We start from the raw sequence: 144,179 nt of genomic DNA, 5'->3' as shown, positions 1-144,179 counted from the left end.
ACAACACCTAAAAGATCATTCCATGCTTATCAAGAAAAAACCTACTCGAGCCCCATACCCATGGAGATAGGTACCATTCGTGGACCTTTATCCCAGGAAGAAAAACAAAGGAGAAGATCTGCAAATCTTTGCTTATATTGTGCAAACAAAGATCACGATGTTGCCACCTGTCCTATCCTAACTCGTCAGAAGAAGGGTAAGTGTACTTATAATTGTGCTTGTGAAAAACAAAAACACCCTTCACTCTTATCCCTAAAATTGTCTTTACAGTGGGACAATCAACAACTTCAGAACGAAGCCATTATTGATTCCGGTGCTGATGGTATATTTCTTGTTGAGTCAATAGTAAAATACAATAAAATTCCAATTCTGCAGAAAACCACTCCTGTTTTTGTTAGAGTAATTGATGGTACCCAGATCTTAAAGGGTCCGATCACTCACCACACAATACCATTATTAACCATCTCACCAGATGGTCACAAAGAATATCTAACATACGATATTATACCAAGTTCAATACATCCCATAGTTCTTGGCCTACCATGGTTACAAAAACATAACCCATCCATAGATTGGTCTCAAAATAAGGTTACTTTCACCTCACAGTTTTGTTTAGAGACATGTTATCCATATGTAAATATTGGACACATAGGCTCTGCAATACCACAAGAATATTATGAATTTAATGATGTCTTTAATTTAAAAAATGCTGAATCACTACCACCTCATAGACATTTTGATTGTCCGATTGACACCAAACCTGGGGTAGAAATACCATCAGGAAAAATTTTCCCATTGTCGCAAAAAGAATTGATTCATCTAAGAGATTATTTAGATGAAAACCTAAGAAAAGGTTTCATTTCTCCATCATCATCACCAGTAGCTTCTGCAATATTCTTTGTCACCAACAAAGATGGCACTCTCAGACCCATAATAGATTACCATGCATTAAACTCAGTAACCGTAAAAAATAGATACCCATTACCACTCATCCCGGAAATAATTGAACGTCTCACTGGGCCAACAATATTCACTAAACTAGATCTAAAAGGTGCATACAATTTAATAAGAATGAGATCTGGTGATGAGTGGAAAACGGCATTTAAAACAAGATACGGCTTATTTCAATACAACGTTATGCCTTTTGGTTTAACGAATGCTCCTGCCACATTCCAGTTCTTTATAAATGAAATCTTTAAAGAATTAATGGATGTGTGCGTAATTGTATATTTGGATGATATACTTGTTTATTCAAAATCTATAGAAGAGCATAGGAAACACGTAAGGTGGGTTCTTTCAACACTACGTGATCATCAGTTATACGCAAAGTTGGAAAAATGCCAATTCCACAAAGATACTATTAAATTTTTGGGATATATAATTTCTCATAAAGGTATAGAGATGGATCAGGAAAAGGTCACAGCCATAATCAATTGGCAAACACCCACTACCTTGAAATCCCTTCAACGATTTCTAGGATTTTCAAATTTTTACAGAAAATTCATAAACCATTATTCAACCCTTAACTCGACTAACAGGAAAACAAAAATTCGTTTGGGATACCAATGCAGAACATGCCTTTCAAACTTTGAAGGAGAAATTCACAACAGCTCCTATTCTAAGTTTACCCAATCCAGACTTGCCATACACTTTACAGGTAGATGCTTCCAATGTTGGAATTGGAGCCATTCTCTTACAACCTGGAAACCAAGATAATCAACTCCATCCTATCGCCTATTTTTCTCGAAGACTAACTCCTGCCGAGACAAACTATTCTATAGGCGATAAGGAGTTACTTGCGATGAAATCAGCAATGGAGCACTGGCGACATCTCTTGGAGGGAACCACAATCCCATTCCAGGTTTATACAGATCATAAAAATCTTCAATATTTGAAGAAAAATAAAACTCTCTCTTCAAGACAGGTTCGCTGGGCATTGTTTCTGGATAGGTTTAATTTTTTACTTACCCACATACCAGGTACAAAGAATGTAACAGCAGACGCTTTGTCCCGGTCATTTGATTCAACTGCAGACACTCAAACTATGGCCTATATTATTCCCCCAACTAAAATCATAGCTGCAGCAGTCCTAGAGACATCTGACTTATACCAAGCACAACATTTAGATCCTGACATTCCACCAAATTGTACCGCTGATTCTGAATCTGGTTTATATTTGAATGATGGTTTGATATATGTTCCATCTTCTCTAAGGAAGCAGATCATTCAACAACATCACGATACCCCTTTAGCCGGACATCCAGGCATAGGTAAAACTACTGATCTTATCAGTAGAGAATACTGGTGGCCACAAATGAAGGCCGACATCCACACTTATATAATAAATTGTCAAATCTGCGCAAAGAAAAAGAAGGAACATCATAAACCTTACGGATTTTTATTACCTTTACCCATACCCATAAAGCCTTGGGATATGATTGCAATAGATTTTATTGTTGAATTACCCATCTCCAATGGTCACAATACCATAATGGTTGTAGTAGACCATTTAACTAAATTGGCTCATTTCATTCCATTAAAGAGAACACCTACTGCTTACACAACTGCAAAAGTCTTCCATAGTCATATTGTTAAACTACATGGATTACCTGCCTCCATTGTAACAGATCGTGGATGTCAATTCACCTCCAAATTTTGGAAATTTTTATGCAAGACCTTACAGATCTCATTACGACTCACTACAGCTTTCCATCCTCAGTCCAATGGACTAACGGAACGATTAAACCAGACTCTCGAACAATATTTGAGATGCTTTATATCATCTCAACAAGACGATTGGTATGATTACTTACCTAGCGCCGAATTCGCATATAATAATTCAGTCAACTCTTCATCCAAAATCTCTCCATTTTTTGCTACATATGGTTTTCATCCACGTACTTATCCTAACTCACTAACGTGCTCTCAATCTCCATCAGTCTCCACTTACACTGAAACTTTAAAAAACGTCATGGAATCACTACATGACCATCTTGTTACTGCTAAAGAAACTCAAAAGAAATATTTTGACAAGAAACGATTACCATCACCTGAATACAAACCTCAAGATATGGTATGGTTGTCTACGAGGAACCTCAAGTTACCAGTTCCGAGTAAAAAACTGGCGGATCAGTATATTGGTCCATTCCCGATTCTCAAAGTAATTAATGAGAATGCGGTGACTTTAAAGTTACCTCCCACTATGAGAATTCACCCCTCGTTCCATGTATCATTACTGAAACCGTTCATTGGAACTGAGATTCCTTCTACTGATATTCACACCATCCCAGATCCTCTAGATTATGAAGTTGATCAAATCCTGGACTCCAGGATTCGTAGGAGGAAGCTTGAGTACCTAGTCCATTGGAAGGATTATGGTGATGATGAGAACTCCTGGGTCCTCTTACGTGACTTAAATGCTCCTGATTTGTTGAGGGAGTTTCATGTTCGTTATCCCTGTAAACCTGGTCCTCAGGTTACTGGGAGGGGCTCTTGAATGGGGGGATCTGTCAACAATTTGCCTTTCATTATCCCTTTAAGGCAAGATCTCCTCCCCTAACACATTTCTATTTATTCACCTCTTTTCCCAGAAATCATTGCTTGATTATTGGAAGTGGAATAGGAGACCAGTACCAGTCTCTCTATCTCCTTAACATTTAGAAGCCTAAAAGTTTTCTGACATTTATTATATCTAAAGCTAATATTTGTAATTATCCTTTTTACATATTGGAATATTACCTTTTGTTTTTTACTCCTATCAAAGTTGGAGTAAACTCTAACCAAATCTTCAGCTGCGTGATTCTGCAGCACACTGTGTTTCTACCCGGAACGGACTGACAGGCAGCGGGTGACGTCATCACCGCTCTCACTGCGCACCACGCCGGAGTCGAAGGATCGCTGTTCTCTCTGGTTGCTGCTCACCCGCTCTTCACTGAACGCACTTGATTTCTAAGAGTCTAGTATCACAGCTAACCTCTGTAACATCACGGTCAGCTCCTGAATCAGGTATGTGCACCAACGAACACTATAAAAGCATGCTAGGACATAACGAAGTTCGTAATGCATTACTGAAATCTCATTCTACTATGTGGAACTATAAAATCCTATAAAAATTCACATTATTCTATCTCGGATCATTTTAAGGAGTATAACTTTGCTCTTCTCAGAAAGATATCTATATTGTATTTATTTTTCCACAATAACTCAATTTATTTTTTGTATGAGTTATTCAGTTTCATCTCACTAATCACCAATGTTAATAAGTCTATGCTGTTCATTCATTACATTTGACAAGAATCCATTTTTCTTTTTAACTCACTTATTTTGAGTATATCATTCCTTCTAAGACGCATAGAAGTGACATTTATCACGAATCTATAATAAACTCTGTAATCATACAGGTACCTAATACCTAAGTCATGGTATTACTGGTGATTATGATTACATACACTTTAACCTATCAAAACCTGAAACATTATTGTTTAATCTAAACTGTTTCCTATCACACACCAAATAAAACAACAAGACATGCGGTCTTGGACTGGGACCCATGGCTTACTTGGTTGTGTATAGTAGTACTATTCTTAGCACTTTCATCCCTGTTACTGCCACCTCTCGGGGGAGGTCTACATGGCCATCATGATTAGCCTAACAAAGTACAACAACAAAACATGCGGTCTGTGACCCATGGTAACTAGGTTGTGTTAAGTAGTACTGTTCTTATTAGTTTAATACCTGTTACAACCCCTAATGATGGGAGGTCTATATGGCCTGCATGATTAGCAGGACCAAACAAAACAACAAGACATGCGGTCTTGGACTGGGACCCATGGCTAACTAGGTTGTGTAAAGTAGTACTATTCTTAGCACTTTCATCCCTGTTACTGCCACCTCTCGGGGAAGGTCTACATGGCCATCTTGATTATCCTAACAAAGTACAACAACAAAACATGCGGTCTGGGACCCATGGTAACTATGTTTATTTCAGTAGTACTGTTCTTATTAGTTTAATACCTGTTACAACCCCTAATGGTGGGAGGTCTATATGGCCTGCATGATTAGCCGCACCAAACAAAACAACAAGACATGCAGTCTTGGACTGGGACCCATGGCTAACTCGGTTGTTTAAAGTAGTACTATTCATAGCACTTTCATCCCTGTTACTGCCACCTCTCGGGGGAGGTCTACATGTCCATCATGATTAGCCTAACAAAGTACAACAATAAAACCTGGGCTTGTGAAACCATGTTAAGTAAGTTTATTTTGGTAGTACTGTTCTTATTAGTTTAATACCTGTTACAACCCCTAATGGTGGGAGGTCTATGTGGCCTGCATGATTAGTCACAACAAATAAAACAACAAGACATGCGGTCTTGGACTGGGACCCATGGCTAACTCAGTTGTGTAAAGTAGTACTATTCTTAGCACTTTCATTCCTGTTACTGCCACCTCTCGGGGGAGGTCTACATGGCCATCATGATTAGCCTAACAAAGTAAAACAACAAAACATGCGGTCTGGGACCCATGGTAACTAGGTTGTGTTAAGTAGTACTGTTCTTATTAGTTTAATACCTGTCACAACCCCTAATGGTGGGAGGTCTATATGGCCTGCATGATTAGTCGCACCAAATAAAACAACAAGACATGCGGCCTTGGACTGGGACCCATGGCTAACTTTGTTGTGTAAAGTAGTACTATTCTTAGCACTGTCATCCCTGTTACTGCCACCCCTCGGGGGAGGTCTACATGGCCATCATGATTAGCTTAACAAAGTACAACAACAAAACATGTGGTCTGTGACCCATGGTAACTAGGTTGTGTTAAGTAGTACTGTTCTTATTAGTTTAATACCTGTTACAACCCCTAATGGTGGGAGGTCTATGTGGCCTGCATGATGAGCCGCACCAAATAAAACAACAAAACATGCGGTCTTGGACTGGGACCCATGGCTAACTCGGTTGTGTAAAGTAGTACTATTATTAGCACTTTCACCCCTGTTACTCCCCCTATCGGGGGAGGTCTATATAGCCTGCATGATTACCCTCACCAAAATATAACAACAAGACGTGCGGTCAGGGAACCATGGTAAGGTTACTTCCTTTTGCACAATCAAGTATACTAGTTGCAGACAGAGGTTCTGACCCTGCATTATGGCTGCACCTCTCCCTAAAAGAGGCATCTGTTACAGAGTCTGTGGGCATGTATGCAAAGAGCTGGCCTGCCTAAAAGGAGCAGCAAGGCAGTACAGGTCGTTCTACTTCAGCCGTTTTATACGATGGCCCACGACCCTCAACAGCCACAACAGCATGAAACACCACATATGCCATCCTTTTGCACAAGAGAGTACAGGTATGGCATTGATTTGCGGAACCCGGAGTTTTTTTTTAGAGGAACCGGGAATATTGAACAAAAAATGTGCTTGGACACCCAGTACAGGTCGTTCTCCTTCCGCCTTTGTAGACGAGGGTCCAGGACCCTCCATAGACACAACAGCAGGAAACACCACCTATGCCATCCTTTTGAACAATAGAGTACAGGTATGGCATCGATTTTTGGAACACGAAGATAATTTTTAGGAACCGGGAAATTTAAAAAGAAACATGATTGGACACCCAGTACACTTCGTTCTCCTTCAGCCTTTTTATAAGAGGCTCCAGGATCCTCAACAGAAACAACAGCAGGAAAGAGCACATATGCCATCCTTTTGAACAATAGAGTACAGGTACGGCATTGATTTTAGAAACCCGGAGATAATTTTTAGGAAACGGGAAATTGAACAAAAAAAATGATTGGACACCCAGTACACTTCGTTCTCCTTCAGCCTTTTTATAAGAGGGTCCAGGAACCTCAACAGAAACAACAGCAGGAAACACCACATATGCCATCCTTTAGAACAATAGAGTACAGGTATGGCATTGATTTTAGAAACCTGGAGATAATTTTTAGGAACCGGGAAATTTAAAAAGAAACATGATTGGACACCCAGTACACTTTGTTCTCCTTCCGCCTTTTTATACGAGGGTCCCGGATCCTCAACAGAAACAACAGCAGGAAAGAGCACATATGCCATCCTTTTGAACAATAGAGTGCAGGTATGGCACTGATTTTAGAAACCCAGAGATAATTTTTAGGAACTGGGAAATTGAACAAAAATAATGATTGGACACCCAGTACACGTCGTTCTCCTTCAGCCTTTTTATAAGAGGCTTCAGGACCCTCAATAGAAACAACAGCAGGAAAGAGGACATATGCCATCCTTTTGAACAATAGAGTACAGGTATGGCATTGATTTTAGAAACCCAGAGATAATTTTTAGGAACTGGGAAATTGAATAAAAGAAATGATTGGACACCCACTACACGTCGTTCTCCTTCAACCTTTTTATAAGAGGTTCCAGAACCCTCAACAGAAACAACAGCAGGAAAGAGCACATATGCCATCCTTTTGAACAATAGAGTACAGGTACGGCATTGATTTTAGAAATCCGGAGATAATTTTTAGGAACCGGGAAATTGAACAAAAAAAATGATTGAACTCCCAGTACACTTCATTCTCCTTCAGCCTTTTTATAAGAGGGTCCAGGACCCTCAACAGAAACAACAGCAGGAAACACCACATATGCCATCCTTTAGAACAATAGAGTACATGTATGGCATTGATTTTAGAAACCCGGAGATAATTTTTAGGAACCGGGAAATTTAAAAAGAAACATGATTGGACACCCAGTACACTTTGTTCTCCTTCTGCTTTTTTATACGAGGGTCCCGGACCCTCAACAGAAACAACAGCAGGATTGAGCACATATGCCATCCTTTTGAACAATAGAGTACAGGTATGGCATTGATTTTAGAAACCCGGAGATAATTTTTAGGAACCGGGAAATTGAACAAAAAAAATGATTGGACACCCAGTACACTTCGTTCTCCTTTAGCCTTTTTAGAAGAGGCTCCAGGACCCTCAACAGAAACAACAGCAGGAAACACCACATATGCCATCCTTTAGAACAATAGAGTACAGGTATGGCATTGTTTTTAGAAACCCAGAGATAATTTTTAGGAACCGGGAAATTGAACAAAAAACCATAGTTGGACATCCAGTACAGTACAGGTCGTTCTCCTTCAGCCTTTTTATAAGAGGGTCCAGGACCCTCAACAGAAACAACAGCAGGAAACACCACATATGCCATCCTTTTGCACAATAGAGTACAGGTATGGCATCCATTTTAGAAACCCAGAGATATTTGTTAGGAACCGGGAGATGGAAAAAGATGCTTGAGCAACCAGTACACTTTGTTCTCCTTCAGCCTTTTTAGACGAGGGTCCCGGACCCTCAACAGAAACAACACTAGGAAACACCACATATGCCATCCTTTTGCACAATAGATTACAGATATGGCATTGAATTGAGGAACCCGGAGATAATTTAGAGGAACCGGGAATATTGAACAAAAAGCGTGCTTGGACACCCAGTACAGGTCGTTCTCCTTCAGCCTTTTAATACGATGGGCCACAACCCTCAACAGGCACAACAGCATGAAACACCACATATGCCATCCTGTTGCACAATAGATTACAGATATGGCATTGATTCGATTAACCCGGAGATAATTTAGAGGAACCGGGAATATTGAACAAAAAACGTGCTTGGACACCCAGTACAGGTCGTTCTCCTTCAGCCTTTTTATACAATGGCCCACGACCCTCAACAGGCACAACAGCATGAAACACCACATATGCCATCCTTTTGCACAATAGAGTACAGGTATGGCATTGATTTGAGGAACCCGGAGATAATTTAGAGGAACCGGGAATATTGAACAAAAAATGTGCTTGGACACCCAGTACAGATCGTTCTCGTTCAGCCTTTTTATACAATGGCCCACGACCCTCAACAGGCACAAAAGCATGAAACACCACATATGGCATCCTTTTGCACAATAGAGTACAGGTATGGCATTGATTTGAGGAACCCGGAGATAATTTAGAGGAACCGGGAATATTGAACAAAAAACGTGCTTGGACACCCAGTACAGGTCGTTCTCCTTCAGCCTTTTTATAAGATGGCCCACGACCCTCAACAGGCACAACAGCATGAAACACCACATATGCCATCCTTTTGCACAATAGAGTACAGTTATGGCATTGATTTGAGGAACCCAGAGATAATTTAGAGGAACCAGGAATATTGAACAAAAATGTGCTTGGACACCCAGTACAGGTCGTTCTTCTTCAGCCTTTTTATAAGATGGCCCACGACCCTCAACAGGCACAACAGCATGAAACACCACATATGCCATCCTTTTGCAAAATAGAGTACAGGTATGGCATTGATTTGAGGAACCCGGAGATAATTTAGAGGTACCGGGAAGATTGAATAAAAAATGTGCTTGGACACCCAGTACAGGTCGTTCTCCTTCAGCCTTTTTATACGATGGCCCACGACCCAAAACAGGCACAACAGCATGAAACACCACATATGCCACGCTTTTGCACAATCGAGTACAGGTATGGCATTGATTTGAGGAACCCGGAGATAATTTAGAGGAACCGGGAAGATTGAACAAAACATGTGCTTGGACACCCAGTACAGGTCGTTCTCCTTCAGCCATTTTATACGATGGGCCACAACCCTCAACAGGCACAACAGCATGAAACACCACATATGCCACCCTTTTGCACAATCGAGTACAGGTATGGCATTGATTTGAGGAACCCGGAGATAATTTAGAGGAACCGGGAATATTGAACAAAAAACGTGCTTGGACACCCAGTACAGGTCGTTCTCCTTCAGCCTTTTTATACGATGGCCCACGACCCAAAACAGGCACAACAGCATGAAACACCACATATGCCATCCTTTTGCACAATCGAGTACAGGTATGGCATTTATTTGAGGAACCCGGAGATAATTTAGAGGAACCGGGAATATTGAACAAAAAGGATGCTTGGACACCCAGTACAGGTCGTTCTCCTTCAGCCATTTTATACGATGGGCCACAACCCTCAACAGGCACAACAGCATGAAACACCACATATGCCACCCTTTTGCACAATCGAGTACAGGTATGGAATTGATTTGAGGAACCCGGAGATAATTTAGAGGAACCGGGAAGATTGAACAAAAAATGTGCTTGGACACCCAGTACAGGTCCTTCTCCTTCAGCCATTTTATACGATGGGCCACAACCCTCAACAGGCACAACAGCATGAAACACCACATATGCCACCCTTTTGCACAATCGAGTACAGGTATGGCATTGATTTGAGGAACCCGGAGATAATTTAGAGGAACCGGGAATACTGAACAAAAAACGTGCTTGGACACCCAGTACAGGTCGTTCTCCTTCAGCCTTTTTATAAGATGGCCCATGACCCTCAACAGGCACAACAGCATGAAATACCACATATGTCATCCTTTTGCACAATAGAGTATAGGTATGGCAATGATTTGAGGAACCCGGAGATAATTTAGAGGAACAGGGAATATTGAACAAAAAATGTGCTTGGACACCCAGTACAGGTCGTTCTCCTTCAGCCTTTTTATACGATGGGCCACAACCCTCAACAGGCACAACAGCATGAAACACCACATATGGCATCCTTTTGCACAATAGAGTACAGGTATGGCATAGATGGAACCCGGAGATAATTGATGTTTGTAAAACAGTTAGAAAGTGCCCTAAAAGAAAAAAAAAGCCAGCGTGTGTACCATTTGTAGCCCAAGGCAGCTCATCTCATCATCAGGCCTTTTTTACTCAAATGTATCGCCCAATGTCAGTCCCTTTGGGATCCATCTGTCATGTTCTGTCTCAGGATATCATGTGAGAGCCTCATTGTCTGGAACAGTTGCTTTAAAGGAAGATTAGTAGAAGCCATACTGATTGAAAATGAAAACAAATTTATTTAAACAACAAAATACTTTGTTTAAGCAAATACTTGCAGAATATTTAAATATGTTACTCAGGTATGTTAAGACCACATACAGCAGGAGTGAAAATAAACAAACAAAGTAAGCAGAGATGCAGATTCAAAAAGGAAAGTCTTTCTCCTGGTAATAACTGAAATGTAAGATTTGCACAAGGCAGGAAACAACTTGTAAACAGGTAGCAGGTTTAAAGGTAAAGTCTTTCTCCTGGTAATTGCTGAGTGCAGGATTTGCACAAGGCAGGATACAAACTTGTGAACTGGTAACTGGTTTAAAGGTAAAGTCTTTCTCCTGGTAATACCTTGTAAACAGGTGCAAAGGTGAAGTCTTTCTCCTGGCAATAGCTGAGTGCAGGAATTTGCATAAAGCAGGAAACAAACTTGAAGATTGGTAACAGGTTTAAAGGTAAAGGCTTTCTCCTGGTAATACCTTGTAAACAGGTGCAAAGGAAATCTTTCTCCAAAGAAGTACAGGAAACAGGTTCTGACTTGACAAAACAGATCCAATGTGAAGACAAAAATGCAGACTAAAAGCCATCCTTAAATAGGGAGGTTTTGCACAGGGTTGGTTCTGATTAATTCCAGAATTGAGAACACCTGTGTGTTGCACAGGTGTAATAACAAGTAAGGCAAATAGTTATTTATCAGATCTTTTAAGATCCATGCTATTGCTAGAACTGGCTGTGGCTCAACATGTAAGCAAACAGAAATAGCAACCACAGAGTCACAGGTTCAAATCCCCACACAGCCCTTCTTAGCAGAATGCCTCACAGACCTTTTCTTTTTCGTCTGGAGGCTTGGTTCATGACAGATGCCCCCTCCAAAGAGCGCACTCTGGGCGCTCAAAGCCTGTTCAAACATCTGAAGGTGGGATTTACGAACAAGTGTTCCATTTGAAGCCCTAATACAATCAGATGGAATGGATTCTTTGCTTGGAACAGCTGCCTGAGATTGGGGACCCTTAGAAGATATCCCTGTAGGCATAACAAGAGCTGAAAAACTAAGACAGTTTTGATTTAGAGGTTCCTGATTATACCCAGCAGCTTGCAATGGACTGGCTGATGGGCAGGGTACCTCCGGGTAGGAAAAGACCTCTCCTTCAGAGTCAAGGAATTCGTTATCTGGGTCATATCTGCTTGATGGGTAGAGTACCTCCGGGTAAGGTATGACCTCTCCTTCAGAGACCAGGAATTCATTTTCTGTGTCATTTATATCCAATTCAACCATCTCATCCAATTCTTTCTCAGTCAATGAGTAGCTGGGTGAAGGTGGTACAAGGAGGTGTGGATCTTTAGAATTGGCAGAGTCTGATTCAGCTGGAAGGTTTGTCACTTTTATGTCTGATGAGTGACTTTTGTTAGCTGGATCTCCAGCCAGGGCAGAAACAAGGTAATGTGCAGGATTTCCAGGAGGTATTTTTGCAGAGTTCCCCAATGTGGTTGATGCAGAAACAGACGCAGTGGTATGGGTAATGTTTCAAATCAGGTACCATTTCTTGAAGCGTGTTAGAAACGGTTGTTTGTAGAATAGATGTATTCTCCATAGCTGGGTCATCTCCAGGGGTATCATACAGTTTGCTAGTGGAAGTATAATTTGTTCCCTTAACATCAGAGTTCATTTTCAACTTGGCTGTATCTTGACTTGATCCTCTAGGAGGTCTTACTGGACACCCTGTGATGCGGTGACCAGGTCCCCCACAATAGAAACAGAGGTTAAGTTGTCTTCGCCGAATTTTCTCCTCTTCTGTTAAGGGTTCTTTAAAACCTTTCCTTGTTTGGAAGGTAACTTCAGACAAGGTTTTGGTTGGGAGAGATAACATTTCCACCAGCTCCATAAAGTTAATGAGTATGTCCTTAATAAACTTTAACACTGAATCCAATACAGCAATAATCCCAGAGGGCTCTCTTTTAGGGTCTTCACATTCTGTCATGTTCTGTCTCAGGATATCATGTGAGAGCCTCATTGTCTGGAACAGTTGCTTTAAAGGAAGATTAGTAGAAGCCATACTGATTGAAAATGAAAACAAATTTATTTAAACAACAAAATACTTTGTTTAAGCAAATACTTGCAGAATATTTAAATATGCTACTCAGGTATGTTAAGACCACATACAGCAGGAGTGAAAATAAACAAACAAAGTAAGCAGAGATGCAGATTCAAAAAGGAAAGTCTTTCTCCTGGTAATAACTGAAATGTAAGATTTGCACAAGGCAGGAAACAACTTGTAAACAGGTAGCAGGTTTAAAGGTAAAGTCTTTCTCCTGGTAATTGCTGAGTGCAGGATTTGCACAAGGCAGGATACAAACTTGTGAACTGGTAACTGGTTTAAAGGTAAAGTCTTTCTCCTGGTAATACCTTGTAAACAGGTGCAAAGGTGAAGTCTTTCTCCTGGCAATAGCTGAGTGCAGGAATTTGCATAAAGCAGGAAACAAACTTGAAGATTGGTAACAGGTTTAAAGGTAAAGGCTTTCTCCTGGTAATACCTTGTAAACAGGTGCAAAGGAAATCTTTCTCCTGGCAATGGCCAAGTGCAGGAATTGCATAAAGCAGGAAACAAACTTGTAGATTGGTAACAGGTTTAAAGGTAAAGGCTTTCTCCTGGTAATACCTTGTAAACAGGTGCAAAGGTGAAGTCTTTCTCCTGGCAATAGCTGAGTGCAGGAATTTGCATAAAGCAGGAAACAAACTTGAAGATTGGTAACAGGTTTAAAGGTAAAGGCTTTCTCCTGGTAATACCTTGTAAACAGGTGCAAAGGAAATCTTTCTCCAAAGAAGTACAGGAAACAGGTTCTGACTTGACAAAACAGATCCAATGTGAAGACAAAAATGCAGACTAAAAGCCATCCTTAAATAGGGAGGTTTTGCACAGGGTTGGTTCTGATTAATTCCAGAATTGAGAACACCTGTGTGTTGCACAGGTGTAATAACAAGTAAGGCAAATAGTTATTTATCAGATCTTTTACGATCCATGCTATTGCTAGAACTGGCTGTGGCTCAACATGTAAGCAAACAGAAATAGCAACCACAGAGTCACAGGTTCAAATCCCCACACAGCCCTTCTTAGCAGAATGCCTCCCAGACCTTTTCTTTTTCTTTTTCGTCTTGAGGCTTGGTTCATGACACCATCCCTCATTCATTTTAATAAAGGTGAGATAGTCAAGACTTTTTTGACCTAGGTGACTTCTCTTCTCAGTGACAAAACCTCCTGCTGCAGTGAAGGTCCTTTCGGACAGGACACTTGAAGTGGGGCAGGCCAGAAGTTCAATTGCAAATTGGGATAGTTCAGGCCACAGGTCAAGCCTGCACACCCAGTAGTCAAGGGGTCCATCGCTCCTCAGAGTGACGAGATCCGCAGTTAATGCTAGGTAGTCTGCTACCTGTCAGTTGAGTCTTTCTCTGAGGCTGGATCCCGAAAGGCTCTGGTGATGCATAGGAGTTAAAAAGGTACGCATGTCCTCCATCAACAAGACGTCAGGAAAGCGTCCTGTCCTTGCCGCCGTGGTCGTGGGAGGAGGAGGATTACTTTCATCTCTTCCCCTGTTAGATTCCCGTTGTGCTGTGACATCACCCTTATACACTGTGTAAAGCATAGTTTTTAATTTATTTTTAAAATGCTCCATCCTTTCCGACTTGCGGGAATTTGGTAACATTTCAGGCACTTTATGCTTATACCGGGGGTCTAGTAGCGTGGACACCCAGTACAGGTCTTTCTCCTTCAGCTTTTTTATACGAGGGTCCCTCAACAGGCACGACAGCATGAAAGACCCCATTTGCACAAGGTTGGATGTTGAGCTAATCATGTCCCGTTCCTCGTCCTCACTGATGTCACTGAGGGTATCTTTTTCCCCCCAGCCACGTACAACACCACGGGTACCAGAGAGGTGACAACAACGAGCATCCTGGGATGCCTGTTGTGCTTGGTCTTCCTCCTCCTCCTCAAAGCCACATTCCTCCTCTGACTCCTCTTCCTCACAATCCTCTTCCTGCGTTGCCGCAGGTCCAGCAAGCGATGCTCATAAGGATGTTTCTGGTGGTGATGGACACCACAACTCTTCCTCTTCCTCTTCACGCTCATCTACGGCCTGATCCAGCTCTCTTCGCAGGGCACGCTACAGGAAGAAAACAAATGGTATGATGTTGCTGATGGTGCCTTCGGTGCAACTGACAAGGTTTGTCACCTCCTCAAAAGGATGCATGAGCCTAAAGGCATTGCGCATGAGCGTCCAGTAATTTGGCAAAAAAATCCCCAGCTCCCCAGAGGCTGTCCTAGCACCCCGGTCATACAAATATTCATTAACAGCTTTTTCTTGTTGGAGCAGGTGGTCGAACATTAGGAGTGTTGAATTACACCGTGTCGGGCTGTCGCAAATCAAGCGCCTCACTGGCAGGTTGTTTCGACGCTGGATATCAGACAAGTGCGCCATGGCCGTGTAGGAACGCCTGAAATGGCCACACACCTTCCTGGCCTGCTTCAGGACATCCTGTAAGCCTGGGTACTTATGCACAAAGCGTTGTACAATCAGATTACACACATGTGCCCAATTTCAATGCCGCCACAAAATTACTTCCATTGTCAGAAACAACCTTGCCAATCTCCATTTGGTGCGGAGTCAGCCACTGATCCACCTGTGCGTTCAGGGCAGTCAGGAGTGCTGGTGCAGTGTGACTCTCCGCTTTCAGGCAAGTCAACCCAAAACGGCGTGACACTGCCGTATCCGGGATGTTGAATAGTACCTGGGGAGCTGGGGGGTGCCGTTGATGTGGAGCAAGACGCAGAAGCAGAAGAGGACTCAGCCGAGGAAGAGGTTATGGAAGAGGATGGAGTAGGAGGAGTAGAGGAGATAACAGCAGGCCTGCCTGCAAGTCGTGGCGGTGTCACCAACTCTTCTGCAGAGCCACCCATTCCATGCTTGTCAGACGTCAGCAGGTTTACCCAATGCGCAGTGTAGGTGATATACCTGCCCTGACCATGCTTTGCAGACCAGCTATCCATGGTCATATGGACCCTTGCCCCAATGCTGTGTGCCAGACATGCCATTACTTCCTTTCGCACAATAGAGTACAGGTTTGGGATTGCCTTTTGTGCAAAGAAATTTCTGCCAGGTACATTCCCCTGCGGTGTCCCAGTAGATACAAATTTTTTGAAAGCATCAGACTCCACCAGCTTGTATGGTAAAAGCTGGCGGGCTAAGAGTTCAGACAAGCCAGCTGTCAGACGCCGGGCAAGGGGGTGACTTTGAGAAATTGGCTTCTTACGCTCAAACATGTCCTTGACAGACACCTGACTGTGGGCAGATGACCAGGAACTGCTACGTAAGAGAGACTCAGTGGAGGATGGTTGAGAGGGGGCAAGGAGGACAGCACTGGTTGACGTGGCTGAAGATGCTGGAGCAGGAGGAGGAGGGCGGCTTTGAGTTTGTGTGCTGCTTCTACTCATGTGTTCTTCCCATTGGCATTTGTGATGTGAGACCATGTGCCTTCGTAAAGCAGTTGTACCTAGGTGGGTGTTGGACTTCCCACAACTCAGTTTCTTTTGGCACAGGTTGCAAATGGCATCACTGATGTCAGAGGCAGACACACAAAAAAAATGCCACACTGCTGAGCTCTGCGATGACTGCATTCTGGTGGTGGCCACAGCATGCTTTGATGGTCGTCGGTGTGCTGTCTGGCTGACCCCGGGTGCCGATGCATGCTGTCTGACTGTGCCACTAGCTCCTTGAGATGACCTCCCCCTGCTTCCAACTCGTCTGCTCCTCCTCCTCCTCTCTGTCTCCCCATATGAACTTTCCCCCTCTTCTTCTTCTCTTCTAGCAGGCACCCACGTGACATCCACCGACACATCATCATCAACCGCTTCAATTGTATCTGACACATCAAGGAAGCAGCAGCGGGTACAACATCATCATCATCATCATCATCATCACAACGTACCTCCATGTCTGTAATGCTGCCTGACTGAGACATATCACTGTTATCTACATCCTCTGTCAATGATGGTTGCGCATCACTCATTTCTTCCAACTGATGTGTCAATAACTCCTGTGACAGATCAAGTGAAGCATCAGAGTAAAAGGATTAGGGGAATTGGACAAGAAGGGGTTAATTAGCACTCATTCCATTGTATTTTGTAAGGATTGTTGAGACAGAATTCAACTATTATTAGTAAAGATAGATTGATTAAAATTTAATATTTTATTAAACCACTATTAAAATGTGACTATTATTACCACTGGGAAAATCCCATAGACCTATTGATAATCACACACACACAGATATATTACCATCTGCAATATACCGAGACAGGGAACGTAGTTCCAGCCACCCCCCTGTATTCCTGGCCAGTAACAGGATACCCTGGCTTCAGGTGACAGAGATGGCTAGTTTGCTACGTTATAATCTCTTGCAGAAAATTACCTCCTAAGGTGGATAGATCAATATAAGAAGTTTAAAAACAAGTACACATTCATACTAGCATACACCACACACAAACGCGTTTCGGCCGAGTAGCGGCCTTTCTCAATGTGTATCACCAATTGACAAGACGAGTGTTACACTGACAATTCCTTAAATACCCTATGTGTTACTGTCACAACCAATCCTGTTACTCATTGCGTGCACGCCCATCAATTGGCGAATCAAAATCAACCTTGTGTAGCCGGAGTCAGCACTGACACCTAGTCACATGATGGTTCCGATTTGGCCAATGGGGATTACCCCACGAGCGTGAATTGCAATGTTGTTATGTATACACGATCGTTGTTTTAACACAGGTACTTTTATCCGTCAGTGACAGTGTCGCTCAGACACCCAGTACCTCATTCTACGTGCACCCAGATATAACCATTTATATTATTCGGCTGATTGTTTACCAAGGGAGTATAGTAGACCGCACATTTATTTGCTATAGTGCTGTCCCTTCTAACACTTCGCGCATGCGTCACCGCCGATTTATATTAAACATATTCCATATCTATTGGAGATAAGTGCCCATCACAAGCAAATCCCCCATTACCCATAAGTGGCATGTTGATAACAACACATCCAGTATTTTGCTACAAAATAAAAGTATTGTAGCATTGGATGCATATTAGACATCAATAATTATATGGGTTAATTATGGATAAATTTGATAAATTTCTGGGTGCACGTTTATGAAAGAGGTCAATTTAACCATTATAAGATGTATCCAAGGAATATTAATTGTGAAGTTGAAAAATTGGTAAAAGAATTACAACATAAATTACAGGAATGCCCAAAAATTATTGTTCTCATTCATACCGTATGGCATTACAGTATTTAAATTAAATATCCATTTGGCTTCTTTCTTTAATAAGATTTGTTCCATATCACCACCTCTGATACCTGGACGTATCGCTTCCAGTCCCCAGCATCTAAATGTGCTAGTTTTTCCATTATGGTGATTTAAAAAATGCCTAGCAACACTTGTAATTTGTTTGCCTTTTTCAGTATCTTTTGCTGCGTTCCTAATGTTACTGAGATGTTCCGTCATTCTTATGCCCATTTGTCTTGTGGTCATACCTACGTATAGAAAATTGCAGCTGCATGATAGGCACAATAAGGAGTTTACCTATTGGGGAATATTTACGAATTCGCAGAAATAGTTCATCAACAGAATCGTTCCAAAAAGCAGCAAACGAACTAAGAGAAAGGTTGCTATTAAGAGGATATTCTAGGAAATCTCTAAAAAGAGCTTACCATAGAGCCCTATATAGAGACAGACAGGAACTTTTAAGCCCCCAAAAAATAGAGGAAAATCTTAATCCTTTGAGATTTATCTCTACATATTGTAGTCAAAGCCAACAAGTGTCCAACATACTGTCAAAACATTGGCATATTCTACAATCAGACGAACAATTAAATTCCATTATTCCAAAAACACCTCTGCTTACCTACAGAAGAGCTAGCAATCTAAATGATAAATTGACAGTTAGCCATTTTGATAGAAATGCCAAAAAAAAAACCTCTGTATAAGGGATCATTAGCATGTGGGAATTGCAAGATTTGTACACACATGGTAAAAAAGAAAACAGTAGTGGATAGGTTTAATAAAAAATGGACCATCCAAAACCACATTTCATGTAAAACCCCTAATGTAATTTACTGCCTATCATGCAGCTGCAATTTTCTATACGTAGGTATGACCACAAGACAAATGGGCATAAGAATGACGGAACACCCAGAAATTTATCAAATTTATCCATAATTAACCCATATAATTATTGATGTCTAATATGCATCCAATGCTACAATACTTTTATTTTGTAGCAAAATACTGGATGTGTTGTTATCAACATGCCACTTATGGGTAATGGGGGATTTGCTTGTGATGGGCACTTATCTCCAATAGATATGGAATATGTTTAATATAAATCGGCGGTGGCGCATGCGCGAAGTGTTAGAAGGGACAGCACTATAGCAAATAAATGTGCGGTCTACTATACTCCCTTGGTAAACAATCAGCCGAATAATATAAATGGTTATATCTGGGTGCACGTAGAATGAGGTACTGGGTGTCTGAGCGACACTGTCACTGACGGATAAAAGTACCTGTGTTAAAACAACGATCGTGTATACATAACAACATTGCAATTCACGCTCGTGGGGTAATCCCCATTGGCCAAATCGGAACCATCATGTGACTAGGTGTCAGTGCTGACTCCGGCTACACAAGGTTGATTTTGATTCGCCAATTGATGGGCGTGCACGCAATGAGTAACAGGATTGGTTGTGACAGTAACACATAGGGTATTTAAGGAATTGTCAGTGTAACACTCGTCTTGTCAATTGGTGATACACATTGAGAAAGGCCGCTACTCGGCCGAAACGCGTTTGTGTGTGGTGTATGCTAGTATGAATGTGTACTTGTTTTTAAACTTCTTATATTGATCTATCCACCTTAGGAGGTAATTTTCTGCAAGAGATTATAACGTGGTAAACTAGCCATCCCTGTCACCTGAAGCCAGGGTATCCTGTTACTGGCCAGGAATACAGGGGGGTGGCTGGAACTACGTTCCCTGTCTCGGTATATTGCAGATGGTAATATATCTCTGCGTGTGTGATTATCAATAGGTCTATGGGATTTTCCCAGTGGTAATAATAGTCACATTTTAATAGTGGTTTAATAAAATATTAAATTTTAATCAATCTATCTTTACTAATAATAGTTGAATTCTGTCTCAACAATCCTTACAAAATACAATGGAATGATTGCTAATTAACCCCTTCTTGTCCAATTCCCCTAATCCTTTTACTCTGATACTTGTTAATAAGGGTCAGCACCAGGGATTATTATATCCCTTTTTCCTATGTAGTAACTTCACTGTGCCAATCTTTCTTGTTTTGTCAATAGATCAAGTGAAGCGGCTGTGGTGCTAGTGTTGGTGGTGGCGACAGGCGGGCGAGTGGCACTGGTCACTTGAGAGGTGCCCAAAGCACAGCTGGACATAGATGGTGCGTCAAGGTTAGGAGGACTAGGAGCGGAAGCTGTAGAAGATTGGGTGTCCTGTGTTAGCCATTCAACTAGGTCCTCCTCAGAACTTTTCGCGTCCCCCCTGGCACCTGGCATCTGAACAATGTGCATATTTGTAGGGTCTAAAGGAATCACTGCACCACGACCACGACGGAACCTGCGAGTTGGCCTGCCTCTGCCTGTCATTTTTTTTTAAAATGTACACTTACAATACTATTAAACAAATTATGAGTGGTGGCACTGGGCAAGTGGGCACAGTATACGCTGTGAGCAGGAAACAAAAAAGCAGACTGATGTTTCACAATCCAAAAAGTTTATTTTTTTTAAATGTACACTTACACTACTATTAAACAAGAAGATATGAGTGGTGGCAAAGAGGAATTAATTACAGTATATGCTTGCTGTGGGACTGGCACACAGGCCTGATGGAAAATTAAATTAGATTAAACTTGCAATTAGCAAACTAATGTAAAAGTTTTTTTTTATTTTTTTTTAAATAATGTTAAACCAACAGGTATGAGTGGTTGCACAGAGCAATTAATCACAGTATATGCTTGCTGTAGGCCTGGCACACAGGCCTGATGGTAAATGAAATTAGATTAAACTTGCAATTTGCAACCTAATGTAAAAGTTTTTTTATTTTAATATAAAATAATGTTAAAACAACAAGTATTAATGGTTGCAAAGAGCAATTAATCACAGTATATGCTTGCAGTGGGCCTGACACACAGGTCTGATGGAAAATGATATTAGATTAAACTTGCATTTAGCAAACTAATGTAAAAGTTTTTTTTTATTTTTTTTTAAATAATGTTAAACCAACAGGTATGAGTGGTTGCACAGAGCAATTAAGCACAAGTGGGCCTGGCACACTGGCCTGATGGAAAATGAAATTAGATTAAACTTGCAATTAGCAAACTAATGTAAAAGTTTTTTTTATTTTTTTAAATAATGTTAAACCAACAGGTATGAGTGGTTGCACAGAGCAATTAAGCACAGTATATGATTGCGGTGGGCCTGGCACACAGGCCTGATGGAAAATGAAATTAGATTAAACTTGCAATTAGCAAACTAATGTAAAAGTTTTTTTTATTTTTTTAAATAATGTTAAACCAACAGGTATGAGTGGTTGCACAGAGCAATTAAGCACAGTATATGATTGCGGTGGGCCTGGCACACAGGCCTGATGGAAAATGAAATTAGATTAAACTTGCAATTAGCAAACTAATGTAAAAGTTTTTTTTATTTTTTTTAAATAATGTTAAACCAACAGGTATGAGTGGTTGCACAGAGCAATTAAGCACAGTATATGCTTGCGGTGGGCCTGGCACACAGGCCTGATGGAAAATGAAATTAGATTAAACTTGCAATTAACAAACTAATGTAAAAGTTTTTTTTATTTTTTTTAAATAATGTTAAACCAACAGGTATGAGTGGTTGCACAGAGCAATTAAGCACAGTATATGCTTGCGGTGGGCCTGGCACACAGGCCTGATGGAAAATTAAATTAGATTAAACTTGCAATTAGCAAACTAATGTAAAAGTTTTTTGTATTTTTTTAAAATAATGTTTAACCAACAGGTATGAGTGATTGCACAGAGCAATTAATCACAGTATATGCTTGCGGTGGGCCTGGTACACAGGCCTGATGGAAAATGAAATTAGATTAAACTTGCAATTAGCAAAGTAATGTAAAAGTTTTTTTTTTTTTTAAATAATGATAAACCAACAGGTATGAGTGGTTGCACAGAGCAATTAATCACAGTATATGCTTGCATTGGGCCTGGCACACAGGCCTGATGGAAAATGAAATTAGATTAAACTTGCAATTAGCAAACTAATGTAAAAGTTTTTTTTTTTTTTTAAATAATGATAAACCAACAGGTATGAGTGGTTGCACAGAGCAATTAATCACAGTATATGCTTGCTGTAGGCCTGGCACACAGGCCTGATGGTAAATGAAATTAGATTAAACTTGCAATTAGCAAACTAATGTAAAAGTTTTTTGTATTTTTTTTAAATAATGTTTAACCAACAGGTATGAGTGGTTGCACAGAGCAATTAATCACAGTATATGCTTGTGGTGGGCCTGGCACACAGGCCTGATGGAAAATGAAATTAGATTAAACTTGCAATTAGCAAACTAATGTAAAAGTTTTTTTAAGTTTTTTTTTATATAATGTTAAACAAACAGGTATGAGTGGTTGCACAGAGCAATTAATCACAGTATATGCTTGCTGTTGGCCTGGCACACAGGCCTGATGGTAAATGAAATTAGATTAAACTTGCAATTAGCAAACTAATGTAAATTTTTTTTTTTATTTTAATTTAAAATAATGTTAAAACAACAAGTATTAGTGGTTGCACAGAGCAATTAATAACATTATATGCTTGCTGTAGGCCTGGCACACAGGCCTGATGGAAAATAAAATTAGATTAAACTTGCAATTAGCAAACTAATTTAAAAAAAATTTTTTAATTTTTTTTAAATAATGTTTAACCAACAGGTATGAGTGGTTGCACAGAGCAATTAATCAAAGTATAGGCTTGCGGTGGGCCTGGCACACAGGCCTGATGGAAAATTAAATTAGATTAAACTTGCAATTAGCAAACTAATGTAAAAGTTTTTTTAAGTTTTTTTTTATATAATGTTAAACCAACAGGTATGAGTGGTTGCACAGAGCAATTAATCACAGTATATGCTTGCTGTTGGCCTGGCACACAGGCCTGATGGTAAATGAAATTACATTAAACTTGCAATTAGCAAACTAATGTAAAAAATTTTTTTTATTTTAATTTAAAATAATATTAAAACAACAGGTATGAGTGGTTGCACAGAGCAATTAAGCACAGTATATGCTTGCAGTGGGCCTGGCACACAGGCCTGATGGAAAATGAAATTAGATTAAACTTGCAATTTGCAAACTAATGTAAAAGTTTTTTTGTTTTTTTTTAAATAATGATAAGCCAACAGGTATGAGTGGTTGCAGGAAACCTTTTTTTCTTTTTTGTTATTGTTAGATATTGTGTTTTGATTTACAAAGTAACACAGGAACATATTTTAGGATACTTATTGTTTTTTATATAACCAAACCTCATTCTTAGATAACAACAGCTAAGGACAGCTTTGGTTATCATTTGAATACGCTTCTTGTCTCATTTATTTTTATGTAACCATAATTAGTGATTTAATCAACAGATCATACCGGTATTAGATCGTGTTGTTTTATATACTTTTTCACAAGGTATTATGCATATGTTTTTTTCACATTTTTAACACTGTTTTTTGTTATACACTTTAAGTCACTTAAGAATTATTTTTCTGTATGTGTATGAATGATTTTGGTTTTATTCCACTGTCACGGCACATTGGTAATACGCACTTTTCATTTACATTTCCTCTCACATATTTATTATACATTTTTTTATTCAATTTTTTATTCAACTTTTCTCTTTTGATTTAGTATTTCACTGAGTTGTTATAACCAACAATATCACAAAATTAGATTTTTTTGTATTATTTATTAGGAGACCACATTATCAAATTGACAAACAATATACAAACACCAACAATATTGGGGCTCATATTGATCCCTAAGATGCTTGTGTACCCTTTATAACTATTGGGTATAAGACCTGATATTGTGTTCCAAATTCTCTTAACCAGTCATATTCTAGTTTATTTTAAATGTATTTTCTATCCTATAACAAGGCTAGAAAACTGTTAGTAAACAATTATATTTGGAGGTACATTGATCTTAACTTTGTGATCAAAAATCTGTGATTTTAAAATTTGTTTCTGTCATTAAAAGAGGGAATTTTTTACGAATTTTTGAGGTTTTTTGCACTCATTGGATCATATCTTGACTTTTCACACCTTAGAATTGGTGATATTGTTTTATGTAACCTGTATAAGGAACCTGTGGTTTACCTTAGCCTTTTCAGGCGCTCCTATAATTCTTTTGTATTGTCTTACTCTTTAGGACCAAATTAGGGGGTCCTTTATAGTGCAGCAAGTAAACAGATCTAGGCGCTGTTCTAATTTTTATTACACTAAATTACAATTACACCTAACACTACACTATCATTAAATTAATTACATAAACTAACTACAATTAACTACAATTAAATTAAATAAACTAAAGTACAAAAACAAACAAACACTAAATTACAGAAAATAAAAAAATAATTATAATTTTTTAAGCTAATTACAACTACTCTAATCCCCCTAATAAAATAAAAAGCCCCCCAAAATAATAAAATTCCCTACCCTATACTAAATTACAAATAGCCCTTAAAAGGGCTTTTTGTGGGGCATTGCCCCAAAGTAATCAGCTCTTTTACCTGTAAAAAACAAATACAATACCCCTCCAACATTAAAACCCACCACCCACACACCCAACCCTACTTTAAAACACACTCAATCCCCCCTTAAAAAAAACTAACACTAACCCCCTTAAGATCACCTTACCGGGAGACGTCTTCACCCAACCGGGCCGAAGTCTTCAACGAAGCCGGAAGAAGTCTTCATCCAAGCCGGGCGAAGTGGTCCTCCAGATGGGCAGAAGTCTTCATCCAGACGGCATCTTCTATCTTCATCCATCCGGCGCGGAGCAGGTCCATCTTGAAGACATTCGACGCAAAGCATCCTCTTCTTCTGATGGCTAAACACAGAATGAAGGTTCCTTTAAATGACGTCATCCAAGATGGCGTCCCTTCAAATCCGGTCACAAGTGGACTTCCAGAGGGGCAGAAGTCTTCATCTGATCCGGGCAGAAGAGGTCCTCCAAGCGGCAGAAGTCTTCATCCAGACGGCATCTTCTATCTTCTTCCATCCGGAGCGGAGCGGGTCCATCTTCAATCCAGCCGACGTGGAGCATCCTCTTCAAACGAAGTCCAAACGAAGAATGAAGGTTCCTTTAAATGACGTCATCCAAGATGGCATCCCTTGAATTCCGATTGGCTGATAGGATTCTATCAGCCAATTGGAATTAAGGTAGGAAAAATCCTATTGGCTGATCCAATCAGCCAATAGAAGCAATTCAGAAATCCAGCACTTCAATCCTTGATAGGGTGCATACTGCAGTAGGATTACTGCAAAAATCCTCAAAGTAATGTGAAACAAAAAGTAGCAGACGTACCACAAAGTCCTTATGCAGAGGTTCTCTTTATTGTCACAAACTGGGAGCCAGAAAAGCAGAACAACGTTTCGGGCTACAAACCCTTATTCATGTTCATAACTTGTACATCACACATAATCACCTTAAATACCTACAACCAGGTAAAACCACACCTTTTTAATTTAACCCTTTACAAGGCACAAAGAAGGCCTGTCATACTGACCTCTAGTGGTTCATACCTGAAAATACATATTTTGCACCACATTTATTTAAAAACATTTTTTTTAAAAAAATACAAAGTTAAAAAAGCATTTAACAGATGTCATAGCAAGATATTATATAAAGAATTCAAAAAGGCAGAGAAACAATGATTATCACATAATTCTTAGTATTATTACACCTCTTAAAGGAACACACTCAAATCCAATTCTCTATTCATCCCATTGGGAGCCAATGTGTTTAACTTATTGATCCAGAAAGCCTCACGTTTTTGTAACAATAATTCCCTATTACCACCACGCCTAGGGCTTTGTACAAAATCTATAATTTGAAGGCGCAGTTGAGCAATTGTGTGGTTACAGCTCAAAAAATGATAGGCTACTGGTGCATTTAAATTATTGGTCCTTATGTTAGATTTATGCTGTATAATTCTATCTCTGACCCGCTGGGTCGTTTCACCTATATAAATTAACCCACACGGACACTTAATTAGGTATATTACAAAGTTTGCATTACAATTAAAGTAGCCCCTAATCCTGAATTTCTGACCCGTTTGGGGATGTATAAAAAGATCACCTTTTATCATATTGTTGCAATTTGAACAATTCAGGCAAGGGAAGCAACCATTATTTTCTGATGTAATAAAGCCTTGTTTAGATTTCTTATTTGACCCAACATCAGCTTTAATTAATTTATCCCTAAGACTGGGTAATCTAGTATAGGCTGGCATAGGAGGCTGTTGGAATGCTGCAACCTCTGGATTACATTCCTTCAAAACATTCCAATGTTTACGAACTATTTTTTGTATTGCTGCACTGTTAGCACTGTATTCTGAGACAAAAACCAATCTATTAGGGTCCTTTTTCTTTTTGACATCTGTCATATTGACCCTACTCTTTGGTATCTGTAAAACTTTTCTCAAAGTTGTCTGTATCATATCATAAGGATACCCACGCTCTATAAATCTTACACCCATTTCTTCTAACCTTTGCAGGGCCAATTTTTCATCTTTAACAATACGTTTAACCCTAAGCATTTGACTATATGGTAGTGACTGGATTAGAGAAGGGGCATGGGCACTAGAAAAGTGTAGAAGGCTATTCCTGTCTGTTTGTTTCCTATATAAATCTGTCTTTAGACATGAACCATCCTTATAGACTTTAGTGTCCAAAAAATTAATAGATTCTTCACTCCAAGATAGGGTAAACTTAATACATCTAGAAGCCATATTGAGATCTGCAACAAACTGCTGAAGGGAGCCAACGTCGCCCCACCAAATGCCAAATATGTCATCTATGTAGCGCCACCAGGTGGCGCCACATAGATGAAATAAATTGTTCTCATAGACAAACTTCTCTTCGAATACACTCATAAAAATGTTGGCATAGGTAGGGGCGACGTTGGACCCCATAGCAGTACCCTGCTTCTGTACAAAATAAGAGTCTTCAAACAAGAAGTAATTACAGTATAACACAATCTCCATCAGTTCAATAATAAATTGTTGCTGCATAACTGTAAATTTATTACTTCTAGCCATCATTAACCTAATAGAATCTAATCCACTAGAATGCGGTATTGCAGTGTACAGACTCACAATATCCAGACTATACAAAATACATTTATCCATATTGCCTGGTAAGCTCTCAATTTTAGATAGAAAGTCATCTGTATCTTTGATATATGACATTGCTTGTGACACAAAAGGTCTCAAGAGCTTATCCAGGTAGATGGATATGTTTGTGCAGATAGAATCAGTGCCAGCTACAATGGGGCGTCCTGGAGGTGCCCCAAGGTTTTTGTGAACCTTGGGCAGTGTGTATAATACTGGAACAATAAACTCATTTTTAATTAAAAATTTCCTTGTTTCGCTGTCAATCAAACCATTCAGGTAAGCTCGCTCAATACATTTTTTTATATCACACTGGATCTTGGAGGAGGGATCATATGTTAAAGGCATATACACATCAGTTTTAGCAAGCTGACCTTTTATTTCATTCACATAATAATCTCTCTCCATGATCACAGTGGCTCCGCCTTTATCGGCCTGTTTACAAATTAACCCCTTGTTATCAATCAGTGTTTTTAAAGCCACATTATCTTTTTTAGACATGTTTGGTGTAAATTTTTCCTTTAGTTGTTTTTTCTTTAAAACATCTAAATCACGTTTTATTAATTTCATATACACATCAATACTCGGGTCATATGCTGTTGGAACAAAACTGCTTTTATTTCTCAATCCAAGATTTTTAATAGTTAACATGTCATCAGTTCCCTGCACTTGCTTACTATACATTTCTCTGTTATCTGTGTTGGAAAAAAAAGATTTTAGCTTTAAACTTCTATTAAATTTGTACAGGTCTTGTTCTAATTTAAACCAGTTACATCTCTCTTGTTTACAGAAGGATAGTCCCTTTTCCAATACCTTACTTTGATCTTTAGTAAGCACAGTGTCAGAGATGTTGATAACTAAAGTCTCTTCCACTGGCGGGTCTTCCTCTGAGTAACTCGGGCTGGCTTGCTGTTTGACGGAATTGCGGCTATGTTTCCTGCCGCCACGTCTCCTCCGGCGTCTGATTCCCCCGACGAGGACTCGGTGGTCATATCGGAGCTGTTCACCTCCTTCTGGGCTCTCCGTTCCCGTCGGCATGCGTTGCCGGAAGTAGTATTCCTCATACTTCCGGTTGGGTCCCGGGTCCACCGGTAAACTGCTCCGGTCAGATAATCATGCTCATCACGACTAAACTTTACCCTCTTTTTGTTTTCGAGCTCCTTCTTCATCTCATTAATTTTTGCATTAATTTCTTTCAGAGCTTTATCGACATCCAGATCGCCTGCACTTTGTTTCAAGCTTAACTCGACTTCCTTAATCTCATCAGCCTGTGCATCTATGGCTTTCTGTAGAAACTCAACTGTAAGTACAATGATGTCTAAGGAGCATTTGTTAAGAATATGCTCAAACTTAGTACAATATTCTTTATTGTTGGCAAGTAGCGTTGGTCTTGTATTCATCCTAAGCCCCCTAGGGATCCGCTTGATCCTATAGTATTCAGCTAGGGTGGATGCATGTAGTTGGTATGACATATTCCTTTTTACCAGTCTCTCATAGTTACTCATGTTCACTTCAGTCTGGGGGGTCCTAAGAAAGTCCCTTGAGCCCCTTACAAGAGTGGTAATTCTGGCTGCTTCGACATCTGTATATGCAAACACTTGGGCTCCCAGAGTATCAGCCAATAGGATTGAGGACACATTCTATTGGCTGATTGGAACAGCCAATAGAATGCAAGCTCAATCCTATTGGCTGATTGGATCAGTCATAGGATTTTTCCTACCTTAATTCCGATTGGCTGATAGAATCCTATCAGCCAATCGGAATTCAAGGGATGCCATCTTGCATGACGTCATTTAAAGGAACCTTCATTCCTTGTTTGGACTTCATTTGAAGAGGATGCTCCGCGTCGGCTGGATTGAAGATGGACCCGCTCCGCTCCGGATGGATGAAGATAGAAGATGCCACCTGGATGAAGCCTTCTGCCCATCTGGAGCTACTCTTCTACCCGGATCGAATGAAGACTTCTGCCCCTCTGGAGGTCCACTTGTGCCCGGCTGGGTGAAGACATATCAAGGTAGGGTGATCTTCAAGGGGTTAGTGTTAGGTTTTTTTAAAGGGGGATTGGGTGGGTTTTAGAGTAGGGTTGGGTGTGTGGGTGGTGGGTTTTAATGTTGGGGGGGTATTGTATTTTTTTACAGGTAAAAGAGCTGATTACTTTGTGGCAATGCCACGCAAAAGGCCCTTTTAAGGGCTATTTGTATTTTAGTATAGGGTAGGGAATTGCATTATTTTGGGGGTCTTTTTTATTTTATTAGGGGGATTAGATTAGGTGTAATTAGTTTAAAAAAATTGTAATTTTATTTTATTTTCTGTAATTTAGTGTTTGTTGTTTTCGTACTTTAGTTTATTTATTTTATTATTTTTTTTTAAATAGGTTTTTTATTGAGGTTATTGACAAAACATCATCAAATAAACATGTTACATAGGCATTCAGAAACATTCTTTTAAACTATGACATTACTTACTAGGAGTTCAAAACTATGCTGTAGTCACATGCAGGTAAAGATTTGTCATGAGAAAACCCAAAGTAACATCTCCATATTTATATGTAACAGGCAAAACTGAAACCTCTTTTCTGCTTTATAGTATTTTCCTCTCCTAATAAAAGAAGCCACTTTTGGACTCCTGTCATCTAAAATGATGTCTAGAGGAAATAGAGTGGTAGAAATGATCTCTCTTGAACCTATAGCAAATTAGAATAACATTTTCAACTGATAAAAGCTTCTGAAACATTTAGGAATATTCAGGCTACATCTTCAAGCTTTGTTATGTTTCGGAACATTCTAAATATCTTGATAAACTGCAAGATTTTGCTGGTAAAGAAGGGAGATAGGGTGCAGTATTTGAAAGGAAAACCGCTGCTTAGCACTCTGATCTGCAAAGCCAACATAGATGGGATAGGGTTACATCCAAGAGACATATCACCATTTGATTTTAAATCTCTGATGCCTCTGTCTTTGCTAGTTCCAGCTGTTATTGGAATAAGGGAGCTAGAGCGGTCGCCAAATTGGTATTTTGTATATAGTGCAGCCGGAGCCACCATGAGATGCGACCGCTCAGCTCCAGTGTTAGCTCCGCCCCCTAGTTTATTTAATTTAATTGTAGTTAATTGTAGTTAGTTTATGTAATTAATTTAATGATAGTGTAGTGTTAGGTTTAATTGTAATTTAGGTTAGGATTTATTTTACTTAGGATTTATTTTACAGGTAAATTTGTACTTATTTTAACTAGGTAGCTATTAAATAGTTAATAACTATTTAATAACTATTCTATCTAGTTAAAATAAATACAAAGTTGCCTGTAAAATAAATATAAATCCTAAGCTAGCTACAATGTAACTATTAGTTGTATTGTAGCTAGCTTAGGGTTTATTTTATAGGTAAGTATTTAGTTTTAAATAGGAATCATTTACTTAATTGTAGTTATTTTATTTAGATTTATTTAAATTATATTTAAATTAGGGGGGTGTTAGGGTTAGGGTTAGACTTAGGTTTAGGGGTTAATAACTTTATTATGGTGGCGGCGACGTTGACGTCGGCAGATTAGGGGTTAATAAGTGTAGGTAGGTTGTGGCGACGTTGGGGGGGCAGATTAGGGGTTAATAAATATAATGTAGGGTTCTGCGATGTTGGGGGCAGCAGATTAGGGGTTCATAGGGATAATGTAGGTGGCGGCGGTGTCCGGAGTGGCAGATTAGGGGTTAATAATATAATGCAGGTGGCGACGATGTCGGGGACGGCAGATTAGGGGTTAATAAGTGTTTAGACTCGGGGTACATGTTAGGGTGTTAGGTGTAGACATAAAATTCCTTTCCCCATAGGAATCAATGGGGCTGCGTTAGCAGCTGAACGCTGCTTTTTTGCAGGTGTTAGGTTTTTTTTTAGCCTGCTCAGACCCATTGTTTCCTATGGGGAAATCATGCACGAGCACGTTTAGCCAGCTTACCGCTACCGTAAGCAACGCTGGTATTGAGGTGAGATGTGGAGCTAAATTTTGCTCTACGCTCACCTTTTTGCGGCTAATGCCAGGTTTTAAAAAACCTGTAATGCCAGCGTTGTCTTAAGGAAGCGTAAAAAAAAAAGGCTTGTTAGCAACGCACCCCTGTTACCGCAAAACTCATAATCTAGGCGCATGTGTTTTACTGTATATTTACTGTAAATATTTCACATTGCAATGTTCTTCACATAGTAGAAAATGTTCTTAGTATTTTTTAAATATATATATATATATATATATATATATATATATATACAGAGAGAGAGAGAGAGAGAGAGAGAGAGAGAGAGAGAGAGAGAGAGAGAGAGAGAGAGAAAGAGAGAGGTTTTACACAAAAAATCATACAGATAGATAGATAGATAGATAGATAGATAGATAGATAGATAGATAGATAGATGATAGATACCACTGGGGTTGCAAATTTTTGCAGGTGTGCAGGCTAACAGACCATCACCAATAGTCTGTAAAGATAATGTCCAAAGTAGTATAACAGCACCACCAATTTAATAAAAAAGAGTTACTTTATTAAGCCAGCATAAAAAAGACAACATTTCGGATTTATATCCTTAATCATGTCTAATGTGAATACATTTGACAAATGGGCCTCCAGATTACCTGTTCTAATATTGCTCTTATGTTGATTGATGTATTCAGACCACCCGCAAGGTGCGTGAACGCATTAATCAACATAAAAGCAATATTAGAACAGGTAATCTGGAGGCCCCTGTGTCCAATCATTTTATCATGGCAGGACATCAAATAAACAGTTAAGATTTCAGATACTGGAGCATGTAAAAATGCCCAGAAGAGGGGGGAATAGAATTAAAATTCTGTATAATAGAGAGTTATATTGGATACATGAACTAGGGACTATGATCCCAAATGGGATGAATAGGGAAATGGATTGGGCAGTATGCTTATAATGAATAGATAACTAATCTATTTAGATATAGAATGTAAATATGTTGAATATAATATACCAATGACTCCCCAAAATTGGATCTAAGTAATATTTGGACTATGTGTTTAACTAATATATGTTTAACTAATATATACTTTGACCACTAGATGGCATTGTCTTTGGATATAGGTGTGATTTTGTATAGGTAAGGGTTAAGATGAATAGAGGTGTATGTGTGGGCATGGTTACAGACTATTTAAGGTTGATTTTAAATGTATTCACATTAGACATGATTTAGGATATAAATCCGAAACGTTGTCTGTTTTATGCTGGCTTAATAAAATAACTTTTTTATATTAAATTGGTGGTGCTGATATACTACATTGGACATAATGTAAAATATGAATAAATAACTTCAGGTTTAGCCCTGTAGGTCTTACGTGGTGTCGGGTTAATGCGCAAATGATGAGTGTTAAAGTTTTTTAACAGCGTGCTCCATTAACGTCAATGGGGAGAAGAGATTAGCGCAGTTGCGATATCCGAAGTCCAGAATTTTGTGCTTATCAGGTTTCGATAACAAGCAAACCTTTTACTTTCAACTTGTAATACACGTGCTAACCGGCCCGCATTAAAACTTTACTTCCAACTGTGTTTTTGCGCTCCAGTGAAAGCGCTAAATACTGCTCCACTTGTAATCTACCCTAATATCGGTGCCTCTGAGTTAGCTGGAGATACCAATGTATAGCATTTATACACATTTTATTGGGTATTATGGTTAGATATTAACACTGTTGTTTTTCTTTGTTTTTTCATGAAGTATATGCACATGATACAGAAATCAGCTCTGATTTGTATCAGGTTGCCATTATAAATAACTGATTGTACTTTTGAATAATATGTGTTAACCAAATGCTATTTCATTGGGTTTGATAAGTGACAGTCTAATAGGAATAATTTTAATAGGCTATAATATCATGTCTCTGACCAACTGTGTGGTAGGGGTTTGTTGGTCTTTGATGAGCCTAATGACACACCAATTTTGTTGTTAGTAAATGGATTTTTGTATAAAATATAAATGTATTTGGGATGAACAGCAGTGATACATTATAAATGTTTAAGAATGTCAATATCTATACCATGGCTCTTGTGGAATGTAAGTATATTCCAGTCTTTGGTTTCACTGGTGCTTGGAGTGCATCTGTGCTTTGTCAGAGCAGTGAGATATAAATTGATGTCTTTAAAACACACTAGCACATAGCTGGTATTTGATGATTTGTTCCGATATAAAAACCGAGGATAGAACAATATATTTTACAGCAAAAAGACTTTTAGGTTTGAGAAGGTACTTCACCCCCAGAACGTCTCAAATTTATGTATAAAACTGTAAACTAACAGTGTTGGAGAGGCAATATATGGTGGTCTTGCCTCTCCTTGCTCCCTACTGGGAACAATTGGCCCACCATTTAACCTCTTCTCTGAATCATACAATTCAATTTGATAATGTTATAACATTCCTTAATAAGCCTGGCTAGACTAATACCACACTATGGGTTGTTATTGTTTTATTGTTTTGTTTTTTTTCTGATTGTATTTTTATTACTTATATTGTATTTATATGATTGGGATCTGCACATTTTTGCATACAACTTTTTAATATGTGTAATGTATGTCTAATGAACTATTCCTTGTTTTTTTTTTAATATTAAACACTTTGTATAGAACATTGAATTTGGAACAGGTATGAGAAAGTAACCAAGGTAGGTGCCTGGTGGTTAATTTGATTCTGTATTTACCTTGCTGGTTTTTATTCTCTTTTATTGGAACTCAGTAATATTACAACCCATCTATTGTTCTCATATATGCACTAATTTATGCAAAAAAACAGACATTAGGCTATTATTCTAGTTAACTTTGTTTTAATACATTTTTATTGTGTTTACTATAAAGTTTATATTATATAAAATTTGTTTTTGTCTTAATCATTTATAGTAAATAAACATGTTATATTAAGACATAATAATTTTTCAAAGATCAATACTCAATCAAATGCTGGTTAAATTGTATCATTTTATAGAATATGTTGAGATTAATAGCATATGTTTTCATAAATGTTAAAATATACCCATAAAGAAAGAGGACTTAGGCTCTGTATTTAGATACCTGTGTAAGTAATTATATAAGAATTATTCTTCACCCTAGTGCTTTTTTATGCCTACTCAGTAGAGGAAAGAAATTAGAGATAGTCTTATTAATTTGTTTCCTCTACCAAGTCCACCTCTCTATGCCTAGTATCTCTCATGAGATGCCAAGATTTAAACTTGGTATTCCAAAAGTTCCACTACCATATTCATTAATGCTATTATCCCTTTTCACAGTCACAGTTTCTAGACAATGCACAGGAACCGTTCTATAATGGCACCAGGTAAAAACATTGGACCTAGGTGAGATTAGCACACAAGGAGAGTGTAACAAGCTGACAGACTTTTATCTCAGTGGCGGGATTTAGGTATTCTAGGTTGAGGGCTGACTGTATCTCTAAGGCTAAGACTATATTGGACTTAGATTGTAGTCAAGGATTCCTATTTCAGATATAAAGAACACTCTAAAAAGTATTGGAAATCATTGTTTATGCTCTTTGGGAAGAGGATTAAAAAAGCACATTTAAAGCACTTTAAAGCTGTGATTCCAATTGACTTCCAATTACATTTTTGAGTAACAACATTTGAAATTTGATTCTATTGTTTCAAGAGTTTTAAATTAATCTTAATTGTAATATTTAATACCATTATATGCTTAAACATTAGTATAAAATGTTGGGGAAACTTTTGGCATTTGTTTATAATTAATAATGGCATGCATTGGTCATTATTTTTTGTGAATGTGTCAAAACATTAGCCCATCCCTTCTGTGTTAAGGTTGCCCCCATGTGCTCCATTTTTCTACAACTATCAAAGCCAATGCCTACATTATACGTCTTGAGCCTACATTTTGCTGTTTAATTTCTATTCCCTCTGTTCATATCTGCTTACTTCGGACCCTCTTTATTATTGAATGTATCTGATTTCTTAGTTATGTTCTTACTTTTAAATGGCAAAAATAAATAACAAATATCAACTATTTAATGTGTGATTCCTTACTGAAATGTGCTACGTAATATATTGTGAAATGTCTTGTACAACAATTGCATAAAATAATTTTCAGACATTGTAAAAAAATAATACATTTAATTTTTACAAGTCCTCTTCAAGCCAGGAAGGGAAACAAAAATATATTAAATAATAATGTTCCATATATTTCTACAAAACTTACAGAATTAACAATAGTTTTAAGAGATATTATAAGGGAAAATACAAAAAATTTGCAAGTTTCATATTTATCATAGGTAACTGCAAAATAAATAGTATATATGAGTTTTACAGTGGTATGAAAACTTGAACTTGTTCAACATTGTTGAAAAGTTTGTGATATCCAAAGACAATACTTTTAATCCAACATGAATACTGGACTTTAAGAAGAGGTGATTTGGTCTGGTAATGGTGGACTTTTTAAGTTTCCGTTGATTCTGTCTGGGAATTCTGGGAGTAAAGTCTGTATAAACTTGGTTTGGATTTACATGTTTCAGTGGCGGGATTTAGGTATTCTAGGTTGAGGGCTGAATGTACTGGGTGAAGGGTCTGAGTGTTGTCTTGTGGTATCTGAACATTTCCAAGGTGAGATCTGAGTATTCTGGGGTAGGATCTGGACATTCTAGGGGTATAGTATGGGCGCTTTCATGTTGAGTCTTAACATTCCATGACATGGGGTCTGGGTATCCTACGACAACAAGTGGACTTTGCACTGATGGGTTCTGCGTATTCTAGGTTACTGTCTTACTATTTCAGGGCAATGTTTGCACTTTTTAGAGTGGGGCCTGTGTATTTTGGATTAACTCCTGGACATTCCATGATGAGATCTAGGTATTCTGGGGCATATGCTCTACATCCCATATATTGGTGTTTAAGGTAACTATTTCAATTTTTTGTGACACAGTTTGCACATATAAGGGGTGGTGTCTAAATATTCTAGATTACCATATTGACATTCTGAAGCATGGTCTGAAAATTCCATGTATAAGATCTCTGTATTTTAAATTGCAGTCTAAACATTTTAGTAGTGGTTTCTGGGTATCCTGTGGCATGGACTGGACATTCCCAAGTGAAGTATGGCATATTATAGTTGCCATATTGGGGCATGTTCTTGACATTCTAAAGTTGGATCTGGATTACTGGGGTGTGTTCTGGATTTTCCAATACTGAGGCTCACCTTAATGACTGGAAGAGTGATTGTTGTTTCTGGGAGTCTATAACAGACAGAGTATGTAAGAAGAAAGCCAAGTATGCCAAACAAGCATTCCAGGATGTGGATGCCACACCAATCCATAACCTCTTCAATTCTCATGGAATTCTAGATACTAGCGGCTTATTAAAATGACTTTATCATCTGTTTTGTTGACCTTCAAAACCATTTGGATCTCCTTTATTTGTTATGTGTCTACACAATCTTGTTCAAAGATATTTAAATAAATCACAACATAATCAGTTATTTAATAATAATCTTCCACCAGTATGACGAATCATTCATCAGGTTTGTGGGCTGAACAGGTGTCCTTTTTGGGCCGATAATATTGCACTAAGTCCTCAAGATTGAAAATAGCTTCTCAGTTATATGATATTAACTGTGGTCTTTTGATATGAACCTACAAAAGGAAACAAAACATTTCAACAGTTACCAATATGTAAAAGAGTAACTACACTGCGATATTATACAAATTGATGATATATACTTGGTTGTAATAGAATATTAATGTCCATTAAAAAAACATCTAAAATATTATCTCGAACAATAACTTTAAATTTATCATATCTAGAGCAAATATTTTAATTTGGTAAAACCCTTCAATCCACATTAATTAAGGAAATATTATTATTAAAATATTGTTTTAAAGCACTAAAGACTTAGGGGAGGGTGAATGTTTTAGCACAGCAAATTTAACAGGGATTATTAATAAATATTGCATATTTGGTAAACATTCCTTTTGTGTGAACAATGTTAAAGGACCAGTAAATTCAGTAGATTTGTATAATCAATAAATGCATGATAAAAAGACAATGCAATAGCACTTAATCTGAACTTCAAATGAGTAGTAAAAAAAAATTCTAGCACTCAAATGTTGATTCTCATTGACTTCAGTGGAAACCAAAAATCAAATGTAACCTTCAAATCTTACACATTCAAATTTTAAAATGTTACATTCAATAATTCAAATATGTAAATGCTAACAGTCATATGGTAACATCTGAGTGTCAAAAAAACAGATCTCTATTTTACCTCAAAGATATATTTTGTACCATTAAAAATGTAGGTAGAGTTTAATGGACATGGAAGGGTCACAGATGGCAAAATTGTAAGGTTTAATTAACAGTTTGTTGGCATAGTTATATGTGATGCCATCAGACACATTTACATATTATTTGTTGATTTCTATGGACATCTGATTTCTCAATGAACTGTTATCTCTAATTTGTTGCTCCGGCCAGTTCAAGCATCCAATTGTTTCTGTTTCTTCTTATTTCTTGCGTTTTTGTCTCTACTTCATGCATGTTTCTACTTTTAGAAACTTTCCACCTATCCTGAACTTAGTTTGCCTTACACAGATCCTTGCTTGCCAACTAGATACCAATCTGCATACAAAGAGAGAAGCGCTCTACCAGGAACGAACAACAGCTCAGTGGCTTGTTCTATCGCGATTTACCACCCGGAAGCAGCCTCTTTTAGACCAGTGTGCTTTTCACAGAAGAAAACTTTCCTGAAGTATATCAGTCTGATCCCGCCAAGTAAGGTCAGTCCAGCCCCGAAATACCAGGCAATTCTCCTCTGTACAAGGAACATGACAACCCCAGACGATCGTTTCGGCCTCCTATGGGCCTCGTCAGTGAGGTGCAGCCACATTCCTCTAAGCACACTGGGCAAGGAGTCCACGTCTGGTTTCCCCCATCACCCATAGGGAGACTTCCCCAGGGTCATAATAATTTGCATACAAAGAGAGAAGCGCTCTACCAGGAACGAACAACAGCTCAGTGGCTTGTTCTATGGCGATTTACCACCCGGAAGCAGCCTCTTTTAGACCAGTGTGCTTTTCACAGAAGAAAACTTTCCTGAAGTATATCAGTCTGATCCCGCCAAGTAAGGTCAGTCCAGCCCCGAAATACCAGGCAATTCTCCTCTGAACAAGGAACATGACAACCCCAGACGATCGTTTCGGCCTCCTATGGGCCTCGTCAGTGAGGTGCAGCCACATTCCTCTAAGCACACTGGGCAAGGAGTCCACGTCTGGTTTCCCCCATCACCCATAGGGAGACTTCCCCAGGGTCATAATAATTTGCATACAAAGAGAGAAGCGCTCTACCAGGAACGAACAACAGCTCAGTGGCTTGTTCTATGGCGATTTACCACCCGGAAGCAATCTGCCTGCTATTCGCTTCAGGTCTACTGATAAATTTAATACTTTGGTTGTCATAATTGGTTAAAGGGACAGTCTAGTCCAAAATAAACTTTCATGATTCAGATAGGGCATGTAATTTTAAACAATTTTCCAATTTACTTTTATCACCAATTTGGCTTTGTTCTCTTGGTATTCTTAGTTGAAAGCTTAACCTAGGAGGTTCATATGCTAATTTATTAGACCTTGAAGGCCACCTCTTTTCAGAATGCATTTTAACAGTTTTTCACCACTAGAGGGTGTTAGTTCATGTTTTTCATATAGATAACACTGTGCTCATGCGCGTGAAGTTATCTGGGAGCAGGCACTGATTGGCTAAACTGCAAGTCTGTCAAAAAAACTGAAATAAAGGGGCAGTTTGCAGAGGCTTAGATACAAAATAATCACAGAGGTTGAAAGTATATTAATATAACTGTGTTGGTTATGCAAAACTGGGGAATGGGTAATAAAGTGATTATCTATCTTTTAAAACAATAAAAATTCTGGTGTAGACTGTCCCTTTAACCTTAACCCTTACACTACATTACCCATAATCCTAACTTCAGATGCTAAAATTAAATTATATTAACCAATAACCTTTAACCCTGCCCCTAATCCTAACCACTAAACTTTCAAATACCTTTTAAATATAGTTAAATTATTTTTAATAATATTATTATCAATTAGGTGTATAGTACCTCAAAATTCCTTAATAATTTTGATTTCCTGTTAACAATATGGTAATATTCTAAATGTCCTATAATTTCTGGCAATGTTTCAACTATCAGGGGTTCAGTGTACACTCAATAAATTAGAAAATTAATTTGATCTTCCTAGTTATTGCCTCATCTTTTGTGAGACCTTTTTTCGGCACTTTCATGTTTTTGTTAGAAAGACAAAGGCTTGCAAGGCAAAGAAAAAAGAAGAAGAAATAAACTGTATTAACAGCAGAAAGAGATCAAAATAAAATAAGGGTAAAATTTAGAGAAAAAAAAATCTATTTCAAAACCTAGTATACAAGGAAAAATTAGCGGCAAAATTGTCAGTAAAAAAAAATTAAAAAAAATAAGATAAATGAATGAAGAAATTTGACAGTTTATTTAAGGATGAAGAAGAGAAACAAATATATTACATTTCAATATTGCATTTGTATACTGAATGAAATTTGAAAAAAATATTAATAATCAAATATATACAGTAAATATTGTTTTTCTAATTAAATGTTGGATCCCACATATGAATGAAGAAATTTGACAGTTTATTTAAGGATGAAGAAGAGAAACAAATATATTACATTTCAATATTGCATTTGTATACTGAATGAAATTTGAAAAAAATATTAATAATCAAATATATACAGTAAATAGTGTTTTTCTAATTAAATGTTGGATCCCACATATTGAAATGTAATGTTTAAAAGGAATATAGAAATTCTTGACTAATATTTAATTGGCATATGCATTCATTGATTCATTTCACAAAAAAAGTTTGAATATGGTCACAGACGGTAGCAATCTGCTATTTTCAGTGCCATTTTGATTTGTATGAAAGGGTAACATGCAAAGATCTGTGCAAATCCGTGGCCATATTCTGTATTTGTTTGTGAAATCGAGGAATAATTATTGCAAGTGTAATGTAGTAGACTGTGTTAGGCATACAGGCTCACTATTATGGATCCCCTAACAAGATCTTAAACAAATCTACAACCAAAAGGAGCGCAGAAGGCACTTTGTTTATGGCCACTAGCCACATCCATTTGTGCTTGGATTTTGACTTCCACACCATTCGTTGTCGATTCTCTAATTTAATATTGTATAGACATTTGTTATCTTTTTAAGGTTTTATAATAAATATGTTTATCGTATTATTATTATTAGGAATAATTGTGATTACTTTTGTTTTAACTATCCCTGATTGCATCCGTTAGCCTTCGGCGCTCCTATTTATTTGTTTTTGGTATGAAATCAAGGAATAGACATGCCTCATAATTTAACATTAAATTAAAAGGTACACATATTTTTATCAGTGCACCAATACATTTGCCCTTTCCTTGTTGTGAAAGCTAGAAAAACATGGAAGACACATCCAAGAAGTTAACCAAAAGTCTATTAGCACCGGTTATTTAGGTGGCCCTGGCTTATGACAAACTGGGTTTTCTCATCATTATTTCCACACTCACCATTAACCTATGTCTATACATTCTCTACTACAGGTTTTGATTGTCTGGAAGTCAAAGTTTTGAGGACACATAATGTAAAATCATAGAAGTGTATTCACACGGCCAGCCTGGAAGATACCCCACTGAAAGTAGATGATCTAGACCATTGATAGCTAACCTTGGCACTCTGGATATTTTGAAGCTACATTTCCCATGATGCTTAGGCACCATGCAGTCTAGTTGAGCATCATGGGAAATGTAGTTCTGAAACATCAGGGGTGCCAAGGTAACCATAACTGCGCTAGTCAGTTACCTACAGTTAACGTATTAACTGTGCTATTGATGTTCAATATTTGTCAACCAAAAACAAATATCTATATTGTCATATGTGGAAAACATCCTTACCGCATTAGTAGTGTCTACTCTTTCTAGCCTAGGGTTAAAATTTTCAGAGCTTGAGTAAAGATCTAGAGAAAAAAACAAAGAAACAACTTATTAGTTATCTTATTATAATTTTTAAATGCTTAATCTACAAATATTATAAAATCTTTGTCATAGTAAAGATGGCAGAGTGCGTAGCTTTGGCCTCAGTCGCATAATCAGAGATACGGGAGCGGCTTGGCATTCGGCTGCAACATGACAGCTTTGCCTTTGATTTCAATGTTTTAAGCAGCTTTTCCTCATATTCTGAACAGTTGTTTACATATAGTAATCATATGTATTAATATGTAGAAGGTGATGTAGTTTGCTAGGTAATAAAATTTATATATTTAAACGTTATTGTTATGGCACTTAAAAATTATTTGTCATTTAAATTCAGAAATCAACGCATGTAAGGGAAGGAAACTACATTTTATCAGTTGTAATTAGATGTAGTTAAGTGGGTAGATATGTATAGGCAAATGGATAGGTATATAGCAGAGTGATAGGTAAATAGATAGATAGAAATATAGATGATAGATAAATAGCTAGATAGATGGATGATAGATAAATAGATAATATAGACAGACAGATAATAGATAGATAGATAGATAGATAGATAATAGTTATTTAGATAGATAGATGATAGATAGATAAATAGATAATATAGACAGATAGAGAATAGATAGATAGATGATAAATAGATAGACAGATAATATAAATATAGACAGATAGGTAGATAATAAATAGATTGATAAATAGATAGATAATAAATAGAGAGAAAGAGAGAGAGATAAATGATAGATAGATATATAGATAGATAGATAGATAGATAGATAGATAGATAGATAGATAGACAGATGATAAATATATAGATGATAAATAGATAGATATATGATAGATATAGATATATATGTAGATAGATAGACAGATAGATAAATGATACATAGATTGACAGATACATAGCTAGATAGATAGATAGATAGACAGACAGACATATATACAAATAGATAGACTGATAGATAGACAATAGATGATAAATAGATTGATAGATAAATAATTAGATAGATTATAAATAGATTGATAGATAGATAGATAGATAGATAGATAGATAGATAGATAGATAGATAGACTGATAGACAGACAGACAGATAGATAGATAGATAGATAGATAGACAGATATATAGCTGATAAATAGATTGATAGATAAATAGATCAATAGGTCGATAAATACATACTCTAGATAGATAGACAAATAGATAGACAGATAGATAGACAGATAGATAAATAGTTTATTAATAGATTGATTTATAATAAATAGAGAGATGGCAGATACATAGATAGATAATAAATAGATAGATAAATAGATAATAGATGATAAATAGATAGATAAATAGATAATAGATAAATAGATAATAGATAAATAGATGATAAATAGATAGATGATAGCAAATAGAGTAACAATAGCTAACAATAGTGCTGCAGAACTTTAAAGCACCTTCGGTAAAGAAATATTGTAAATGCTTACTGTTTACTCCAGTAATGGGGTTCCGTTCCGCTCTCTTATTTGATGAGTAATATTGGTTGTCATCTCTTTCCCAATCATTTAATGCAGATCTGTTATCTCTAAAAAAAACAAACAAAAAACACATTAATAATTATATTAAAACATTTTATTCAATTACAAAACAACGGAATTTTTTGGTCATTACCAGCATTTAGGGTTAGATAACAAGTTTTGCGCTAATCTGTTTCGCTCAAGCGATATCGGGTTTATCTCAGCTATTTGCGTGCATCTGTAGGAGCGCTTGTATTACAATTTGAAAATAAATGTGAATGAGTGAGCACAATTGCGATTTAGGCTAGCATGATTACTGCAAACTCAGAGCTCCGGTTAGCTCTTACAAAACAAAATGCCGCAAAACACAACAGTTACACTCATAATAACACTATCTGATAAAAATGATTTAAAAAGATACATACATACACATATCTAATTATGTATATGTATATATATATATATATATATATATATATATATATATTTACTTATATGTGTGTACATATGTATTTGTGTATATACTGTATGTATTTAGAGATACATATACACATATAAACACATAAATACATATGTATACACACATATATATATATATATTCTTTCCTTTTAGAAACGTAAATATGTAAATAATGTTGGTTTTTGCCACTTTATATAAGCCTAGATTTCAATAATTATTTTGGATAAAAAAATCCATTATTCCTTATTTTACAACCATGTTTTGTCATTCATACTAGGGGTATGGTGGTTAAGGGGTTAAGAATTAATAGTTCAAGGACAAAGACATTTAATAAAGTATTATCCTAGATAAAATGTTTGAATTGAATGTTATTGTACAACGCAATAGAAATTCAATATAAAACGCATATAAAAAAAAATAGGACAATATTTTCCCATGCCAAAATTGCTTACTTACTTTACTTTTTTATTCTTACGTCGTTTTCGTAAAACAATGAATGTAATTAAACCAATTAAGACAACAGCAGCTGCGGCAGTCACACCTCCAATTACACCTGGTCTGCTGATTCTACCACCGCACATGTTTCCCGTGAACCAAAACATATTTGTATTGGGGCATCTGTGAAAAGAAACCATTTTAAGCAATTAATCATAAAGTTGTATTTTATATGGTAAAGTTAAATCTGTTTCCATTCAGATTCAGAACCCCCCAAGGGCTTGACTTTTAGAATTCCCACTACCTATCTAACTACCTCAGGCAGACGTGTCTCTTTGTTTCTCATAAAATCCACTAGCCCACCCAACTCACTGCTCACCCACCTCACTGGCCACCCACCCAACCCACTGCCAACTCACCCAACCCACTGCCAACCCATCCTACTGCCGACCTACCCAACCCACTGCCAACCCACCCAACCCACTGCCAACCCATCCTACTGCCAACCCACCCAACCCACTGCCAAACCATCCTACTGCCAACCCACCCAACCCACTGCCAACCCAACCCACTGCCAAACCACCTCACTGCCGACCCACATCACTGCCCACCAACCTTTAGATGACTGTTGCTTTGAAACAACAAATTCCCAATATATTTTTAAAGAGGAGAACAATTTATACAAGAAATTTGGAAGATTCTGGAAAGTTTGAGTGGGAAGAGAGATATTAGAAAATGAGTGAAAGCTATCAGACAACCTGTCCTGTGACAAGACATACATATGAATATTACAACTACTTACACACATATGGGCCCTTGTTCTTGCACATAGCAGGTGCCATAGTTACAATCTATACTGTGCTCTTTTTCCTGGGTACAATTAGAGACGCAGGTGCAACTAGTTTCATCACATTCTGCAACATAGTATCGAGATAATACAGGATACTGCTCTTTACAGAAATCTGGAAAAACAACACAGAATTATATATAATATATACTGTAACTCATGATATTGATGTAAAAAGAAATAGTATGTGGGCAGATAGGTGTAGGAAAAAAGGAGGACAGATAGACAGGTCACAGGTCATAAAGAAAACTGACAGAAAGATATTAAACAGATGCATACTCAGACATGTAGACACACAGACAGGAAAACAGACTATGCCACACAGGGAAAAACAGATATAAATACAGAGAGAAAGATAAGGGGTGAGAGACAGATGACAGATAGATAGATAGATAGATAGATAGAGAGAGAGATAGATGGATAATAGGTAAATATATAGATAGATGATAGAGATAGATAGATAATAGATATATAGATAATAGATAGATACAAATAGATAGATGATAGATAGATAGATAGATAGATAGATAGATAGATAGATAAAGATAGATAGATAGATAGATAGATAGATAGATAGATAGATAGATAGATAGATAGATTAAACAATTGTCTAAAGCAGAGTTTTTCAATCCTGTCCTCATGCCTCCCTAATAGACCAGATTTTCAGGATTACATAGAGCAGGTTAATAATAACCTACAAATAATAATCCTAACAATATTTACTAACCAGCTGATTATTTCCCCTGTGCTCCAGTTCATATATTTTACAAATCTGGCCTGTTAGGGAGGCTTAAGAACAGGCATGAAAACAAACTGATGTACTGTATTTGGCTCCACCAATCAACAGCTGCAGTGTCCCTCTGCAGCTTTTTATTTGCTGATCTGTGCATGTGCTTTTCTGTGTGAAACCTTCAGTACAGTAAAACCTGGTTTTACATAAAGCAGACATTAAGCATATATGGACAATTTGTCTCAATAAAGTTGTTTATTCTTTTATTATTATGTCCAGTTAAAGGGATAGTAATTTCAAACTTCCACTTCTATTATCAAGTTTACTTTGTTCTTTCTCTGTGTGTCCTTTGTTGTAAAGAATATGCACATAGCCCACACTGCTGAGACTTAGCTGATGATTGGTGATTGGCTATATCTATGTGTTTAATACCTTTGCAGAGGTTAAACACACAATCAAATACAAGCAATAGTGCAATAAAATACGCTCTAATTTTTATATCCCTAAGTGTATCAATCAGAAATGTTATATTATTATACCAAGAAGATAAATAAAGTAAATAAATATATATACACTTATAGATTAGACATTTTGTAGAGTATGCACAAAATTATCGTATAATTCATTGTTTCATACCATCAACTTTGGGAGCTGTTCCTTTAACTGAAGTATCATAAGTGTTAAAGCAGAAGAGGTCTAAATAAAACAAGAGACAAATAATATGATTTGTATACAAGGTCAGATATGTAAACTCTACCTTTATTCTGATAATAATTACAGTCCGTTTGCTCTAAAAATAATACTCTATTAGAAGTTTCATTGTATGAAGCACATGCACATTTACAGGCCCATTTATCAAAGGGCTTGCGGACCTAATCCGACACTGCGGATCAGGTCCGCAAGACCTCGCTAAATGCGGAGAGCAATACGCTCTCCGCATTTAACATTGCACCAGCAGCTCACAAGAGCTGCTGGTGCAACGCCGCCCCCTGCTGACTCGCGGCCAATCGGCCGCCAGCAGGGAGCTGTCAATCAACCCGATCGTATTCGATCGGGTTGATGTCCGGCGATTCCTGTCCGCCTGTTCAGAGCAGGCGGACAGGGTTATGGAGCAGCGGTCTTTAGACCGCTGCTTCATAAGTTGTGTTTCTGGCGAGTCTGAAGACTCGCCAGAAACACGGCCCTTCAAGCTCCGTACGGAGCTTGATAAATGGGCCTGTCAGTATTTTTTTAAATATCTCGGGCCCATTTAGTCTTCAGGCTTGCCGGAAACAGGAGTTAAGAAATGCTCCTTAACTCGTACTCCTCCTCTGAGGAGTTGATTAACACCCCTTGCTAGCAGCCGATTGGCCGCGAATCTGCAGGGGACGGCATTGCACAAGCAGTTCACCTCTTATCACAGTGCGGTTTTTTCACAGCTAGACAGTGCTAGTTCACATGTCCAATATAGATATCATTGTGCTTAAGCCTGTGGAGTTATTTAAGAGTCAGCACTGATTGTCTGAAAGGCAAGTCTGTCAAAAGATCTGAGATAAGGAGGCAGTCTGAAGAATCTTAGATACAAGGTAACTAGAGAGGTAAAAAGTATATTAATATAACAGTGTTGGTTATGCAAAACTGGGGATTGGTAAATAAAGGGATTATCTATCTTTTTTATCAATAATATTTTTGGTGTTTAATGTCCCTTTAAATGAGATGACTCTAGAGTTGTTCACTGGCTGTTGATGCTTGTGAAGTAATCATTAAGTTATCTGCTAATCATTCTGAAGTCATCACCGAGAATGTTTTACCATAGCTGATGACTTTACAAGCCTGATGATGTCTGATGATGTGCAAATGACTTTAAAAGTAGTTTGATGATCCTCAAATGACTCCAGGATGGTCTCGAAAGTAATCCTGTTTGTCTTGGCTAAAGGGAGGGTCAGGGAAAGTTATATAAGGTGGGTAGTGGAAGCTGTTATTCTTTTAATTCCGTAGCCACAAGGAGAAGCCCCCTCCCTCACTACTTTTTGGGTTGACTCAGTTGGGTGTGGTGGAGTGCTTGTTATCAGGGATAGGCGAATGTGGTGACATTCAAATGTTGATAAGAAGGAACATCCATTACAATTTGGTAATCAAATGTTATTTCCAGGTTTCAAATGTAACTTTCATTTTCGAATGAATGTCTATAATTAGATTGAATATCCAAATTTGAAATTCCAAATGTAACATTTGATTTAATAAATACTATTCAGGAGTTCCATAGTTCATGTGGTAGGGAATTTAGTAAATTGATAATAATAATAGATACAAATATATTTATTTTAATTTTTCTATTTTGAATATTGCATAATTTGAATATTACTTTTAAAGAGAGCATTATAAATACTATTAGAAATGTATTCATTCAAATTATGCAATATTTAAATTAGAAACATTTGAATGGTATATTACATTTAACTATAGCATTTGAAATACAGTTACATTAAACATATGTTAGAATGTTGTACAAACATTCGAAAGTCAATTAAATTCAAATGTTGCAAAACATTCTCCCATCCCTGCTTGTTATGTTAGTTTTAAATTGCTGCCAATTTGATGCCTCCCTAAAGGGCAGGAGAGATTTAGGTAAATGTACCTGGTGATTAAGCCAGTGGAAGGTAAATGTAAGTGAGTACAAGGGTTTCTATGTGGCAATTAAGTTATTAACATGTATTTTGTTCATCAAAAAGTTTAAATAAAGTTTGCTGCGGAATTTGCACCAGTTTTTTGTGTTTGGTATAATTTGAATGCGATACGTGCCTAATGCAGAGTCAAAAGTATATATTTTTCTCCTTGTTTTTTTAGTGGGCACATTTGAGAATTTATATGTGAATTTCTAGACTATATTTAAAAATAAATTCTTTCACTTGCTAAAGAGTATAGACCCCTTAGTGTATATATTAACCATTGTTATTTAATACATAGTGTAGCACAATATATTTTGTGTTTTTTTTTGTTTTTTTTGAAGATCAAACATTTTCAATGCTTGATTTTCTTTACTGGTGCCCATTTTGAGTTTAGATACCTAATGCCTTTTATTCAGAACCTAAAATTCCCTATATACTTTTTTGAAGTAAAACAAATAAAATAAGGGATACAGCAGGCGAGTTTTGTGGAAAGAGGAGTTCAGGCTCCTTAAAGAAATGTTAAACACTAAGTACATTTCAGGCTTCTCCCTATAATTATGGGTGCTCCCATTCTGGAATGTAGGCTTCATTGCAGGGATCTGCAAAGGAAAGTTACTACACTTGTACAAACACGCCAGCACTGAAATGTTGTGAAAGATAGATTTCAACATGGCCGCACCCATGACTAGGGTGAGGCTGAGAATTATCTCCATACTATGCATATAAAATGTATTTAGGGCTATTTAGCGCTTCCAGCTTGCACGTTAACTTTGCTAGACGTTGGACTGCGCTCGTATAACAAGCTGAAAGCAAAACGTTTGCACCGAGCATAAACCCAACGCACGCAAAATAATTATGGAGACCATGTTAACTTCTTCTCTCATAGAAGTCAATGTAGCACGAAAACTGCAACAAAAAAAACCGAACACCCATACTCGCACGCTAACCCGACCGCGTATATTCAAGAGCACAAAAGCCAACATGAAATATTAATATTTCACATTCCAATGTTCTTCACATAGCAAAATATGTTCTATTTATTCTTAAATGTATATATATATATATATATTCCTACATATCTATACCTATATATCTATATTTTACATGAACAGTATCATATATATACTATACAGTATATATATATATATATTTAATAATTAAAAAGTACATTATCTTCTATGTGAATGTAAAATATGCGTTTGGCACATAGGGGCCGAATTACCATTGTGCGAGAGGACATGATCCGATATTGCGGATCATGTCCGTTGCACATTGATAAATTCCGACAGCATATGCTCTCGGCATTTATCATTGCACCAGCAGTTCTTGTGAACTGCTGGTGCAATACCGCCCCCTGCAGATTCGCGGCCAATCAGCCACTAGCAGGGAGGTGTCAATCAACTCGATCGTATTTGATCGGGTTGATTTCTGGTGATGTTTGTCCGCCGCCTCAGAGCAGGCGGACAGGTTATGGAGCAGTGGTCTTTAGACCGCTGCTTCATAACTTCTGTTTCCGGTGAGTCTAAAGGCTCGACAGAAACATGGGGCATCAAGCTCCATACAGAGCTTGATAAATATGCGCCATAGTGTTTCACAATTTAGATCTTAATGCAGTAGGTTTAGCGCACATGAATAGTTAGTAATCTTAAGGCGCTATTGAAAAATTACATATAAAATATAAAAAAAGAATAAAAATGACTTAACATACTGTAAAATATATAGATATACTGATTATTTAAAATATTTTACAGTATGTTTAATAATTTTTAATAATTTTTATTATTTTTTAATATTATATATGTAATATTTCAATAATACACCCTAAGATTACACATTTTCATGTGGGCTGATTTAACCTGGTTCAAATCGAAATTGCGAAATACTGTGCAATATACATATTTTACATTCATATGTGCTTCACATAGAAAATAATGTACTTTATATTATTAAATATATATTTCTATATATACCTGATACTGTTCATGTAAAATAGATATCTATACCTATATATTTATAGGGATAGATATGCAGGTATAGGTATATACACACACACATATATATATATATATATATATATATATATATATATATATATATATATATATATATATATATATATATATATATATATATATATATATAAATAAATATGTATTTACATAAAAAGGACATTATCCTTTAAGCGAAGAACATTGGAATATGAAATATGAACATTAAATATACAGTAATACACAAATACATCTGTACTCACATATATACACATACATAGACATGTGTATGTATGTATCGCTATGCTAAAGGGATACAAAGCTCTTTTTTTTTTTCTTTCATGATTCAGAGTATGCTATTTTAAGCAACTTTCTAATTTACTTCTATTATCGAAGTTTCTTCATTCCTTTGCTATCTTTATTTGAAAAGCATACATGTAAGATTAGGAGCCAGCCCATTTTTGGTTCAGCCCCTAGGTTGCGCTTGCTGATTGGTGGCTAAATGTAGCCACCAATCAGCAAGCGCTATCCAGGGTGCTGAAACAAAAATGTCCTGTTTTTTCAAATAAAGATAGCAAGAGAACAAAGAAAAGTTGATAATAGGAATAAATTAGAAAGTTGCTTAAAATTGCATGCTCTATCTGAATAATGAAAGAAAAAAAAATTGAGTTTAGTATCCCTTTAAAGTCATTCACCTGCCTTTTTTTTCACACCTGATATCTTTGAGCACTTATAGCTTTTTAATGCAACATTCTATAATGTTTCTCATTAATTGTATCAAGCATTTACTCATCGATTGGGCTAATAATAAAGAGGTACTTAAACATTCCTAGTGACCCTGCAGTGAAATAGTTATACCGTCCCTTTAAAGTAAAAGAAAAAAAAAAAACATTATCCTTACTGTTTTTTTCACATAACTCTGTTGACTGAGTAGCTTCATTCAGTTTAGTAGAAATATTGTCCTTAATAGCAACAAATTCATTTGTGATATTTTGTTTAACTGGAACTTCCACAATAACTTCATGCTCAACAATGACGCTCCCGTTACTGTAAGGGAAACATTAAGAAGGTATTTAAAGCACATATATTCAGTTCCTGATGCACAACTAGATCTGTATATTATAAACATTTTTTTAAACTGCCCTTTTGACTGCTGGTAAAATCATTTTGTTTCCTTAGACTTCCGACATTGATTAGGCTGCAGTCATACCGTTAAGCTTGCTGTCATCAGCTTATGTATAAACCCTTTCCTTTTCTACAAAGAAGACAATGGCAAACAATTTGTAGACTTGAAGTCCCTACATAACTAGTTTATTAAACACAACAGGGCTGATTTATTAAATGACAGCATACACTGTCGGCATTTATCATTGCACATTTCTGGTGAACTGCAGTGCTTGTGCAATGCCGCCCCCTGCACATTTGCGGCCAATCGGCCGCTAGCAGAGGGTGTCAATCATCACGATCGTATCTTCAGAGGTGGCGGACGGGTTAAGGAGCAGTGGTCTTAAGACCGCTGCTTCTTAAATTCTGATTCCGGCACGCGCGGAATCAGCAGCATACGCTGTTTAATAAATTGGCCCCAACAGCTTAAAGCCTGGCTTTTCAAATGCCGGGTCACGGCCTGGAACCTTCTGGTGGGTCGCGACCTGACATTCCCCTGCTGCGCTCTGCCAGACCTGCTGCTCTACACATAAGGAATACCAGGCAGGCCTGTCAGAATGCCACTACATATGTGCGTGTGTGTTGTGTGCATGTAGCAGCCGTTCAGTCGTAGGACAGCTTGGGACGAGGAGCAGACGGGACTGGACCTGAACACCGCAGGTAAGTAAGTGATTCCGGCCCACTGACACCAATGGAAGTATATAAATATACTTAAACATCCGGCTAAAATGTATAGAGCCTTGAGGTCACTTAGGTTAAGAAGCATTGGCTTAGAGTAGTGCTTCTCAACCATGTTCCTCAAATACCCCTAACAGGCTAGGTTTACATTATAGCTGAACAAGAGCACAGGTGAAATAATTAGCTGATTCTTTAGAGTAGGTTAGTAACCATGGTTACTGGTCAGCTGATTATTTCACCTGTGTGCTAGTTCAGTTATAATCAAAACCTTACATGTTGGGGGTACTTGAGGAGGACCACGGTTGATAATCACTGGCTTAGAAGACCTCAAGATATGTTTGTTATACAATTATTATATAAGTCTTAAAACTGAGCCTTCATAAAATACCAGATTTTTTCAGTAGAAAAATGGAAACCATCACATAGCCTTGTGCATTGTGTGCATATGAACACACACTTCCTCAGATACTTTGCTGGCTACTCAGTTTAAAGGGAAATTAAACCAATTCTTTTTCATTCGTCTTTAAGGTAGAACATACAATTTTAAACATTTCACTTTACTTCTGTTGTCAAATTTGCTTCATGCTTTAGATATCCTTTGTTGAAAGAGCAGCAAAGAACTGCTGGAACATATTGATTGAGCCAATGAGAAGCTAGAAACCCGTAGTGTATTGCTGCTGCGCCTAACTGGGTATACTTTTCAATAAAGAATATCAAGAGAATGAAGCAAATAAGATAACAGAAGTAAATCCCTAATCATATTACATTAATTACCAAACTTGTCCAATAGAATTCTTCTTTACAAAATATAAAGCATTTTCCTCCACTTTAATTGGAGAGATTTTATCAAAGTTACGATCTACTCTTCTCTTAAAGGACCAGTAAATACTGTAGATTTACATAATGAACAAATGCATGATAAAAAGACAATGTAATAGCACTTAGGGGTCAATTTATACAGCTCCTGAAGACTCGCCGGAAACAGAAGTTATGAAAGAGCGGTTTAAAGACCGCTGCTCCATAACCTGTCCGCCTGCTCTGAGGCGGCGGACAGAAATCAACCCGATCGAATACGATCTGGTTGATTGACTCCCCCTACTAGCGGCTGATTGGCCACAAATCTGCAGGGGGCGGCGCACCAGCAGTTCACAAGAACTGCTGGTGCAATGATAAATGCTGACAGCGTATGCGGGCGGACATGATAGTATCGTATCATGTCCGCCCGTACAATAATACTTAGACCCCGAAGTCTGAACTTCAAATGATTGGCAAATTTCAAAGTTATGCATATTTACACTCCTCCAGTATCATGTGACAGCCATCAGCCAATCACAAATGCATATACGTACATTTTGTGAATTCTTGCACATGCTCAGTAGGAGCTGGTGACTCAAAAAGTGTAAATATAAAAAGACTGTGCACATTCTCTTAATGGAAATGAATTGGAAAGTTGTTTAAAATGGCATGCTCTATCTGAATCATGAAAGTTAAATGTTGACTTGAATGTCCTTTTAAGGTGGAAGATTTCAAAATACTGCTCAGCAGTGCATAACATTTCTGTGTATTCTCATTTTAAGAAAAGTACAGTACTACATTTTACAAATTGTAATGTGAATTTAAGATTATAATTTAGAGAAATAAAAATTTAGGGTTGGAGTTAATGACAAATGTAACATGTAAATATTGTAAAAACAAAAGACAAAAGCCATAATTGGTTAACACTTGGGGGTAGATTTACCAATGTCTGTCTGACCTGATACGCTGTAGCGTATCATGTCCGACAGACATCGCTGAATGTTTCATTTATCATTACACATCAGAACTGAATGTGCAATGCCCCCCCTGCAGATTCGAGGCCTATCGGCTGCTAGCAGGGGGTGTCAATCAACCCAATCGTATTGGATCAGGCGAATTGGTGACCGCAGCCTCAGAGGCAGCGGACCAGTTAAGGAGAAGAGGTCTTTAGACTGCTGCTTCATAACTGCTGTTTCCGGCGAGCCTGAAGGCTCGCACGGAAACAGGGGCATCAGGGGCTATTCGACCCTTGTTAAATCGACCCCTTGGTATGGCCGAAGGGTTTTTACTGCAGTGGGGCAATATTTTGAAAAATGCCCTCAATTGCAAGTCTAGCAGCAAATATGAAAAAGTGACAAGTAATAAATTGCCTATGGATTAAATTGCGATTCTGACTTTGTCTTATATTCAGTTACCTGATACATGATGGTATGGTTAGATATATACAAAAATAAATTCATATATTTTACTTTGATAAATATCTGTTTTATGAATCCAGATTATTTTATTATAGACAACTAGTACTAAAGCCCGTGTACACGGGCCATTTTTTGCAGTACAGCGGTCCCACCCCTTGCTTTCTCCCCCCTCTCTTTTGCTTTCTCTCCCCCCCTCTCTTTTGCTTTCTCTCCCCCCTCTCTTTTGCTTTCTCTCCCCCCTCTCTTATGCTCTCTCTCTCCCCTCTTTTGCTCTCTCTCTCCCCTCTTTTGCTCTCTCTCTCCCCTCTTTGGCTCTCTCCCCCCTTTCTTTTGCTCTCTCTCCCCCCTCTTTTGTTCTCTCCCCCTCTTTCATTCTCTCCCCCCTCTTTGGCTCTCTCTCTCCCCCTCTTTGGCTCTCTCCCCCCCTCTTTGGCTCTCTCCCCCCTCTTTGGCTCTCTCCCCTCTTTTGCTCTCTCTCCTCTTTGGCTCTCTTTCCTCTTTGGCTCTCTCTCCCCCCCCTTTGGCTCTCTCCCCCCCCCTTTGGCTCTCTCCCCCCCCTTTTGGCTCTCTCTCCCCCCCCCTTTGGCTCTCTCTCCCCCCCCCCCTTTGGCTCTCTCTCCCCCCCCCTTTGGCCCCCCCCCCCCTTTGGCTCGCTCTCCCCCCCCTTTGGCTCTCTCTCCCCCCCCCCTTTGGCTCTCTCTCCCCCCCCCCTTTGGCTCTCTCTCCCTCCCTCTTTGGCCCTTCTCCCCCCCTCTCCTGCTCCCTCTCTGGCTCTGTCTTAATTGAAAGCCTTTGCCTCTCTGGCCACGCCCCCATCGCGGCACCCCGCCCAGCCACACCCCATTGCGGCGACACCTGTCCGGCCACGCCCGGTCATGCCCCCATCACGACGCTCCCGTCGGCCACGCTCCCTGACACTCCGCTTCAGCCTTGCTCTGTGCTGAGTGTCAGGATCCAAACGGCCAGGTATGTTTGTCACGTGCAGTCTCTACTGCGCATGACTGCATCTGACAAACATACTTGGCCATTTATTATATAGGATATAGGAATTATGTATATAGGTGAATTCAAGTTATTTTATTACTTTAAAGGGACAGTCTAGTCAATAATAAACTTTCATGATTAAGATAGGGCATGTACTTTTAAACAACTTTCCAATTTACTGTTATCATCAATTTTGCTTTGTTCTCTTGGTATTCTTAGTTGAAAGCTAAGCTTAGTTAGGCTCAAATGCTAATTTCTAAGCCCTTGAAGCCTCTAATCTGAATGCATTTTCACAGTTTTTCACAACTAGAGGGCATTAGTTCATGTGTGCCATATAGATAACATTGTGCTCACGCACGTGGAGTTATTTAAGATTCAGCACTGATTGGCTAAACTGCAAGTCTGTCAAATGAACTGAGATAAGGGGGCAGTTTGCAAAGGCTTAGATACAAAGTAATCACAGAGGTAAAAAGTAAATTAATATAACTGTGTTGGTTATGCAAAACTGGGGAATGGGTGATAAAGGGATTATCTATCTTTTTAAACAACAAAAATTCTGGTGTAGACTGTCCCTTTAAAGGAACATTCTAATTTTCTTCTATTATCAAATTTTCTTTGTTCACTTGGTATCCTTTGTTGAAAAGCAGGGACATAAGCTAAGGAGAGTGTATGTGTCTAAGACAATATATGTCAGCAGTTTTGCAAGAGCACTAGATGGCAGCAATATTTCTGTCATGTAGTACTAATGTTATACATTAGCAAGAGCACTAGAGGGCAGCACTATTTCCTGTCATATAGTACTAATGTTATACATTAGCAAGAGCACTAGATGGCAGCACTGTTTCCTGTCATGTAGTACTAATGTTATACATTAGCAAGAGCACTAGAGGGCAGCACTAGTTCCTGTCATGTAGTACTAATGTTATACATTAGCAAGAGCACTAGAGGGCAGCACTATTTCCTGTCATGTAGTACTAATGTTATACATTAGCAAGAGCACTAGATGGCAGCACTGTTTCCTGTCATGTAGTACTAATGTTATACATTAGCAAGAGCACTAGAGGGCAGCACTAGTTCCTGTCATGTAGTACTAATGTTATACATTAGCAAGAGCACTAGATGGCAGCACTATTTCCTGTCATGTAGTACTAATGTTATACATTAGCAAGAGCACTAGATGGCAGCACTATTTCCTGTCATGTAGTACTAATGTTATACATTAGCAAAAGCACTAGATGGCAGCACTATTTCCTGTCATGTAGTACTAATGTTATCCATTAGAATGAGCACTAGAGGGCAGCACTAGTTCCTGCCATGTAGTACTAATGTTATACATTAGCAAGAGCACTAGATGGCAGCACTATTTCCTGTCATGTAGTACTAATGTTATACATTAGCAAGAGCACTAGAGGGCAGCACTAGTTCCTGTCATGTAGTACTAATGTTATACATTAGCAAGAGCACTAGATGGCAGCACTATTTCCTGTCATGTAGTACTAATGTTATACATTAGCAAGAGCACTAGAGGGCAGCACTAGTTCCTGTCATGTAGTACTAATGTTATACATTAGCAAGAGCACTAGATGGCAGCACTATTTCCTGTCATGTAGTACTAATGTTATACATTAGCAAGAGCACTAGATGGCAGCACTATTTCCTGTCATGTAGTACTAATGTTATACATTAGCAAGAGCACTAGATGGCAGCACTATTTCCTGTCATGTTGTACTAATGTTATACATTAGCAAGAGCACTAGATGGCAGCACTATTTCCTGTCATGTAGTACTAATGTTATACATTAGCAAGAGCACTAGATGGCAGCACTATTTCCTGTCATGTAGTACTAATGTTATACATTAGCAAGAGCACTAGACGGCAGCACTATTTCCTGTCATGTAGTACTAATGTTATACATTAGCAAGAGCACTAGATGGCAGCACTATTTCCTGTCATGTAGTACTAATGTTATCCATTAGCAAGAGCACTAGATGGCAGCACTATTTCCTGTCATGTAGTACTAATGTTATACATTAGCAAGAGCACTAGATGGCAGCACTATTTCCTGTCATGTAGTACTAATGTTATACATTAGCAAGAGCACTAGATGGCAGCACTATTTCCTGTCATGTAGTACTAATGTTATACATTAGCAAGAGCACTAGACGGCAGCACTATTTCCTGTCATGTAGTACTAATGTTATACATTAGCAAGAGCACTAGAGGGCAGCACTAGTTCCTGTCATGTAGTACTAATGTTATACATTAGCAAGAGCACTAGATGGCAGCACTATGTCCTGTTATGTAGTACTAATGTTATACATTAGTAAGAGCACTAGATGGCAGCACTATTTCCTGTCATGTAGTACTAATGTTATACATTAGCAAGAGCACTAGAGGGCAGCACTATTTCCTGTCATGTAGTACTAATGTTATACATTAGCAAGAGCACTAGATGGCAGCACTATTTCCTGTCATGTAGTACTAATGTTATACATTAGCAAGAGCACTAGAGGGCAGCACTAGTTCCTGTCATGTAGTACTAATGTTATACATTAGCAAGAGCACTAGATGGCAGCACTATTTCCTGTCATGTAGTACTAATGTTAAACATTAGCAAGAGCACTAGATGGCAGCACTATTTCCTGTCATGTAGTACTAATGTTATCCATTAGAATGAGCACTAGAGGGCAGCACTAGTTCCTGTCATGTAGTACTAATGTTATACATTAGCAAGAGCACTAGATGGCAGCACTATTTCCTGTTATGTAGTACTAATGTTATACATTAGCAAGAGCACTAGATGGCAGCACTATTTCCTGTCATGTAGTACTAATGTTATACATTAGCAAGAGCACTAGAGGGCAGCACTAGTTCCTGTCATGTAGTACTAATGTTATACATTAGCAAGAGCACTAGAGGGCAGCACTATTTCCTGTCATGTAGTATTAATGTTATACATTAGCAAGAGCACTAGATGGCAGCACTATTTCCTGTTATGTAGTACTAATGTTATACATTAGCAAGAGCACTAGATGGCAGCACTATTTCCTGTCATATAGTAATAATGTTATACATTAGCAAGAGCACTAGATGGCAGCACTATTTCCTGTCATGTAGTACTAATGTTATACACTAGCAAGAGCACTAAATGGCAGCACTATTTCCTGTTATGTAGTACTAATGTTATACATTAGCAAGAGCACTAGATGGCAGCACTATTTCCTGTTATGTAGTACTAATGTTATACATTAGCAAGAGCACTAGATGGCAGCACTATTTCCTGTCATGTAGTGCTCCAGACATCTACCTAGATATCTCTTCAACAACAAAAATATCATGGGAACGAAGCAAATCTGATAACAGAAGTAAATTGGAAACTTTTTTTTTAAATGTTATGCTCTGTCTGAATCACAAAAGAACATTTTTGGGTTTCATATCCGTTTTACTATTATAGTGCTTTTAATGTGACGTCATTATGAATCACATGCAAAACCTGTAAACTACTTGCAGATTTCCGAGCTTGGGTAATCATACTGAAACAGATCTTTCCTTTATGCATACCATGTTATCTAATTTGAATGTCTCCCTTAATTAAACCTTTGTTGAAAAGCATTTGTACATATCCTTAGCAGCAGCAAAGCAATGTTGGGAGTTTGATGGTAATTGGTGGCTGCACACATTTTTCTCTTATCATTGGTTCACCAGATGTGTTCAGCTAGCTCCCAGTAGTGCACTATTTATATCCATTTAACAAACACTTTTATTAGGCAACACATTTATTATAACTTACCTGATTTTGATAATTTTAATGTCTTTGAATCCTTGTATTTTTCTATAAATTTGGGACATCTAAAACACATAGAAAATGTTGCATTATGAAGCATAGGGTGCAAATACATATAGAGCATTTTTATAGAATATTATTATTATTATTCTGTATTTGTTTAGAGAGAGACGGAAAATTCTGTAGCTCTGGGGATGAATCTTAGGGCCACTAAAGGGACAGTCAAGTCAAAAAAAAACTTTCATGATTCAAATAGGGCATGGAATTTTAAACAACTTTCTAATTTACTTTTATTACCAATTTTGATTTGTTCTCTTGGTATTCTTAGTTGAAAGGTAAACCTAGGAGGTTCATATGCTAATTTCTTAGACCTTGAAGGCCGGCCCTAATCTAAATGCATTTTGATAGTTTTTCACCTCTAGAGGGCATTAGTTAATGTATGTATATATTAGTTCATATAGATAACATTGAGCTTATGAATGTGAATTTACCATGGAGTCAGCTCAGGATTGGCTAAAATGCAAGTCGGTCAAACGAACTGAAATAAGGGGACAGTCTGCTGAGGCTTAGATAGAAGGTAATTACAGAGGTAAAATGTGTATTATTATAACTGTGTTGGTTTTGCAAAATTGGGGAATTGGTAATTAAGGGATTATCTATCTTTTTAAACAATAAAAATTCTGGTGTTGGCTGTCCCTTTAAGCATTGTCTCTTTGGATTTGAATAAAAGCCTTATATGTAAACAAATAAAGAAATACTGTATGCTTATTTTCTACATGGAAACAGTATAGTCAACACAATTCTAATAATCCATCAACAAGTCAACATTTAGCATGTTCATTAATAGCACAGTATGTAGACCAGACAAAGCTCTAGCTTTGGTACTAGAAAAGTAAATCACAGGGAGATTGAATTACGTAACCCAGAGCTCACAAGTTCTACAAAACCACACAGTTATTCAACAGGGACTGTACTTTGTCCTACCTTGAAACATAGAAGTTATATCTATTCATTTTTCACAAAACATTCTTCCAATGATGGTAGGGTCATCTTAGTGATTTCCACCACCCTTATATTATATCATTGGTCTACATTATCTCCTATTTGGTCTAAAGTGACAGTTTTATGGTAAAATAAATATAATTTTATCAAGTGTGATTTTTATTCCTGTCACCTCCAGAAAAGGTTTAAGTATTAGTATTATATGGTGACTCTAGGGTATACTAGCAGTTGCTACTGCACAATCAATCCTTTTATTTACCAATCTCAACCCACAAAGGTACCAACTGCAGAATTTTATGCCCCTTTGGTGACTTTTGATGACCAACACTGCTTTGTCCTGACCAGAAACAGGAGCTTCCTGGAGACTTAGAGAGATTTGTATGTAAGACAAGTATAAAAAGAGGACAGGGAAGAAATAAAAAAGAGTAAGAAAAAAGATTTATCTAGAGCGGCAATTGAATAAAAAATATTTTCTAGAACCTGTGTTCCTTCTGATTTTGTGCTCATGTAGATGAGCTTATATTGGTAAAACCTTAGCAACACAAATATAATCACAGCTTGACAAAATAGTTCAAGCAAAACTTCCAGACCAATGGAATCTCACCCAAATTGTTTAAAACAGCTTCTAACATTTACATTTAAACAAATTCAGTTGTTCATTATAATAAAAACATTCATAGATTGCATGATAATTCTTTATAAAATAATTTTTACATCTGATAAGATATAATCTACAAATATTTGTCTTACCTCTGTTTTGAAATAGATGACAAACTCCTTATATTTATCAGTTGTGCTGTCTTCCAATTCAGTTGAAAAATTTCTATTCTTAATTTTTACTGTCACATCCACTTTTGTATTTATAGCCTCTGAAGAGAATAAAGATAGGTGCACATTAAATAATTCAGGAATAAAACTATATAGTTTTGTAGGGTCAGTCTGATTGTTATAACTTGAATTTCATTTCAGACAATAGATTACAAGTGGGGTGCTAGGCGCAATATAAATATCACATATTACAAGTTGAAAGAAAATGCAACCAATCGAGCGCAAACTAAATTTGCACTAGTAAGGTTAGTGAGACTAGTTAGTAAGTAAATGGTAGGGATTCAATTTTGTTTTATTAAAAACAACATAAATGCATAAAAAAAACAGTTACACTCATATATACACTATTTGATAAAAAAATATTCATATAAATATTAAAAAAGTTATAAGGGTTCAAACGTATATGGTATATGACAAGGTGTTTGACTGCAAAGAGCTATAATATATATATATATATACATACATACATACATATAAATGTCTAAAGTACAAGTATAGATGTGTATTTATGCCTAAATATGTATATACATATATAAACTCATACAGTATATACAGTATATACACATGAATATATATATATATATATATATATATATATATATATATATATATGTATATATACAAACACACACATATATTTAGTCGTGGGGATAGAAATAGGCTCCTTCTACGGTGCAAATCCAGGTGGATTTTTAATCTGGGCACTTTAGTGCCAGATGGTTTGAATACCAACTTGGATTGGCACTGTTATTTGTAAATATTTTGTTATCAAGAATTTAACAGTGGCATAAGGTGTATGGTATGGTGTATGTGTTTGTAAAGTCTGAGGACGAGGTTACAATCCTCGAAACGTCACTTTGATAATAAAAGCTGTGATTGCTTTATCATGTTAAGTCCTGGTGAGTGCTCTCGTTTTTTGAAATTGTAAAAGGCACGTTGTGGCATTGGATGCACCCTGGGCAGCTGCGATATAACAGAGTGAGTGCAGAGTTCAACTGGAAACTTATATATATATATATATATATATATATACATATATATATATATATATACAGGGCTTTTTTGTTGGGGTACTCACTGTACTAAGTACCCCCACCTCTGCCAACGCCTAACAGGTATTATTTGTAATCATCAAGTAAATACTTTAGTTTTCATAAGAGGGGGCTGCAAAATACACCAAACATTGTAAATAATCTTGTCCCTTTGCTTTTCTCAAAGTTACTGAGCAGAATTTATCAATCAATAAACAATGAGTGCCGGCACCTTTTATTTTACAAAAAAAAGCACTATATACCTATATACATATGTATTGAAATATATATATATATATATATATACACAGTATATATATTTAAAATAAATAGAACATTTCTTCTATGTGAAGAACATTGGAATGTGGTCGGGTTAGTGTTTGAGGAATAAGTGTTAGTTTTTTTTAAGTTTGCACACTACATTGAAGTCTATAGAGAGAAGGTATTTGAAGCTCAGTGGTTAGCGCACATCTAGTTTTGCTTGCATGCAAAAAAATTACTTTCATCTTGTAATCTGGTTGAGTAAAAAGTTTACTTTCAGCGGTATTAGTGTGGAAGCGGGAGCGCTAAATACTGCCCCAATTATAATCTTGCCCCATATCTGTCAGAGGTGTAAAAAATACTATATTGTTTCCTGCAACAATCTACATATCTGGTGAAATGTAGCCAACGGTACAATAGAGACTATTATCTATGCTGTTTCACATCATTTTGAATAGAAGGTACCCAAATTTCACACAGCTTTCATATTTATTTGCCTTTTCAAAGAGAAATATAAAAATGTTTAAACAACTTTAGAAAGAAACTTTAGAAAATTTATGAAAAACTTTTGTATTAAATTATTTAATTTAAAATAATTATTATCTTGGTCATATCCTGTGCTTATAATGGACCAGATTACAAGTGGAGCGCTAGCTAGCACGATAATTTGTGCTATTACAAGTACAGCGCAATGTGAAAGCAAGCTCACGGTCGCATTGCTAGGAAGCATGGCGCTCACAAGAGCGCACCTCCATAGGCTCCTATGGGAGCATTGTTCTGATGCCATCAGAGACGGCATCAGAACCTCGCCCAGCAAAGTGGGTAACGCTGCGATGGACAGCATTTTTAATTATCTATGTTTATGAATATATACATCTATATTTATGTGTTAATATGTGTATAGACACATATTAACCCAGAAATATATATGAATATAAGCATATACATATATATTTACATTTCGGTCTATGGGAACACACAGTTCCCATAGACCACAATGTAAAGGCACTTTTCAGTGCCATATTTTTTCTAACTCACCACTCCCACCAACTTTAAAGCCCCAAAATTGCCTAGTGCAGTTATTTTTTATTTTTAAAAAAATGCTAGATTTTTTATTTATTAAAAAACTATAATGCCCTCTATTTTAAAGGGCATTTGGGCACTTTTAGAAAATTTACCAGAGATCTAATCTCTGGTTAATTTTCGGAGAGCTAATTGCTACCAGGAGACCACAGTATCAATAACCAGCAACTTATAATGGCTGGTTAATGATCATGCTCCAGTAAACAGTCAAATTTGCCCGTTTGCGGGAGCGGGATAATTGAGCGCTCCACTTATAATCCAGCGCTATGTATTTAACTTCTGTTTATTTACTATTTTAATTTAATTTTTTTTTTTTTTATATTTTAAATTTAGATGTATTTATTTGAAATAATATAGAAATTAATATTTATATAAATTAAATCTATGGTAAATATTACTATTATTATTATTATTATTATTAATAATAACAATAATAAAATGAATAACAATTATTTAACAGGACTATGAAAAGGGGCAAAAGGATCACATAAAATATACAAAAACACAATTATGTAGATTTTTGCGATGTGTATAGTTTTTATAAGAGCATGATGCAACTATAAAATTCAGTGAACAGATTACGTAGTCCTGTTTATAATTAAAAAAAGGTCAAATTATGACATTAAAAAAACTTTTACATGGTTTAAGATACAAGTTAATAATTCACCCGTTTGCAGGCGCAGATAATAACCAGCCATGACCAGTGGCTGGTTATTTCTACCGTTAGCTTGTGGTAGCAATTAGAGCTTAGAAAATTATCAGATCAGATCCCTGGTTAATTTTCAAAAAGTGCCCTAAATGCCAGTAAAAAATAGGGTCTTTTAGTTTTTTATGAAAAAAATATATAGCATTTTTCCCCATAAAAGCTACTGTACTAAGCAGGTTTTAGTGGTTAAAAGTTGCGGGTGTGGGGTGTTAGAAAAAGAACCAGCACTGAAAAGTGCCTTTACATTGTCTTCTATGGGAACTGTGTGTTACCTGTAAATATATATGTGTATGCTTACAAACATATATATTTATGTGTTAATATGTGTATATACACATATTAACACATAAATATATATGTATATATATATATAATCCTATACATATATATTTACATTTGCTGCCCATCGCTGCGTGACTTACCCCCTTCACTGCGCTAGTTCTCATGCTTTGTTTCACGGCATGAGAACGAGGCTCTCATTGGAGTCTATGGAAGCGCACTCTCGTGATCGCAATGCCTCCATGCAATACGAACGTGAGCTCAAGTTCGCATTGCCCCTAACTTGTAATACCAGCGCACATTTGCATGCGCTAATATTACTCAGTTGAGCACAAATATCGCTTTGGCGTAAGCGATATTTAGCAATAAACTCGTAATGTGTCCCTAAATGTTCTGTAATATTTTAACATTAAAATAATATATATGTTTTAAATTGTGTTTTTATCCATGAAAATACTGTAATGTGAGATCTGTAAATCGTTCTTTAAATAATGCAATACATATTTATAAAAGTTCAATAAAAGGGACAAAAGTACAACTCCAGTTAAAAGCTACTCTACCACAATTTGAAATTCCAAGTAATAAAAATTATTTGAAAATAACTTATGTCTCTAATGAAATAAGCCGAGTCTCAACTGCAATTTAAAGGTCATGTCTGAAGCAGGGACATAAAAACATTGCTACTTAATTTTGGTTAAGTATGTTTGTATTTTAATATTATGTTTCTTATAGTTTAAATATAGATATATAATCTCAGTTTGATTATTATTACGGTACCTATTTTGATTTGTCCTTCGGCGTATTCACATGTTGAACCAGTGTATCCAGAAACACAGGTACATATAGCTTCTTTAATATATCCTCCATTCATACACTGACCAATACGATGTTGACAGTAATCTCCTGTAGAGTTATTTGGGCAGTTGCATTTCACTCCATCATATACGCCACCATTTTCACAAGCTAAAAATACATATAAAATAGTTATTTACAATTTAATTCCTAGTTTTATGATATATTAAATGTCTCTATTAATCACTTTCTTTACATGACAGTTGCTTTTCCTCAACTATTCATTTACTCTTACTAGTTTATATCCAAGTACGCCTGGTTTCTATGCCATGTAAAAGTACAATAGATCTCATCTAGCCATTTCATTTTTTTGCATGATTTGTTATCTAAAGACCGACTTTGAGCTCTTCATTAAAAGCACATCTTTCTATAAAAAAAACAGGGGTGTCCAGACTAAATTCTTCATAGCTTCTACCAAGCAATGATTTTATTACAATTCTGCATGTGTTTCAGTTAAGGAATCTAATTAAACCTAATTAATAAATTAATGTTTTTTTGTCTATTTGCACCATTGGACACGGAAAATAGGACACCTTTGGGCTAAAGTTTTTTAGTATAAAGTCTCCGATGAATGCTACTTGTTTTCACTTACATGTCCACTATAAATCTAAACAACTCCTTAAAGGGACGTGAAATCCAATTTTTTTTCTTTCATGATTTAGAAAGTACATGCAATTTTAAACAACTTTCCAATTTATTTATATGATCTAGTTTGCTTCATTTTCTTGATCTCCTTTGCTGAAAAGCATATCTAAAGAGGGTTAGTAGCTGCTGATTTGTGGCTGCACATAGATGCCTCATGTTATTGGCTTACCCATCGGCATTGATATTTGTTCATCAAAGGATACCTCAAGAATTAAGCAAATTAGATAATATAAGTAAATATTCAACTAACAAGCATCTAAAGATTTACTACATCTGGATTGAACATTTATGTCCTGCAATACCAATTCTATATGAAGACTGCACAACTTTTACAATCACTATATGAAGAACCAAAATCTTTACTCTCAAGGCGTTTGATGTTAGAAGAAGATGAGTTTTTGAAAATATGTTTATAGACTTTTTTTTGCTTTTTGACTTATTAAATTTCCTTTTATTTATATGACTTCTAAACCCAGTTAAAGGGGCTCTAACCCCAATTATTTTCTTTCACAATTCAGATAGAGCAGCACTTTTAAGCAACTTTCTAATTTACTCCTATTACTAATTTTTCTTTGTTCTCTTGCTATCTTTATTTGAAAAAGAATAAAATCTACACTAAGGAGCCAGCCAATTTTTGGTTCAGACACTGGACAGCACGTGTTTATTGGTGCTGTCCAATCAGCAAGGACTACCCAGGTTAGGAACCAAAAATAGTCTGGCTTCTAAACTTACATTCTTGCTTTTTAAATAAAGATAGCAAGAGAATAAAGAAAATGTGATAATAGGAAAAAAAGTACCACTATACCACTACTATAAGTCCTTTATCTTTATAATTTTTTAGGAATTTAAATGCAAAAACACACTAACATAAAAAAAAAAACTGTGACAAATTTTAAAACTATTTTTTCAAATAAAAATTAACCATAAAGTTGTTTACGTTAAAACTGAAAATAGCAGGAATAACAAGTTACATACTCGAAGACATAAAGTGGATTCATTTAACACATGGACATTTGTTTTCAAAACACTATTTTTCTTGTGTATAATATCCTTTTAAATACCAAACATGTTTCTTAAAGTTTACACGTTTCACTATTTATGCATATCTTTTAACCCTGTAAATACTGTTAACAAACTAGTTTTCACTTACATCGTAGAGTTGATGCAGTCAGAAAAGTAGTTGAAACTATTGATGCTGCAGTTACGCTAGTAGATCCCAATGGAGATGAACTTGAGGAAGTTGTGATTAATGTACTCACTGATCCTGTTAAATAAGTGTTTGAGGAATTTGTTTGTGATGAACTAGTCAACCCTGTCAGAGTTACACTTGAGGAAACTGTTTCAGGTGAAATACTTGACTTTTCTGAGGTTGTGCTTGAAAAAATTGTCCCAGGTGAGCTGGTTGACCCTACTGAAGCTGCACTCAGTGAAGTTATTTCTGATGAGCTAGCTGACACAGTTGGGGTTTTCTCAGAGGTGCTTGTTGATACTACTGGAGATGGAGACATACCTGAAGAAGTTAAACTAGATGAGCTGGTTGTTTCTGTAAGTGTTTTAGTTGTCTCAGGTGAACTGGTTGGCGATGTTAGAGTTACACTTGAGTAGGTTGTTTCTGATGAACTTGTTAATGGTGTTGAGGACATTGTCTCAGAAGAGCTGCTGGTTGATCCTGTTGGAGCTGTACTTGATGATGTTGTAACTGAAGAGCTAATTGATCCTGTGACACTTATACTTGACAAAGTTGTCTCCAATGAGCTGCTTGATGCTGTCAGTGTTGTCTCAGAGGAGCTAGCTGTCAGCTTTGTAGTTGTGCTTGAGGAAGTTATCTCAGATGAGTAAGTTGATGAGCTGGTTGATACTACTGGAGTTGCAGTCGAGGATACTGTCTCTGATGAGCTGGTGGACCCTGTGAGTGTTGTGCTTGAATATGATGTCCCTGATGTACTGCTGAGAGTTGGCAGTGTGGGTGCTGATGGAGTTGTATCAGATAAGCTTGTTGATCCTGTTGGAACTGGGCTTGAGGAAACGGTCACAGGTGAGCTTGTTGGCCCTACTGTAGGTGTACTTGAGGGTGTTGTCTCAGATAAGCTGCTGGGTGCTGTGAGTGTTGTGCTTGACAATGTTATCTCTGATGAGCTGATGGATGCTGTTGGAGTGGTTTCAGATAAGCTAGTTGATCCTGTTAGAGCTGGGCTTGAGGAAACTGTCACAGGTGAGCTTGGTGACTCTACTGTAGGTGTACTTGAGGATGTTGTCTCAGATAAGCTGCTGGGTGCTGTGAGTGTTGTGCTTGACAATGTTATCTCTGATGAGCTGATGGATGCTGTTGGAGTGGTTTCAGATAAGCTAGTTGATCCTGTTAGAGCTGGGATTGAGGAAACTGTCACAGGTGAGCTTGGTGACTCTACTGTAGGTGTATTTGAGGATGTTGTCTCAGATACGCTGCTGGGTGCTGTGAGTGTTGTGCTTAACAATGTTATCTCTGATGAGCTGATGGATGCTGTTGGAGTGGTTTCAGATAAGCTAGTTGATCCTGTTAGAGCTGGGATTGAGGAAACTGTCACAGGTGAGCTTGGTGACTCTACTGTAGGTGTACTTGAGGATGTTGTCTCAGATACGCTGCTGGGTGCTGTGAGTGTTGTGCTTGACAATGTTATCTCTGATGAGCTGATGGATGCTGTTGGAGTGGTTTCAGATAAGCTAGTTGATCCTGTTAGAGCTGGGATTGAGGAAACTGTCACAGGTGAGCTTGGTGACTCTACTGTAGGTGTACTTGAGGATGTTGTCTCAGATACGCTGCTGGGTGCTGTGAGTGTTGTGCTTGACAATGTTATCTCTGATGAGCTGATGGATGCTGTTGGAGTGGTTTCAGATAAGCTAGTTGATCCTGTTAGAGCTGGGATTGAGGAAACTGTCACAGGTGAGCTTGGTGACTCTACTGTAGGTGTACTTGAGGATGTTGTCTCAGATATGCTGCTGGGTGCTGTGAGTGTTGTGCTTAACAATGTTATCTCTGATGAGCTAATGGATGCTGTTGGAGTGGTTTCAGATAAGCTAGTTGATCCTGTTAGAGCTGGGATTGAGGAAACTGTCACAGGTGAGCTTGGTGACTCTACTGTAGGTGTACTTGAGGATGTTGTCTCAGATACGCTGCTGGGTGCTGTGAGTGTTGTGCTTAACAATGTTATCTCTGATGAACTGATGGATGCTGTTGGAGTGGTTTCAGATAAGCTAGTTGATCCTGTTAGAGCTGGGATTGAGGAAACTGTCACAGGTGAGCTTGGTGACTCTACTGTAGGTGTACTTGAGGATGTTGTCTCAGATACGCTGCTGGGTGCTGTGAGTGTTGTGCTTAACAATGTTATCTCTGATGAGCTGATGGATGCTGTTGGAGTGGTTTCAGATAAGCTAGTTGATCCTGTTAGAGCTGGGATTGAGGAAACTGTCACAGGTGAGCTTGGTGACTCTACTGTAGGTGTACTTGAGGATGTTGTCTCAGATACGCTGCTGGGTGCTGTGAGTGTTGTGCTTAACAATGTTATCTCTGATGAACTGATGGATGCTGTTGGAGTGGTTTCAGATAGGCTAGTTGATCCTGTTAGAGCTGGGATTGAGGAAACTGTCACAGGTGAGCTTGGTGACTCTACTGTAGGTGTACTTGAGGATGTTGTCTCAGATACGCTGCTGGGTGCTGTGAGTGTTGTGCTTGACAATGTTATCTCTGATGAGCTGATGGATGCTGTTGGAGTGGTTTCAGATAAGCTAGTTGATCCTGTTAGAGCTGGGATTGAGGAAACTGTCACAGGTGAGCTTGGTGACTCTACTGTAGGTGTACTTGAGGATGTTGTCTCAGATACGCTGCTGGGTGCTGTGAGTGTTGTGCTTGGCAAAGTTGTCTCTTTTGAGCTGAGGGACATTGTTTCAGTGGTTTCAGATACACTAGTTGATCCTGTTGGAGCTGGGCTTGAGTCATTTGTTATAGATAAGCTTGTTGACAGTCCTGGAAATGTACTTGAGGATGTTGCCTCAGATAAGCTGGTGGCTTCTGTGATTGTTATGCCTGACAAAAGTGTCTCTGATGAGTTAAGGAATGTTGTCAGCGTTGTTAAAGGTGCACTTAAGGAAATTGTTTCAGAATTGGTGGTTGATGCTACTGTAGTTGTATTTGGTAAAAATGTATCAGATGAGCTTGTCAGACTTGTCTCTGTTGAAGGTGAACTTGAATAATTTGTATGAGTTGCGGTTGAATCTGTTGGAACCAAACTTGATAATGAGGAAGAGGTCACAGTTGAGGATAAAGTCTCTATTACAGTTGAAACAGCTGTAGAAGTTTTAATAGTTGCTGTTGTAGGGGATTCTGAAATAAACAATTTTAAGTTGAGATAAGTAATATGAATAACTGACCTTATTTACTATATACTTTAAGCATATGACCTATTAAGCTATTGGACTTAGCAATAAGAGAATACTAATGATGATGTTACATAGAGCAATAGGGGTCAATTTATCAAGCTCTGTAAGGAGCTTGATGTCCCATTTTTCCGGTGAGTCTTCAGGCTCGCGGAAACAGAAGTTATGAAGCAGCGGTCTAAAGACCGCTGCTCCATAACCTGTCCTCCTGCTCTGAGGCGGTGGACAGAAATCAACCCGATCGAATACAATCGGGTTGATTGACACCCCTGCTAGCGGCCAATTGGCTGCGAATCTGCAGGGGCGGTATTGCACCAGCAGTTCACAAGAACTGCTGGTGCAATGATAAATGCTGACATCGTATCATGTCCACTCGCACTATAACAAATTGATCCCATAGTCTTTGATTAGACTACATGGTGCATTAAAAAGTGTTATATGGAATGGTTAATTAACTACAGTAAAACAGTTATTCTATGGATATAATTTAGAATAATTAATAGATATTGAGTGGAAAAACAACATAATAGTCACCAGACGTTTCCTAAATTTATATAACTTAGGAAATAAAAGTTTAAAGTTATGTGTTGCACACAACATTGCTAAAAAAATAGCTCGATTTAAGACCTAAGTATTAGAGTAAAAGTATAACAAAATACATGCAAAACATAAAAATAAAGTATGACACTCCTGTATACACATATTAAAGGTACCATATATGTTTATTATTGAAATAAATGTATAAAAGGTGTGTATATATATATATATATATATATATATATATATATATATATGTATATATACTGTATATATATAGTAACATAGTAATATAGTAGAAGAGATTGAGATTGAAAGAAGAAGTTCAACCTATGCAGATCTTACCTGACTTACAATAAAAACTCCAATTAAGCATAAATCAATCCCATTTAAATGGTGAACCCTTTAACAGAAGCAATCATATCCCTAAATGAAAATAACATATATATAATTTAATACAGAAGTTACTAGTGCTTAAAGGCTGTTTCTAAATATATTTGAATGTAATAAGAAATCCTCCTATGGAGGAGGTGCAGACCCTTTAGATATTATAATGAAAAAATTTAAAAAGAGAGAAAGAGTGAAAATCATCCTCTAGGGTGTCACTCATTTATAGACAGGGAATTCAGCACACTTGGAAAAAAAAATTCTTAGAATCAAAACCTGGTTAAATTAATTAGCTCATCAGCGTACACAGACACAACTAGTCTAGATTCATATATCATACAAGAATTTATTAACAATACAATTAAATTCAATATGAAGCACACACAAAATGTCCAGTCAAAGAAACTGTTGGATATATCCAATTTAAATGTACATTATATAAGTGGAAAGTTCGTAATTTCGTAAAACTTATGAGCATGCATGCAAGGATGAATAAGCTTATTCTTTTCCTGTTTGTCCCTTTAAATATTGCATATCTTTTTACAGCACATTGTGTAAGACATTATGTACTTATTAATAAGTTATTGAAATGATGCTAAACATGATAAAATGGTCTGTTTGAGTTTATGTTTTAAATTTAGTATCTAGCCAAAAATGTTTTTGTGGATTTGTAAAAATTAGCATTATTTATGTGTATAAGATAAATTTGTTATATGGGCTATAGTCTTCCTCCTCCTAGTAGATTGTATGAATCTTAACAAAGTCTGTAAGAATGATATCTCTCTAATCTGAAGTCGACTCAAGTTTCCTCACATTTATAAATGTGTTTGTAACTGTATAAATTCAGAATTTATATAAGATTGGTTTTGTGTTTAAACTTAGTATAAGTGTTAGAATCAATCTGAATACAATCCTCTTCTTTTTGGACTTATGTTTAGCTTTTTAAATTTCAAACCTATATTGGAAAACGCCATTGCTCTATATTGTATATATATTGTATTTTAGAGAGGGCCGCTTTTTAGTTTGTTTAGAAAGTGTCCAAAATTGCTACATTCTATTACCATATATACGTAACCAATTAGAGGTGAAGCATGCCAAATAAAGAATAAAGGAGACAGTAGCCCTGATGAAGCCCAGTACTTTTTATGCTAAGGATTATGGGTGAAACGCACGTAGGCAACTAATTGATCACTCACAGAACTGTAATAAAGAGAGCTAAGTCAGCAGTGACTGCAATAGACAGGAAAGATTTACTAGATTTGAAATCTGCGAAGAGGAATGTTTTCAAAGGTGTTACTTTTGTAACTAATCATAGTGTACAATATCAGGAGATATGTACAATTGTTCGTAAACATTTTTCTCTCCTCTCCGCAGATGACAAACTTGTCAATACTGTGAACAATGGCCTAAGATGCTCCTATAGGAGGAGCCCTACTCTGGGTAATATTTTGGCACCCACATTTCTTAAAAATAAGAAAGAGAACCAGGGTTCCTGGTTACAACATACTGGCATGTTTAAATGTGGGAAGCGGAGGTGCAAACCATGTGAATATGTCAAAGTAACTAGAAATTTTAACAGTACGGTTACTAACAGAATCTATGACATTGACGCTTGCATGAATTGTACCACCAAATATGCCATTTATCTTATTGAATGCTCCCATTGCAAACTACAGTATGTGGGTCTCACGTCTAGGGACCTTAATACTAGGATACGTGAACATCTGTCATCTTTCAAAACAAATAGGGCCAGTACACCTATAGTACAACACTTTGGCACTCTACATAATAATGATCTACACTTCTTCTCATGGTGTGCCATAGAGAAGATAAAGAGACCTACTAGGGGAGGTGACATGGATACCATCTTGGCAAGGAGGGAGGCATATTGGATCTTCACTCTTGACACCAGACTACCAAAAGGTCTAAACTCTAGATTTGATATTATTAATCACTGGGAGTAACTGCTTCCCCCCCCTTGCCGCGATGATATCATGACTGAGCATAATACTGTTAAGATAATATAGTCTTTACCTTTTCCTTACCTGACATCCATATAGAACTGCCAGTTTCGCCCAATCACATGAGGAAAATACACCCATATTTACTTTAATATTAATATTGTACAATATTGACTCTGCTGTGGTTCTCTTATTTGATAGCATTGGGCCTTTAAGTATAGAGCGCTATTTTCAATATCTGTTTCTTGTTTAACGATGGGTAACACTTAATTATCCATGATTTTACGCATTACACTCTGTTATTCATCAACTTGCATATTCTGTGCACACACATATATATATATACCTGTATTCTCTCTGTAAAAAGGTATATAGCGATATTATTATGCCCACCATTACATGTAGAGGTCTCACAACCAGTATAACTTAATCTTTAGTTAGTGTATTATCTAGTCTGCTACTGTTTGCGATACACTAGCCCTACGGTTTAACTCTTTAACTCTCTGTAATTTAATGCTGCAATGTATAGTGCCTTATGTTATCATCTGTATCATTGTATTCATTTTAGCATGTCACGATATGTTAGTTACCCTAACTTTTATGGGTGACCGTATAATACCTTTTTTTATTGTGTTTATTGTAAATTTGTTCTAGCCCAAGTTTTCTTTTCTTTTATTTCATTGCTTGCTGGTGATTTTTGAGTAGATAGTCTTATGAGCATTTGTACCAATGTATTGTCTAAAGTATAATTGGTTTGAGTCACAGGGGCGTTGTTTTCTGTTTTAACCTATCATATGGGCCTTTAAGGTTTTTAAACAGGTGTGTGGGTCAGCACATCAGGCTGTGACTACGGAATCTCTTCCAAAATGCGTATGCCTGTGTGCTGCGCCCAAGTCTGACTCTTTACCCGATTTTGCTGTGTTCTACAATATGTTTTAATTACCAATAAAGTTTTCCTGGTTTTACCATTTACGATGGATGTCGGAGCAGCGTTTTTTTGACATAAATTGGATACATCCGACAGTTTCTTTGACTGGACATTTTGTGTGTGCTTCATATTGAATTTAATTTTATTGTTAATAAAGTCTTGTATGATATATGAATCTAGACGAGTTCTGTCTGTGTACGCTTATGAGCTAATTAATTTAACCAGGTTTTGGTTCTAAGAATTTTTTTTTCAAGTGTGCTGAATTCCATGTCTACAAATGAGTGACACCCTAGAGGATGATTTTCACTCTTTCACTCTTTTTACATTTCAGTATATATATACTGTGTGTGTGTGTATATATCTGTATGTGTGTTTGTATATATGTGTGTATGTATATATGTTTGTGTTTATATGTGTACATATGCATTTGCACACACACACACACACATATATATATATATACATATGTATATATATATATATATATATATATGAGTTAGTATAGGAGGGTGGTTAATAGCGCTTGTATAGTTAGTTTAATCAAGATGTCTGAAATCACTATGTGTTAGATAGCAGTATCTAATAAATCTCATAAGAAAATACAAGAAAGAAAAAATGGAGGGGGGAAGAGAATAAGAGGGGGAACGAGTAAAGAGAAAAGAAGCAGAAAAAAAACCTAGTACTGCTGACATAATACAGACTAGAACCCTCAGTGCCACTACTGGGGGGGGACTCAGAGGTAGAAAGAAATGTAGAAAAGGGAAAGGTCTGCGCTCAAGGGGTGTGAATGAGTCAATAAGGGCCAGAAGAAGGAGGCAAAAGAAAAAACAAGGTGACAAAAACAGAGAGACTTATAGTGTAATAAGTTCAAAACCAACAGTGTTTTAAGCTAGTGTATGAAAACTGCTCACCTGGTGTTACCTCAATCATATGAGGTAAGTGACTTGCATTGAAAGGAAATATTTCCCCACTGTGGTAAAGATGGTGTTCTTACTTGCGTCTGTTACACCTGTTATAAATGTAGTCACTAAGTGTACTGGTATAATACACAACACTGTACTAGTATAATACACAACACTGTACTAGTATAATACACAACACTGTACTAGTATAATACACAACACTGTACTAGTATAATACACAACACTGTACTGGTATAATACACAACACTGTACTAGTATAATACACAACACTGTACTGGTATAATACACAACACTGTACTAGTATAATACACAACACTGTACTGGTATAATACACAACGCTGTACTAGTATAAAACACAACACTGTACTGGTATAATACACAACACTGTACTGGTATAATACACAACACTGTACTGGTATAATACACAACGCTGTACTAGTATAAAACACAACGCTGTACTAGTATAATACACAACACTGTACTGGTATAATACACAACACTGTACTGGTATAATACACAACACTGTACTAGTATAATACACAACACTGTACTGGTATAATACACAACGCTGTACTAGTATAAAACACAACGCTGTACTAGTATAATACACAACACTGTATTAGTATAATACACAACACTGTATTAGTATAATACACAACGCTGTACTAGTATAATACACAACACTGTACTAGTATAATACACAACACTGTACTAGTATAATACACAACACTGTACTAGTATAATACACAACACTGTACTAGTATAATACACAACGCTGTACTAGTATAATACACAACGCTGTACTAGTATAATACACAACACTGTACTAGTATAATACACAACACTGTACTAGTATAATACACAACACTGTACTAGTATAATACACAACGCTGTACTAGTATAATACACAACGCTGTACTAGTATAATACACAACACTGTACTAGTATAATACACAACACTGTACTAGTATAATACACAACACTGTACTAGTATAATACACAACACTGTACTAGTATAATACACAACACTGTACTAGTATAATACACAACACTGTACTGGTATAATACACAACGCTGTACTAGTATAAAACACAACACTGTACTAGTATAATACACAATGTTGTACTAGTATAATACACAACACTGTACTAGTATAATACACAACACTGTACTAGTATAATACACAACGCTGTACTAGTATAATACACAACGCTGTACTAGTATAATACACAACACTGTACTAGTATAATACACAACACTGTACTGGTATAATACACAACGCTATACTAGTATAAAACACAACGCTGTACTAGTATAATACACAACACGGTACTAGTATAATACACAACGCTGTACTAGTATAATACACAACGCTGTACTAGTATAATACACAACACTGTACTGGTATTATACACAGCACTGTACTAGTATAATACACAATGCTGTACTAGTATAATACACAACACTGTACTGGTATAATACACAACGCTGTACTAGTATAATACACAACACTGTACTAGTATAATACACAACACTGTACTAGTATAATACACAACACTGTACTAGTATAATACACAACACTGTAGTAGTATAATACACAACACTGTACTAGTATAATACACAACGCTGTACTAGTATAATACACAACACTGTACTGGTATAATACACAACACTGTACTGGTATAATACACAACACTGTACTGGTATAATACACAATACTGTACTAGTATAATACACAACACTGTACTGGTATAATACACAACGCTGTACTAGTATAATACACAACACTGTACTGGTATAATACACAAAACTGTACTGGTATAATACACAACACTGTACTAGTATAATACACAACACTGTACTGGTATAATACACAACGCTGTACTAGTATAATACACAACGCTGTACTAGTATAATACACAACACTGTACTAGTATAATACACAACGCTGTACTAGTATAATACACAACGCTGTACTAGTATAATACACAACACTGTACTGGTATAATACACAACACTGTACTGGTATAATACACAATGCTGTACTAGTATAATACACAACGCTGTACTAGTATAATACACAACGCTGTACTGGTATAATACACAACACTGTACTAGTATAATACACAACGCTGTACTAGTATAATACACAATACTGTACTGGTATAATACACAACACTGTACTAGTATAATACACAACGCTGTACTAGTATAATACACAACACTGTACTAGTATAATACACAACGCTGTACTAGTATAATACACAACGCTGTACTAGTATAATACACAACACTGTACTAGTATAATACACAACGCTGTACTAGTATAATACACAACAATGTACTGGTATAATACACAACACTGTACTGGTATAATACACAACACTGTACTAGTATAATACACAAAGCTGTACTAGTATAATACACAACGCTGTACTAGTATAATACACAACACTGTACTAGTATAATACACAACACTGTACTGGTATAATACACAACACTGTACTAGTATAATACACAACACTGTACTAGTATAATACACAACACTGTACTGGTACAATACACAACACTGTACTGGTATAATACACAACACTGTACTGGTATAATACACAACACTGTATTGGTATAATACACAACGCTGTATTAGTATAATACACAACACTGTACTGGTATAATACACAATATTGTACTAGTATAATACACAACACTGTACTAGTATAATACACAACACTGTACTAGTATAATACACAACACTGTACTGGTATAATACACAACACTGTACTAGTATAATACACAACACTGTACTGGTATAATACACAACACTGTACTGGTATTATACACAACACTGTACTGGTATAATACACAACACTGTACTGGTATAATACACAACACGGTACTGGTATAATACACAACGCTGTACTAGTATAATACACAACACTGTACTGGTATTATACACAACGCTGTACTAGTAAAATACACAACACTGTACTTGTATAATACACAACACAGTTCTGGTATAATACACAACACTGTACTAGTATAATACACAACACTGTACTAGTATAATACACAACACTGTACTGGTAAAATACACAACACTGTACTGGTATTATACACAATGCTGTACTAGTATAATACACAACACTGTACTAGTATAATACACAACGCTGTACTAGTATAATACACAGCACTGTACTGGTATAATACAGAACACTGTACTGGTATTATACACAACGCTGTACTAGTATAATACACAACACTGTACTGGTATAATACACAACACGGTACTGGTATAATACACAACGCTGTACTAGTATAATACACAACACTGTACTGGTATAATACACAACACGGTACTGGTATAATACACAACGCTGTACTAGTATAATACACAATACTGTACTAGTATAATACACAATGCTGTACTAGTATAATACACAACGCTGTACTAGTATAATACACAACGCTGTACTAGTATAATACACAACACTGTACTGGTATAATACACAACACTGTACTGGTATAATACACAATGCTGTACTAGTATAATACACAACACTGTACTGGTATAATACACAACTCTGTACTAGTATAATACACAACACTGTACTGGTATAATACACAACACTGTACTAGTATAATACACAACACTGTACTAGTATAATACACAACACTGTACTGGTATAATACACAACGCTGTACTAGTATAATACACAACACTGTACTAGTATAATACACAACGCTGTACTAGTATAATACACAACTTTGTACTGTTATAATACACAACGCTGTACTAGTATAATACACAACACTGTACTGGTATAATACACAACGCTGTACTAGTATAATACACAACACTGTACTGGTATAATACACAACGCTGTACTAGTATAATACACAACACTGTTCTGGTATAATACACAACGCTGTACTAGTATAATACACAACACTGTATTGGTATAATACACAGCGCTGTACTAGTATAATACACAACGCTGTACTAGTATAATACACAACTTTGTACTGTTATAATACACAACGCTGTACTAGTATAATACACAACACTGTACTGGTATAATACACAACGCTGTACTAGTATAATACACAACACTGTACTGGTATAATACACAACGCTGTACTAGTATAATACACAACACTGTTCTGGTATAATACACAACGCTGTACTAGTATAATACACAACACTGTATTGGTATAATACACAGCGCTGTACTAGTATAATACACAACACTGTACTGGTATAATACACACAGATGACAGTGGTAAGAAAAAAATGAATTTATTAGTTGGTAGTGATGAAACCAATTCCTCCAGTTTCAATCTAAAAGTTATTTCTGCATTATAAGTTGAAGCAATAGAGTCTGATAAAAACTTGGTGCTGAAATGCTGCTGTGCAGCCAAAAGTTTACAGAAAGCAGGGAAGTGATTAACCATATACCGGTGCTGGGGATTTCAGCTCTGAGTTAAGAGACCCAAAACGTCCTATACGGACCAATTCTCTAGTGAGAGCTACCCATCCAGTATGTAATATATTTAAAGATCGCTTCCCTGTAAGTCTTGTGTGAGTCCTGTTCAGAGGTAAAGGATGCAACTCCGGCTCTCGTGTGTTTGGATTGCGAGGAACCAGAAATGACATCACAGCTGCTAGTAGCTCCGCCCCTTACGCATTTCGTGAGTGTATTACTTCATCATAGGGCCAATTAAGCATAAATCAATCCCATTTAAATGGTTAATCCTTTAACAGAAGCAATCATATTTCTAAATGAAAATAATATTCTAAATGAAAATAATATTTTCTCTAAGTGAAGAACAAAGGTATTTAAAGTATTTCTATTAAAAAAAAAATGCTTTTTAATGCCCGCTGGTATTACGAGTCTTGCAGGTACAGGTGTACCACCCACTTTTTTGGCCAGACTCGGAAATACTGCAAATCCACTTACGTCAATTGTGTATTCTATATTTTAAATGGGACTTGCATATCGCCGGTAGTTAAGAGTTTTACACTACAACGCCATAGCATAAAACTCTTAATTAAAGTGCTAAAAAGTACACTAACACCCATTAACTTCCTATTAACCCCTAAACCGAAGGCCCTCCCACATCGCAAACAGTAAAATAAAAATTTTAACCCCTAATCTGCCGAACTGGACATCGCCGCCACTATAATAAATATATTAACCCCTAAACCGCCGCACTCCCACATCGCAAACACTAGTTAAAAATTATTAACCCCTAATCTGCCGGCCCTAACATCGCCGCCACCTACCTATATTTATGAACCCCTAATCTGCCGCCCCCAACGTCACCGCCACTATATTAAAGTTATTAACCCCTAAACCTAAGTCTAACCCTAAACCCCCACTAACTTAAATATAATTTAAACAAATATAAATAAAATTACTATCATTAATTAAATTATTCCTATTTAAAACTAAATACTTACCCATAAAATAAACCCTAAAATAGCTACAATATAACTAATAGTTACATTGTAGCTAGCTTAGGGTTTATTTTTATTTTATAGGCAACTTTGTATTTATTTTAACTAGGTACAATAGGTATTAAATAATTATTAACTAATTAATAACTACCTAGTTAAAATAAAGACAAATTTACCTGTAAAATAAAACCTAACCTAACTTGCAATTACACCTAACACTACACTACAATTAAATAAATTACCTAAATTAAATACAATTAATTACAATTCAATAAAATTATCTAAACTACAAAAAACACTAAATTACAGAAAATAATAAAGAAATTAAAAGATTTTTAAACTAATTACACCTAATCTAATCCCCCTAACAAAATAAAAAAGCCCCCCCCCAAAATAAAAAAGCCCTACCCTACACTAAATTACAAATAGCCCTTAAAAGGGCCTTTTAAGGGGCATTGCCCCAAAGTAATCAGCTCTTTTACCTGAAAAAAAAATTACAATTCCACTCCAAACATTAAAACCCACCACCCACACACCCAACCCTACTCTAAAACCCACCCAATCCCCCCTTAAAAAAACCTAACACTAACCCCCTGAAGATCACCTTACCGGGAGACGTCTTCACCCAACCGGGCCGAAGTCCTCAACGAAGCCAGGAGAAGTCTTCATCCAAGCCGGGCGAATTGGTCCTCCAGACGGGCAGAAGTCTTCATCCAAGCCGGGCGAAGTGGTCCTCCAGAGGGGCAGAAGTCTTCATCCAGACGGCATCTTCTATCTTCATCCATCCGGCGCGGAGCGGGTCCATCTTAAACACATCCGACCCGGAGCATCCTCTTCTTCCGACGGCTAAACACAGAATGAAGGTTCCTTTAAATGACGTCATCAATCCTATTGGCTGATCCAATCAGCCAATAGGATTGAGCTGGCATTCCATTGGCTGTTCCAATCAGCCAATAGCATGCCAGTTCAATCCTATTGGCTGATTGCATCAGCCAATATGATTTTTTCTACCTTAATTCTGATTGGCTGATAGACTTCTATCAGCCAATCGGAATTGAAGGGATGCCATCTTGGATGACGTCATTTTAAGGAACCTTCATTCTGTGTTTAGCCATCAGAAGAAGAGGATGCTTTGCGTCGGATGTCTTCAAGATGGACCCGCTCCGCGCCGGATGAATGAAGATAGAAGATGCTGTCTGGATGAAGACTTCTGCCCGTCTGGAGGACCCCTTCGCCCGTCTTGGATGAAGACTTCTCCCGGCTTCGTTGAAGACTTCGGCCCGGTTGGGTGAAGAAGTCTCCTGGTAAGGTGATCTTCAGGGGGTTAGTGTTAGTTTTTTTTAAGGGGGGATTGGGTGGGTTTTAGAGTAGGGTTGGTTGTGTGGGTGGTGGGTTTTAATGTTGGGGGGGGGAATTTTAATTTTTTTTTCAGGTAAAAGAGCTCATTACTTTGGGGCAATGCCCCACAAAAGGCCCTTTTAAGGGCTATTTGTAATTTAGTGTAGGGTAGGGCTTTTTTATTTTGGGGGGGCTTTTTTATTTTGTTAGGGGGATTAGATTAGGTGTAATTAGTTTACAAAATCTTGTAAAGTCTTTATTATTTTCTGTAATTTAGTGTTTGTTTGTTTTTTGTAGTTTAGATAATTTTATTTAATTGTAATTAATTGTATTTCATTTAGGTAATTTATTTAATTGTAGTGTAGTGTTAGGTGTAATTGTAATTTAGGTTAGGTTTTATTTTACAGGTAAATTTGTCTTTATTTTAACTAGGTAGTTATTAAATAGTTAATAACTATTTAATAACTATTGTACCTTGTTAAAATAAATACAAAGTTGCCTGTAAAATAAAAATAAACCCTAAGCTAGCTACAATATAACTATTAATTATATTGTAGCTATCTTACGGCTAGATTTAGAGTTTTGTCGGTAACGACCCGCGTAGCTAACGCTGCCTTTTTTCTGGCCGCACCTTTAAAATTACTCTGGTATTGAGAGTCCACAGAATGGCTGCATTAGGCTCCAAAAAAGGAGCGTAGAGCATTTTTAACGCAACTGCAACTCTCGATACCCGAGTTGCTTACGGACGCGGCCAGCCTCAAAAACGTGCTCGTGCACGATTCCCCCATAGAAAACAATGGGGCTGTTTGAGCTGAAAAAAAACCTAACACCTGCAAAAAAGCCGCGTTCAGCTCCTAACGCAGCCCCATTGTTTGCTATGGGGAAACACTTCCTACGTCTGCACCTAACACCCTAACATGTACCCCGAGTCTAAACACCCCTAACCTTACACTTATTAACCCCTAATCTTCCGCCCCCGCTATCGCTGACCCCTGCATATTATTTTTAACCCCTAATCTGCCGCTCCGTAAACCGCCGCTACTTACATTATCCTTATGTAGCCCCTAATCTGCTGCCCCTAACACCGCCGACCCCTATATTATATTTATTAACCCCTAATCTGCCCCCCACAACGTCGCCTCCACCTGCCTACACTTAATCTGCCGAGCGGACCGCACCGCTATCATAATAAAGTTATTAACCCCTAATCCGCCTCACTAACCCTATAATAAATAGTATTAACCCCTAATCTGCCCTCCCTAACATCGCCGACACCTAACTTCAATTATTAACCCCTAATCTGCCGACTGGAGCTCACCGCTATTCTAATAAATGTATTAACCCCTAAAGCTAAGTCTAACCCTAACACTAACACCCCCCTAAATTAAATATAATTTTAATCTAACAAAATTAATTAACTCTTATTAAATAAATTATTCATATTTAAATCTAAATACTTACCTGTAAAATAAATCCTAATATAGCTACAATATAAATTATAATTACATTGTAGCTATTTTAGGATTAATATTTATTTTACAGGCAACTTTGTAATTATTTTAACCAGGTACAATAGCTATTAAATAGTTAAGAACTATTTAATAGTTACCTAGTTAAAATAATAACAAAATTACCTGTAAAATAAATCCTAACCTAAGTTACAATTAAACCTAACACTACATTATCATTAAATTAATTAAATAAAATACCTACAATTACCTACAATTAAACCTAACACTACACTATCAATAAATTAATTAAATACAATATCTACAAATAACTACAATGAAATAAACTAACTAAAGTACAAAAAATAAAAAAGAACTAAGTTACAAAAAATAAAAAAATATTTACAAACATAAGAAAAATATTACAACAATTTTAAACTAATTACACCTACTCTAAGCCCCCTAATAAAATAACAAAGCCCCCCAAAATAAAAAAATGCCCTACCCTATTCTAAATTACTAAAGTTCAAAGCTCTTTTACCTTACCAGCCCTGAACAGGGCCCTTTGCGGGGCATGCCCCAAGAAGTTCAGCTCTTTTGCCTGTAAAAAAACACATACAATACCCCCCCCCCAACATTACAACCCACCACCCACATACCCCTAATCTAACCCAAAACCCCCTTAAATAAACCTAACACTAAGCCCCTGAAGATCTTCCTACCTTATCTTCACCATACCAGGTTCACCGATCGGTCCAGAAGAGCTCCTCCGATGTCCTGATCCAAGCCCAAGCGGGGGGCTGAAGATGTCCATGATCCGGTAGAAGTCTTCATCCAAGCGGGGCAGAAGAGGTCTTCCATCCGATTGAAGTCTTCATCCAAGCGGCATCTTCTATCGTCATCCATCCGGAGCGGAGCGGCAGCATCCTGAAGACCTCCGACGCGGAACATCCATCCTGGCCGACGACTGAATGACGAATGACGGTTCCTTTAAATTACGTCATCCAAGATGGCGTCCCTCAAATTCCGATTGGCTGATAGGATTCTATCAGCCAATCGGAATTAAGGTAGAAATATTCTGATTGGCTGATGGAATCAGCCAATCAGAATCAAGTTCAATCCGATTGGCTGATCCAATCAGCCAATCAGATTGAGCTTGCATTCTATTGGCTGATCGGAACAGCAAATAGAATGCGAGCTCAATCTGATTGGCTGATCGGATCAGCCAATCGGATTGAACTTGATTCTGATTGGCTGATTCCATCAGCCAATCAGAATATTCCTACCTTAATTCCGATTGGCTGATAGAATCCTATCAGCCAATCGGAATTCGAGGGACGCCATCTTGGATGACGTCCCTTAAAGGAACCGTCATTCTTCAGTTGGACGTCGCCGGATGAAGATGGGTCCGCGGTGGAGGTCTTCAGGATGGAGCCGGTCCTCATCGGATGAAGATAGAAGATGCCGCTTGGAAGAAGATGGTTCCCGGTCCGGATCTACTCTTCTTCCCGGATAGGATGAAGACTTTGGAGCCTCTTCTGGACTTCTTCAGCTGTCGGATGATGGATGTCTAGCCCCCGCTTGGGCTTAGATGAAGATATCGGAGCCTGGAACGGACGGTCATACCTGGCATGGTGAAGACAAGGTAGGAAGATCTTCAGGGGCTTAGTGTTAGGTTTATTTAAGGGGGGTTTGGGTTAGATTAGGGGTATGTGGGTGGTGGGTTGTAATGTTGTGGGGGGGTATTGTATGTTTTTTTTTACAGGCAAAAGAGCTGAATTCTTTGGGGCATGCCCCGCAAAGGGCCCTGTTCAGGGCTGGTAATGTAAAAGAGCTTTGAACTTTAGTAATTTAGAATAGGGTAGGGCATTTTTTATTTTGGGGGTCTTTGTTATTTTATTAGGGGGCTTAGAGTAGGTGTAATTAGTTTAAATTGTTGTAATATTTTTCTTATGTTTGTAAATATTTTTTTATTTTTTGTAACTTAGTTCTTTTTTATTTTTTGTACTTTAGTTAGTTTATTTCATTGTAGTTATTTGTAGATATTGTATTTAATTAATTTATTGATAGTGTAGTGTTAGGTTTAATTGTAGGTAATTGTAGGTATTTTATTTAATTAATTTAATGATAGTATAGTGTTAGGTTTAATTGTAACTTAGGTTAGGATTTATTTTACAGGTAATTTTGTTATTATTTTAACTAGGTAACTATTAAATAGTTCTTAACTATTTAATAGCTATTGTACCTGGTTAAAATAATTACAAAGTTGCCTGTAAAATAAATATTAATCCTAAAATAGCTACAATGTAATTATTTGTTATATTGTAGCTATATTACGGTTTATTTTACAGGTAAGTATTTAGCTTTAAATAGGAATAAGTTATTTAATAAGAGATAATTTATTTAGTTAGAATAAAATTATATTTAACTTAGGGGGGTGTTAGGGTTAGGGTTAGAATTAGCTTTAGGGGTTAATAAATTTAATAGAGTAGCGGTGCGGTCCGCTCTGCAGATTAGGGGTTAATAAGTGTAGGCAGGTGGAGGCGACGTTGTGGGGGGCAGATTAGGGGTTAATAAATATAATATAGGGGTCGGCGGTGTTAGGGGCAGCAGATTAGGGGTACATAAGGATAACTTAAGTAGCGGCGCTTTGCGGTCGGCAGATTAGGGGTTAATTATTGTAGGTAGCTGGCGGCGACGTTGTGGGGGGCAGGTTAGGGGTTAATAAATATAATACAGGGGTCGGCGGTGTTAGGGGCAGCAGATTAGGGGTAAATAAGTATAACGTAGGTGGTGGTCGGCAGATTAGGGGTTAAAAAAATTTAAGCGAGTGGCGGCGATGTGGGGGGACCTCAGTTTAGGGGTACATAGGTAGTTTATGGGTGTTAGTGTACTTTAGGGCACAGTAGTTAAGAGCTTTATGAATCGGCGTTAGCCCAAAAAGCTCTTAACTCCTGGTTTTTTTCTGCGGCTGGAGTTTGGTTGTTAGATTTCTAACGCTCACTTCAGCCACGACTCTAAATACCGGAGTTAGAAAGATCCCATTGAAAAGATAGGATACGCAATTTACGTAAGGGGATCTGCGGTATGGAAAAGTCGCTGCTGAAAAGTGAGCGTTAGACCCTTTTTTGACTGACTCCAAATACCGGCGGTAGCCTAAAACCAGCGTTAGGAGCCTCTAACGCTGGTTTTCACGGCTACTGCCAAACTCTAAATCTAGGCCTTGGGGTTTATTTTATAGGTAAGTATTTAGTTTTAAATAGGAATAATTTAGTTAATTATAGTAGTTTTGCTTAGATTTATTTTAATTATATTTAAGATAGGGGGTGTTAGGGTTAGACTTAGGTTTAGGGGTTAATAACTTTAATATAGTGGCAGCGACGTTGGGGGCGGTAGATTAGGGGGTAATAAGTGTAGGTAGTTGGCGGCAACATTGGGGGTGGCAGATTAGGGGTTAATAATATAATGTAGGTATCTGTGATTTTGGGGGCAGCAGATTAGGGGTTCATAAGTATAATGTAGGTGGCGGCGGTGTCCGGAGCGGCAGATTAGGGGTTAATAATATAATGTAGGTGTCAGCAATGTCGGGGGCGTCAGATTAGGGGTTAATAAGTGTAAGATTAGGGGTGTTTAGACTCGGAGTTCATGTTAGGGTGTTAGGTGTAGACATAACTTTTATTTCCCCATAGGAATCAATGGGGCTGCGTTAGAAGCTGAACGCTGCTTTTTTGCAGGTGTTAGGTTTCTTTTCAGCCAGCTCTCCCCCGTTGATTCCTATGGGGAAATCGTGCACGAGCACATTTAGCCAGCTCACCGCATCGCTGGTATTAGAGTGAGATGTGGAGCTAAATTTTGCTCTTCGCTCACTTATTTGCTGTTTACGCCGGGTTTGTAAAAACCCGTAATACCAGCGCTGTCTGTAAGTGAGCGGTGAACATAAACTGCTCGTTAGCACCGCATAGCCTCTAACGCAAAACTCATAATCTAGGCGATTGTTTTTAAAAATATATGTTATATGTCAGCGTGTTTGACTGGGGGCTCAAAGGTATATATATATATATATAACACACAGAGAAAACCCAGCACTCACTTACAAGCTCTCAGCTAAGATTTAAAAGCAAAAATGGAAAGGTTAGTCACCGCATCTGGCCAAATGGGACAAGCTCAGGTACCACGTCAAGGTCCTCTCCAATACCTGAGACCCTAAAACAGCCACACAATGCAAGCTTTCAAATCCAAACAAACTGAAAACAAGGGAAGGGTGCACAGGAATATGTAACCACCCTAGACATATACAAAACACGGAAGGGAACTGCACTCTCATACCGGACCGGGTACACATCCCATGACCCTGCAACATGCTCAGCCCTGGGTGCCACTGGCACTCACAGGAAGCTGTGCTGTCCCTAGAGCCACAAGCAGTTAACCCCAGACAGGTCTGGGTGCAAGAACCATAGGGAAAATTACAAAACAAATTAATACAACACACAGAGAAAACCCAGCACTCACTTACAAGCTCTCAGCTAAGATTTAAAAGCAAAAATGGAAAGGTTAGTCACCGCATCTGGCCAAATGGGACAAGCTCAGGTACCACGTCAAGGTCCTCTCCAATACCTGAGACCCTAAAAAAGCCACACAATGCAAGCTTATATATATATATATGTGTGTGTGTGTGTATATCTGTACTTACCCTATTCAAGATTGGAATGAAGTCCTTCAGAAGACCGCCAGGACTACTACACTGAGGGAAGGTACTTTCGGGACAGGCAGTTTGCGACCCCAAATCTTTATGACAGGCAGTTTCAGGGAGACGGCTAAGTCGTGCTATCTATATATACATGCTCCAAGGAGGTCGTCATGGGACCCTGGGAGACTTTCCTGCTGTTGCTCGATCCATGGGCAACCCTAGTCACACGTAACTGTAGTCATATTGCTGACAGATCCCTAAGGGCTAATACAAACTGGCTGGTGTAGCTCATGCAATGACGGTCTCTTGCTTCAATCCTCATTGTACTGGTCTGCACTAGCTGTTCAGTCAAGACTATTATTCACAATATTATTCATTTTTGCAGGCAGGCTTTGCAGAACCTTTAATGAGAATGAGCTTTATGTTCTTAGGCTTATGTATGTTTCTACTGTTTTTTAATGCACATTGTTAGCAGTTATCTAGTTTTACACTCCTATAGAATGTATGCCCAATACTGGTTGTTTTTCATATAATGCCTAATAAGACTTAGCTGGTTAGACTGAAGGTTGATCTATGAAATTAGTACTTGTTATACTCTTAATATTACTTAATGTTTTACCCTTCACAACATTGGTTTAAGATTATCTACTTTGATCTAGAGAGGCAGCAAGGATACCCTATTTCTATTATGCGACTGATTTATCATACTTAACGGCACTCCTGTATAAGGGCTTCATAATGACAACTCGCAGGTTTCTCAAGTTTGTGAATGTCTGATCTCAATGTCTGTGTGCGGTACTTCCTCATTACCCTATGTATAAACCATTCAGATCTACACTATGTTTCTAAACTGGTAGGTTCAGAGTTAAGTAATAGAACATGCCCTTTCTATCATATCCAGCTGCAGCTAAACAAATTACTACCCGGATCTATAAAAGTTATTAGGCAGAAAGGTTCATATGGCATACCTGTTAGTTCTTGTCTTTCTAGCATTTAGAATGAAAACACTGCTTAACTTTAAGGACTTTGATATGTATATGAAGTTAGGTTTGTATCTCTCAGGCTCTTATAATTCATAATACATGAGTAATTAAATCTGGTGAAGACAGTTCTCATAGGTGGTTACGGCACTAGCACAGGTTCTATATTGCACCCTCATACCACAGCATACCTTCTAGGGGTGTATGACCCTCTTGACAGGCTACACTTTACATAGCTTTATTTTAGGGCCGCTGGCTAGCCTAATACATCTCCCCTCACCCTGTAGCCCCCTCCATCTCCATTGAGAGATCCTGTTAGGCCCACCTATAATCATGCATAACCAGTCCTTACTGTGGAATCAGCCACAGGAAGAGTAGTCTCACGCATACCTAATAAAGCACTCCCCTAGACACCTTATATTAGTTACTACCCTGCCTACATCTATAGCTTACACATACTTATAAATATGTTCACCATACAGCCCGAAAGGGGCTGGCTCCGCCCTCCCCCCCATCTCCCCTATAATTCGAGTGGCTCTTGCCCACTGTAACACCTTTTCTTTCCCATTCTCTGTGAGCCACCTGTGGTCATTATAAAAGCTAATTCTCCACACCATGACAGTCTTTTTAGGACATTAGAATTTTATTTTTACTACATAGGAGTGGAGTTCATATTCCAATTGCTAAGATATAAAAATAAATAAAATGAAGTTCTACCTCAATTAGTCCATACCCTTAATTGACACTCCACTTGATATGACACGTTACCATTCTTATAGTAGGCCTTTTAGTATTGATACTGTTATGTTATGATTATCTCTGAGAGTTCCAACAGGAATGTTTCAATCCCACACTTAGTTCTACAACCTTCCTTTTAGCTGAATGGATAACTCCTATGTAACAGTACTGTGTGTTATACCTTATTGTTAATATTGTCAATGGACAAATCCTGTATTTTACTTGTCTTTGAAACTTCAATAAAAAATGTTTCACAAAAAGTATTTCTTAACGCACCTTTGGCTTTAGAACAGTTGGCCTAGCGCAACTTTGGGCTAGCAAGAGTGCAAAAGCCAGAATAGGCTTTAGTAAAAACTTTTTACTCTTAAAAAATGTTTTACTTTCAAGCGCAAGAATAGAAGCGCCATGGGTTTATTTAACTTACGCAGTGTTAGAGCGCAATATCACTACTATTTTGTGCTCCTCTTGTAATCTGGACCATATGTATTGTGAGGATTGTCAAAAAGGTGTTTGGAAAAGTAAATACAACATTTAAAAATACACTACTGCTAAGAAAAATTAAAATGTTTCTAAAAATATGGTGCACTTTAATTTTAAAAAATAATCTTTAAAGGGACAGTCTAGTCAACATTAAACGTACATGATTCAGATTTTAAACAACTTTCCAATTTACTTTGATCATCAAACTTTCTTTGTTCCCTTGGTATTCTTTGTTTAAATGTAAACCAAGGTAGCCTCAAACTGATTTCTTAACCATTGAAAACCGCCACTTATCTCAGTGTATTTTGACAGATTTTAAAAGTTAGACAGTGCTAGTTCATATGTATCATATAGATAAAATTATGCTCACACAGTTATTTAGGAGTCAGCACTGATTGGCTAAAATGCATGTCTATCAAAAGCACTGAGATAAGGGGGCAGTCTGCAGAGGCTTAGATACTGTACAAGGTAATCAGTTGTAATAAGTATATTAATATAACAGTGTTGGTTATGTAAAACTGGGGAATGGGTGATAAATTAATTATCTATCTTTTTAAACAATAACAGTTTTCAAATAGACAGTCCCTTTAATCATAAAAAATACACCTTGAAAACAAATATAGGTGAGACTTTTTCAACATCTATTTTTTCAAATCCAAAGACATCAATTAACCCTGAATGTAAATAGAAGAATAAATCAATATATTTAAATCTGCCACAGAATTAGAATTGCTTTGGCTATGAACTACTCTCAACATGGCAACAGGTTCACAAGTGAATATAAGCTCCAAATCGACAGATTTCTAGCCAGTTAGTGTATGTTGATAGATGAAAATCACTTAGATGGCAAATAGTTTTTACCCAGGCTATTGTCAGCTGATACAAGTCTTTTAAAGCAAAACCTTAATAAACCATATACCCAAATTCCAAACAGGTGATGCATAGAGTATACATACTGGATACCACCAAATTAATATCTCATATACATGCTGATCAAAAACATAAGCAGATGCACAAACTGTTTTTCACTGGATGGTAAATAATTAAATAGATACTGTAGGTATATACCAGGTTATAAAATTATTATTTATTATTATTTTAGCAATAACCTCCAAGAAAATGTTGGTGTACTTATTTCAGCAGTTTCCAGCCAATAAGATGTATATACATAACAATTAAAAATGTATATTTATTCTTAAATTCTTTATTAGTTAGCTTTATATACACATTGAATTATATTTATGTAGAAACTAGATTATGAATCAATTATACATGCTTATTCTGTTACAATATTCTATACCACAGATTATAAAAATATATCCTTAAAAATCAACCTTACTCACAGTGAATCGCATTAAAATACCACAATAAAATACCAGAATATGGACCGCTAACTTAACAGTGTTTAGTTAAACAATATACAAGACACTTCACACAAATGAGAATCCCAGCACAGTATATCATTAGCCAATAACTCTAGTTCAATGCCCAATATGGATTACAAACTTTCTCTGCTTAATTTACCACAACTAGAGAAATTTATATATAATTTGTAAGATATTCCACAATAATAAGCCTGACTTAGAGATATGAAATACAAAGACCTTTATCTAGCAAACAAAATTATTTTGCATTAATGTGACTAGTTCTAAACTACACAGGACTATGATGATAAACTTAAAATACCAAATATGCTCCTAAAAATGCCAGCTTCAATTAAACTGTAGCAACAATGAATGTATTTGCTTTAAAATATTAAATTAGCACCATATACATTACCACATAAGCCAGTATGAAATTTTCAGCTTTTCAGGTAAATCCAGTTCACCTCATATGAGAAGTATTTGCAATTGTGGAAAAGGAAGGTTATGCCAGTTTCGATTATAGTGACTGTGTTCCAAAAGGCACCAAGGTTATCCAGTCAAAGTTTAGCAGCAAAGACCATTTTCCCCTATGCATCAAGCTTTTATCAATTGATACAGCCCACCTCTATTTTAATCATTGGTGAATATTTGGATACGCACCACCGAGCTTGTCCCTTATTGGCCCTAGGATCTGAACATTCAATTGGCTTATTGGGAAATGTATATGTTTTAACAGTCAATTCGTTTGACTGTCATACCAGTTTTAGTCCACTAGGGGGCAGTGGACACAGAAATGCAGTTTCATCAATACTGCTACAGATTATACAGTTTACTATATATCTTCAAATGTATATTTAATATACTCACTATTTTCTGATAATAAATTATATGTTCAGTACATATGGTAACATCTAATATAATTGAAAATGTACAATTTGAGCTCAAACACAAGTATTTTATCAATTCTATATTAAAATATGCTTATTGGAGTCTCATTCTTTTTCAATATAAATATAGCCCACATCCTTGTACATCTCTTGATAGTGTTATTTTGAGTGCATGAAAAAACAATTTATATATAATTTATGGGACAGTTTACTATTTTCTCCTCTGTCTGAAATGAAAAAAAACAATGTTGTTATTCTGAAGTAAGTTGGTTAAACACTTAAAATAGACAGTTATATATTCACTTTAGATTTAAAGGTATTTTTTGCATTAGACACATCTCCCATGTTCATATATATATATATATATATATATATATATATATATATATATATATATATATATATATATATATATATATATGTTATTTGAGTATTTTAAATAGATTTGAAAATTATAGACAAATAATTTATATGACTTTCTAAATATACATTCTGCTATTTAAAATCTAAGTTGTCACCAAGTCTGGGGAGGATGTTTATTGAAAACTCAGCATGTACCAATTTGCGTCGAAGTGTGAATGGTAACTTTCCCTGTAAAACTGTTTTTTCTCTCCATATACTTAAGCTTCAAAAGAGTTGAATATTGTAGACTGACTATCTCATTGCACGAGTTCGTCAATTTCACTAATTGAAACAAATGTTTCCCTTTTGCTCTCTCTTAGATGTCTTGAGGGGTCAGTGGTGATCTGATAGGAAATTTAACTTCACACCTTAGGCAGTAAACCTTTGAAAACAATTTCTTTGTTCTCTGATGTTCTGTAATCAGGAAAAGGGGTTTGGTATGTTGTGGCCATAGCCCACTCAATTCATGTCAGAGGAGATCTTAGCTGACATAAAATATCAAAATGTATGTATATATATGTAGTTTATTTAATGTTATTCACAGGTACCCTGACAATACCTTTGGATTATTATAATTTGTAAATTAAATTAGCCATCAGATCAATGGTAGGACTCTGTTTTGGTAGAGAACCAGCCCATGTAATCCTGACTGGTTAATTGGTTCAAAATATTGAATGTAATCCTTAAAGGGACAGTCAACACCAGAATTTTTGTTGTTTAAAAAGATAGATAATCCCTTTATTACCCATTCCCCAGTTTTGCATAACCACAATTGTTATATTAATACACTTTTTACTTCTGTGACTAACTTGTATCTAAGCATCTCCTGACCGCCCCTAATCACATGACTTTTAGTCTATTGACTTGCATTTTAGCCAATTAGTGCAGTGTCTGCCACTAGCCACGGGCCTGATCACAATGCTATCTATATGACCTACATGAGCTTGCTCTCCCCTGCTGTGAAAAGTAAATAAAATAGAGGTGGCCTTCAAGGGCTTAGAAATTATCATATGTGCCTTCCTAGGTTTGCTTTCAACTAGAATACCAAGAGAACAAAGCAAAATTGTTGATAAAAGTAAATTGGAAAGTTGTTTAAAATTACATGCCCTATTTGAAAAATGAAAGGTTTTTTTGGACTTGACTGTCCCTTTAAAAATACTGCAGTTAGATGCAAAAGAAGGGGGGACCTGTTTCTGAATGGTGGGAAGAAGTTACAAGTAGAAGAATCTTCTTGAGGAGGGTGTCTTGCAAGTGAACTGTGGGTTTCATTAATGTTGCTTTTTTAAGGTAGTCATTATTTTAGTAATTAAGCATTAGGAAAGGTTAGTTGCTGGGCATTTGTGATGGGGGATGAGGTTTGCTTAAATTTAAGGTGGTATGTTGCAGTGGGGGATTTGTCTTAGGGATTATCTAGATGTCACTGTTGCAGGCATGGGGATTGCATGGGGTAGTTTAAATCAGAGGTGGGTATTTAACTTTAGGGATCATTTAGATTGGAGGGTGTGAATGAGGAGTAGATTGAGTAATAGAGGGTAATCTAGAGGAAGGTTAATTTGTATTTTGTGTATTTGGATAAAATACTGGGAAATGTAGCTGTTGGGAAAGTTGTGAAGAGGAGATTTGGGGTATCTTGAAGTGACAGAGATGGAAGGTCATATGAAGTAAATTAAATTTGGCTATTTAGTGATCATGTAAATGGGAAAAATAGGTTTTAGTGGGTATTTACTAATAGAGTAAATGTTTCCAGGGAAAACATTAGTTTTAATTAGGTAGAGTTGTTTAGAATAGACAGCTCTTTCTGTAGATAATGTGCATTTAAGGAATGGATGGGTCACCCAACTATTATTACAATGGACAAACCAATTTAGAAATGGGTCACAAAGATAATACTACATCTGAGAAATAGGTCATCCAAATATTATTACTAATAATATTTTTAAATGAATTTATTGTAGAATGGATTATTATGCTAATATGACAATAAAAATTAAGGGGTTGATCATACAAGCTTATCAAATGATTTATCAAAATTCCAAATCTTATTAGATAAACTTTTCTGAAATATAGTGATCAACCACATAATTATTGAGCACATATTATAAATGATGAATGCATTAGCCAGCAAACTTTTTAATTGAAGAATGTTTCTCTTAGTAATGACAACTATAAAATATATATTATATATATTTTTTAATTTGTATCTAAATAAATGTATAGCCTTCAGTAGCTTTAACATTTGTCATGCACAACTGATCTATTAAGAATCTGTCCAGATGCAAATGACAAAGCATAGGTAAGCAAATAGAATATTATCCAACAAATAAAACATATGGTAAGTGATGGTAAACTTTAGGTAATCAAATGCCAAATATGTCATCTTTGCTATTAAACAAGTATATGTGTACCAGTATCAGTTATACCAACTTTCTTATTGTATTCTGAAAATTTGCATTCCAGCTGAAAAGCTTATCAAAGATTTCTTCCTCATTAATATATATGTTTGGAGATATATTCTGCAATCTATTCTAAAATATATTCATTATGAATATATTTTTTCTTTCAATTATGGAAATAAGTTTACATTAAAAAAACAACTAACATGAACTTAATCTATGCATTAAAATATATAATGATAAAAACCTATCAAATTAGTTTTTTTAATTTTTTTTATTTAAAATAGGTAAGCTTTTTATTTTATTTTTTTACATGCTTTTTTATTATATGAATATAAATATTATTATAATTAATAAAACATTTATTAGTATTTTTCATTAATATTATTATTATTATTATTATTATTAATAATTAATAACATTAATAATGGATTTATATATTTAATAAAAAAAACACATAGAAAGATTGAAGCTCTCATTACAATCTGTAAGACAATGTAGAAAATAAAAATAAAAATAAATGTAGCTTGGAGATTTTTGGCTTCATATTCTAAGCCATTATTTTCCATTTGAATAGCCACATAATTATTATTATTATTTATTTATAAAGCGGCAACAGATTCCGCAGTGCTGTCCATGGGTACAAAGATAAAAAGTACAGTACAATACAATATAAAACACCAGACAAAATTGAACAAACGAATACAGGGGGAATTGAGGACCCTGTTCCTGTGGATCTAGATAATAGCTTAGACATCTAAATCTGTGTATTTGAGCTAGAAGTAGAATATTTTAAATTACAGCTTCCTGATATCTATGATTTTTTTAAGTCCTCATTGGTTAAATGTACAAATCTAGATGTTTATATAACACGTATTATATAGTATTATATATATATATATATATATATATATATATATGTTAGACTAGAATATAGAGTCTATAAAGACCAACCTAGGCTTATTAAATCACATAAATTGAAAATAAAATAAAATGATGTACATACCAGTTGAGATTCCCTGGGAATGTACTACGAGCACAAGCCAGCAAAATAAGTAAGAGCACAGAATTTCAAAGTAGTTCATTTTAACACGTTATGTGAACACACTGACAGCAGTAGAGCTGGCTGTGCTATTCAGTCTATCTGATTCACAATACTTGTCTGAAGTTAAATAACCTCAGTTATATCTGTAGTAATTTTATAGAATTGTCCTTTAATTACCACCAGTATATTGGGATCAAAGGAACACTTACAAACGTCATACTATTCTGCTCTCGTAAAGACATTTTATTGATCAATTCATGACGTGCTAGATGTATATATAAAGATAAGGAATTTTACATATTACTAAATACTGCTTGCTTAAAATAGATAAAGTTAGCATCAGATAAGGACTATATCAGCCTGAAGAACATAACTGATCATTACCCTTCTTGCAAGAAACAACTAAACCTCCACACGCTTGTTTTGAAACTTATTACCGTTATAGCCTACCTTTAGCACTGGGAAGTGGTTCAATAAATGCACTATATGAATTTTAACCCATTAACTGCTTTTTTTTGTGAGGTACCCAAACAAATTATACAGACCAAACATTTGTAGAAAATAACTTTAGTTTGCATAAATAATATATATAATATAGGAAAATGCCACCATATGAAAAGCAATATTTTTTTTAGATTTTTGTGTCATTGTCATTGGCGTTCATAGTAAATAGCAGCAATGGTGTCATAATTTCCTAAGGGCTAGATAACAAATGGAGCACAAACGATTTTGTGAGGGTTTTTGCGAATGTTTTCTCTCCGTTTAAATTTGCGCTCATATTACAAGCTGAACCGAAATCCCAATTGCACTAGCGCAATGGCAATTTATGCTAGAATCCTTTCAGCGATCTCAGATTTTTTCCGAAAATAAAAAGTGTCACAAAACATCAAAAATACATTACAAAGTACACTTACACTCATAATAACACTGTCTTATAAAGATTATTTAGAAAAAAAAAAATGCACACAAAAGTTATATGGTCTCAAAAATAGGAGATCGCGGGTGTTAGAAAAAAAAAGCCAGGAGAAGACTTTAACATTGATATAAATACAGATACATGTCTAAACATGTATATATATATATATATATATATATATATATATCTATATATATATATATATATATATATATATATATATATATATATATATATATATATATATATATAAACAAAAAATGTGTATATAAAACAAAAAATATATATATATGTATTTGCAGACATATATACACATATAAACACATAAATATATATGTACTGTATACATACAGTATATATAGTATATATACATATAAGTGCATTGGAACCTTTTCCCATTAAGTAGAGGAAAACATGTAAAAGCATATTTATGCAATATTCATATTTAATAAACTTTTAACTATGTATTTACTGTAAATATTTCACATTCCAATGTTCTGCACATAGCAGAATATGTTTTACTAGTCCTAAAGCCTGTGTACACGGGCCATTTTTTGCAGTACAGCGGTCCCACCCCTTGCTCTCTCTCTCACCTCTCTCTTTTGCTCTCTCTTTCCCCCTCTATTTAGCTCTCTTTCCCCCCATCTCTTTTGTGTTCTCTCTCCCCCTCTCTTTTGCTCTCTCTCTCCCCCTCTCTTTTGCTCTCTCTCTCCCCCTCTCTTTTGCTCTCTCTCTCCCCCTCTCCTTTACATTTATTTTGCATGCAGATATCTTGCAATGTAAAGCTTAATTGTTTTATATACCATGCATATATATTTTTTCTAGTTCCTGTTGTAAACTCTATGGTAGTCTATAGAAGTAGATAATTATTTTAAAAAAAAATTAAAGAGATACTAAACACAACATTTTCTTTAATGATTCAGATAGAGCAGAAATTTTAAGCAACTTTCTAATTTACTCCTATTATCAATGTTTCTTCATTCTCTTGTCATCTTTATTTTAAAAGCAGTACTGTAAAGCTTAGAAGCCGGCCCATTTTGGGTTCAGTACCTGGGTTACACTTGGTTATTGGTGGTTAAATGTAGCCACTAATAAGCAAGAGCTATTCAGGGTGCTGTACCTAAAATGGGCCAGCCTCTCAGCTTTACATTCTTGCATTTTAAAGATATCAAGAGAACAAAGAAAAATTGATAATAGGAGTAAATTAGAAAGTTGCTTAAAATGGCATGCTCTATCTGAATCATTAAAGAACATTTTTGTGTTTAGTGTCCCTTTAACCCGTTGAGTGCTAAGCACTTTCCCACCAGGGTGCTAATATTTTCTATGTTTTTTTACATTTTTTAAATTTTTGAAAAAATGTTTTTTTAACTTTTTTATTTTTACAGACCCCCAAGACTTACACTGTTGGAAAGGTTAGGCGATTACCTTTCCAAAAGTGGGTCTTCGGGGTCTGTAGCTGCTTAGATGCCGGAGATACAGGCTTCTAAGCAGCATGCCCCCTCCTCCTATACTTAACATTGTTAAGTATAAATAAAGTTGCGTGGTGATGTCATCACGTTATTGCGCGTGAAGTCACTGCACTTCACATGAAGCACCGGCGATGCCTGTCACTCTGCAGGTGTGATCGCCGGGGTAGGAGCGGTTAGGAGTCCCCAGATCTCCCTCAAGGTGGGAGAGTGCTCATGACGGCTCTGAGCCATCATTAGCACCAGAGTGAAGAACTATTTGACGGCTCAGAGCCGTCATAAGCACTCAAAGGGTTAAGTAAAGTAGAATTGCATAATCAAGATGTGAATAATAAAAAGATAATGCAGTAGCACTTACTCTGGGCAAGATTACAAGTGGTGCACAAACCAATATCGTGCCCAAGCTAACTTGCACACATATTACAAGTTGAAAGTAAACACATTTGCTATAGTACAACTTAAATTTGAGGAAGTCAAATTAACGCAAGTGGAGATCTAGGGGTAGATTTAATAACTGTCAGACCCATACGCTGTCGGCATTTAACATTGCACAAGCATTTCTAGTGAAATGCTTGTGCTATGCCGCCCTCTGCACATTCGTGGCCAATCGGCCGCTAGCAGGGGGTGTCAATCATCGCCTCTAATAAGTTAAGGAGCAGCGGTCTTATGACCTCTGCTTCTTAAGTTTCAGATGGACCTGAAACTTCGGGGGTAGATTGCAGTATCCGCTGCTCAATAAATCTATTCCCTAGCATAAAGAGTAAGAGATTTAAAAAAAATATGTGCACCAAATAAGCGCCAGATTAGGAGTCGCACGCTAACAGTTGCGCAAGAGCTATATTGGGTTTATCGCAACTGTCTGCGCATTGGAAATAGCTTGCATATTACAAATTAAAAGTAAACGCGATCACTTGAGCACAATTGAATTTAAACGCGCGTTGGGGTAGAGCAACCACAGTGTTATGGTTAACTCTCGAAAAAAATAAATGCAATAAAAAGTTATAAGGACTCAAAGAGATGAGGTCTCAGGTGTGGAAAAAAAAGGCTTTAACATAGAGATACATAAGTGGATATAAAAAGTCTACACACCCCTGTTAAAATGTCAGGTTTCTGTGATGTAAACAATTGAGACAAAGATAAATCAGTTCAGAACTTTTTCCACCTTTAATGTGACCTATAAACTGTACAACTCAATTGTAAAACAAACTAAAATCTTTTAGGTAAAGGGAAATAAAAATAAAAAACTAAAATAATATGGTTGCTCTCTGTGGGTTGAACACCCACAGAGAGCTTCTAAAGCATCAGAGGGATCTCATTGTTAAAAGGTATCAGTCAGGAGAAGGGTACAAAATAATTTCTAAGGCATTAGATATACCATGGAACACAGTGAAGCCTATTTATCAAGCTTTGTGTGGAGATTGATGCCCTGTGTTTCTGGTGATCCTTCAGGCTTGCCAGAAACACAAGTTATGAAGCAGCGATCTAAAGACCACTGCTCCATAACCTGTCCACCTGCTCTGAGGCGGCGGACAGACATCGCCGAAAATCAACCCGACCCAATACGATCAGGTTGATTGACACCCACTGCTAACGGCTGATTGTTCCCGAATCTGCAGGGGGCGGCGTTGCACCAGCAGTTCACCAGAACTGCTGGTGCAATGATAACTGCCAAGAGCGTATGCTGTCGGTATTTATCGATGTGCGGCGGACATGATCCGCAATATCGGATCATGTTCGCTCGTACCTTCTTAAATATGCCCCTATAAAGTATTTCTCTAACTGTCTTTCTTTATCAAATATTCTATTCATTTTTAAAGGGTCTGCAGCATTTATTGAAATGTAAATATAATTTTTCTATTAATATAATATAGCAATGATATTTATCGCTCCATTTATAAATTTACATTATATATATATTAAACATAAAGCTTTCTTCAGAGTGAAGAACAATGCTATTCAAACTATTTCTTAGCTCACTTTGACGTAGCGCACCCTATTGACGTCTATGAGGAGAAGGATTTAGCGCAATCACAATATCAGTTCTACAGATGTTCATGCACCTGAGGCTTTCGCTTGAGCGATAACTTGTATGTATCAGGCATTCTTAAATTCCCTTACAGTATTTTCCTTTACCACCTCTACCCTTACCCTAAAACCTTAATTGTGCGTTTATTCTATGAATCTGTCACCATTTATGGTGCTTCTGCAAATTATTCCTGAACTTTGTACCCTCTGACTTAAGATCATAATGCCCATATTCACCTTTGACGCACTAGTTGATAGTTATAATAGTTATAATATATATTGTCTGCTTTTACATTTATCTTTATAACTATTTTTGATTGTGATCTTTTCCTCATACTCTTGATTTTCACCTCGCTTCCTTCTATCTTCTAAGATATGCAAATTAAGGTCTTTAGATATTGTCATATGTTTCATTTTCTTAACACTTAGGGGCCGATTTAACAAGCTCTGTATCGTCCCCAATGCCTCTGTTTCCGCGTGAGCCTTCAGGCTCCCCGGAAACAGGAGTTAAGAAACAGCAGTCTTAAGACCACTGCTCCTTAACTTGTCCGCTACCTCTGAGACGGCGGACAGCAATCTGCCTGATCGCATACGACAGGGTTGATTGACACCTTTTTTTCCAAAAGCAGTACAGGTCTGCAAAGAATGTACAACTTAAAGCACTCAAATTCCCTACTTCAAGTAATTGAACATTGGAGAGCAACTTGTAGCGGATTTGAGATGGAACAAAAGAGTTAAAATATAAGTTTTAATTGGCAACTTTAAACTAAATGGTAGTGAGTTAAAAACACAAGGCAATAATATCTAGACCTTAAATAAGTGCTGCATGGAAATATGCTAAGAAAGGTACATGCTAAGAATTACACCTCTCACAAAAATATCATTACAGGATAGATGGGATGCCACTGGTTCCTAGTATTCTATGACTTAGGATGTAGGTTTTAATCCTTAGTCATAGTACTTAAATATCACAGAATTATCTAGATAATTAATTAATAAAGCTGGAATATAATACGTATATTTGAGTGAATATCTAAATATTTAGATAAGCATTATAAGTTTGTTGATGATTTTGTCTAATGCTGACATGAGCCTCAATCTGACCTCCAGCAGAACACTTCTGTATACGTATCTAAAAATGAATCATTAAACTGCTGCAATAAATTTGAATCAGAATACCCAGTGTATAGATATACCCCCTTCGAGTAAAGGTGGTTGATAAATCTGGTAGCTGGATAGTATAAATTCTCACGGAATGTATAACCTGTGTTATTGAGAATATCTTAACTACTCAAATAAGAAAATAACAGGTTTGAGATCTACAATAAGCCTCAGTCTTAATGAAGATATTTATCTATATATATTCCCGAGAGGCTTAGTCAGCTGCCATATAGGTATATTGAGTTTTACCCCTCCGATGATTTACCGTTAAAAAAGCTTAAGTTTTAACTGTTTATTATGAGGGGATGTATCACCCGGTTTGAAATAAAGGATCTGGTTTGCAAGTCATTATCTTGAACTTCGTGGTATATAATAATTTTGGAGATCAACTTTATCTCCTAAACCTGCTCAATTATTACAATGTCAATAACTGCCTGTATTCAATTTCTATTGGCACAATAATAAGGAGGTTTATCCTCGTTCCTCCATTGCAACACTTATGGTTCAACTTAAGTAACTTAAATAGTGATCCTATTTGTAAATATATCAACTCAGTCAGAGTATAACTTGATACGTTATAGGTTTAAAGTTTAAAGTATAAGGCTAGATTCCCTCGCAATGATTAAAAAAGACGAAGGTGAGAGCCCATTTTCTCCCCAACCTCTCCTTATGCTATAGGTTTTAAAGTTTAAAGTATAAGGCTAGATTCACTCGAAACGATTAAAAACGGTTGTTTGACACCTCCTAGTGAAATGCTTGTGCAATGACAAATGCCGACAGCGTATTCTGTTGGCATTTAACGATGTCTGCTCGCACTTTAATAAATCGGCCCCTTAGTGCTCCCTTTAAGAAGCTGTGCGAGCAGCTATGCAGTGCCTTTGTTAGATCACTGCTTCTTAACCCACTTCACCAACTAAATAGTGACAGAACTCAATCCCCCTGGGCAGTTAACAGCGTCTGGTCACACACGATTGGCCGCATGCAAGCAGGGGGTGGCGTTGCACACTTTGCCTTGTGTGCAATTGTAAACACAGGCAGCGTATTGCTGCCCGCTAGCCACAATGCTTTGCAGAGATGTGAAATGTTGCTCTATGTACTATTTTAGTTGCTCTCCATTGATTAGTTTCTAGTTTATTTATGTCAATCTAAATATTTTTTGACTCAAGATGTGTATTTAATAATCAAGAGCAGATCTAAATCGTGATTAATAATGTAGCATAAGAATATAACTTTTTCTACTGCTAATATGTCTTCCTATGTAACCAATAAGTCCACTGACCTTATCTACTGCACTGATTAATTGTTTACCAAATTGTCTGAAATAATAATCTATTCCTGTTCTTTTGTTACTGTCAGTAAAGTATCATTGGATCTCTGATTAATCTTTTAATTTCTACATCCTAAATACATCATTTTGGTAGTTGAATGTTTTAAATTGTAGGTAACAATCATGTGTTCAATCATCCATTTGTATCTATATATAATGGTACTCAAAAGACATTGACATATGATAAGCTAAGGTTACAATAGTTATGACTGTCTCAACAAAAGTTACTAAATGTACCAAAGTAACACCTCATTTTCTATAGAATTAAATGGTCATACAGGAGGTATAATGTGTAATTTTAGAATCCCAAAAAGAAGAAAACTTTAAATACCCCTCTAGAAAGTAGTCTTCCTATACCCTGATTAAGCAATTTTAGATCTCACCAAACAGATAACGTAAACACACTTTCAGCAGGATTTTATATTAGTAGGAAGCCACTCTTGGGCATAGAGTACAATTTGTGAGTGTTTAGACAAAAGGAGATCTAGTAGGAGAGGAACCAGCTTGAATGGTTGAGCTTAAATAGTTTTGTATTCATTGAGTCATTTGATGATCATAAAACTACTTTAGAAGTCATTTGCACATCATCTGACTTTTAAAGTCATCAGCTAAGGTAAACATTTCTTTGTGATGACTTCAGAATGATGAGCAGATTACCTTACTGATCACTTCACAAGCATGAACAGCCAGTTAATGGATGGTTTCTGATGACTAGTCTGGAGTCATCGATTACTTCCATTTTGACTAGGGCACAAATTCAAAATGTGCTGTGTAAATTTGTTGGAGGCTTATCCAAGAATGGAATGAGTGCCTAAGGCAAAAGGGCGTAAACAGTGATGTACTTTAGAATTTGCAAAACATATCGGACCCTAAATAAATTGAAAAATGTACCTAACCACTAGAACAAACATAACCAAACGCTGACATTGTGTGTAGTACATATATATATATATATATATATATATATATATATATATATATATATATATATATATATAATATATATATATATATATACATACATATACACATTTAGCAATGTATATATCGCTATGTTAAAGCCCTTTGCATGCCTTTTTTTTTACACCTAATACCTCATAATTTTGTATAACAAGTTGAAAGTAAAAAGTTCTTGCATGATCGCTAACCCAGCACGCACAAAATCGTAAGACTGCTGCTCCTTAACTTGTTAGACACCTTTTAGGGGGCGGACTGCAATCATCCCAATCTGATACAATCGGGATAATTGACACTCCCTCCTAGGGGGGGGCGGCATTGCACAAACATTTCACAAGAAATGCTGGTTCAATGATAAATGCCAAGAGCGTATGCTGTCGGCATTTATCAATGTGCGGCGGACATGATCCGCAATATCGGATCATGTTCGCTCGCACCTTCTTAAATATGCCCCTATAAAGTATTTCTCTAACTGTCTTTCTTTATCAAATATTCTATTCATTTTTAAAGGGTCTGCAGCATTTATTGAAATTTAAATATAATTTTTTTATTAATATAATATAGCAATGATATTTATCGCTCCATTTATAAATTTACATTATATATACATTAAACATAACATTTTCTTCAGAGTGAAGAACAATGCTATTTAAACGACTTCTTAGCTCACTTTGACGTAGCGCAACCTTTTGAGAAGAATTTAGAGCAATCACAATATCAGTTCTACAGATGTTCATGCACCTGAGGCTTTCGCTTGAGCGATAACTTGTATGTATCAGGCATTCTTAAATTCCCTTACAGTATTTTCCTTTACCACCTCTACCCTTACGCTAAAACCTTAATTGTGCGTTTATTCTATGAATCTGTCACCATTTATGGTGCTTCTGCAAATTATTCCTGAACTTTGTACCCTCTGACTTAAGATCATAATGCCCATATTCACCTTTGACGCACTAGTTGATAGTTAAAAAATATAATATATATTGTCTGCTTTTACATTTATCTTTATAACTATTTTTGATTGTGATCTTTTCCTCATACTCTTGATTTTAACCTCGCTTCCGTCTCTCTTCTAAGCTATGCAAATTAAGGTCTTTAGATATTGTCATATGTTTCATTTTCTTAACACTTAGGGGCCGATTTAACAAGCTCTGTATCGTCCCCAATGCCTCTGTTTCCGCGTGAGCCTTCGGGCTCCCCGGAAACAGGAGTTAAGAAACAGCAGTCATAAGACCACTGCTCCTTAACTTGTTCGCTACCTCTGAGGCGGCAGACAGCAATCTGCCTGATCGCATACGATCGGGTTGATTGACAGCTTTTTTTCCAAAAGCAGTACAGGTCTGCAAAGAATGTACAACTTAAAGCACTCAAATTCCATACTTCAAGTAATGGAACATTGGAGAGCAACTTGTAGCGGATTTGAGATGGAACAAAAGAGTTAAAATATAAGTTTTAATTGGCAACTTTAAAATAAATGGTAGTGAGTTAAAAACACAAGGCAATAATATCTAGACCTTAAATAAGTGATGCATGAAAATATGCTAAGAAAGGTACAGGCTAAGAATTACTCCTCTCACAAAAATATCATTGCAGGATAGATGGGATGCCACTGGTTCCTAGTATTTTATGACTTAGGGTGTAGGTATTAATCCATAGTCATAGTACTTAAATACCACAGAATTATCTAGATAATTAATTAATTAATAAAGCTGGAATATAATACGTATATTTGAGTGGATATGTAAATATTTAGATAAGCATTATAAGTTTGTTGATGATTTTGTCTAATGCTGACATGAGCCTCAATCTGACCTCGAGCAGAACATTTCTGTATACGTATCTAAAAATGAATCATTAGACTGCTGCAATAAATTTGGATCAGAATACCCAGTGTAATAATCTAGCCCCTTTGAGTAAAGGTGGTTGATAAATCTGGTAGCTGGATAGTATAAATTCTCACGGAATGTATAACCTGTTTTATTGAGAATATCTTAACTACTCAAATAAGAAAATAACAGGTTTGAGATCTACAATAAGTCTCAGTCTTAATGAAAATATTTATCTATATATATTCCCGAGAGGCTTAGTCAGCTGCCATAAAGATATTAGCACTATGTATATGCTATAATAGCTCAGGTGGATCAATAACTGGGTTTAATATCGCAGTAGGTATATTGATTTTTACCCCTCCGATGATTTACCGTTAAAAAAGCTTAAGTTTTAACTGTTTATTATGAGGGGATGTATCACCCGGTTTGAAATAAAGGATCTGGTTTGCAAGTCATTATCTTGAACTTCGTGGTATATAATAATTTTGGAGATCCACTTCATCTCCTAAACCTGCTCAATTATTACAATGTCAATAACTGCCTGTATTCAATTTCTATTGGCACAATAATAAGGAGGTTTATCCTCGTTCCTCCATTGCAACACTTATGGTTCAACTTAAGTAACTTAAATAGTGATCCTATTTGTAAATATATCAACTCAGTCAGAGTATAACTTGATACGTTATAGGTTTAAAGTTTAAAGTATAAGGCTAGATTCCCTTGCAACGTTTAAAAAAAGACGAAGGTGAGAGCCCATTTTCTCCCCAACCTCTCCTTATGCTATAGGTTTTAAAGTTTAAAGTATAAGGCTAGATTCACTCGAAACGTTTAAAAACGGTTGTTTGACACCTCCTAGTGAAATGCTTGTGCAATGACTAATGCCGACAGCGTATTCTGTTGGCATTTAACGATGTCTGCTCGCACTTTAATAAATCGGCCCCTTAGTGCTCCCTTTAAGAAGCTGTGCGAGCAGCTTCGCAGTGCCTTTGTTAGATCACTGCTTCTTAACCCACTTCACCAACTAAATAGTGATGGATGTTTTCTGATGACTAGTCTGGAGTCATCAATTACTTCCATTTTGACTAGGGCACAAATTCAAAATGTACTGTGTAAATTTGTTGGAGGCTTATCCAAGAATGGAATGAGTGCCTAAGGCAAAAGGGCGTAAACAGTGATGTACTTTTGAATTTGCAAAACATATGGGACCCTAAATAAATTGAAAAATGTACCTAACCACTAGAACAAACATAACCAAATGCTTAAATTGAAAATGTACCTAACCACTAGAACAAACATAACCAAATGCTTAAATTGTGTGTAGTACATATATATATATATATATATATATATATATATATATATACATACATATACACATTTAGCAATGTATATATCGCTATGTTAAAGCCCTTTGCGTGCCTTTTTTTTTACGCCTAATACCTCATAATTTTGAGCTCTTATAACTTTTTTATGCATTTTTTAAAATAATTTTAACAGATAGTGTTATTCTAAGTGTAACTGTACATTTCAATGTATTTTTTATGTGTTTTGTGACATTTTTTTCTCTCGCGTAACAGTTAACCAGAGCTCTCAGGTCACAGTAATAATTCTAGCATAAATCATGATTGCGCTAAAACGTTCACATTTACTTTCAGCTTGTGATATGAGCGATCCTTTTGATGCATGCAGTCTGTATGCAGTTTGTTGTGTGAGTTCAAGATAAGCTACATTAACTTATTCCTCTTTGTTTGCCACCTTATTGATATTATCTAATGTAAAACACAACCATTTGTTTTTGCTTTTTATTAATTTTTCCACCTTTTAAGTCAGACTTGCAGGTCTATAGTTACTAGATTACCTTTTGTGAAAAAATACTACATTTGCAATTCTCTAATCATCCAGAATAACTCCTGTCAAATTTTATTGATGAGACGGATCTGCTAATGGTGCAAGAAAGTTTCTTAAAATCAATAGATAAAAACTATCTGGGCATCCAAATGTATTTGTTACTTTATTGTATTGCCAATAAAGGGCTAGATTACGAGTGGAGAGCGTTAACTTCACTAGACATAGGCCTCTAGTTATCAAGCCGTCAACCTCAAATACGCTGGAATTTATTATAGTTGCGGCGGGGTCTAGGAGCGGCGGTTTAGGGGTTACTAACTTTATTTCGTTGCGGGGGGCTCCGGAGGCACCGGTATAGGGGGTAGAACAGTGTAGTTAGTGTGGGTGCGTAGTGACAGCTTCTCAATAAAAAGCCGAAGAGCAGCGAGATCGGATGAGTTATAACTATCACAGTCGGCTGCTCATCGCCCCGTACTTGATGCGCAGCTTTTTGACAGCTTTTTTGATAACTTTTATGAGGTAAATTAAATTTGTCGTTCTACAGTTAGTACATTCTTTTTGGCAAAAATTCCTCCCCTTCACAACACTACAGAATTGCTCACCCATCTGTAGGTATTCACACGCTTTACAATGTTAAAAAGCTGCACTTTTAAGTGCCTTTGTGCTGTAACCATGAGCTCTGTCTTTCTGCTTTCTTTCTTAGTCTGGTTGGGGCTACCCAATTCCCAATGCTTTTTCCTTTTTTGAAAGCAAACCTACAACGTTTTCTGGCCACTTCCATTAACAGATCATCAGCTGACAACATTCTAAAGTGTCGGTGTATAATGTTACAAATTTGGTGGTACTGGTTGCTAAATTGTGTCACGAAAGTGACCTCAGGTATCATTTTATTTGAGACCTTAGTAATTTTGTTTTAGCCTTCAACAAGTCACTCCTGTCCAGTCTGTCAACATCATTCCTCACCTGTGCTAAGAGTTTCTGTGAATAGCCTCTTTCTTGTAATCTGTTATTTAGGAGGCCTGCCTGATGCTCAAAGCTCTCATCCTTTTTGCAATTCAGTTTCAAATGGATAAATTGGCTGTTAGCCACTGATTTAAACAACACCCTTCTCGGGTGACAGCTTCGAGCATGAAGCAGTGTATTACCTGCTATCGGCTTTCTAAAGATATCAGTAATGACCTCCTCATCCAAAACCCCTTTTAGGACCAGGTCCAGGTAGGTTATAGTATCATGAGAAAACTCAAAAGTTAGATCTATTCCTGCCTCATTTGTTTTTAAGTAGTTTACAAAGTCCTCTGCCTCAAACCCATTTCCTTCCCAAATGAAGAGCAGGTCATCAATGAAGTGTTTGTAATGTACTACTTGTCCCAATAAAGGATTTGTGCCTCCACAGATGTGGGACAGCTCCCACCAACCCAAGAAAAGGTTGGCATATGAAGGGGCACACTTGCCCCCCATAGCTGTACCATATTTCTGTAGGCAAAAAAAACTCCTTCAAAACAGAAATAGTTGTGACTAAGTAAAAACGTGGTTACCCTCAATATAAGTTTCCGAAAGTCTGAACTATACTGAGTGCTTCTCTTAAGAAAGAAATCAATGGCTTCTAGGCCTTTAGAGTGAGTGATAGAGGAGTAGAGAGCCTTTAGATCAACCGTGAGCCAGCTATAGGAGTTCTTCCATTTCCATTCGTCCATTTCAATTAGAAGTTGCTTGGTGTGCCTTAGGTAGCTGGAAAGGCTTTCCACTAATGGCTGGAGTATGTCATCCAGCCATTGTGACACATTCTCAAAAACAGACCCTATCTCACTCATTATTGGTCTTCCTTCAACCTTATTGAGGGAGTTGTGCACCTTGGGGAAGTGATTAAAAGTAAGTACAGTTGGATTCTCTACCAGCAAGTAATCACAGGTATCACTTTCCATAAATCCTTGGTCCTTGCCTTCACTAACTAAACGTCTCAATTGCCTTTGAAAGTGTTTAGTGGGATCTTGTTCCAAAACCTTTTACTGTAGTGGGTCATTTAGGTGTCTCAATGCTTTACTAACAAAAAATGTTTTGTCCATTACAACCACTGAGCCGCCTTTATCTGCAGCTCTTATTGTTATCCTGTCCTTGGTACTTAAGCTCTCTAGTGCCAACCTCTCTTCCTGAGTTAGATTCTTATTAACCTGCTTAGTGGTGTTGTAGAGATCAGTAAGATTATGCTCTACCCTTTTCTGGAATCTCTCAAGTATGCTTTCTCTGCTATGTATGGGGTAAAAATTTGATTTTCTGGGGGGGCTCAGCTGGCCATTGAAGTAAATGGCTGCAAATTGCGTGAGCTCCTGCTGGATGCACTAATTAAATAAGGATTATGCTTGTAAACTGAGCCAAATCTGGCTTTAAAAGTCACAGATAGCCCACATAAAGGATTGCCACATGATGAGCTGAACCCAGAGCGCAAATAAGAACATTTATAGCAATCCCTTCCAGATCTTCCGGTACGGCCCAAAATTTAGTTCCCCGGCTTCAATCGCGGCCTACATCACGATTTTTAAATTACAGTGAGGCCTGATCCTGTGGACAGCAGTTTACACTTCAGAAGTATCACAAGCTGGGGTGACATGTAATCAGCTCAAATATCCAGCAGAATCCGCTGATTCCAAAATCTCAGATAGACCACATGGGCGCAACCATACTGCAAAGCTACATCTCAAGACAATGATGAAGTAAGTGGAAGCCTACACCTAATTATCTGTACATCACCCAGCTTTAATAAATTACAGCTATATGCAGCAGAATATGAATACCTACTAAGCTGGCCACATGAGCATAAAGGCAGCACCTCATTGAAATCACTCCTTTACACAAACAGCTATACTCTTAGCTTCAATCAAGGGAATATCTCAGAAAGCACCAGCAAACTATCCACAATTAATATTGTTACTGGACAGAGCTATCTGGGGACTACTAGCTTAGCTGGAACTTTGTGCCTCTGGTTTAACTGATAAAAATAATAATGTCACCCAAGAGACTATCTAAATCAGAGAGAACTCTCAAAAGCCATCACAGTACATCCACAGCACTTAACAACTTTTCCAAACCTCTGGAATCTCCAGAGCCCTGCACTGGGCCCTCAGAAAAGACAACTTCTTCACTTATCTCTCCTGAGACACAAGCACCTGAGATGGTGGAGTCCATACAGGTCTCAAAATCCCTTCTGGAATCTATCCCCTCTAATTGTCCAGGTTAAATCTTGCAGTAAAGAAGAAATATCTGAACTTCGCAAAGAGATGCATGAAATAGGGGATAGGGTGGAAGCTTTAGAGGAAGATACTGAAATACACCAATCTGAAATTGCAAATCTTCAACAGAATGTACAAGTTCAGAACAATGTTATATTGCAACTCCAGGATAAACTGGAGGACACTGAAAATCGGAGCAGAAGACAAAATGTAAGAATAAGAGGTATACCGGAATCAATTGCCCCAGATGTTCTTGACACATATTTATATTTTCCAATTGCCATGGATAGGTTCCACAGAGCCCTAAGACCCAAACCAAAAGAAGGACAACCACCAAGACACGTAATAATTTGCTTCCGTGAATACCAAGATAAGGAGGATGTAATGAAAAAAGCCAGAAATGCTACATCACTATGCTACTAAGACTCCACGTTATCCATTTTTAAAGATTTATGACAAAGAACTTTACAAAGGAGGCGGGAATTTCTCCCCCTCACAACCATCTTGTAATGGTCAGAAGAAAACTGTATGGATCCAGACAACATAGAAGAATTCTGCAAAGAAATCAACATTTCCACCCCAGACCATATCCAAACCTCCTCTTTACCAAGATCACAGATGGATCTCCCAGCTGCATCAGCTCCAAGACCTCAAAGAACCTTGTAGCAAACATCTTCCTTTAAAGACATAAGAAATCCCTTGGTCCCCAGACTGAAAATGGGTGAGATCATACTGCTTTTGATATAGTTAACTTCTAGAATAGTGCCTTTTAGCCTTAAAGGGACCCAATTTTTTTTTTTCTTTCGTGATTCAGATAGAGCATGCAATTTTAATCAACTTTCTAATTTACTCCTATTATCAATTTTTCTTCATTCTCTTGGTATCTTTATTTGAAAAGCAAGAATGTAAGTTTAGATGCCGGTCCATTTTTGGTGAACAACCTGATTTGTTCTTGCTGATCAGTGGCTAATTCCCCCACAAATAAACAAGTGCTGTCCAAAAATTGTCTGGCTCCTTAGTTTAGATGCCTTCTTTTTTAAATAAAGATAGCAAGAGAACAAAGAAAAAATATTAATAGGAGTAAATTAGAAAGTTGCTTAAAATTGCATGTTCTATCTGAATCACAAAATATATATTTTTTGGGTTCAGTGTCCCTTTAATGTTTAGGCTTCCATTATGAAGAGTCTATAAGCTCTACAAATATTGCAAATTAGGGATCCTAAAGCTCCCTCTTAAATTGTATTGTCTTTATTTAGTTTTCTTTCTATTTCCTTTTTTTCTCTATAGATTTATAATCTTGTTCATTGACATTGTATTAGAAAATGTTTTATCAACACATTGAAAAATGTAATGTTTATTCTCTACAACCCTTAAGGGGGAATTGTTTGTTGTATTTAGCTCAAATTATGTTTTGTTAAACCTGTTTATTATTATTATTATTATTATTATTATTATTATCATTTATTTGTATAGCGCCGCCAAATTCCGTAGCGCTGTGTACAATGATAGAGGTATACAATTACAAGGATTTGTGATAAAATACAAAACATAACAAAATAAAACAAATCTAGTACAGGAGGAAGAGGGCCCTGCTCCAGGGAGCTCACAGTCTACAGGTTTAGGGTGCAGAGACATAAGGTTGGGGTAGCTTATTACATCAGTTGTTGTTGCAGTAGTGAGTCAGGCAGTTCATGTATTAGTTTGGTTCCGATGATGGATGGAGGGGAGATGGTGCGCCTCTCTGAATAGGTGGGTTTTCAAGGAGCGTCTGAAGCTATACAAGGTTGGAGACAGTCTTATGGAGCGGAGTAGAGAGTTCCAGAGGACAGGAGCAGCACGTTCGAAGTCTTGGAGGCGGGAGTGGGACGTAGAGATTACAGGAGTGGAGAGACATAGGTCAGAGGTTGATCGAAGGGGACGGGATTGGGAATATTTCATCATAAGAGAGGAAATATAGTTGGGAGTTAGACTGTTTAGTGGTTTGTAAGTTAGGGTAAAACTGTATTCTGGAGTGTATGGGTAGCCAGTGTAGAGACTGGCAGAGCAGAGCCGCTGATGTAGATCGGCGACTTAGGTGGATGACTCTAGCAGAATCATTAATTATAGATTGGAGGGAGGAGAGGCGGTGTTTTGGAAGGAAATTTAGGAGTAGGTTGCAATAATCAATGCGTGACAAAATGAGCGAATGAATAAGTATTTTTTTTTTCGTTTTTTGAGTAAGGAAGGGACGAATTCTGGAAATGTTGCATAGGTGTGAATGGCAGGATTTGGTAAGCGCTTGTATATGTGGGTTGAATGTGAGCTCTGAGTCTGGTGTGACCCCAGGACAGCGGACCTGGGGTGAGCTGTTTAGAATAAAGTCTCCAACTGTCAGATAAATGTCAGGTGTTGGATGTCTCGAAGAGGGGGGAATAAGAAGCAGCTCAGTTTTGGACAGATTGAGTTTGAGGTAGTGTGAAGACATCCAAGAGTGAATTGCAGAGAGGCAATTGGAAATCTGGTTGAGTAAAGAGGGAGAGATATCAGGAGAGGAAAGATAGATTTGGGTATCCTCAGCATATAAGTGGTACTGGAATCCAAAGGAGGCTATTAGTTTTCCAATGGAGGATGTATAGAGAGAGAAAAGCAAGGGACCCAAGACAGAGCCTTGCGGTACTCCAACTGAGAGAGGCATAGGATCGCAAGATATGTTGTTAAAGGAAACTGAAAAAGAGCGGTTTGAGAGATATGAGGCATACCAGGAGAGGGCTATGTCTCGGATGCCAAATGAATGTAGTATTTTTAGGAGGAGAGGTTGGTCGACTGTGTCAAAGGCAGTGGATAGGTCAAGAAGAATTTGTAAGGAGTAGTGGCTTTTTGCTTTAGCTGATAACAGGAGCAGTTTCTGTTGAGTGTTTATGGCAGAAACCAGATTGTAGTGGATCAAGTAAGGAGTTAGTTGTGAGAAATTGAGTAAGCCGATTGTAGACCAGTCGTTCCAATCATTTTGAAGCAAAGGGATGTAAGGAGACTGGTCGATAGTTAGAAGGGGTGGAGGGGTCAAGCGAGGGCTTTTTTAGAACTTGTATGATTGGTATAATTATACATTGTATACTCACAAAAAACCTAAATGATACACCGATTCTCAAACCATGACACAAAGTGCACTTACCACTAAGAAAACATGCTTACCAATCTTCAAACAATCTATGGCTTTGCAATTAACAGACTAGAAATTTAGTATAATCACTATAAACACCAAAGGGCTTAATTTACCATTTAAGACATACAAGGCTTTTCATGATCTAATTCATAAGAATGGAAGTATATTGTTTCTCCAAGAACCCCACTTCAAAAAAGGGAATTAACCAAAATATTCTCATCTCATTACCCCACTCACTATCATAGTAGTAATGTAAAAAAAAAAAAAAAAAACTAACGGAGTTAGCATTATATTCCATAAATCCATACCATTTGAACTTATCCATAAAGAGCAAGATAAAGAACTAAGATACTTAGGAATTAGTGGGCTATTATTCAGCAAACCGATTACCCAAGTAAATGTCTATGCCCCAAATACAAACCAGGCTAACATTTTTTTTAAAAATCACTAACTCTACAATCACATTTTCCACTAGACCCTCCGATTGACAGTTCCAATACACAATTTGTAAGACCATAACAAAACCCATCATTCAATTTAGAACGACTTCTCCCTACTAAACTTACACAACACTTGGAGACACTTGCATCCCCATAAACATGATTATACCCTTTACTCCAACTCCAATAGATCCTATTCCAGAATAGACTACATAATGGCAGATCACATATCAATAATACATTTGAGAGACTCCCGCATCATTCCCATTAGTTGGACAGACCACTCTGCAATGAGCAGTGCATTCATCTGGCCTTCAATTCCACCCAAGAAATTAACAAACTAGATTACATTCATAAGAGACAGCCAACAGATACAACAACACAAACAAAACTAAATCAAGCCGGATCCCAACCTCGACATCAAAGCTGAAAATACTGCCTTTTTAGTAAGACAAAAAATTCATACTCAAGGTAATAGACCAGGCAAATTGCTAGCGAAAGCACTTAAAAGTAAAACCGACGCGTCATATGTAAACTCCTTAACAAACAACAAATCAGAAAAAATAATTCCAGAATATTACTCTTAACTAGACAATCTATTCCATAACCACCCTGATAACACTCACATGCAAAATCTTAACCCCTTGAAACTCCCTCAGATCTATTCTGAACATTGCCAAACTCTGTCTGAGCCCATCACACCACAAGAGTTAGATAAAACCATAAAAACCCTAAAACAAGGGAAAAGCCCTGGCCCGGACAGATTTAGCAACTTTTATTACAAGAACTTTAAATCCCTTATTTATTTATGCCATCACTCCTAAAACTCTACAATCAGACAGATTCAGAAAACCCATTCTCAGAAAATTTGCTGGAAGCTTATATTACAGTCCTACTCAAACCAGGTAAAACACCTACTAACCCAGCCAACTTCAGTCCCATATCACTACTCAATGTAGACCTGAAAATATATTCAAAAATTTTAGCCAACGGGTTAAATCTCATACTTCCATACATCATCCATACCGACCAAACTGGCTTTGTTCAACAAAGAGAAGCCAAAGATAACACGGTCAATGTAGCCCATCTTCTCCATTATACTCAACATAAAAAATTACCCACCCTTTTCCTTTCAACAGATGCAGAAAAAGAATTTTATCGCCTTGATTTGACCTTTTTGCTAAGCACTCTCCATAAATTTGGATTCCCTAAAAAAATCAGATCTAAAATCTTAGCCCTGTACACATCCCCATCAGCAAAAGTGAAAGTAAATGGCTTTTTATCAGACAGCTTTCAGATTATAAATGGAACGAGACAAGGGTGCCCTGTATCCCCTCTTTTATTTGTTATTTCAAAGGAAGCACTAGCTTACACTTTACGTAACTCTCCTGACATACAAATTGGCATTGTTCAGTGATGATCTCCTAATGACTCTTACTGAACCATCTAAATCTCTCCTGATGGCCCACTCCATCCTCCAAAAATATGGCACAGTCTCAAATTTTTCAATCAATTATGGGAAATCAGAGATACTCCCAATACATATATTACCAAAGGAATTAGCAACCATAAAATACATTGCCCCTTTCACTATTAACTCCAGATCACTACATTACTTGGGAACTCACTTAACCCCAGTTTTATCAGACTTAGTCAAATTAAATTATGATTCACTCATTACAAATATAACAGCAAACAACTCACAATGGCTCCCTAAACATATATCTTGAATGGGGAGAATTGTGGCAGCAAAAATGACATTAATACCAAAAATTATTTATATCCTGCAAATGGATCCAATCCCCCTCCCTAACTCCATTATACCAAAACTACAATCTCTCCTCAATTCATATATATGGAAACTAAAACCCCAGAGAATATCGAAATCGACTGTTTATAGGCACCCTGACCAGGGAGGACAAGGAGTACCAAATCTCCAAGAATATAGAAATGAAATACACCTCTCCAGAATAGTTGACTGGTGCTCCCATGAAGAACATCACCACAAACAATGGGTACAATTAGAACATGACTTATGGGACTCCCCCCATCTGGGCTCTCTATGTTGGATGGAGGGACCACAAAAAAACTATCCCATAACAATATAAACCCCATTATATCAGAAACTTTTAAAGTATGGGACAATATAATCCCTCAAAACCCTCCCTGCAAACACCTATTCTGCATAACAATAGCTTTCAACAGGGTATTAACATAATTCCATCAGGGCCAAAAGATATACACCTATTCCTTCTGATGTATTTGTTAGTGGAAAATAACAGCCTTCTACATAAACTTCTTATAGAACACCTAGGCGACAGGTTTCTTACTAAATGGTTTAGACTCCATTTGAAAAGCTGTGTAGTTCCTCTTCCCCAATACATCACATAATTTCACTTACATATAAACTTCTAAACAAACCAAAAGCGGAGAATCTTCCCAATTTCACCAAATCATGGGATAAGGAACTGCCATACTTGTTGTCAATTCAAGATTGGAATACTATTTTTGTTAACATTCATAAGTCAGCCTACTCTTCCAAACTTCTGGAAAATAACACTAAGTTATTGACTAGGTGGTACCTAACTCCACAAAGATTGAAATACCTATTCCTAAACTCATCCAACCAATGTTGGAGATACTGCACACAAGAGGGAACATTATATCATATATGGTGGTCATGCCCCAAACTACAACCCTTCTGGAAGGAGGTATAACAATACATACAAGACACAATAGAAACCCCTATACCAACAGATCCACTTTTATAACCTAAATTACAATCCAAACCCCACAAAAAACTTTGTCAACTTATGATAAACAGTGCAAACCAACTAATCCTTCGAATGTGGAAAAAAGACACAATCCCCACTACCTGAATGTGGATAGAAAAAATCCATAATAACGGATCGGGATGATTTCATTCCACCACCTAAAAGGTGCCAGACAAGTTAAGGAGCAGCGGTCTTCTGACTGCTGCTTCTTAACTTTTGTTTCAGGTGAGCCTGAAACAATGGAGCTCTGAAGAAGCATCCACTGCTTAATAAATGGAGCCCCAGGACTCCTCTGGACACCCACTGCCTATTTTGCTCCAAGATGCCAGCTGGTAATGTTTTCTGCTCCGTGGCAACTTTCCCTACGCATTTAGTCTTTAAACTTTACAGACTTTCTCAAGGGTGAAGCTGATGCTGTTCGATAGGCCGCCACGCTTCCATTTTAGGTTTCATTCTAGTCCCGTCTTGTGTACACAGATTATAGGGATTGCGTAATGAACAAGTCCCTCATTACATTGTATCCTCCGAATAGAGGTATCTGTGATTTATCTTTCTAATTTGTAAACATACATGTAACAGCGCCATTGATGTAGCCTGCTTGTAAGCCAAGGGATAAAAAATTTTAAATAATTTTTTTAAACCTGCTCATTCTATTAAAATAACGTGTACATTGAACTTATAAGAAACAATCTAAGATGTACATACAGCTTCCTGTGAGTGCCGGTGAGCACCCAGGGCTGAGCATGTTGCAGGGTCATGGGATGTGTACCCGGTCCGGTATGAGAGTGCAGTCCCCTTCCGTGTTTTGTATATGTCTAGGGTGATTACATAAGCCTGTGCACCCTTCCCTTGTTCCCAGTTTGTTTGGATTTCAGAGCTTGTATTGTGTGGCTGTTTTAGGGTCCCAGGTATTGGAAAGGACCTTGACGTGGTACCTGGGCTTGTCCCATTTGGCCAGATGCGGTAACTAACCTTTCCATTTTTGCTTTATAATCTTAGCTGAGAGCTTGTGAGTGCTAGACTTTCTCTGTGTGTTGTATTAATTTGTTTTGTAATTTTCCCTATGGTTCTAGCACCCAGACCTGTCTGGGGTTAACTGCTTGTGACTCTGAGGGACAGCACAGCTTCCTGTGAGTGCCAGTGGCACCCAGGGCTGAGCATGTTGCAGGGTCATGGGATGTGTACCCGGTCCGGTATGAGAGTGCAGTTCCCTTCCGTGTTTTGTATATGTCTAGGGTGATTACTTAAGCCTGTGCACCCTTCCCTTGTTCCCAGTTTGTTTGGATTTGAGAGCTTGCATTGTGTGGCTGTTTTAGGGTCCCAGGTATTGGAAAGCACCTTGACATGGTACCTGGGCTTGTCCCATTTGGCCAGATGCGGTAACTAACCTTTCCATTTTTGCTTTTAAATCTTAGCTGAGAGCTTGTAAGTGAGTGCTGGACTTTCTCTGTGTGTTGTATTAATTTGTTTTCTAATTTTCCCTATGATTCTTGCACCCAGACCTGTCTGGGGTTAACTGCCTCACACCCAAACAACTCGGAGGGAAGACCACCCCCTGATGAAGAATGGACAAAAGTTACCTACAAAAAGAATAGACCCAAACCGAGATTTCAGAACAGAGGCGATCAAGTTTATGAACAAGAACCCAATACTCTGAGAGAGAGACACCACCAATTTGAACATAGACAACATCAGAACCAATCTAGGTGGGAAAGGGAAGGACCACCACATATGTTCAACCATAGAAACCAGTGGGGTTATCAGCGACATCTTGGTGGGGCAATGCATAAAAGGAACTACTACAATGAGGATTTCCATATGAATAGGGAGTCGAACAGTCACTTCTCCCACAGACCGCACTACCAAAGGGAAAGTTTTTATTCCCCACGTTGGAATCCAGATGAGAGATTCACATATGGATATGACCAATATCCAAGATGGAGGAACAATGACAGACCCGTGTATGGGAGTAACCATATCCGACCAAATGAAAGAAGACATTTCAATACTAGACCTGATGAAACACCATACACACCAAATAGATTTAATCAACATCAATATCAGAATAATCACAACCAGCACTCCAACTACTACAATAATAAGAGAGAATACCAAGGGTACAGGAACACACCCAATGGTAACCAACCGAGATCTATGGACACACAGAATCGAATGACCACACAGCAAGATACTAGACCCATGATTGGTACACCAAACAACATGGTAAATAATGGGAAACCAAGCACAACTCTTACAAACTCAACCTCAGGATATCATTTTTTAGAAGAACACCAGACCACAACCAAGGAATTAGAAAGGACTTCCACAAAAAGAAAAAATCCAAGTGCAGACGACTTCCAACATCCTATGGAAAAAAGAAAAGTCACAGAGGAAAGAGGGGCGGAAGGAGAATAAATGCCAACAAGAGAAAACCAGAGCTTAAAAGTCCGGAGAAGAAGGATATTACTAAAGGAATCTTCAATCTCAGTACTATTGCTCTAACAGACAAAGAAAATTCGGTTTTAAGTTATGGGCTCTCCTTCGCCCCCTCCAAAAGTCTCAACAAGTTCGATACATTTGTCAATGTAAAACAGTTTGTAAGGAAACTGACATTAAAACGACATTTTATGAAATCTCCCCTTGAATACAACAGCAGACCTCTGGAATCAAGATCCAGTACTCAACCTGTCCTAGACCCATATCAGCATTCTGACCTTAAACCCAGGTCATCATTTTATCCTATTCAAAGCAAGGGCAATGCCATAGAAGCCTTTGAGACCATAGTATGCAGTGATCTTAAGAACATCAGCCAAAACCAATTGAACAAGCACCGACATAACCTTACGAAGAGTCAAATACAAACTATAAGATCATTAGAGAAGAACAAAAACTTGGTGATCAAACCCGCAGACAAAGGTGGCGGAATTGTAGTCCTGAACAAAGAGGACTACAGCACTGAATGCAGAAGGATTCTATCGGATAAGGAGACGTATGAGGTCCTGAGAAACAATCCCGTAGGAGGATATAAAGATGAACTAGAAGGTATATTAGGGGAAGCACATGACAATGGAATTCTTAACATCAAGGAATACAGGTATATTAGCATCAAACACCCTATTACCCCTGTCTTCTACTACCTCCCTAAAATACACAAGACACTCATCAACCCCCCGGGAAGACCAATAATATCAGGAATTGGGTCCTTATCCAGTAATCTGTCCGAGTATCTAGATAGGAATCTACAGAAATATGTGTTACAATTACCATCCTACATAAGAGATTCCACTCAAGTATTAAACATCTTGGAGAACATAGAATGGATGGAAGAGTATCTACTAGTCACCTGTGACGTCACCTCCCTGTACACTAGTATACCGCACGAAGGAGGTCGGGAGGCAATAGAATACTTTTTAAAGAAAGATGACACAGTACCGGAAACTCAGAAGAAATTCATCTTGGAGGGAATCAGCTACATACTGACGCACAATTATTTTAACCATGATGGGAAGTTTTACAGACAGCTGTGCGGTACAGCTATGGGGACCAGGTTCGCGCCGAGCTATGCGAATCTATATATGGGCAGATGGGAACACATCTTTTGGGAGTCCTGCCCAGCCGGCGCGGACCTGGTATCCTATCATAGGTACATAGACGACATCCTTATGATATGGAAGGGCTCCAAGGAGGATCTGGAACATACCATCAGGGTTATGAATGATAACATCTGCAACCTAAGATTCACTCATGAGATCAGCAGCACTGAGATTACCTTTCTGGATTTGAAAATAACAGTAGAAGATGGGAAACTTAAGACCTCCACATACTTTAAACCTGTGGATTGTAACAATTACATCCACAGTGATAGCTGCCACCACGCAAGATGGAAGGAGAACATACCCAAAGGACAGTTACTGAGACTCAAAAAGAACTGCTCAGACCCAAACCTATGGGAAATACAGGCAGAAGAACTAAAGTCAAGATTTTTGGAAAGAGGATATGGAGAAGACAAACTAAATAAGGATATAGAAGAAGTGAGGAGACGAGACCGCAAAGAACTACTTAAAGGGACATTATACACTCATTTTTTCTTTGCATAAATGTTTTGTAGATAATCTATTTATATAGCCCATAAAGTTTTTTTTTAAAATGAATGTATAGTTTTGCTTATTTTTAAATAACATTGCTCTGATTTTCAGACTCCTAACCAAGCCCCAAAGTTTTATGTGAATACGCTCGACTACCTACTCCAGCTTGCTCCTGTTTGTGTAAAGGGTCTTTTCATATGCAAAAGAAGGGGGAGGGGGAGAGTGTCTTATTTGCCACTTGCAGTGGGCTTTCCAGCTACCTTTTCAACAGAGCCAAACTGACAGCTTCTAAGTAAGTTTTTAAACAGTTTTATACTGGATTTTTATATCAGTATCTGTGCATATTATTCTTTATAGTAGTGTCTATTACATGCAGTTATATGAAAATGAGTGTATACTGTCCCTTTAAATACAAGATTAAGGAAAATAGGATTGAAAACAACACCAACTCCATAGATGTCGCATTCATCACTCAGTATAGTGAAAATAGGCGAACTATAGAAAGAATCATAGAAAATCATTGGCATATACTTAAAAACGATGACATTATAGGAGAGACTCTCATGGGTAAACCCAGATTCATCTATAGGAAATCCAACAACCTAAAGACTATACTGTCTCCAAGTATTCCACGTCTAGGAACAACAGAAGAGAGAGACATATCAGGTAAACACATCCAAGGTTTTTTTCCATGCCCCAGTTGCAAGGCATGCAAGAGAGGCTTGAAGATAAAACACTTCCTCTCCCACTATTCCACCAAGAAACATGCTATCAGAGATCTGATCAGATGCAGCAACAAGGGAGTTATTTACATAGTGCAGTGCAGCTGCGGTCTCCAGTATGTTGGCCAGACATCTAGGTGCCTTAAAGACAGGATTCGGGGACATCTATTACAAATTGAACATGGCAGCACAGAGACTGCGCTATACAGGCATTTTGCACTTCAACATAAGGGCAACATGAAAGATCTCAGCTTCTATGGGATCCAAAAAGTGAAACCCAATTGGAGGGGAGGAGATTATAAGAAACAACTCCTGACATCAGAGTCGAGATGGATCTTCGAATTAGACTGTCTCTTTCCAAGAGGTCTAAACAACAAGGAAGACCTTTCCCACCTATTGAATCTGAAATAACTGCTATTTCAAACTCTTTGAACTTAAGGCCATTTAGAGAAGACACTCTGATGGTCAGGGCACTCTATCCAAACACTAAGATAAGTGCACAGTGTAGGTGCAACTGAGGACAAGTATGGCCCAAGAAGTGATAGTACCATCCACTCAAATATAGCCTACGGACTCCAATATATGCGTGATATTCATCACCCCATATGACCCATTACAGTAAGCATATCATACAAGAACTATTATAAGCCTTTTTGCACAGCCCAGTACTATTATAAGCCTTTTTGCACAGCCCAGGAATTTAACAGTCTGAATGATAGAACTCCTTCTCGTACACTTTCACAAAATTATTATAGAAGTTCCACTATTGATCTTTTCCAGTAACCCACTATCTCGCATATCGACACTCCCCCTATATCTTCTGGTCTCCATGTCCCCCATATCTGAAATTCGCCTATTTCATCTTCTATGTATCCCAAGATATAGCTGTAATTGGGATGATAGAATAGAAGAAGGAGCTCCAAACAATTTTTATTGAACACAGATTTGTTTTTATGGACCACTTATACACAACACCTAAGTACGTGAGAAATTTATCTATTCCAACACTAACTCACACATCATACAATAACCACTTTTATGATGGATACTAGGAATCTTGTAAGACATCTCTTATTGCCATTTAGGTTGCCCAACGGACGATATCTGAGCCCCAAAATTAATAAATCCCTGAGTGAAGATATAGTGAAACAAAAGACTTCCGGTTTCACGCATCCTAAACTTCCGGTTTGGTGCAAGACTCCGAAAACCGGAAGTAGAGGAACCAAAACTTCCGGTTTTATTCTATTTGACTTCCGGTTTGGAGGAATACTCACAAACCGGAAACAGAGGATAAGAATAAACATCCGGTTTAGCGGAATATCCGGTAAGTCCTAGATAGACTCACTTGGAGGATAACAGCTGCAAGAGGGGTTTAGACAATATTATGAACAGATATCTTGTTGATAACTTTGGCCATAATAAATACAAATACGCATTAATGCAGTATACATTTTTGTTTTTTGACCAAGGATACCATATCCACCAGAAATCTGACACTTCCGGTGTAGTACTTCCGGTGTCAATTGCGGTAATATTTGGCGCCATTTGAAGTAAAATTTGATTGGCCACATACAGACATAAAAGACCCTGCTCACCTATACTATACCATATACTAGTCTTGAGAAAGGCCCAAGCTGTGGGCCGAAACGCGTTGACAATTATGTGGTGAGCTATATTTCTTGATTTACCTACACTTTTTACAGTATTATATTATGTTATGTTTCTCTACCCTTAGGTTTTGAGGACTTCCCAGCATTTTTATATTGTCATTTTTTGTTTTTGTCTCTATTTTTTTGCCTTGAGACTGAGGCATTTTAACTGTTTTCGATTGCAATATTAGGACCCATTGGAGGATAAGAGACGGTTTATTGGACTTATTTATTCACAATATAACTTTTGGATACTTTTCTCATGATCGCCATAACGTCATCACTATCTGTTTTGTATGGACGTTGATTTGATTACCTCTATTTTCTGTATTTATATATCGTTCACGTTTTAACAATCGCCCACTTTTCCTTATATTGTTTATTGATTCACCATTTTTGTTTCTTTTTTGATGAATTTATATATTTTTCACTACACATCTTTATGCTATGTGATTTGCTATGTGATTTACATTATTTAATTTTTTGAGACCACATTTTTTACACTAGATTGTGTACACACTAGTTCATTTTTTTGATCACATTTTTTGATCAACTTTGTTTTTTCACTGCGTATCCCTTTTCACATATGATATTTGTTCACACATGATATTTTGTTGAGCTGTATCCTTATCTGCTTAAGATTGTATTCCCCATATTGGTGGATACCATTCCACTAATCTGTCTAATTTGTTTAATCTGTTTAACTAGTTTTCATATTACCATATGGAGTAGAGGGTAGTATAGTCTAATAACTTCTACCAATCTCTATACACCATCTTGGGGATATTCTGCCCTTGGAGGGATCGATCCCCTTTGAATTTTATCTAATATTTTAAATTGTTTTATTATATTTTTATGTACCATGGATCCATGTTTATGAGATTTAAATTGTGTTTGTAATAAATTGTATCATATATTTTACATCCTTTCCCCATTTATCTTACTACCACATAAGCTTCTTATCCAATCATAGGAACTTAGCCCTCACTAAAAGGGTTTTATTCGTTCTAGTGTGAATACATTTTTCACACACACACACCAGACCTTGACTTAACTGGCGCTCCTCTCTAAACCTTTCTAACCATCGTTAACTGCCTTTGACTCTGGGGACAGCACAGCTTCCTGTGAGTGCCGGTGAGCACTCAGGGCTGAGCATGTTGCAGGGTCATCGTATGTGTACTCGGTCCGGTATGAGAGTGCAGTCCCCTTCCGTGTTTTTTATATATATATATTTGTATATATATATATATATATATATATATATATATATATATATATATATATATACATTATAGTCCTTTCCAGTCAAATACCTTGTCATATACCATATACCTTTTAACCCTTATAAAAAATAATGTTTCAATATTTATATGAATATTTTTTATTAGATAGTGTATATATGAGTGTAAAACTTTATTTCAGTGTACTTATGTTGTGCATGGTAAAATGTTTTTTTACCCCTCATACTTTACGCCAACCTGACAGGTGATCTAAAGCACCTGTTTACTTTCAAATTGTAATACACGCGCAAGTTATGGCTAGATAAAAATAACTGCTTTACAACAATCATAAAGAACAACAATCTGAATATCTTTCAGGTAGCCTTTGTAGAAACATGTCTCAAAGCTATTTTCGGAAATATTTTCATATAGTACAAAGTCCTCAAAGGAAGCAACATTTTCTTTTACTATTTGCTAACTCATCCGATCAGTCTCGTCACTTTCCTGATATAGAAGAGCAAAGTACAAATCACCCATTCAGTTTAATTACTCATTCATTCTTGCACAGTCACTCTTCCAGCTTTCGTCAATCCTAAATATCTGAGGTGGAAATAATTTACTAATAACAAACATTACTAGCACAATTTCAGGCTTCCTATAAAAATTGCTAGAAGATCTTTAGACAAGAGTAAGAAACAATTTTGAACTTTGATTTCCCAAAATTCAAAAAAAGATTGTATGGTCTGAATAAAAATATTATAATCTTAAAAATAAATATAATACCTATTTAACCTCTCCCAACCAAACAAATTGGAATCACTATATCAAGGCTAAACAGGAATGGGAAATTATTAACACACAATAATCTTCAATCCAGGAGCTTAGATCTAGAGCTAACTTTTATAGCTACGGCAATAAGATTGGGAAATGTCTGGCTAAATTTCTTAAATTACAGGATTCTTATAAATACATCCAAGCAATCAACAGGGATGGAGTTAGAATAATCAATACTGAATCAATAAATACAGAATGTTTCAATTATTTTAAACAACTATATTCTGCCTCAGAAATAAATTCTAATAATAAACATAGGTTTTTGCAGATAATATCTGTGCCTACTTGGACTTCTGAAGCTCTAGATATATTAAATGCGCTTATCTTAGAACAAGAAATTCCTCAGGCAATAGATAGACTAAAACTTGACAAAGCTCCGGGTCCCGATCTACTACCTGGTGAGTTTTATAAAATCTTAAAAATGGAAATATCTCCAACCCTGTTGAATCTCTTTAATGACTATTTCTCCGATCAAAAGGTTCAATCCCCTTACTTCTCTACCTCTACAATTACACTAATACCGAAAAAGGGCAAAACCAAGGGCTAATGCACTCGTATCATCCAATTTCCTTATTAAATATGGACTATACAATTTTAACGGCTATTCTAGCACACAGACTCAAAAGGACTAGCGTCCCTCTAATACAAGTGGACCAAGTCGGTTTCATGACACATAGAAACCCATCTGCCAATATCCGTAAAATTATCTTACTATTAGAATTTCACTCAACTTTTAGTAACGGGAATAAGACTAAGGGGCATATTTATCAAGCCCTGTATGGAGCTTGATGCCCCATGTTTCTGGCGAGCCTTCAGACTTGCTGGAAACACAAGTTATGAAGCAGCGGTCTAAAGACCGCTGTTCCATAACCTGTCCGCCTGCTCTGAGGTGGCGACAGACATCGACAAAAATTGAATACGATCGGGTTGATTGACACCCCCTGCTAGCGGCTGATTGGCTGTGAATCTGCAGGGGGCAGTATTGCACCAGCAGTTCACAAGAACTGCTGGTGCAATGATAAATGCAGACAGCGTATGCTGTCAACATTTATCGATGTGCTGCGGACATGATCCACAATATCGGATCATGTCCGTCCGCACAATGATAATTCGGCCCCTAAATCTAAGCATGACTCCGCTATTCTTTCTGTTGATGCTCAAAAAGCATTTGACTCAATTACGTGGGATCACTTATTTTTACTATGAGTCAATATGGGTTTACAGTCCAATTTTTTTTATTGTATTAGGTCTGTATATGCAAAAGCTTCTTCTATGATATTTATAAATGGATCTCTTACAGATTATTTTCCTATGGCCAAGGGGACACGTCAGGGGCGCCCGATTTCCTTGTTACTCTTTAATCTAGCTATTGAACCTTTGGCCATAGCTCTCAGGAAGGAATTAAATGGGATACCTCTTGGAGGTAAACGACTTAAGCTGCTATACGCAGATGATCTGCTTCTATTTCTTAATAATACACGAACAGAAATCCCCTTGATTTTAGATTTAGTTTCAGAATTTGGCTCCTCTTCCGGGTACAAAGTCAATGCCTCTAAGTCAGAAATATTATGGATTAAGAGATCAACACATAATAATACTCCACACCCATTTAAAAGTGCTGCATAATGTATTACGTATCTCAGGATAAAAACTGGTTTAAATCCAGTAAGTTGGTACAAACTAAATTACCCCCCCCCCATTTGTGAAAATTTAACAAGAGCTTGTGAATTGGGCTAACTTTCCCATATCAATTAATGCAAACATGTATCTAAATAAAATGATTGTCTTACCTAAGCTTCTATATTTAATGCAGAATATTCCTATTCTCTTAACTAAAAGAGACATTAAGCTCCTTGATGACTCTTTAAGGATATTCCTTTGGGGGACTGGTAGAATATGTATTGCTTTGGGAAAACTAGCCCAACTTAGACAGTTTGGGGGTTTAGCACTGCCTGTATTATTTATTTAAAATAGTGTTTGTCTAGCCAAAGTAGCAATGGACTGGCTTACTGGAGGGGACTATATTGCGTATTTGGAAGCTGAACAAAATTTGGCCTATCCCTTCTCTCTATCTGTCCTTTTACATTGCCCTAATAAGTTTATTCCCCAAAAAATCAAGAAAAGGTATTCTATATACCATACTATTAAAGCCTGGCAGTCAATTAGGTCTACTTTAAAAATCAATCCTTACATCTCTGACTTATTGCCTATTGCTGGTAACCCCCGATTTATTGGAGGTCTTAATAATAAATTGTTTTCCAGATGGGCTAGCAGTGAGCTGATATATTTATGGCAGCTTAATGAAAAAGACTCGCCCAGAGCATTTACTTTTGATACTCTAAAAGACCGCTACGGTCTTAGGAACACAGATTTTTACGCCTATCTACAAGTGCATCACTGTTTTTTTAAATCCCTAAAGACTTTAATATGGCTTGGTCAAATCCAGGTATAAGAATGGGCTTATCTCCCTTTAAAATGGGAAAGCACTCTATTAATTCTGGTATAGGATGTTACTCGCCAAAACTGGTGAGCCTAATGTTCTCAATATATGCTTAAAGTGGCAATTTGATCTTCCGACAATAAATGAGGACATGCTGATACGCAGTATAGTGAATGTTGATAATGTCACAATAGCTGCAATATGGCGACAGCCGCACTTTAAATTAATTAACAAGGTATATATGTCCCCTGCTAGATTAAATAACTGGTATTGCAACCTGCAAAATAAATGCTCTCAATGTAGTTCACCCGGAGGTGACAGGTCCATATGTTTTGGAGCTGCACAAAAATACAACAGTTCTGGCAACATATTCAATATTGGCTAAGGAAACTGCTAAGTTCTAATTTCACTCTTGATATTAAACATATTTTTTTTCTTCTGGATAGGGGAAACATGCAAGATAACGCCAAATTTATTAATACAGTTATTTTAGGGGGGAGGTATCTTATTCTTAGGAATTGGAAGAGTAAAAAAATCCTACTATTAATAATCTACCGTTCCTATTACAAACCCAATTAATAATCGAACAGCTTGATAGCTCTAATGATACAGAATTTCGTAACAAATTCTGTAAAATAAATGGTTGGCTTTTTTCAAGCTATACGAGAGTAACTCTCAAAGACAATTTATGACCCCTCTTCAAAATTTAGGATTTAATTGTTAAATTCCATATTGCTCCACACTCCACAGCACCAAAAATAACTGAATGTTTCTACCTACATACTTGCTTTTCAATGAAAGATAAGAAGGGAACAAAAACACACATATATACAGACATATACATTTTTAAAAAAAAAATTTAAACGCTTTTTATTGAGACAATCAAAAAAGGTTACATAACAGAAAAAAGGCAGGTACAAACCTTTACAACATAGGTGTTTCATATCATCCTGGATATAAAGTTAAGGTTGGAATGTACATCTTATAGAGTTAAAAGTGCTACTAATAAACTTTAAACACGCTTAGAATTGTTTTAACATATCCAGAAGTAGCAATAAAGGAAGGTTACCTGGATATAAATGCTTTGTCTTCATTTTATAGCTTTAATAAGTAACAGTGGTATAAGATTATGCACCCATATAGTACAAAACATAAAACTCAGAGTTAATTAGGACATAATTGTCTAGTATCTTATCAGCAGTAGGGTTATTAGGGACCTGTATAGGGTGACTAGCTATGGAGTAAATACAGGGGAGATAAAGGTGAAGTCTACACCCCGGGAGATCGTACGCAGGCCTGACCTGGTATGTGGCTATGTATATATGCGCATTTGTGTCAAAATAGTGGGATGAACAACTAGTGATGTAGGGGAGGAGGGTTAGGGAGTATAGTTTTATTTGGGTGAGAGTTCTGCGAGCCTTCATACTAGTCTGGGAAAAGTGTGAGCCACTGGTGCCATATTCTAATGTGTAAGTCTGCCTTGTCTAGTACTCGAAAGGAATATTGTTCCATCAGTCTGATGTGTCTGATGGTGGATAGTATTTGCGTGAAGGAAGGTGGGTTTTTGTTCCTCCATGCCCTGGCAATAGTCAATTTAGCTGCCATGAAAAGGTATATCGTGAGGGCCTCTGTAGGACTATCTAATGTGGGGACTGGCATGTGCAGGAGGGCAACTTCCGGTAGGTAGGGCGGGTAAATGCCTAGGTGGTTAAGTGTGTTGAATGTTTTTTTCCACAGGGGCTGGATTTTTGGGCAAGACCACCAGATGTGTATTTGCGTGCCCGGTTGTCCGCACAGCTGCCAGCACAGAGGGGATTGTGAGTTGTATGTTTTATGCAGGTGGACTGGGACCAGGTGCCATCTGACTAAGATTTTATAATACAGCTCCCATAGGGTAGCGCAGTGAAGTAGCTTTCTAGTCATCTGTATTCTGCTCTGCCATGTGTCGATATCTACAAGGAATCCTATTTCTTTCTTCCAGGTTGTATGTTGCGGGATTTTGAGGGAAGGTTTAGTATTGGTTAGGAGGGTGTAATGTAAGGATAGCGGGTGTTTGATGTTGTGCGCGTTAGCCCACGTCTGTTCCCAATTGGTGGGCGGCTGGAGGGCTTTCGTCGGGTATCCCCAGGAGCGGAGTAAGGAGGTAATTCGGTACGCTTCAAACTGTAATTTTGGAGGTATGTTAAATTTGGCGCAAAGCTGCGGGTGAGAGAGCCAAGTCCCTGAGTCATAAAAGTCCATGACTGATTTGATATGTAGGTCCTGCCATTTTTCAGAGTGTGTCTCGGGGAGTGTAGATAAAGCCGCCGGCAGGGTGAGGGCAGGTAAGGGGTGGGGTGATATGTTGGGATCGTAAGGGATAGAGTCCCAAAATTTTAGTGCGTCGAGAAGAGTTGGGTGCAGGGGTCCTAACTAATGTCTGTGATGTGAGGGGATCCGCAAAAGATCTGAAAGGGTAAGGTTGGGAGGTAGTGTAGAGAATTCCACCAGGTACCAGCCGAAGTTGTTTGCTTTAACATTATTCCATTCTAGGATGTGTGAGAGTCTGGAGGCGTTAAAGTAGGTAAAGAGATTAGGTAGAGCCAGTCCCCCTTGTGTGTGAGGGCGTTCTAGAGTGTGCCTTGCTATCCTAGGTCGTCTGCCTTTCCAGATATAATTAGTGATTAACCCTTGAAGCTTGTTTAGTACAGGTCTTGGAATGTTATATGGTATACAGCGAAAGAGATAGGTAATTTTAGGGAGGAAAGACATCCTAATGGCCGCTATTCTCCCTGTCCAAGATATTTCTCTGTATTCCCAAGTATCTAGTAGTTTATGGAACTCCGAAAGTCGCTCAGTAAAATTTTTGTATATGGTGAAAGTGGGATCTGTAGACAAGTGGACGCCCAGGACCTTAACTGAATCAATTCTCCAATTAAATTTATAATGGTCTTGTAAGGTTTTAAGTGTCGGTGGTGGGATATTTACTGATAGAGCTTCTATCTTATCTATGTTTAACTTATAGAAGCTTATGGGGCTAAACGTCTCGATGATCTTGAAGACTGCTGTTAAAGATTCTGTTAGAGAAGTTAAAAATAGGGTGATGTCATCCGCATAGAGCGAGATTTTGTGTATATGGCTACTGGTTTCCTGACCTTTCACCGAGGGGTCCATCCTAATTGCTTGTGCTAGGGGCTCTATGGCTGTGGCAAAGAGCAGTGGGGAGAGGGGGCAGCCCTGTCTAGTGCCATTGGTGATGGTAAATGAGTCTGGAAGCCTGTGCCTCTTATTCGGGCAGTGGGATGGGAATATAGAGCCTGAATGGCCTTAATGAAGGGGGATGGAAACTTTAAAGCCTCCAGTGTCTCCCATAAGTATCTCTAATGCACCCTGTCGAAGGCCTTTTCTGCGTCCAGGGATAAGGCCAGAAGTTGGGCCTCACCCCTGGACGCCAGGTTAAGTATATCTAAAATTCGTCTAGTGGCGTCAGGGCCTTCTCTGTCTGGGATAAATCCCACCTGGTCTGGGTGGATAATGGTAGAAATTACTCTCAACATTCTGTTAGCTAAGATTTTGGTGTACAGTTTAATGTCTAGGTTGAGGAGGGAGATAGGTCTGTAACTGCCACAATGCTCTGGATTTTTCCCTGGTTTAAGGATAGTTATGATCACTGCCTCAAGAAACTCAGCTTTAAATGAGCCTTTTTGCATGACTTCCTGAAAGGTTCTGCAGAGTAGGGGAGCTAGCTGTGCCTGATAGACTTTATAAAAGTGGGCTGTGTAGCCATCCGGGCCTGGGGACTTCCCTAGTTTTAGTGATTTAATTACACCGATGACCTCTTGTGGTGTTATCTGGGCTGTTAACGCGGGGGTGAGTGTTGGGTCTGAAGTGGGAAGATGGAGGTTTTTTAGGAAGGCAGATGTGTCTGCAGGGGGGGAAGGGGGTTTAGTGTGGTCTGTTTCAATATTGTAGAGTGACTGATAAAAGTCTTTGAAGGCTTTACCTATGTCTCCCGGGGAAAAGAGGGGTTGATCACATACGTTTCTGATGGTTAGTATCCTAGATTGCGCTGAACGGTGATGCAGTTTTTTGGCTAATAGGGACATGGCTTTGTTACCGAAATGATAATACAGTTTTTTAAACTTCTCTAAGGTGTCGTGTGTCTTTTGCAGTTCAGCATCTTGTAATTGTTTGTTTATCTCTTGTAGTCTGTCGCTAATGATGATAGAGTATGACTTAGTTAACTGTTCTCTCAGTAGCCTGGCCTGGGCAACTAGTGAGGAGAGGGTGGCACCTCTCTTCTGTCTGGAGTCAGTCTCTATGTCTATTAGGTGTCCTCTCAATACAGCCTTAAGCGTGGCCCATAGATTTTCGTTGGATGTTTGGTGGTTATCGTTTATTTCAAGGAAGTTAGTGATTATCTCTTGTATTGCTACTTTGGTGGGTGGGTCTGTGAGCAGGTGATCTCTCAGTCTCCAAGTCTGTCTTAGAGGTAGGGAGGGGCTAGCGTCCAATGTCATATGTAGGGCATCATGGTCCGACCATGATACCGGGTCTATTTTCACATGTGATGCTTTGTCTAATAGTTTAGCGGGTATGAAGAAGTAGTCAATTCGCATATGCGATTTATGAGGGGGGGAGTAGAAGGTATAGTCCCTTCCTCGCGGGTGGAGAGCTCTCCAGACATCATATAAGTCATATTGGCAGATTAAGGATCTAAATGCTTTGGAAAGGGAAGATACCGATCTATCTATTGTGGAGATCTTAGGGCCTAGTCTGTCTATGTGTTGGTCCCATACAAGGTTGAAGTCACCTCCTAGGATTAGTTCCCCTTGTCTTATTTCTGATAGTAAATGTAGAGTCTTAGTGAGAAAGCGTAATTGTCTATTGTTTGGGGTGTATAGGTTTGCGATAGTGATCAGCTTGGAGTTTATTTTGCATACAATTATGATATATCTGGCTTGGGCGTCTATCTCGGTGTGGATGGGTGTATACTTTATATCTTTACTTAGGAATATGGCTACTCCTCTAGACTTTGAAGAGAATGATGCTTCTAAGACTATTGGGAATTTCTTGGTTGTGCGGGGGATTTGTGGTGTGAGTGTCCAGTGGGTTTCCTGCAGTAAGGCAATGTTTACTTTATTTTTTTGTAAGTAGTTGAGAAGGAGACTGCGCTTTGTTGGTGAGTTGAGGCCTTTGACATTCAGGGAGACGACATGAAGGGACTCCATGATCTGCTGGGTTTAGTCAATGAAGGGGAAGCAGGGGGTAGTGGGAGAGAGGGGTGGAGAGTCGTGTCTCCGGGTTAATATTGTGATGGTCTCTGAGTGTATCTCCCGAGGTGATCTGTCAGCTAGTAACATTTACTGAGTTGTAGGTAATAGAGAGAATGAAAAGAGGAGATAGGGTGCAGTGGGCTAGAGACACTTGAATTAGGAAGATGGGTAAAGAACCCGTAATTAACTATCCCGTACCTAGGGGGGGTGGAGCTACTAAATGCAGTCTGAGATGTCCTGAAAGGACTAGGAGAGGTTTTAGCTAGAGAGGTTGTGAAGTGACACTGGGGAGTCAGGGTCATAAGACCCTCCATGGTCTAATTATGTAAGTGTATTTAGGTATCAGGAATCTTGTTTGGTTGTGCAAATTTGAGATATATCATCCTATTAAAGGATGCTAGGTGTCTTTAGGCCTTAAAGTGAGTCTTCTGATAGGTAGGTCACAAGTGAGAATTGTTGGGGAAGATTACTGTTTTCTCTATGAATGACGTATATATTCTGGCGTCTCATGGCCATGGGGTTGAGTTAGTGTATCTACTATCTAGGCGTGGGGGGTCTTTGTGACGTGGAGAGGTCGTAGAAGCGGATAAGAAGATGTAAGAGGGGAAAACATTTTGTAGAATATTTAAGAGGTAATAAAGTGTCAATACATGAGGGTCATACAAATCTGCAGTTTGAAATCTATTAATAAGAGAGAAGAGAGCAGAATTACCTTATATCTATACATTACTGTGAGGTAAACAACTAATATAATAACAAGTCTAAGTAAGAACAAGTAAACTAATATGCAAAACATTTCTATTTGAATTTTAGTGTGTTAAAGTTAAGTTAACAGAGCTTTGTACGTTCTTACTCAGGTGAATTGAGGCTAAGTTAGCTAAGCTATCTGTAGTATAATCATAGTCTGCAGTAGAAATAAAAGATATTGCTTTATAAGTCACAAAATGTATATAGTTTTTAACATGGAAATAGGGTCACCTGCTAGCCTCCTGGCTAAGCGCAGAATCTTAGGGTTCTTAGGGTTCGATGATCCATCTAGAAGGGCCTGTCCGGCCAGGAAGCAACAAACGGCCAAAATGAAAGTATGGTTTTAAAGTCAAAAGGAGAGATAAACGAGCGAAATAAAAAGAGAAAAACTTGACTAGGTAGGAAATTTAATAAGCTTGTGCCTAATGAAGGCGTGGGCCTCAGAGTTCCTGTTAGGCCGTTGGATGATGGGTAGATTGAGTATATGAGCTAAAAGAGAGTAAGATGAGTACCCGTATGTGAGCTCAGATATCTCTTAAGTGGCAACATTTCTATTCTTCTCGTGTGAAGTGGTTTCAAGTGATTTGGTTACTTGGTGAGTGAGGGCGTTGATTCCAGACTGGTGCAGATGCATTAAGTGGTTCAGAGGTATCCTCTAGAGTACTGTTTGTTTTCTGAGGTAGGTTGAGTTCCAGAGTGAGAAGGAGTTTCATGGTGAAAAAGGGTGTGTGTTCAAGCGCTAAGGTAATCCCCAAGCTGTATCCAAACAGAGATCCTAACCAACCTCCAAAAAATATGCACAAGTAGTAAGAAGTGAATACAGCGCCAACAAGAGGCCAAGGGATAAATATACTCACAGAGAGATAAAAGAAGATTATTTAATGAACCATGTTAAAAAGCATCAGTAATAAAAGACTATATATAAAAAATGTAAAAAGCATATATAAATAAAATTACAAATACAGGAATATTTTACAGAAGCGGCTCAAAGGGCCAAAGCTGATAATTACAATAAAAACAGAGGTAATAACAGGTGATCAGTGTGAGTGGTACACCAGAATAAGAGTGTATACTAATAAAACAGAATTAGCCTAAGTACAACTGTAGCAAGTGCATCAAGCAAAAAACTAATAAACAATAATACAAACAATAGTGTTCAAAATTAGTGTTACAAAAATTTTCTTTTTTTACAGGGACACTTTTTAGGATACCATAGGAGCAGCTGACAGGTGCTAGGATCCAATCAGCTACTTCAGCAACCACACTCAGGAATTTGGATCTGTTAAAGTAACTAACATTGGAAGGAATCAATTTCCTCACTTTCACCTTGCTTTTCATCACCCATTTTTTAGTTTTGATTGACTTATTTTTGTTCTTCACTAACATTTGTTGATCAACTTTTTGAACACTTTTTTGGATTATATTTTATATTTTATTTTTTATGTTATTGCATATTGTGTATTTTATTTAATTATATCTTAACCTCACTGGATTAAGTAGCTAGCATTTTTATATCCATTTGCACTCACTCACTATTTGATTGTATCTATACAATTATTTTGCTACCCCCCTTTTTTTGCACTGCAGTGCATTTTTCTATTTTTTGGAACACTATTTTTGTAACACTAATTTTGAACACTATTGTTTGTATTATTGTTTATTAGTTTTTTGCTTGATGCACTTGCTACAGTTGTACTTAGGCTAATTCTGTTTTATTAGTATACACTCTTATTCTGGTGTACCACTCACACTGATCACCTGTTATTACCTCTGTTTTTATTGTAATTATCAGCTTTGGCCCTTTGAGCCGCTTCTGTAAGATATTCCTGTATTTGTAATTTTATTTATATGTGCTTTTTACATTTTTTATATATAGTCTTTTATTACTGATGCTTTTTAACATGGTTCATTAAATAATCTTCTTTTATCTCTCTGTGAGTATATTTATCCCTTGGCCTCTTGTTGGCGCTGTATTCACTTCTTACTACTTGAGAAGGAGTTTCATGCCTTGTTCAGGAGTGGAGATTGTGTAGGATCTATCTTGGTGTTGCAAAAAGATTTTTACAGGAAATCCCCACCCGTACTTGATGTTATGTTGGCGTAAGACTCGCGTGAACTGTTGAAAGGATCTTCTCTTTGTCAGAGTGTGCTGAGATAGATCTGGGTAGATCTGCAGGTTTTGGTACGGGTCTTTCAAAGACTTGTTAGCAAATGAGGCTCTGAGTATTTTTTCTTTGGCTGTAAAGTAGTGCAGCCTCAGAATAATGTCTCTTGGGGTGTCTGATGAGGAGTTTTGTGGCCGCGTAGCTCTGTGGGCCCTGTCGATAATTAGTTCTTGTGGTTGAAGCAAATCTAGGATCTCTTTGAATAGCCCTTGTAGATATCCAGGTAGGTCGGTTGGGGTGACCGATTCCGGAATCCCTCTAATTCTCAGGTTATTACGGCGTGTCCTGTCTTTGAGATATGCTAACTTGTCTTCTAGATCTGTGATCTGTAGTGCCAAGTTTTGGGAATAGTCAAGCAGGTTAGAGTGGTCTAGAGAGAGATCTTCATCTTTCTTTTCTAAATTTTCAGTGCGCTCACTCACTGCAGACATATCTCGTTTTAGTTCAGTTACCGATTGTCGAAGTTCTTGGCGGAGGGAGTTGTAGTGTGTATCCATTTTGTCTGAGAGGGCCTGAATTGCATCTAAGAAAGTGGACTGTGAGAGGGAAGAACCCTCCCTGCGAGGATTATCTGACTTAGATGGTCTAAGAACTGAAGTTGTAGAGTCTCTAGAGTCGTCCTCTGAGTTTTCAACATCAGAAGTAAGTTTGCTGTGAAAATGGTCAGTCAGAGTTCTCTTAGGGTTTTTTTGGGACTTTTGTTTTTTCCTCATTATATTTGCCATGTTGAATCAGGAGTTTAAAAGTCCTACTGCCCAGTCTGAGTGGATGAGATAACAAGACCCCTAATGCTGTTGTTGTCTGGAGGGCATAAGATCCCCTACCCCAGGTGGGGTAGCTTTAGCCTAACATTATTTTACAATCTGAGCTCCACTGAAATATAGGGCGAAATGCTTATGACTCAGAGCCTATTTGCGACCCCCTCCCAGGGGAGTGCCCCCTATTGGGCGAAGTGGGGGAGGGGAGTGGGGTATGACCCGCTGTCACTAGGGGCAGCGGGAAAGGGGGGAAGGATGTCTAGGCTTGGTGGGTTATTATCACTGATCTAGTATTTCAGAGGTAATATAGCTCTCTCTGCTTCCCTCTCCTTTCTTCTGCAGTGGTGGGAGGGATGTCAAAAGATGTTAGTGGACTGATAGCCTAGGTCACCCACGTAAACTTAGAGACCTCTGTTGAGTGTTACCTTCAATATTGATGTTGGCAGTTATCAGGGTGACAGCTGCATGGCTGGGGAGACAGACATATGTATGCAAACAAGGTGAAAACCCCAATGGATGGGGTGAGCAGAGCGTGTAGTTTATAGTATTTGTAAATGTTCAGCCCTATTAGTGAGTCAAAGTGTCTTCGCTCCCCTGAGTCGTTTATCTCAAGGGTTGGTGTTATTATAACTGTCCTGATCTGTGTGTACTGCACACTGTGTCAATTTGGGGCCTTAAAGATAGAAGAAATGATGTTTTACTGTGCTTTAGTGTCTCTGCTTAAGCACTCTTGTAAGTTTAAAAGTCTTTATTATTTTTTTTTATTATTATTTATTTATTATTTTTTTGTTTTTTACTTTTTTTGTTTTTTGAGGGCCGTGCTGGCCACGTGGGTGTGAATCCGGTGTACGTCTGGGTCTCCGGACAGGTCCCTGATAGTTTGGAGGTCAGCTAGTGGAGGACTCACCCACTGTGTGTTTGTCTCGTGAGAGCCGCTGCCTCCGGTCAGTGAGGAGGGCCCCACGGTGTCTGGGTGACCAGGCCCAAATATGGCGGACTTTCGCGCCAAGAGACTCCAGGTAATGTTACCGGCCTCAGTGTTTTCCCCTGCAAGGGTGGCATGCGTCTGGTTATAGGAGACTGATGGGTCAGGGAGGTCTCTATTTTGCTGCAGCTTGTGTTTAGTGGTAAGTCTGGGTGTCCGGTACCTTATATGGCGCTATTACCTTCAATATTGATGTTGGCAGTTATCAGGGTGACAGCTGCATGGCTGGGGAGACAGACATATGTATGCAAACAAGGTGAAAACCCCAATGGATGGGGTGAGCAGAGCGTGTAGTTTATAGTATTTGTAAATGTTCAGCCCTATTAGTGAGTCAAAGTGTCTTCGCTCCCCTGAGTCGTTTATCTCAAGGGTTGGTGTTATTATAACTGTCCTGATCTGTGTGTACTGCACACTGTGTCAATTTGGGGCCTTAAAGATAGAAGAAATGGTGTTTTACTGTGCTTTAGTGGCTCTGCTTAAGCACTCTTGTAAGTTTAAAAGTCTTTATTATTTTTTTTTATTATTATTTATTTATTATTTTTTTGTTTTTTACTTTTTTTGTTTTTTGAGGGCCGTGCTGGCCACGTGGGTGTGAATCCGGTGTGCGTCTGGGTCTCCGGACAGGTCCCTGATAGTTTGGAGGTCAGCTAGTGGAGGACTCACCCACTGTGTGTTTGTCTCGTGAGAGCCGCTGCCTCCGGTCAGTGAGGAGGGCCCCACGGTGTCTGGGTGACCAGGCCCAAATATGGCGGACTTTCGCGCCAAGAGACTCCAGGTAATGTTACCGGCCTCAGTGTTTTCCCCTGCAAGGGTGGCATGCGTCTGGTTATAGGAGACTGATGGGTCAGGGAGGTCTCTATTTTGCTGCAGCTTGTGTTTAGTGGTAAGTCTGGGTGTCCGGTACCTTATATGGCGCTATTACCTTCAATATTGATGTTGGCAGTTATCAGGGTGACAGCTGCATGGCTGGGGAGACAGACTTATGTATGCAAACAAGGTGAAAACCCCAATGGATGGGGTGAGCAGAGCGTGTAGTTTATAGTATTTGTAAATGTTCAGCCCTATTAGTGAGTCAAAGTGTCTTCGCTCCCCTGAGTCGTTTATCTCAAGGGTTGGTGTTATTATAACTGTCCTGATCTGTGTGTACTGCACACTGTGTCAATTTGGGGCCTTAAAGATAGAAGAAATGGTGTTTTACTGTGCTTTAGTGGCTCTGCTTAAGCACTCTTGTAAGTTTAAAAGTCTTTATTATTTTTTTTTATTATTATTTATTTATTATTTTTTTGTTTTTTACTTTTTTTGTTTTTTGAGGGCCGTGCTGGCCACGTGGGTGTGAATCCGGTGTGCGTCTGGGTCTCCGGACAGGTCCCTGATAGTTTGGAGGTCAGCTAGTGGAGGACTCACCCACTGTGTGTTTGTCTCGTGAGAGCCGCTGCCTCCGGTCAGTGAGGAGGGCCCCACGGTGTCTGGGTGACCAGGCCCAAATATGGCGGACTTTCGTGCCAAGAGACTCCAGGTAATGTTACCGGCCTCAGTGTTTTCCCCTGCAAGGGTGGCATGCGTCTGGTTATAGGAGACTGATGGGTCAGGGAGGTCTCTATTTTGCTGCAGCTTGTGTTTAGTGGTAAGTCTGGGTGTCCGGTACCTTATATGGCGCTGTAACTAGTGCGCGCTCGGATCTCTGTAGCAAATCAGGTCCTCATTGTGTCGCTGCTGGTGTCCGGTGTCTGTGTGCTATTCTGGAGCGGAGCCCCAACCCCCCGGAAAGCAGCACAGACGTTGTCGTTGGGTTTCCCACTACAGCACCGAAGTGGTGGAGTCCGGTCTGTGTGCTCTGGCTGCAGCGGCTCGATGGCGCCGTGGGGTCTATTTCCCCTAAGTTTTTCTTTGCTGTTTTGGGCTGTAAGTGAGATTTTTTTTTCTTATGCGAACATTCCTCTGCCTCTGATATGATGTTCTAGGTGATAGGAGTCAGTTTGGCATCAACCTAGGGAATATTCAGTTGTTTTTTAGCAGAAGATATGAGGAGCTCTTAGTAAAAGAGTCCCCTCAGCTTGACGGTTAGCTCCACCCCCCTCGACATATACATTTTGATGCATATATTCTATTTTTTATTATATATACAAATGAGTGCCGAATAGGAGAAACTGGATGTCTATTGACTAGTATTTATCAAACAGAAGTTATTTATCAAACAGAAGTTATGAAGAAGTTATGAAGCAGCAGTCTAAAGACCGCTGCTCCATAACTTATCTGCATGCTCTGAGGCGGTGGACAGAAATCAACCCGATTGAATATGATCAGGTTGATTGACACCCCCTGCTAGCGGCTGATTGGCCGCAAATCTGCAGGGGGCGGCATTGCACCAGCAGTTCACAAGAACTGCTGGTTCAATGATAAATGCAGACAACGTAAGCTGTCGTCATTTATCGATGTGCAGCGGACATGATATGCTACTTTGTATCTTGTCCGCTCACACATTGTTAAGTATGCCCCATAGTGACAAGGAAAAATGTACAAAGTGGATATAAAATTCAATGTATTCAATTCAGTGCATTTTCTTTTTGTGTTACTCTAAGCACTGGGAAATCTAATTTAAATGTGATATTTATATAAACTAGAAAGTGATCATGTTTATTGAGATGGGAACTTTGAGAAGACTGGCAACACAAAAGAATGCCGGAAGTTAAGATGAGACGTACACACTGTTAAACTGTTAAAAAGGGTTTTCAGAATGTTAAAGACACTGACACTTTCCATATGTTATGTGATGGATCTGAAAGTTAACTATCTCATAAAATTAAAAACTGTTTATCTAACAGTCAGAGCTCCATATTGGAAAGTGCAGCATATTATCCCAGTAATGTTTTTATGCGTACAGTGAATCATAGAGCTGGATTTCAATACAAAATACATATCTAATCTGGTATAACCTTGTTTGTGACCCATCAGTAGACAGACTGTAATATTAGCAGGGTATTGCCATAGTAGTTCTGCAAGAAGACTGAAGACTAGTAACTGGTGAAGCATAAGACAAGAGACGTAGTCGGGCGGGCTGTAGTTCATACACAGCAAGGCTATCCAATAAGTAGGGATGGGCGAATGTGTTTATATTCGAATTCGAATGTTAGAACGAATGTTATTGTAGAAATTTGATTTACTTAATAGAATGTTGATAAGAACGAATATTCTTAAAAATTCGATTTTCGAATGTTATTTACAGTTTTCGAATGTCACATTTGAATTCGAATGTCACATTTGAATTCGAATGTCACATTCGAATTCGAATATTACATTTATAAAACACAATTGTAGACTAGAAACACTATTTCAAATTTGAATGTCACATTCAAGTCGAATATCATTTGAATTCGAATATTACATTTATAAAATACAGTTTAAGACTAGAAATACTATTTTGAATTGGAATGTCACATTTGAATCGAATATCACATTTATTAAACACAGTTGTAAACTAGAAATACTATTTTGAATTCGAATATCACATTTAAAAAACACAGTATTAGATTAGAAATACTATTTCGAATTTGAATGTGGCATTCCAATTCGAATGTCACATTCGAATTTGAATATTATATTTAAAACACAGTATTAGACTAGAAATACTATTTCAAATTCGAATGTGACATTCGAATTCGAATGTAGCATTCAAATTCGAATATTACATTTATTAAATAGTTGTAGACTAGAAATACTATTTTGAATTTAAATGTCACATTCGAATTCGAATGTCTCATTCGAATTTGAATATTACATTTCGAAATTGAATGAATACATAGATAAACATTCTATTATTTGAACGAATATTTTCTAATTTTATTGAAAAATTTGAAAACGAAAATTCGAAAATAGAATGTTAGAATGTTATATAAACATTCGAAATTCGATTTGAATGCCCATCCCTACCAATAAGTAAGCAATGCGTATGAAATCTAAAAAAAAAAAACAGTCCAGGAGAAGTCCAAAAAACAAGTAAAGAACAGGCAAAATCCAGTAAGCAAAAGAGTAATCATGAAACTAAGAGATGGGCCTCTGTCTGCCGCAATCTCACTAAAAATATCAAGATCGTGCTATTTGTTCATGCCCCATGAGTGGGGCAGTGCAGAAATAGACAAGCAGAGTTAACGATGCAGAGATGGACACTCTGTGGCCCTCTCTGCATTGGGCAGCGGTAGTGCCAATCGTTGGTGGTGTGGGCGGGAGGCACATCGCTGCAGAGGGGCAGGAGGGGGCAGAGTGGGTGGCACTGCTACGCTACCGAAAAATTTCTGTTAGAGTGGCAGTGAGTGGGAAGGAGGGAGAGGGGGCTGTTAAAGTGGAGGGGGGATTAGAGGGTGGGAAATCAATCTGGGAGGGGGGAGGGTAATGAGGGGAGGCTGCTACACTACAGAAAAATAAGTTTTTATTATTATTGTATATATAGAAAAAAGGATAGATAACTGGGTACTGGCAGACAGCTGCCAGTACCTAAGATGGCAGGCATTAGTTAGCAGGGGGAGGGTTAGAGAGCTTTTTGGGAGGTATCAGGGAGGTGGAAGGTAAGGGGGTAATCTTACACTAAGGAAATTAATAATAACAATAAAAAAGGTGTAAAACTGCATACTGGCAGACTGTCATGTTCTGTCTCAGGATACGTTGTGAGAGCCTCATTGTCTCGAACAGTTGCTTTAAATGAAGATTAGTAGAAGCCATATAGGTTGAAAAGATAACAGATTTATTTAAATAACAAAATGCTTTGATTGAGCAAATACTTGCAGGGTATTATAAATATGTACTATTCAGGTATGTTATTTCTACATACGCCAGGAGTGGAAAGAAACAAACAAGTAAGCAGAGATGCAGATTCAAAAGGTAAAGTCTTTCTCCTGGTAATAACTGAAGTGAAGGATTTGCACAAAGCAGGAAAAAACCTTGTAAACAGGTAGTAGATTCAAAGATAAAGGGGCTGATTTAACATTGTGGGAGCGGACATGATCCGATAATGCGGATTATGTCCGCCGCACATCGATAAATGTAGACAGCATACGCTCTCTGCATTTATCATTGCACCAGCAGTTCTGGTGAACTGCTGGTGCAACAACACCCCCAGCATATTCGCGGCCAATTAGCCGCTAGCAGGGGGTGTCAATGAACCCGATCGTATTGGATCGGGTTGATTTTCAGGCGATGTCTGTCCACCGCCTCAGGGCAGGCGGACAGGTTATGGAGCAGCGGTCTTTAGACTGCTGCTTTATAACTTGTGTTTCTGGCGAGCCTGAAAGCTCACCAGAAACACGGGGCATCAAGCTCCATACGGAGATTGATAAATATGCCCCAAAGTATTTCTCCTGATGAAAGCTGTAGTGCAGGAATTGCACAAGGCAGGAAACAAACTTGTAAACAGGTGCAAAGATAAAGTCTTCCTCCAAAATGGTACACTGCTGAAGTATAGGAAACAGGTTCTGGCTTGTGACAAAACAGAAACAATGTGAAGACAATGTGCAGACTAACAGCCAGCCTTAAATAGGGAGGTTTTGCACAGGATTGGCTCAGAGTATTTTCAAAATTAAGTGCACATGTGTTTTGCACAGGTGAAAATACAATAAGACAAATACTTATTTGGCAGATCTTTTAAGTTGCATGCTATTGCATTTGAAATTCTCAAACTGATAGAACTGGCTGTGGCTCAACACGCATGAATACGTGCTTGTGAACGCTTTCCCCATAGACATCAATGGGGAGAGAGTGTTAGAAAAAAAATTAACACCTGAATTGTGGAATGGCGATCACCGTAACGCAACCCCATTGATGTCTATTGGGAAAAAAAGGTTACATTTAAACCTAACACCCTAACATAAACCCCACGTCTAAACACCACTAATCCGCCACCCCGATATCACTGATACCTGCATAAAGTTATTAACCCCTGATCTGCCGCTCACGACATCGCCACCACCTAAATAAAGTTATTAACCCCTATTACGCCGCTCCCCGACATCGTCGCCACTATAATAAAGTTATTAACCCCTATTCCCCCACAACCCAACATCGCCCACACTATAATAAAGATATTTACCCCTATTCCGCCGCTCTCTGACATCGCCGCCACTAAATAAAGCTATTAACCCCTAAACCTCTGGCCTCCCACATCACCGCCACTAAATAAACCTATTAAGCTCTAAACTCCCAGCCCCCCACATCGCAAAAAACTAAATTAAACTATTAACCCCTAATCCTAGCAACCCCCTAACTTTAAATTAAAAATACAATATCCCTATCTTAAAATAAATAAAAACTTACCTGGGAAATTAAAAAAAC

At 37.5% G+C, this 144,179-nt stretch overlaps 2 protein-coding genes across 2 annotated transcripts; both read right to left on the bottom strand.

Moving 5' to 3' along the window:
- Positions 1-35,798: 35,798 nt before the first annotated feature.
- LOC128636539 (mucin-3B-like) lies at positions 35,799-54,079 on the bottom strand. Its single transcript, XM_053689537.1, has 9 exons — positions 54,071-54,079; positions 52,635-52,729; positions 50,920-51,065; positions 46,019-46,078; positions 44,608-44,767; positions 43,827-43,988; positions 42,881-42,978; positions 41,338-41,399; positions 35,799-36,992 (listed from the first exon to the last, which is right to left on the bottom strand). Exons 1-9 carry the CDS (start codon positions 54,077-54,079, stop codon positions 36,954-36,956), a joined length of 831 nt encoding a protein of 276 aa, XP_053545512.1. The 3' UTR covers positions 35,799-36,953.
- Positions 54,080-66,671: 12,592 nt separating this feature from the next.
- On the bottom strand, positions 66,672-109,343 carry LOC128636538 (uncharacterized). Its single transcript, XM_053689536.1, has 3 exons — positions 108,957-109,343; positions 108,567-108,825; positions 66,672-69,886 (listed from the first exon to the last, which is right to left on the bottom strand). Exons 1-3 carry the CDS (start codon positions 109,341-109,343, stop codon positions 66,672-66,674), a joined length of 3,861 nt encoding a protein of 1,286 aa, XP_053545511.1.
- Positions 109,344-144,179: the final 34,836 nt, after the last annotated feature.

The sequence above is a fragment of the Bombina bombina genome, chromosome 7, assembly GCF_027579735.1.
Source record: "Bombina bombina isolate aBomBom1 chromosome 7, aBomBom1.pri, whole genome shotgun sequence".
In the NCBI taxonomy this organism is placed as follows: domain Eukaryota; kingdom Metazoa; phylum Chordata; class Amphibia; order Anura; family Bombinatoridae; genus Bombina; species Bombina bombina.
This window is presented reverse-complemented; position numbering and strand designations above follow the sequence as displayed.

What these genes read in the sequence shown, in the direction of transcription:
- LOC128636539 (XM_053689537.1), bottom strand. An exon ending in AGAGTTATGTGAAAAAAACA is followed by an intron (nt 46,079 to 50,919) that starts GTAAGGATAATG and finishes TGTTTTATTTAG; the next exon opens with ACCTCTTCTGCTTTAACACT. An exon ending in GAGTAGACACTACTAATGCG is followed by an intron (nt 36,993 to 41,337) that starts GTAAGGATGTTT and finishes TTCCTTTTGTAG; the next exon opens with GTTCATATCAAAAGACCACA.
- LOC128636538 (XM_053689536.1), bottom strand. Translation starts at nt 109,343, where the DNA reads ATGGAAAGTGATACCTGTGATTACTTGCTGGTAGAGAATCCAACTGTA. An exon ending in TTCGGAAACTTATATTGAGG is followed by an intron (nt 108,826 to 108,956) that starts GTAACCACGTTT and finishes GGTTGGTGGGAG; the next exon opens with CTGTCCCACATCTGTGGAGG. An exon ending in CTTTAGAAAGCCGATAGCAG is followed by an intron (nt 69,887 to 108,566) that starts GTAATACACTGC and finishes TGTTTATTTCAG; the next exon opens with AATCCCCTACAACAGCAACT.